The 138,983-nt window shown below is 51.6% G+C and overlaps 6 protein-coding genes and 1 long non-coding RNA gene across 28 annotated transcripts in view; 3 read left to right on the top strand and 4 right to left on the bottom strand.

Moving 5' to 3' along the window:
• Nucleotides 1-20,840: 20,840 nt before the first annotated feature.
• On the top strand, nt 20,841-43,073 carry SLX4 (SLX4 structure-specific endonuclease subunit). Of its 9 annotated transcripts, XM_058711160.1 has the most exons (17): nt 21,193-21,346; nt 21,609-21,915; nt 22,638-22,720; nt 22,838-23,541; nt 25,189-25,413; nt 27,580-27,769; nt 28,653-28,865; nt 31,070-31,278; nt 31,373-31,689; nt 32,231-32,471; nt 32,944-33,032; nt 33,928-34,074; nt 34,899-35,068; nt 36,003-38,197; nt 40,354-40,453; nt 41,001-41,321; nt 42,041-43,073. In XM_058711160.1, exons 4-17 carry the CDS (start codon nt 23,199-23,201, stop codon nt 42,507-42,509), a joined length of 5,229 nt encoding a protein of 1,742 aa, XP_058567143.1. In that variant the 5' UTR covers nt 21,193-21,346; nt 21,609-21,915; nt 22,638-22,720; nt 22,838-23,198; the 3' UTR covers nt 42,510-43,073. The 9 variants fall into 9 exon arrangements, with proteins under 9 accessions (XP_058567141.1, XP_058567143.1, XP_058567142.1 ...); XM_058711159.1 differs by lacking the exon at nt 21,609-21,915 and having other exon boundaries at nt 21,193-21,363; XM_058711163.1 differs by lacking the exon at nt 22,638-22,720.
• A 71-nt stretch (nt 43,074-43,144) lies between these two features.
• LOC131501285 (uncharacterized) lies at nt 43,145-44,599 on the bottom strand. Its single transcript, XM_058711172.1, has 2 exons — nt 43,888-44,599; nt 43,145-43,459 (listed from the first exon to the last, which is right to left on the bottom strand). Exons 1-2 carry the CDS (start codon nt 44,564-44,566, stop codon nt 43,416-43,418), a joined length of 723 nt encoding a protein of 240 aa, XP_058567155.1. The 5' UTR covers nt 44,567-44,599; the 3' UTR covers nt 43,145-43,415.
• Nucleotides 44,600-46,077: 1,478 nt separating this feature from the next.
• On the top strand, nt 46,078-73,995 carry NLRC3 (NLR family CARD domain containing 3). Of its 2 annotated transcripts, none has more exons than XM_058711361.1 (20): nt 46,078-46,373; nt 54,615-54,707; nt 55,100-55,161; nt 55,412-55,613; nt 55,710-57,447; nt 58,434-58,520; nt 61,232-61,315; nt 61,774-61,857; nt 63,242-63,325; nt 64,523-64,606; nt 65,021-65,104; nt 65,763-65,846; nt 66,390-66,477; nt 66,961-67,044; nt 67,528-67,611; nt 69,676-69,759; nt 70,174-70,257; nt 70,916-70,999; nt 71,378-71,461; nt 71,786-73,995. In XM_058711361.1, the coding sequence occupies exons 4-20, from the start codon at nt 55,436-55,438 to the stop codon at nt 71,867-71,869; spliced, it is 3,183 nt and encodes a 1,060-aa protein (XP_058567344.1). In that variant the 5' UTR covers nt 46,078-46,373; nt 54,615-54,707; nt 55,100-55,161; nt 55,412-55,435; the 3' UTR covers nt 71,870-73,995. The 2 variants fall into 2 exon arrangements, with proteins under 2 accessions (XP_058567344.1, XP_058567343.1); XM_058711360.1 differs by having other exon boundaries at nt 66,390-66,473.
• Nucleotides 55,415-61,567, bottom strand: LOC131501353 (uncharacterized). The gene is made up of 3 exons (XR_009256760.1): nt 61,045-61,567; nt 58,558-59,923; nt 55,415-55,525 (listed from the first exon to the last, which is right to left on the bottom strand). It is a non-coding gene; the product is annotated as an uncharacterized LOC131501353 (long non-coding RNA).
• A 4,144-nt stretch (nt 73,996-78,139) lies between the features above and the next one.
• Nucleotides 78,140-115,162, bottom strand: CLUAP1 (clusterin associated protein 1). Of its 4 annotated transcripts, none has more exons than XM_058711382.1 (13): nt 115,011-115,162; nt 112,277-112,388; nt 110,868-110,952; nt 109,843-110,022; nt 107,243-107,338; nt 103,951-104,034; nt 99,190-99,323; nt 94,017-94,158; nt 91,952-92,024; nt 86,065-86,172; nt 82,846-82,901; nt 82,544-82,600; nt 78,140-79,176 (listed from the first exon to the last, which is right to left on the bottom strand). In XM_058711382.1, the coding sequence occupies exons 1-13, from the start codon at nt 115,030-115,032 to the stop codon at nt 79,030-79,032; spliced, it is 1,296 nt and encodes a 431-aa protein (XP_058567365.1). In that variant the 5' UTR covers nt 115,033-115,162; the 3' UTR covers nt 78,140-79,029. The 4 variants fall into 4 exon arrangements, with proteins under 4 accessions (XP_058567365.1, XP_058567366.1, XP_058567367.1 ...); XM_058711383.1 differs by lacking the exon at nt 115,011-115,162 and adding an exon at nt 114,423-114,616; XM_058711384.1 differs by lacking the exon at nt 115,011-115,162 and adding an exon at nt 114,047-114,398.
• Nucleotides 106,551-122,085, top strand: C18H16orf90 (chromosome 18 C16orf90 homolog). 7 transcript variants are annotated; one of them, XM_058711405.1, is made up of 4 exons: nt 106,551-106,827; nt 113,294-113,549; nt 120,823-121,173; nt 121,578-122,085. In XM_058711405.1, exons 2-4 carry the CDS (start codon nt 113,525-113,527, stop codon nt 121,733-121,735), a joined length of 534 nt encoding a protein of 177 aa, XP_058567388.1. In that variant the 5' UTR covers nt 106,551-106,827; nt 113,294-113,524; the 3' UTR covers nt 121,736-122,085. The 7 variants fall into 7 exon arrangements, with proteins under 7 accessions (XP_058567388.1, XP_058567391.1, XP_058567390.1 ...); XM_058711408.1 differs by lacking the exon at nt 113,294-113,549 and having other exon boundaries at nt 106,555-106,827; XM_058711407.1 differs by lacking the exons at nt 106,551-106,827; nt 113,294-113,549 and adding an exon at nt 117,281-117,599.
• A 3,023-nt stretch (nt 122,086-125,108) lies between these two features.
• The window catches only part of NAA60 (N-alpha-acetyltransferase 60, NatF catalytic subunit), a 26,410-nt gene continuing 12,535 nt past the window's right edge, over nt 125,109-138,983 (bottom strand). The window contains exons 2-7 of one of the 4 annotated variants that reach the window (XR_009256764.1): nt 133,875-133,990; nt 131,331-131,460; nt 129,887-129,983; nt 127,204-128,856; nt 126,355-126,457; nt 125,109-126,267 (exon numbers count right to left, since the gene is read on the bottom strand). Coding sequence is in view for 1 of the 4 variants with exons in the window: in XM_058711388.1 (XP_058567371.1) it covers nt 126,257-126,457; nt 127,204-127,490; nt 129,887-129,983; nt 131,331-131,460; nt 133,875-133,984 (825 nt within the window). In the remaining 3 variants the exon portion in view is untranslated. Of the gene's footprint in view, nt 126,458-127,203; nt 128,857-129,886; nt 129,984-131,330; nt 131,461-133,874; nt 134,057-138,983 lie in introns of all 4 variants that reach the window. The other 3 variants (XR_009256762.1, XR_009256763.1, XM_058711388.1) reach the window with 3 other exon arrangements.

Raw genomic sequence — 138,983 nt, forward strand, 5'->3', positions numbered from 1 at the left:
TGAATGGATAAAGAAGATGGGGTATATATATACAATGGAGCATTACTCGGCAATCAAAAGAATGAAATCTCACAGGGCGCCTGGATGGCTCAGTCGGTTAAACGTCCGACTCTGGCTCAGGTCATGATCTCGCAGTTTTTGAGTTCGGGCCCCGTGTCGGGCTCTGTGCTGACAGCTCAGAGCCTGGAGCCTGCCTCGGATTCTGCCTCCCTCTCTCTCTGCCCCTCCCCCACTTGTGCTCTGTCTCTTTCGAAAATGAATAAATGTAAAAAAAAATTTTTTTTAAAAGAATGAAATCTTGCCATTTGCAACGACGTGGATGGAACTAGAGGGTATTATGCTAAGTGAAATTAGTCAGAGAAAGACAGATATCATATGACTTCACTCCTATGAGGACTTTAAGAGACAAAACAGAGGAACACAAGGGAAGGGAAGCAAAAATAAAATAAAAACAGGCAGGGGGACAAAACACAAGAGACTCTTAAACATGGAGAACAGAGGGTTACTGGAGGGGTTGTGGGGGGGGGATGGGCTAAATGGGTAAAGGGCATTAAGGAATCTGAAATCACTGTTGCACTATATGCTAACTAACTTGGATGTAAAACAAACAAACAAAACTTGGGAACATGACGTTCAGCTCCTGACTGGTCTCCTGTTTCAGGTCTTACACTTTGCTGTCCATTCTGTTCTGTGCTCTGAGAACAATGGCGATAAAATACTAATATAATCAAAAAAGAAAAAGAAACTATGAGCTACCACTATGCATCTGTTAGAATCTGAGTATTATTTAAAAAAAAAAAAACAGAAAACTGTAAGTATTTATGAGTATGTGGAGAAACTGGAACCCTGTGCACTGCTGACAGGAATGCAAAATGGCGCAGCCACAAGTGGAAAACAGTATGGAGGTTCCTCACAAAATTAAACCTAGAGTTAGCATATGATGCAGTCACTGCACTTCTAGGTATGGACTCAAAAGAAGTGAAAGCAGGCACTCAGACGGTTGTACACCCCTGTTCACAGAAGCATTATTCCCAAGAGCCAAAATGTGAAAGCAACCCAAATGTTCACTGACAGATGCATGGGTACGCAAAACACATACAACGGAGTGTTATTCTGCCTTAAAAGGGCAGGCAATTTTAACACCTACTACAACATGGATGAGCTTTGCAGACATGATGCTAAGCGAAAAAACTTGACACAAAAGGACAACTATTTGCATGACTCTACGTATAGAGGGTACCTAGAACAGTCAAATTCAGAGACGGCAAGTGGAATGGTGGTTGCCAGGAACTGGGGAGGGGAAAATGGGGAGTTCTTGTTTAAAGGGTATGGTTTTTCAGCTGCGAATGATGAAAAACTTCTAGAGACGGGCAGTGTGTGGATAGTGGTGATGGTTACACAACAGTATAAGTGCATTTAATACTACTGAATTATACACCTTAAAAATAGTTACAATGGTCATTTTTATATTATGTATATTTTATCACAATAAAAAATACAGTGAACAGCATACTTAACGGTAAGACTCCGGATGCTTTTTCTTTTAATGTTTATTCACTCTGAGAGAGAAAGAGAAAGAGCATGTGCATGCGTGAAAGAGAAGGGGAGGGGCAGGGAGAGAATCCCAAGCAGGCTCCATGCCACCAGCAAAGAGCCCGAAGTGGGGTTTGATCCCACAAACTGTGAGACCATGACCTGAGCCGAAATCAAGAGCCAGTGCTCAACCAACTGAGCCACCCAGGCACACCAACACTAGATGCTTTCCTACTAAAATCAGGAACAAGGCAAGGATGTCTACTCTCACAACTCCTATGCATCAATGTACTGAAGTCCTAGCTAACATGACCAAAAAAGGAAAAGGAAAAAAAAAAAAAAAGGAGATAAAAGTTATACAGATTAAGAAGGAAGAAATAAAGCAGTCTTTGTACATATATTACATAATTGTCTATATACAAAATCCCAAAGAATCAACAACAAAAAACCCCTCCTAGAATAAACAAATGGCTATAGCAAGGTTGGAGGATACAAGGTGACTATACGCATGTCAACTGTTTTCTGATACGGGAGTCCCCTTATGCATGGTTTCGTTTTCTGAGGTTTCAGTTACTTGTCACCTGGAAGTAGACGATCTTCCTTCTGACAATGTGTCACAGGTCTAACACTACGCTACACTGCCTATGTGACTCAGCTCACTTCATGTCACCTCACAGGCATTTTATCACCTCACGTTATCACAGGAAGGGTAACAGTACAATAAGATATTTTGAGAGAGATCACATTCAAGTAACTTTTATTACAGTATACTATTATACTTGTATTGTTGCTGTTATTCTCTTACTTGTCTAATTTATAAATTAAACTTTATCATAGGTATGTCTCTATAGGAAAAAACATAGCATATGTAGGGGTTCGGTACTATGTGTGGTTTCAGACACCCACCGGGGGTCTTGAAATGTATCCCCCACAGATAAAGGGGTCCAATGTATACTAGGCAATGGGATCTCTGGTTTCCAGTTCCACATTTAAGGAGCTTGGAAGTTCCCACCCCATCCTACCAAGCGGTAAAAAGCTGACTTAAAATCAATTCTTTCTGGAACCTTAAGAGAGGGGAGGACACGGGGCAAAGTGCTGCCAGCAATGTTGGAGACAGAAACAGATGAATTCAGGAAACTTAAACGTGCATGACGAAGTGAAAGAAGCTAATGGGAAATGGCTACACACTACACGATCCCAACTATGTATCTGGGTTCTACAGAAATAATAAAAAGATGGGTGGTTGCCAGTGGCTCAAGGAAGGAGGGAAGGATGAACAGGTAGAGCACAGGAGATTTTTAGGGCTCTGTGTTTTTTTAGGGCATTGTCAAGTATTCTGGAGGATACTGTAATGATGGACACCTATCATTATATATTTGTCAAGACCCAGAGAATGTGCAACAGCAGGGTGAACCCTAACATAAACCATGGACTTAGTTAATTAACAATTCACCAATACCGGCTCATCCACTCTAACTAACGTAGCAGTAGGACACTAACATGGGATGTCAAAATCAGGGGAAAGCGTGGTAGGGGAGAATGAGCGGGTATGTGGAAACTCTACTTTCAGGTCAATTTCTCTATAAACCTAAATCTGCTCTAAAAAATATAGCTAATTAATTTTTCAAAACTAAAAGTAGGCAAGATTGACTTCTGGCCTGACAACATGAAGACTTATGCTGACCTGCTCCCCAGTAAAACTGAAGAAAACCATAAAAGCAACCCTCTAAGGTGTCTGGAAATGGTCCTGAGGGCGAACAGCAGCTAAGAAACATCCATTTGTTTCAAATACCACCAGTTTGTGGTGTTGGAACCAAGACTGCTCCCTTCCTCCCCCAACCCAGCTCAGCAAGTGGAGACCTCACTCCCTGTCCAGACCACTCTCATCAAGCACCAAGCCAGAGGGCTTTCTGCCCCAGAACAAGACCTCAGAGTTTCTCATTCGGGCCCCAGCAGCCTGGTCCTGAGGCTAAGTCTCAGATGAATGCAGTTAAGAGAGGGGCTCCCTTCTGCCAAGCCCCCAACTCCTGGAAGGGAGACTCTATCTTGGGCAGGATGTTTTAAGAGTTCTGGGGCCCTGATCATCCTCATCTTGGCCTGTGATGTAGGAGATCCATGCCACGAGACCCTGATGGGACCTCCGGCTGCTGCATCCCTGCCCCCACTGCCCTACACTGAGATGGGGGATGTCACTGAAAGAACAGCTTACCAGAGGCCTACCCAGCTCCACAGTCCTGGCTTAGAGATTTTTACCTAGGGTACAAACAGGCCAAAAAGCATCAGCTCCTAAATTCCTTCTCAGGAACTGACATCATCGGCATCAGTGAGTGAAGAAGTTCAAGCCCAAAGGGGCTCTCAAGAACAGTGGAGGTTGTGATGAAAGGCAGCCGGTGGGGGTGGCGCCTGGGTGGCTCAGTCAGTTGAGCGTCCGACTCTTGATCTCAGTTCAGGTCGTGATCTTGAGGTTCGTGAGATGGAGCCCCCCATTGCACTCTGTGCTGACAGCGTGGAGCCTGCTTGGGATTCTCCGTCTCTCCCTCTCTCTGCCTTTCCCCCGTGTGTTCTCTCACACACACTCAAAACAAATAAAACTTAAAAAAATATAAAGAAAAAAGATAATGCCTAAGCCACAGGCAAGCTAGTTTATAAGAGACAACAAGGAAATAACACAAGTGGGGAGGATCCGTCCTGGGGTCAGAAGAAATGTGAAACACTGACTTCAGAAACTATCCCATCAATGGAGCCAGAATTTAATAGGATTAGTTTATGGAACAATTTACGTATCCTAACTGCGCTCATGTCACTGGTACACAGTGGCAACAACATGCCTGGTGACCTAAACAACAATGGCCCACAAGACAGAAATGGGTCTGACAGGAGATAGGTGCCCATCCAGGCATCATGGGACAAGCTGAACTCACTTTCAGTGAGGAGCAGCAATGAGAGAAAAACAATTAACTACAGTAAGCAGATGAGAGAAAGTTTTCTGCAGGAGGCAAGTAAAGGAGGAGAGTCAGCCTGGAAAGAGGAGGTTTTATTGAAATGGGTCAGGCCAGGGGCGCCTGGGTGGCTCAGTCGGTTGAGCGTCCGACTTCAGCTCAGGTCACGATCTCGCGGTCCGTGAGTTCGAGCCCCGCGTCGGGCTCTGGGCTGACGGCTCAGAGCCTGGAGCCTGCTTCCGATTCTGTGTCTCCCTCTCTCTCTGCCCCTCCCCCGTTCATGCTCTGTCTCTCTCTGTCTCAAAAATAAAAAAAAATAAAAACGTTAAAAAAAAAAAAATTTGAAACGGGTCAGGCCAACCCAGCAAATAATGTGAAATAATGCAAGGACCAGCACTGGGAAAGGGCTGGCATTCTGACCCAACAGAGCCTCTCAACTATCTTAATACAGATGGAGGCTAAGTGGCCACCGAACAATGGCTTTCCATCCTGGCTGCTGAGGCTTCACTGTGTGAGCCTCCAAACCCATGGAAGTTCTCCAGGGGCACCTGTGATTTGTATCAACGCACTGTGCCACCTTCACCCCAGAATGGGTCAGAATATGCCATACCCCGTAGCACAGCTAGCAGGTACAAGAACTACTGTACATACCGTTTGTGTGCTCCCTATAGAGGGAGGTGAGCCCTGTTACACAACACACAGTATCGACCAGTCTCACTACAAGCCTAGAAGCTGACATGGGGTAGCTGGTTTTGTTCCCGATTAACTTGGATCAAAGAATAACCGGGGCGCCTGGGTGGCTCGGTCGGTTGAGCGTCCGACTTCGGCTCAGGTCACGATCTCGCGGTCCGTGGGTTCGAGCCCCGCGTCGGGCTCTGGGCTGACGGCTCGGAGCCTGGAGCCTGTTTCGGATTCTGTGTCTCCCTCTCTCTCTGCCTCTCCCCTGTTCATGCTCTGTCTCTGTCTCTGTCTCAGAAATAAATAAACGTTGGGGCGCCTGGGTGGCGCAGTCGGTTAAGCGTCCGACTTCAGCCAGGTCACGATCTCACGGTCCGTGAGTTCGAGCCCCGCGTCGGGCTCTGGGCTGATGGCTCGGAGCCTGGAGCCTGTTTCCAATTCTGTGTCTCCCTCTCTCTCTGCCCCTCCCCCGTTCATGCTCTGTCTCTCTCTGTCCCAAAAATAAATAAAAAACGTTGGAAAAAAAAAAAAATTTTTAAAAAAAAAAGAAATAAATAAACGTTAAAAAAAAAAAAAAAAAAAGAATAACCAAGTCAGGGTCAATTATAATGGCCTGCCCATAACACGACCTGGTATATAGGCAAGGGTCAATTCTGTCGGGATGACAAAGCCAACACCTCTGTAATTTATACTGATTTTTTCTGTAATGAAACCGAACTGCACCCAAGATCACACTACAATATGGCGTAAGACTTGTGGTGCTGGGAATATTCAACTACCTCATGTAGGTAGGCCTATGGTAGTACTGATACTAAAGATCACGTTTACTGGGAGACCGAGTTAAAGCTTTCTTAGGACCTGTGGGAAATGGCTGGCCTGGGGAAGACCTGGATCTAGCTGACCTTCAGCTGATTTCTATGCTAAATAGTTCTGCGCAAGTTTATCATAAAGTAAAAACAGCAAAAATTCAACACAAAACCTGCTTTGTTTTTAGTTCCATAAGCCACAGCACTCAACCTTTTCACAAATATAAGAGTTCAACGAATACATGCTGGCCAGAACACACACACACAGAAACACACTCCTTTCCTTAAACCATTTGTTGCCAAAAATATTCTCAATCCAAGAACTTAATATCCAAATAGCGAAAGCATTTTGACTATCCATTTACCCCCTACCCTGTTCTGTGTGCCTAAGGGACACCTAGAGACTCTCTGAGCACAAACAGGAGACGTGGGTAAACCAAAGGAACAGCTTTGGCACAAGAGCCTTCTTTGATCAAAGGGCGCTGTAATTAGCCTGATGACTTCTCACCTGGCAAATTCCATTAACAGGCATGTTTAACCTTGTCATTTAAGGGAGCAAATGCTCAGAGCAGGACTTTCAGGTGAAGAGTACGACATCCAGGATGGCTTCCTGTGGCCCAGGTACCGCTGAGGAACAGCGGAAGCCATCCCTGACAATGGCACTCGATTACTCCCAAATCACACCTCTTTGGGGGGCTCCTTTGTTTCCTTTCTCATCTATTCTTTCCTTTTCTTTTCTGTTACACTTAAAAAAAAATTTTTTTTTTAACTTTTATTTATTTTTGAGAGACAGAGAGAGACTAAGCACGAGAAGGGGAGAGGCAAAGAGAAAGAGAGGGAGACACAGAATCCGAAACAGGCTCCAGGCTCTGAGCTGTCAGCAGAGCCTGATACAGGGCATGAACTCACAAACCATGACATCATGACCTGAGGTGAAGTCGGATGCCTAACCGACTGGGCAACCCAGGCACCCCTCTATGTTACACTGAATAGGGACCTTGCTTAGGCCAACAAGTGTCACAAAAATAGTTGCAACCACCTACTGTATAATCTTATAAGGGACACCTAGCCATACTCCTCAATGGCAGATGACTGGTTTTTGACCACAGTTCCAGGCATCTCAGGGGGCACAAGTGGAGAATCTTACAAAAGACATCAAATGGTGAAAATTCATTTCAGTACTTCAGGATACCAGGATACAGAGACATTTCTTCTCAGGAGGGTCCAACTGCCCTGGGTATTGGGGTGGGGAAGTTACAGAGGAGATTCCTGATCTCTACCTCTGGGTATCAGAACGTCTGGGGAGTTGAGAATACTGAAGTGTCTCCAAATTCAAACAAGCTGCATCAATAGGCCCTGAATTAGTTGAGTTAAGCTTGTCACAAATACCAAATCCTCAGCAGGACTAGGCTCACACCCTTCCACTTTTGAGTATCATCACTCCCCATCATGACTCCCCACCAGGTCCCTTTCAAGCAGCAAGGCTAGGAGCAGAAGAGCCTCCCGGTCCTCCAGCTCTGCTCTCTGAGCACGTGGGCAACAGACCACAAGTAGGTGACAATTCCACTGGCCCATGTGAACAAGGAGGCAGACAGGACCAAGTTCACTGCAGTGTTATTTGTAACAGCACAAAAGGAACACACCCACACCTAAGAGCCACCTACACAGACTGAGGGTAGAATTAGGCCTGGAACGACCTTGGGCCCGCTCCCAGCCAGCCCAGGTACACAGCCACTCAGCACACTCACAAAGGGGCAGCAGCGGGAGGCTCCGCTTGAGGACCGCCAAGCAGGAGGTCACTGGGTAACCAATTCCCTGGCAGCAGGCTGCCACCACCCCTCCCATCACTTCATATCACCACCTCAAGTATTTATGAAACAATAAACTGTGGAAGATGCCACGCTCTGTACAAAGTTCTACTCTCCCCAAAGACATGTAGTTAGAAAAATAAAACCATTAATCATTTCTGTTACGTACGATCAAAATTAAATGTACTTGGGGAAAAGGCAAAAACAGTGTTTGACAGAGGTGAACATCAAGTACCGATAAGAATCTTGTGAGCAGGGGTGCCTGGGTGGCTCAGTTGGTTGGTTAAGCATCCGACTACTCATTTTGGCTCAGGTCATGATGCCCACGGTTCAAGGGATCACGTACCACATAGGGCTCTGTGCTGACAGCACAGAGCCTTGTTGGGATTCTCTCTCTCTCTCAATCTCTCTGCCCCTCCACTGCTTGCCCTCTCTCTCTCAAAATAAATAAACCCAAATTAAAAAAAAATTCTAGGGGTGCCTGGGTGGCTCAGTCAGTTGAGCGTCCGACTTCAGCTCAGGTCATGATCTCACAGCTCGTGAGTTCAAGCCCCGCATCGGGCTCTGTGCTGACAGCTCAGAGCCTGGATCCTGATTCAGATCTGTGTCTCCCTCCCTCTCTGCCCCTAACCCACTCGCATTCTGTCTCTGTGTCTCTCAAAAGTAAGTAAACATTCAAAAATAAAAAATTGAAAAAAAAATTCTACAAGAATCCTGTGAGCAGACTGTGTAAAGAGAATCAGATTTCACTCTGGAGGATGAAGGAGCAGTGTTAGAGGATCTGAATGTAGACAGCGAATCCAATTACTGGCTGGTGGAGGTGAATGTTAGTTGCTTCAATGAGGTTCAGAAAGGCTCATCAGACAATTATCATATAGCAAAAGCAAAAAAGTTACTGAAGATCTACCCTAAAACAGAAGGTTTTAATGAGAAAGTTCTACCAAAGTGTCAAGGAACAGATTATTCTCACTTTATATGAACTGACCCATAGTGTAGAAATAATAGAAAACCATACAAATCATTACAAAGTAATTATAACCCCAAAACAAACACTACTGGTGACACAAAGTAAAAACCAAAGGCCAACCTAAGTGAACACAGACGCAAAACATTCTTTCAAAAACTGTATGTGCAACTTGAACTAGGAATGTATGGAAAGATCAATACATGTGCTCTGAAGATGGCTGTCGTGCTGGTGGCAGCATAAATTCTGTATCTTCCCAAATCCCCACGTAACAGAGAGCAACCAGATCTCAAAGACCCATCTCCTGAAATAACATTTACAGCAAAACCAGGTGACAAAATATCCGCAAGGCCCTAAAAGGCAGGCAATTTATTCTGCACACCTACAACACAGGAGGTACAGTACAGGGAGGTATACAGTGCCTACGTGAGAGAAAGTAGAGGCAAGTAACAGGGGAGACAGACCCGAAGTAATGAACAATCCGCACAACAGGTACCCATTTGAAAGCACGGTGAGCTATTTTTTGAGAATGGTGCTACAAGGGGGAAGGATTCTTCCTACTCCAATAACAAGGAGTGCAAGGGGCCGGTGGAAGACCTAAAGGGGTCCAGCCTCTGAATCCTCAAAACTGACCGACCAGGGCTTCTGTCCAAGAAGGGCCCACACTAAGAGACGGCTCGCAGGGGAGTAAACGTGTGCGGGAAAGAGACTGCAAAAATGAAGAAAAGAAAGGGAAGGATAAAGTGCTTGCGGGACAAGTACACAGAGCCAGGAAATCTCAGAAAGCAAGTCACTGTATTTAACACCTGGACAAACACAGCAGAAGAGGGGCTCCGAAAAGATGCAAGAGCAATCTGAAACAAGCCGCCCTCTACAAGTTCAGGAAAACGAAATTCACCAAAAAATAAGCAAGTCTCACGACGCGAAATACCCTACGTTACTATATGAAAAAAGAAAATGAAGAGAAGAAAAGATCTCTACAAATAATAAAAGTCCTCCAGGAAGAAATGCTCAAAAAACAGATCAAAGTGGTAACGCACTGTTTCAAAACAAGTTTAAGATCATACGAGACATGAAAGGACGTCACAACTCAGAACTTTAAAAATTCAGAAATGAGGAGACAATTTAAGCATTAGAAATCAAAGGCAGTCATTTCAGAAATAAACACTAAAGTAGAAGGAATATAAGGGTAAACACAATAAAAGCGACTCTAAGAGGAACAGTAAGCAAAAAAAGCAAGACTTTGACACAGGGAAAACGGAAGAGGAAAACAATCGGAGAGACAGTGACAAGTGTTGAAGACAGGCGAAGACACAGCATACCAGTAACTGTTTCTGGACACGAAAAACAAAGCTAAAACTAGAATAAATAATAAACACTAAAACTGAGCATGTGATTTAACAGCAAAATTACCTATACATGTATTTTAAAAATAATTTTCATCAGATTTAAAAAAAAATTTTTTTGAAATATTTATTTTTGAGACAGAGAGAAGCAGAGCATGAGCAGGGGAGGAGCAGAGAGAGAGGGAAACACAGAAACCGAAGCAAACTCCAGGCTCTGAGCTGTCAGCACAGAGCCAGACGCAGGGCTCGAACTCGTCAATCTGTGAGATCATGACTTGAGCTGAAGTCGGACGCTCAACTGACTGAGCCACCCAGGCACCCCTCATCAGACTTTTTGACAGCAACACTTTGTGCCAGAAGAAAACAGAGGCACTAAGCACTGCAGGGGGAAAAAAGTGACTCAAGATTTCCTGCCCAGCTAATCTGACCTTCAAATACATAGTGTCTGACAGTGCTGTTCACATGCAAGAACTCAGGGAATACTGTTCTCAGGAGTCCTAAATAAAGGATGTACTAGGGGTAGGTGTTTCCACCCACAGGCCCTGCCCCATCCTCATACTTTAATAAAAACAGCTTTTCGTGGGGCGCCTGAGTGGCTTAGTCAGTTAGCCTCCCAGATTTCAGCTCAGGTCATGATCTCATAGATCGTGAGATCAAGCCCCACATCTCTCTCTCTCCCTCTCTGCACCTCTCCCCCACAAATAAACTAAAAAAGAAAAAAAAAAAAAAGCTTTTTGCAAAAAAAGAATGAATAAAAAACAAAAAAAGAATGAGCTAGAGGAACTAGAAGACAGCGACCTAAGGAATCTGTAATTAAATGTAGTTCCTCATAGAAGATTAAATGAAGACTAAAAGGAAGAGACGATAGTATGAAATGGCTACATACATGATCTGACAATGTAGATATAGTACACTGTAAAAAAAAAAAAAAAGTGAGAGGAGACTGGAGATGGCTTGTGCAAAAGATTTTAATGTTTTCAATAATCATAACCAGGTGTGGCAGCATACTTACATATACACGTGCATATACACATATATATGCATATATATGTGACTGCTGTATGTGTAATATGGGATAAAACAAATTAGTACTTCTAGAAAAGTAATTCTGGAAAAATCCTTCGAAGTCAGGATTCTTAATAGGGAAGAAAGGAATCTTAATATGGAAGAAAGGAGATGCCTATGCCGCATAGAAGTTGTTAAGTAAAAACCCCACAGTTCTGAACTTAAATAGAAATAGTATGAACTCACAATATTTTATCTGAAACATAAATACTTCCTAGCTCTGATCACTGAAAAGGCCTAGAAAAAATGGCCACCCTGGTACCAAAAGCATTCCTTAGTACCAAGATTGTGATCCTGAAATAGCATTTTCCACTAAAATAAACTAAGGTTTCCTGGAGAAATTGCTGATTCCAAGTCCGGATGCAGGAAATGTAGAAGATGAGCCCAAGACATCTTGACATACCAGTGGAGGAGTTCAGAACGTGCCACCCCAAAATAAGCCACTTCGGCATACTATTTTCAGTTAAAGTCACCTGAAAACGGCAAATACAAGAAAAACACTCCAACCTTCCTTTTCTTAAAAGCAGATGAAATTCCCATATGAGAGATGTCCTCCCATTACCAGGAGAGTAACATTCTTATCATCAAGCATTCTATAAACAGACCTTGTTAAAAGCAATTCTCATCTCCCTTTAGCCTCACCACACAGTCACTTTTTCATAACAGCCTCTTTGTTCAACCTAACAGAAAAGCAAGTTAAGTTTCATCATTTATTTAGGTCTTCATTTCTGATGAAGGCTCTCGTGTCATGTAACACTTATAAAAACATGTACGATTTTCTCCTGCTGATCTGTCTTACATTAATTTAGTTCTCCAGCCCAGGGTAGAGGTAAAATTTTGCTTCTCCCACACCAGGTATCAAGGAAGCTCTCAGTGACCACCAGGATTGTGTCAAAGAGCTCAGGAGCTAAGTTAGAGGCTCTCACTGGCCAAAGATACGATAAATTGCACTTCATTTAGAAGAGTAATTTCAGGGGCGCCTGGGTGGCTCAGTTGGTTGAGTATCTGACTTCAGCTAAGGTCAGGATCTCACGGTGAGTCTGAGCCCTGCATCAGGCTTGTTGTTGTCAGCACAGAGCCTGCCTGGGATCTTCTGTCCTCCCCCCAACTACTGTCCCTCCTCCGCTATGCACGCTCGCGCGCTCTCTCTCTCTCTCTCTCTCTCTCTCTCTCTCTCTCTCAAAAATGAACATTTATACGTAAATGTTTTTTATACATAAAAAAAGAACAGTCATTTCAATGAATTGAAGACAATCAAATAACATAAATCCAGGAGTCGATAATGTTTTAGAAGAAAACTAAATGGCCATCCTCTGATGGTGAAAGAGAGCCAATTCATTACTTTGAAAACTAGATAAAGCAAGGAATCAAATGTTTATTCAGCCCTTCCTATATGAACTACACCTCGGAAAAAACAACCAGTAGGTAAGGGGAAGTCTGTCCTTATAAAATTATTCCAACTAATACATGAAAACAAAATTGTAATTAGAATATCACTAAGCATGCAATCTCCAATGAAATGATAGATGTAGCCACTGAGCACCGATGGCAGTTCTTTTTAAAAAGGCCAGGGGTGGGGCACCTGGGTGGTTCAGTCGGTTGAGCGTCGGACTTCGGCTCAGGTCGTGATCTCACAGTCTGTGAGTTTGAGCCCCGCGTCAGCCTCTGTGCCGACAGCTCAGAGCCTGGAGCCCATTTTGGATTCTGTGTCTCCCTCTCTCTCTCTGACCCTCCCCCGTTCATGCTCTGTCTCTCTCGTTCTCAAAAAAGTAAATAAAGGTCAAAAAAAAAATTTTTTTATACAAATAAAAATAAATAAAAATAAAAAATAAAAAGGCCAGGGGTGCCTAGGTGGCTCAGTTGATTAAGTGTCTGACTTCGGCTGAGGTCATGATATGACAGTTCATGAGTCTGAGACCCGTATCACGCTCTGTGCTGACAGCTCAGAGCCTGAAGCCTGCTTTGGATTCTATGTCTCCCTCTCTTTCTGCTCCTCTCCTGCTAGCTCTCTGTCTCTCTCTCAAAAATAAACATTAAAAAAAAAATCAATAAATAGAAATAAAAAAATAAAAAGGCCAAAAACGAGGGGTGCCTGGATGGCTCATTTGGTTAAGCATCCGACTCTTGACTTCAGGTAAGGTTATGATCTCACAGTTTGTGAGATGGAGCCCTGAACTGGGTTCTGTACAGAACATGGAGCCTGCTTGGGATTCTCTCTCCCTCTCAAAACAAATAAATAAGCATTAAAAACATTTTTTTAAATGGCTTTAAAAAAAAGCCTCTGGATCCAGCTATACGTTTACAGGAAGTATAAAGGACAGAGAAACATGTTGAACTGCAATGCGAATATATATATAAAAATAAGCACAATCAAAACTGGAAAACTCTACAAATCAACCTGCTGATGTCCTTCAGCAAATATATTATAAGGAAAATAAAGGCACTGAGAGGGGAAACATGTAGATTAAGAGACTTAAAAGGCACAATGATTTTTTTTTAATGGACAAGAATAAACTAAGGGGGCTAAGATGGGATACTGCTAAGAATATTCCAGGTGTAATGGCCTACAAGCTGCATAAATATGTGGATAAGAGAAGGCAATGGGGTCAATGGACTAGAAGTTCCTATTAAGGTTAGAAAAGATGTAATCAGAGCCAATTACCAAAATGTAAACTCCAGGTTCCCAGGAACTTGGGGAAGGAGGATAATTTGGTAAGGTGGTCAGTTTGCATTTTTTTTTTTTTTAAGTTTGTTTGAGAGAGAAAGGGGAGGTGGGCCTGGGTGGCTCATTCAGTTAAGCTTCCGACTTCGGCTCAGGTCATAATCTCATGGTTCGTGAGTTCGAGCCCCATGTCTGGTTATGTGCTGACAGCTCAGAGCCTGGAGCCTGCTTCGAATTCTATGTCTCCCTCTCTCTGTCTCTGCTTGTGTGCTCTCTCTCTCTCTCTCTCTCAGAAATTAATAAACATTTTTAAAACATTAAAAAAAAAAAAAAAAAAGAGACAGAGAGAGAGAGACCAAGCACACATGCAAGCCGATGAGGGGCAGAGAGGGAGAGAGAGAATCCCAAGCAGGCTCTGGGCTGTCGAGTGAATCATGGAGCCTGCTTGGGATTCTCTCTCCCTCTCAAAACAAATAAATAAGCATTAAAAACATTTTTTTAAAGGCTAAAAACCAGACACTGTATGCCTCCCAATAAGCGGATACAACACTATCTAGAGTCTTGCCAAAGGATTAAATCCTAACCTGATAAAGCTCTGCCGCCAGGCTCAATCCTACGAACTACAAGATCATCACCTGAGCCAAAACCAAGAATCAGGTGCTTAACTGACTGAGCCACCCAAGAGCCCCAATCAATTTGCATTTAGACAGATATGAGCTACGTCCTGGATCTGCTCTGTTAGTTTTGTGACCTTGGGCAAATTATTTACCATGAGCCAATTTCCTCATTTATAAATTGTTACAATAATATTTATCTCATAGGGTTTTTCAGAGGATTAAGGGAGATAATGGATGGAAAAGGCCAAAGAAGGTGCCTAGGACGTAACTCATAAATGTTCTTTTCTTCCCAGAGGTAAAGTTCAGCATTTATTTGGGGCCAAGTTCAGGTTCCAAATTAAAAACTTCTTTTACTACCCATATGGAGCTTTTCAATCTCTGAAATGCTTTTACCCCATTAAATGAATGTAACTAAATAATGTGATAAATGATGAGTAAATGAATATGACATGATAAATAGGACATGTAAATTTGCTGAAGGGAAAGCTATCCTCATGAATATCCTTATATTTAGAATCAATCTGGTGACTCAATAAAATACTAAGTGGGGCAGTAAAAGGAAGTAAGAATTTAAAAACACTAAAGATAATGCTCTATTTCTTAGGCTGGATGAGGGGTCCACTTCCGTTTATCGATAATCTGTTTATTGATACTCTTGATACTAATGTTCTCTGATATACAACGTTCCACAATAAATTGTTTAAATTGAAGAACCAGTCATCAGTCATGAGTTTTCTCCCAAGAAGGGAGAACGGATTCTGGTTGCATCAAAGAACTGGCAAACTTTAAAAAAATGAAAGATCCATTAGTATAATCATTAAATAAGCAAACACTGGGGCACCTGGGTGGCTCAGTCGACTGAACATCCGACTCTTGATTTCGGCTCAGATCATGATCCCAGGGTCGTGGGATTGACCCCTGCTTCAGGCTCTGCACTTAAGATTTTCTCTCTTCCTCTCTCTCCCCAGCTCGTGCTCTAAAATAGAAAAATAAATAAATAAGCAAACATATATTGTAACACGTATTCCACTGTGTGAATCACACAACTATATCGTGTTTTATTTACCCACTCATCCACTAATGGGCATTTGGATTGTTTCTGTCTTTTGGCTATTGTGAACATAAGTTTTGTTCCGACAATTTTTTTTCAATTCTTATGACAAATACCTAAGAACAGAATCACTAAGTCATACAGTAATTCTAGGTTTAACCCGTTGAGGAAACACCAAACTGTTTAACACAGCAGCTGCATCATTAGAGACCTCTAGCAATGTATGAGATTACCAGTTTCTCCACATCCCCACCAATACTTATTTTCTGGATTTTTTGGGGGGTTTGGGAATTTTCTTTTTCTGGCTGTCCTGGCAGGGAGGTGAGGTGGTATATCACTGTAGTTTTTGATATGCGTTTCTTTAATGACTAATGTTGAGCATCTTTTCATGTGCTTGTTGGCCATTTGTACATCTTTGGAAAAATGTCTACTCAAGTCTTTTGCCCATTTTTAAAAAATTTTTTAATATTTATTTTTGAGAGCGAGAGAGAGAGAGAGACAGAGTGCCAGGAGGGAAGGGGAAGAGAGAGAGACACACACACAGAGAATCCAAAGCAGGCTCCAGGCTCTGAGCTGTCAGCAGAGCCTAACACAGGGCTTGAACTCATGAGCAGTGAAATCACGACCTGGGCCGAAGTCGGACGCCCAACCGTCTGAGCCCCTCAGGCTCCCCAAGTCTTTTCCCATTTTCAAATTGGGTTTTGTCTTTTTGTTGCCGAGTTGTGAGAGTTCTTTGTATATGGTGGATTACACACCCTTGTCAGATACAACTTAAAAATATTTTCTCCCATTCTGTGGGCTGTCTTTCCCATCCCTTGATAGTGTCCTTTGGTGCACAAACGTACTAAATTTTTATTAGGTCCAATTCTTTTCTTTTGTTCCTTGCTCGTGCTTTTGTCGTCATAGCTAGAATCCACTGTCATATCCAGGTCATGAAGATTTATTTGTTTTCTTCTAAGAGTTTCCTAGATTTGCTCTCACATTTAGGTCTTTAATCCATTTGGAATTAATTTTTTTATATGATATAAAGGGTCCAGCTTCATTTTTTCCATATGGATAGTCTGTTGTCCCAGCACCATTCATTCAAAAGATTATTCTTTCCACCATGACTGGTCTTAGCATTCTTGTCAAAAACCAATTGCCCAAAGGGCACCTGGGTGGCTCAGTTGGTTCAGGATCCAACTCTTGATTTTGGCTCAGGTCATGATCTCACAATTCATGAGATTGAGCCCCGCATCAGGCTCTGTGCTATCAGCACAGAGCCTGCTTGGGATTCTCTGTCTCCATCTCCCCCCCTCTCTCAAAATACACAGACATAAAAAAAAAAAAATTTTCCCATGAATGCGTGGGTTTATATCTGGACTCTCAACTCTATTCCACTGCACTAAAAGTGTAGTCTTATGCCAGTAGTGCCATCTTGATTATTGTAGCTTGGTAGTAAGTTCTGAAATCACAAGTGTGCATCTTCCAACTTCGTTCTTTTTCAACACTGTTTTCACTATTTAGGGTTCCTTGCAATTAAACATGAATTTTAAGATCAGTTTTTCCATTTCTGCAAAAAAAAAAAAAAAGGGGGGGGCTATTAGGATTTTAACAAGGATTATAGTGAATCTACAGATCACGTGGGGGAGTACTGCCATCTTAATATAAGTGGAAAACGACTTAATTTTAACAGCAAAATTACAAATGCCACTAACCACTTTATTAGGGAAAATGCTGTCTTGCAGTTGAGGCCAGAACATCTACGTGAAATCTCCCCGTAAACACATCTAACAAAATTAATAGAGCTACATCACACAAAAGGTAGCAGTGGTAGACAGGGAGAAGCACAGCATAACCCAGAATGACCTGTGCACTCTGAAATGAGAAACAGTTATTCCCTTTGATTTCAGCAATTTCAGCAGTGCAGGAAACAGGATTATACAACAAATAAAAGTTTATATGACCAAAGAACTGAGAAGACAATTCTTCCCTTGTTCAATCTGCTCTCTCCCCAACTCCTGCCAAGATAAATGACGGGCAGCCGGGTAGGTTTTGGTTTTGTGATTTATAACCAAACCACAGACCTGGGACAAGGACCCTTCACTTCTTCCACAGAACTGTTTCAAACATCAACTCAGCGGAAGATGCCCAAAGTTTCCAAAAAGGAAATATTCCAGGTGAGTAAGGAAGTGATAATCAGCATATTCAACTTTTGCCTATTTCCCCTGGACCCAAAAATGATCTACTCCTAAAGGCTTTGAAAACAGAGTCTCTACTTGGAATAACACTTCTTACACCGCGTTTAAAATTTTCCACACAGCTTTGCATCCATTTTCTCTTTCCGATAAACTCTGTAGGGTTTATCATACATAAGGACAACCCTAACCTTTTAATATGTTAAATATTCCTTCAGGTCCCTGGCTTGAGTGTGTTGGTAGTGCAGTTCTGCCACAATCCTGGCAATTAACATGTAGTATTCCCAATGAAATAACATGGATGTAATAACACTGTCTCTGGACATTGTCCCTCAGCTTAGTCACTTGGGCAACTCCTGCTTAATTCCAGTAGAACAGTGTGAACCTCAGAGCTTCTGCTGGAGAGAAATCACATTAGGGTCCTGGTCAAGGGAGCTCCCATGGTTTATCTTAAGCCAAGGAAAAAGGTGGCACAGAACTTTGTCCCCTGCAACGAGAAATTCTACCTAACTCTAAATCCCAATAACCCTTCACCCATCTTTTGGCATCTCTTCTATATTTAGCCTGCAGGATTTGCTCTGTAGGTACATTAAGTAGCAATTAAATACAGTGACCATCAGTCTCTAATCTAGAGATGATCAAAACCACCTGTGACACTTTCAAAAGCTATAGGTTGGAAATCCTGCCCAACATTCATTCAGCAGATTGAAGGGTGGCATCCAACCACTTCCAGCTTAACCTATTCCACAGGTAATTCAGTTGAGAATCTAAGGTTCAAAGAACACTTCTTTCTCTAAACTACACTAAGCAATTTTGCCTAAAAGAAAATATGGCCAGATTTTGGGGAGGGCAGGGGTGGGTTTTCCTCCCCAGGGGCCTCTAAGAGATTTACGTCCTAAACTCAACTCAGGCCCTGCACCTGCAGTCTAACTAGAGAAAAATAAGCACCATGTTTACAACTGTCCTTCATACCATTCCAGCGATGTGAATTAATCACGTTTTTTTAAACTGTCTGTATTTTACGATGTTGTGACATCTTAAAAACCTTACTGGTAGGGAGACACTGCCCTTCCCAGGGCTATCTAATTTCTAAAGATGATAATCAAATTACTTGGGAGCTGCCTCTCACATGCAGACCAATCAACTCCTTTAATGCTCACAGACGTGGCCAGTACGTCCCCTGCCCTAAATCATGCCAGGGCCAGGTACCAGGCAACTAGAGGCCACCCCTATAGTCCAAAGCCCACCAGGATTATTCACACCGGCCACTCCTACACTGTTTACTCTGCCCTGCCTTTCTCAAGGAATAAAGGCTCTGATCTAAGCTCTCCTCTGTCTCCTGCTCTGCCTCCTGACCAAAACCTTCACTGTGGCACCATGTGGCATGGCATACTGTCTTCTCTCTGGAAAGGTAACACATTCTTCCAATGGCATTGGCCTCTCTGTGTTGTCACCCAGTCACCTCTACAAATTAAAATCCCTCCAGTACAAATAAGACATTCCACCCTAACCATGACTCTTTGCTGCCACTCCTCTTTGGTATTTACCGGTCTGATCCAACTGGAAACCATATTACAAAGTAACTGAGGTTTCCAAAAACCATACAGAAAAAGCTCTTGGGAATCCTTTTAGCATTTGAAACTCAACACTCAGAACGAAATGCAGTATGGCCCAACAATTATAATCTTAGGTATATACCCAAGAGAACTAAAAACACAAAACATGTACAACAGTGTTCACAGCAGCATTATTCATAATAGCTGAAAAGTGGAAACAGCCAAAAAGTTCATTAACTGATACACGGATACACAAAATGTGGACTATCCATACAAGGGAATATTATTCAGCCACTAAAAGAAATGAAGAACCAATTCATGCTATGACATGGATGGACCTTAAAAACATATGTGAAGTAAAAGCCAGACAGAAAAGGCCACATACTGCACAATACCATTCATATAAAATGAAAAGAATAGGCAGATCCACACCAACAGAGGTTTCCCGGGGTCAAGGGGCTGATTGGTGGGGCTGGGGAAAGAGAGAATGGGGACTAACCGCTAATCGGTAGAGAGATTTCTATTTGGGGTTAAAAAATGTTCTGGAATTAGCGGTGATTGACACAACCTTGTGAGTATGTGAAAAACCACTGAATTGTACAATTTAAAAGGGTGAATTTTGGGGACAACTGTATGGCTCAGTTAAGCGTCTGACTCTTGATTTTAGTTCAGGTCATAATCTCACGGCTTCTGAGATACAGCCCGGTGTGGGGCTCCCCAGACAGAGCGCAGCCTGCTTGGGATTCTCTCTCCTGTCTGCCCCTCCCCCCTCGCTCGCGCTCTCTCAAATAAACTTTCAAAAAAGTAAATAAAATGGTGATTTTTACGGTATGTACGTTATATCTCTAAACCCCAACTAAATATTCTCTTCCCTTCAAAGCTACTCCTTCCCCCGTGTTCATAACCTCGGTAAACGGAACCACATTCCACTCAGACGCTCAGGCTAGAAATCTACAAATCTTAACGAGTCAAACTTCTGAGTATTTCTCCATTCTTTCCACTCCAACTCCCAATGCGGGCGCCCTCATTTCTCATCTACATTACATTCTCCTAATTGGTCTCACTGCCTCCAGTCTTGCCTCGCCACATCCTTCCTCACGTGCATGAGGACGTCTCCCGAGGACCCAGGCCGGGTTGGAGCTCCAAGCACTACCACGAAACATACGCTCCTCCAACTTCAGCACGCGCTGAACATCTTCACATCTTCAGGCTGCACATCTTCGGGCCCCCGATCTCTGGCACCAACCAGGCCAAAGGGGTGAGCGGCGCTCCCTCACGCGGCCACCACCTCCCGGCCTCCACCCGCTCGCTACTTCGAGCAGGGGGCTCTCCCGCCCCAGCGGGCCGGCGCGCCCTGCGACCCTGAATCCGAAGACATTTCCTGTGTCAACCGTGGTAGACCCCCAACTTCAACTAAATACTGCAGCGGTGCCCTAAACCCACCCTGACTCTTCCTCAACACTTAAGAACCTTTGCGAGGTGCCACGCACGCAGGCGACCACGCGAGCCTCGAGAGCCACCCTCAGCAGCGCACCGCCTCGCGGCGTCCGGAAACTATCGCAGCTGCGCGCCCGGGCCGCGGAGGACGACGGGAAGAGAGCGTCCCGGGCCGTTCCGCGCCTGCGCAGACGCAGTCCTCCGCCGGGGGCGCCGTTTGGCGCATGCGTAGGCGCGAGATTCTCCGTTGAGAAGGTGCCTCGGCGGCGCCGGAGGTAGGAGGAGTCGGGCTCTAGGGCCGGGAGTCTGCAGTTGGGAGAGAAGGTCCAGCCACCTTGGGCCCTTGCCGTTCTCGGTGGGAGAGAAGAGTCTTTCTCGCCCGCGGTGTAGAGGCAGGAGCCGCACTTGGTTGGAGGGCCTGGGGCAGCCTGAAGGGAGGACGGGTGGGCTGATCGGATACCCCGGGGTCGCGGCCCGGGCGTCAGTCGGACGATCGGAATTCGCCGTCTGGCTTAACAGCCGCCCGAGCCCTTGACAGCCCTTCTCCAGGCCGGGTCCCCCGCCCGCTTCCCTGGTGTCACCGGGTCGGGGGCAGCGGGAGGGTCCGCCCCGCACTGTCCATTCATTCCTGCAGCGGCGAGTACAAAGCGGAGTAGACCCAAGTCCCGACCCTCTGGAAACTTGCCGCTTCCTTCAGCAAGTACTGAGTGAGCACGTATAGGAGGTGGGCCGTCTTAGGGCTAGTATCCAAGGCAATGTGGAGACTCAGCGGGGTGTGGAGGGTGGGATTTGCTCTAGCTCCCCGCGTCCGACAGGCTCAGTTCAGGGGCTTCTCCCTGCAGCCTTCTCTCCCACCACGTTCTCTTCGCTCCCATGATACCAAACTCTTTGCACTTAATTAATTCAGCAAATAATTGTCGAGCATTTTTTTTTTTTTTTTTTTTTTTTTTTTTTTTTTTTACAATTCAGGTACTTCACCAGCCCAAGCGAATACGAAATAAAATAGATGAGGCTGTGCCCTCTTGAAATTTGAGCTGAGTAGGGGACAGATACTAAGTAAATGAATGAAAATGTAGGAGTTGATGCCCTGGAACCACGCTGCTTGGAGTTGATCCCGGCCCTGCCACTTCAAAGGCTGTGTGAACTTAAGCCAGTCCCTTAGTCTTGTGCCCGACTCTTGCTGTAAAGGGATGACAATACAGTCTACCCAACAGGATTGTTGTAAGGATGACACGAGCTAGACTCGTAAAGCGATTAGACCTGTGCCTGGCATACAGTAAGCATTCGATAAATGTTACCTGTTACAAACGATGGTAACTTGTGATAAATGCGATTGTGAAAACAGTGTGTGGTGACAGAAAATGATGGCAGTGGAGAGGGTCCACTTGGATAAAGGGTGAAGGGAAGCTTCTTTAAAGAGGTGACACAGAAGATGAGAATGGGCCAGCCATGCAAAGTAGATTACAGGTGTCCGTGTCTGCTCACCTCCAGAAAAATAGGTGATTAATTGGATTACTCGGACAGTGGAGGTTGCAATATGGTATTTGAAATAAACTTTGTTACTGGGTCATTCAGTTTTGACTTCTGAATCCCACTAAACTGTGCCAGTGTAAATAATCACACCCATAAGGCTCAGCCTTTGCAGTGGTGACCGTTCGAGTTAAGTTTGGGGTGCTCTTGCTTGGGTGAGAGAGGGTGGAAAAAAAGTGGCCTTCTTTTGATTTGGAAACATTGCTCATGTCAGTGATGAATGAGCCTCCCGTACTCTTGTCTTTTGTTTCTTCCTGAGTGTTGTAGCTCGTATTTTCTTCATTTCTCTTGTCCCTCCCCTGCACATTAAGTTGTCTGTTGATAGGGCCTGAGGGATAGTTTTTCTGCATTTGACGATCATCTTGTTTCTGCGGCAGCTGCCCTTCATGGGATTCATTCATTCCCCAGATTTCAGTAAAAACAACACTCTTTCAAGATGCTCATGGTCTTTCTTTGATGGGTTTCTAGATCCCTCCCCCCGTGTTGTGCTGTGATATCCTGTAAGACCATGAGTTTGTGTTCACCAGGCTGTACTTGAGTATTTGACACGGGTACTGTTACTCTGAGGACTTTGTCCATACTCTCCATCCTCTTGTACCTTCCTGGAAGGAAGGGCATAAAATGCAATGTCTGTCTAATTACATTTAGATGCTTTTGGTTTTCCACAGATGTGACATTGAATGAACCAATGTGCTTTATCACTATGGAGATCTTGGAGAATTGCCTGAGCATGAAGTTCATATGTATCCTACCTTGGAGGCATCTGGTGGACAGCAAAAGCTCTCAGATGTGAACTTTAAATGTGCTGCTTAACGCAGACTCTGTGTGAAGAAAGGCATTTAAATTCTTATGCGGGGGAAAGCGCGACTTTTTGCTCAATTGTGCAGACTCTCCAGCTGTCCTAGTGAGAAGTAGAGAGCAGCCGTGATGGAGCTACAGGTCTGAAGGAGGCCCTGCTAGGCTTGTTCTTGGGTCCCCAGATAGACCTCAAATCTCTGAAGAATACTTGAGAGCCTTAAAGTTGGTCAGATGATGGATGAGTCAGACGATGATTTTAAGGAGCTCTGCGCCACCTTTCTCCAAAGGGTGCAAAAGAATGGCACCAAGGAAGTGTCGGGGGAAAGGAAGACACAAAAGGCCTCAAACAGCACTGAGACAAGTAAACCGAAAAGGACCAAACCAACTGCTCCCAAGAGCAAAACGCTTCAAGGCCCCAGGGAGAAGAAAACTCGGTCTGGCAGCCAGGCCCCGAGGACTAGAAGGCAAGGGGCATCCAAGTGGCAGGAGAGCAAACCAGCTCCCCCAGAGAATGGAGGGGGAGGTGTGCCTGCCTCTGCTGTGCTCCAGGAGAATGTGCAGAACACCCAGACAGGTAACTGGGCCAGAGCCACAGGCCGTACGTTTCCAGAGAGGAAACCAGAGATGACTGTACTGTTTTACACCAGGAGTCAGAAAACTTCCTGCAAAGGGCCGGATAGTAAATTACTTTGGCTCTGCAGCCATGGTCTCTGTTGCAACTTCTCAACTCCCTAGACAGTGTGTAAGCAAATGAATGGGCTGTGTTCCAACAAAACGTCATTAACGAAAACAGGCAGCCAGCCTGAGGACCATAGTTTGCTGACTCCTGTTTTAAACAGTGGTCAAATATAACCCCTTCGTGAACTTTCTACATGATTATATTTGTGGCCCTCTGCTCTTTCAGAGTTTCCTATTAATCTTTACATTATGTAGTTGACACAAGTTACATGAACATGAAAATAATGCTGCTTCTCATTTTCTTGAATTTATTCCAGAGTGGGTAAGTTGCAATGGGGCCAGCCAGTTCGTTTAGGCTGCTCAGAAGGCAGTAGGAAGCTGCCAGATGGGTTTAAACCCCCAAGAGAATCTTCAGGTCCTTCCTTTCTCCTCCAACACCTTTGTTCTTTTTTTTTTTCCTCTGTCTGTTTGAAGCAGGTTTCTTACCCTGCTGTCCTTGGTGTACTGAACCATGGAGAAGGCATGCTACACGTGCCTTCTTCAAGCAGAGCTGAGAACCAGCCTTGCATAAGATATTTGGGCTCCTGGGTGCTGTTTCTAAATATTTCTCACCTTTACTTCCTGATCTTAAGTGATATTTTTTACCTAGTGTGGTCAGCATGATCTCTCAATGGAGTGGTGGTAAACACTTAGCTGGCAGAGACCGTTGTAAGGCATCAGTGATGTTACCGAAACGTTGTTGGTCCCTCCTGCACCCTTTGGGAGTGTAGCGAAAGCCACGCGTGACTCCCCCAGAAAACCGCGCCCCCGTGCACACCTGTGAAACTGGCATAAAACTGCAGGGCTTCATGGATCCCCACCAGAGGCCATCTGTGGACGCCAGGTTACTGAACTTATGACCTAGGAAGATCAAAATGTTTGTCTTTAATATTTCTTTTTTTTTTTTAATGTTTATTTATTTTTGAGACAGAGAGAGACAGAGCATGAACAGGGGAGTGGCAGAGAGAGAGGGAGACACAGAATCCGAAACAGGCTCCAGGCTCTGAGCTGTCAGCACAGAGCCCGACGCGGGGCTCGAACTCACGGACCGCGAGATCGTGACCTGAGCCGAAGTCGGACGCTTGACCGACCGAGCCACCCAGGCACCCCTAATATTTCTTTAATAACAGCTTTAGAGAAAGAATTCACATTCTATAAAATGCACACTCTTCAAGCATACAGTCCAGTGGTTTTAGCGTACTCACAGAGCTGTGTAGTCATTACAACCCCGCAGTTTTTGAACGTTTCCATCAGTCCAGAAATAAACCCCGTGCTCATTAGCAGTCACTCCCTGTTCCCCCTCCCATCAAAGATATTTATGACAGGTCTATTTATATTCCCCCCAACGGGGAGGACACCAATAATCACTCCTGTTCACACTTGAGGGTTAAACTCGACCAGTTGGTAGAGGGCCCCTTGAGACTTGGGTCTGACCTGGATCTGGTGGAAGGCTTCGTTTCTCCAGCTAGAACACATGCCTGTGCATGTTTTCCTCCTTTGCCAGAGGACGCTCGGGACAGCGACTCCCAGCCCCCTCCTTCCCATCTGACTGCGATGGGGCCCAGTCCCTGCAAACCCCGCACGGCCGAGCTCGTCCTGCGGCGGATGCAGCAGTTCAAGAGAGCAGATCCTGAGCGCCTGCAGCACGCTTCCAAACGGTGCTCCCTGGAGTCTGCCGTCGAAGGAAACCTCCCGAAGGGCCCTCAAGAGGAGATGACGGCAGGGGACGGTATGATGGGAGTTTTACATCTTCCCCTCGGGGCTCGGGGCTAAGTTTTAACTCGGGGGGGGGGGGGGGGGGGGGGGGAGGGGGGAGGGCAGAGCGGGAAGGAGCTGGCATTCCAGGAGTTTCTGGTGGGGGCGGGCCCTCTGCCCGGGATTGTACCTTGGCCATTCATTGTTGCTAGCCGGAGAACGAAGGGTCCCTTGGGTCATTTCTCACCCACCTTCTTTGACAAGATACCTCTCCCTCTTTTTATTTATTTTTATTTGTTGTTTTTTAGAGAAAGAGAGTGTGAGTGGGGAGAGGGTCAGAGAGAGAGGGACAGAGAATCTTAAACAGGCTCTAGGCTCAGCACAGAGCTTGATGCCGGGCTCGATCCCATGACCCTGGGATCATGACCTGAGCCAAAATCAAGAGTCAGATGCTCAACTGACTAAGCCACCCAGCTGTCCCTATTTTGGCTTTTTATTACAAGATTTTTCCCACGCACAAAAGTAAATACATATTACAATGAACCTCCATACCCTCAACCTGTATTTAACAATTAACATTTTGCCATCTATTTGTATGTCTCTAAGTGTACATGTTTCTTCTATACCATTAGAAAGGAAGTTCCAGACATCATGATGTTTCACCCCTCGATCTCCTACGTGATCAAAGTGTTGCTGCCACACCTAATTCCATAATTCTGCCTGGTGTCCGCTTCATATTAAAATGTCCCCACTTGTCCCAGGGACAGTTTTATAGCTGGTTTCTTTTTTTTCTGAATAAGGATCCGTCAGAACTAGATGTCCACAAACTGCCTCTGCGACAGTTTAGTAGTGTCTTAAAGTCTAGACTCTAGAATAGCCCTCTTGTCTTCTTCACGATTTTTTCATTAGTGCAGGACAACTGTGTTTTAAAATTTCCCACTTTTCTAGATTTATTTGCTCACGGTGTCATTTAACCACTTCCTGTAAGCCCTGTGTTGCATCACACATGAGTAGACTAGAGGTCTGAGTGGCTCAGGGTTAAAATAGCTTGGCAACAACATTACAGGTGGTGTGCCCCAGGAAGCAGTCCCATTCTTTATCCCGCAAACAACAGGAGCCCTCCTCCCTGGTGAAAAGACACACGAGGGAAAAAAATAGGAAGAGACTGCATAGATGGTCCTACAGCTAATAAATATGGAGTCTCTTGGTACCAACGTGCAGATCTCCCCTTGGGAGTACTGAGGATTCTCAGGCTACCTCTGAGGTCCACACAGGCAGCGATGTGGCAGCTGCTGCGCCATCAGTCCCCGCAGCACCAACAGGGTGCACGGGAGTTGCTCAGCTAGAACACGAGCTCGGCACCCGCCCTCCGTGGGACTCGGTGTTTCCATCGATCTTCACAGCAAAGCCAGTCATGCTCAGTATTCAGGAGACAGAAACCATTTCTTTGTTTAAAAAAAAAAAAAAATAGGGCACCAAAATGAAGGGTGATGTGTTTCTGGCTTTAGTGGAAAGAGCGATAGACTGTAGGAATATTCAAGGACTGAGGATGTGTCAAGTTCTCCGAGCACCTCCCTGTGAGTGCCAACGGTCTGCTCCAACAAATTCAGATGTGACAGAGGGCCGCGGCCGTGGCCCAGCCACCGAGGGCGCCGTCTCCAGACCAGAACCAGTCCGTCCGTCCTTTGGTCTGATGCTGAGAAGGACACTCACCTTTGAAGACAGAGAGGCATTTATTTCACTTTGACCTGTTTTTTCTAGGATGGGAAACAAAAGGTCCTAGCAGTAGGAAAGGCTGCACTTTGAAGAGAAAACCTAGATTTATTGGAATAGGAGCCTTGCAAGCCTGGAACGCCGGAGGCAGACTTTTGCAGAAATGGGGAAAACGGAAGGCGCGTTCGTTCTCCAGGACGCTGCTGCTCAGACGGTGGCCCTGACCCGTCAGAAATGCAGAATCTCAGGCCTCCCCTAGACCTGTGGGATGCAGACCTGCGCTTTAACAGGCTTCCCAGGGTTCTTCTGCACGCTTGGGGGAGTTCCTGCTCCAGGGGCCCTGCTTACATCCACACTCACCGGACAGGGCGGGGCCGGGTCTGCTTTCTCCACACTCCACCCGCTGTGGGTGCTCCGTGAGGCCTGGCAGGCGGTGCAGGGGTATGCAGGTGAGCTCGTCCTCACGGGTCTTCGTGCCTCTTCACAGGGTCGGGGCCCTGGCTCCCTGCCACAGAGAGTGACGCGGCGGTGGCCTTGGCCCTGCAGCAGGAGTTTGGGCAGGAACAAGCATCGTTACCTGATGAGAACCTGGAGGAGACAGGGTTGTTCTTCTGCCAGATCTGTCAAAAGAACCTCTCAGCCATGAACGTGACACGGAGGGAGCAGCATGTGAACCGGTAGGAATGGCCTGTCGCTCTCTGTGGTCACCTCTCCCGTGGGTGTGACAGGTCCAGCAGAATCTGTGGTGGGAATCCGGAGACACCTGACCGTGACCATAGCACCTCAGTGTTGGCATCAACCTGTCCTTGCTGTTTTTTTACATAGCTTTATCGAGATGCCTTTCCCGTATTATACAGTTGATCCTTTTAAAACGAACTGTTCAGTGGCTTTTATTTATTATGTCCACAGTTGTGCAACCATTACCACAATTTTAGAGGATTTTTACTCCTCCAAAAAGAAACCCTGTACCCATTAGCACTCACTCTCCCTCCCCACCCCCACCAACGCCCACCCCAAGCCCCTGGCAGCCGCTCATGCGCTTTCTGTCTCTGTGGATTTGTCTGTTCTGGACGTAAGGGGAATCACACAAGATGGAGCCTTTTGTGTCTGGCTTCCTTCACTCAACATATTGTTTTTGTGGTTCATTCAGGTTGTAGCACGGATCAGAATTCTGTTCCTTTTTATGGTTGAAGAATGCCCCATTGTATGCATAGACCATGTCTCATCCATTCTTCCGCTGGCGGGTGAATGTGTTGTTTCTACCTTTTGAATATTGCGAATAGAGCTGCTGTGAGCGTGTGTTTCGGGTATTAGCTTGAATGTTTGCTTTCAGTTCTTTGGGGTATATACTTAGAAGCGGGATTGCCTCCGTGTAACCTGTCCTTGCCTTCTTCAGCCGGCTTTGCTAACAGATCCCTAAATGTAGGGGTTCGGAGGCTGAGCGAAGGCCGCATGGGGGAGCTGGCTGTGGCCCGCAGCATGTCCGTGCTGACGTGGACGCAGGCCTGCTACAATCCACGTTACCAGGGAGAGCGTTCTGTGTTCACCGTCTTCCTCCAGGTGCTTGGATGAGGCTGAAAAGGCACTGGCACCCACCACACCACGGATCCCCGAATGCCCGATTTGTGGGAGGCCGTTTCTCACCCCGAAGAGCAGGATCAGTCACCTGAAACAGTGCGCGGTGAACATGGACGTGGGCCCCCAGCTCCTGCTCCAGGCCGTGCGGCTGCAGACGGTTCAGCCGGAGGGGGCCTGTGGCACACTGGCATCAAGGTGAGTCACATGAAAAGGAGGAACACCACAGAAACGCTTTTTTTTCTTTTTAAAGCCTTTTGTAGTGTTAGAGAACAACGGAACCCTAGACCCCTCCCTAGATTCTGGAAATGAAACATTTGAGAAGGAAATCAGGCACAGTGCCCACTAGCATGGAGAGGAGACAGATTCTGCGTCCTCGAAGGCTTTGAGATGGTCCACACGGGTGTGTCTACGCAAAGGACTGGCTGGACTGGTTTCCTGGAGGGCCTTTCTGCTTTTTCCATTCTCGGCATCCTGTGGTCGGTGCCCTCTGGGCCATTGAGGAATTCGGTAGCCCGCTGTCCCGTGTCTGTGTCCCGTGTGCTGTGGCACAGTTTCCACCTCCACCCGGTCCGATTCTCACACCATTAACGTTAAAGGACTCAGCATCGTTCAAAGAGTTGGCAAGACAGAAGCACAGGCCTTTTTGTTAATGTGCATGAATTAAATGCATAAGTGTCACAATAAGAGGCCTGCACGTAGCTAGAAACAAGTCCTTGGTGTGCAAACCACAGGTAGGTGGGCAGCTCAGCTCCCCTGCACCTTGCCCCTGCCACGGTGGATGCCGGCATTACAGGGAACAATCTAGTGCCGGCCCTGGACTTCTGCAGGTTTGGGACTTCTTTCCTTTGACAGCTGTCAAGAGCAAAGGGAAGGCCAAGGACATGGCTCTGTTTGTCCTGGCCGATGTCTTGCACACAGGTTATGGGCATCTGAGCTGGGCCAGTGGTGGGACTGGGGTTGGCAAAAGTCAGTTCTTAGCTGGTGAGCCTGTCTATATTGTAGCACATCAACAGCAGCATCTCAGAATTGGAAGCTTTAAGGATCTAGCATAGATATTATCTAAGCCATTGTTGTCTTTCAATAGGACTGGATGACAACTACTTACTCAGATGAAATATATCTGCTTTTTAAATACTTCCAGGAAGAGACACAAGATGTGTGTGGGTCCTTCTAGAAGGTTGTTAAAGTAGAAAACGACAGCCGATGGACACCCTCACTGAGGCTTTGAGATTCACCTGCCCTAAGGCCAAGCCTGGTGTGTGTGGAACTCTGGGTAGTGGATACTGGGATGGCCCCTTTCTCTCTGGGGGGCTGTGGTTATCATGTGGGGTTCCCAGGAAGTTGAGCCATATTAGGGCTTGTGTAGATCTTCCAAAGTGATATCTGAGATTCTTGAGCCATCCCTGGCCCAGGGGAGAGCATGAGCTTCTCTGGAAAGACGAGAGGTACCTTCCAGAGCAGCCCCACAGCTGGGTTTGCGCTCCCGGTCTCTCTCTCACCGTTGCCCTCTTATTTCTCACTCGGCCTGTTGGGATTCACCAGGCAGTCTGCGTTCTCCAGCCAGAAAGTCCTTTAAGTAAATCTCCTCCAAGCTGGCTGACCATGTTGGTGGTCTAAGCTGGGAGTCCTTTCCTTCAGACCTCGGACAGAGGCTCCGCCCACGGGCCCCTGCAGGAGGGGAAGGGATCCTTTCGTGGCCAGCGTGGCCAAGGGACTGCCTGAGGGGCATCTGAAGTATGGTTGGGCAGAAGTTGGTGGAATCCAGGAAGCTGACTCAGAGCCGTCGAATGTGGGCTCCATTGGCAGGGTCTGGCCACACGGAGCATGTGCGGGTAATATTTACAGCTTTGTACGTCTGCCAAGAACTCAGCTGGGTAGCATCACATGGAAGGTCCCAGAGCCTCTGCTCTCCGGGCCGCAGCAAACGTGGCCCAGAATCACTTGAGCTTACACAAGGCAACGGGATGAGTACAGCGAATGCCCAGAGCAATTGACGCCTCTGTGTGATGAGTTCACATTTATCCCTTTTCTCTCCTGACCAGAGAGTAGAAGGGGTCCAGGCCTCTCTGGTCCAGCGGGGACCGCCTCAGAAGAGGAAGCGCTCACACTTCTGGCCTCACTAACCTGTTTGTCTGGTTTTTTTTTTTTTTTTTTTTTAATTTTTTTTTTTTTTTCAACGTTTTTTATTTATTTTTGGGACAGAGAGAGACAGAGCATGAACGGGGGAGGGGCAGAGAGAGAGGGAGACACAGAATCGGAAACAGGCTCCAGGCTCCGAGCCATCAGCCCAGAGCCTGACGCGGGGCTCGAACTCACGGACCGCGAGATCGTGACCTGGCTGAAGTCGGACGCTTAACCGACTGCGCCACCCAGGCGCCCCTGTTTGTCTGTCTTTTAAGCTTCAGCCATCACGCCGGAGGTCTGAAGCGGAGGGGAGCCACCAACCAGAAGGAGCTGCAGAGGAAGCGGAGGGTCACCAAGCCCGAGGCGCCGTCCGAGGACTTGCTGGTGGCCATGGCCTTGTCCCGGTCTGAGATGGAGCAGGAGGCTGTACCAGCGGCGCTCAGACTGGGAAATGCCTTTTCTGAGAGGATAAGACTGGGAGCAGGTAGGCGCACCCTTGCGGGGGGAGGCTCTCCACGCTGCTGGCCGGAGGTGACTGCGGCTGGGCCTCGTGACCCTTTGCTTCTGTTTACCTCCAGAAAAGAAGAGCCGCAAGAGGAAGGCGCCTATTTCCCCTCCCCCGTTGTTAGTCCAGGACCCGGAGACCACGGGGAGGCTGACGGCGGATCGGGTGGCCCAGCTCTTTGCCGAGGAGGTGGAGCTGTCCAGCACGCCGCCGCTTCCCACGAGCAGGATTCTAAAGGAAGAGCTGGGAAAGGCCGGTCGGTGTCTGCGGCCACCTGGAGGGAAGCAGAACTTTCTGTGGGAAGGCAGCGCCCTGACTGGAGCCTGGGCCCTGGAAGCCTTCTACACGGCAAGCCTGGTCCCTCCCATGGTGCCCCAGCGGCCTGCAAAGGTGCGCCCTCCCCTCTGGGCATACGGGGGGCTCTGGGGAGAGGCCAGCAGCTCCAGGAATGCAGCACTGGTCATCAACAGAAAGTCTGAAAAGGAAGGAAGGGTAGGAAGTTGAGGGGCGTTGACTGTAGCATGTTTCTGTGTGTAGGAACTGATGGCTCTCCTGGGAAGAACTGGTCAGTTTCCCACATGTATCCTGTCCCCGGAGAGTGTGACTGAAATGCAGTCCAGGACCCCACCCCCGGGGGGGGGCTGGTATAACCCACGTATGGTGGGGCCCAGGAACCAGCCTGATGCAGGTTTGCCTAGAGTCACTAAGCTTGAGGCCATTTAGATGACGTTAGGAGGACAGGGCCTTCAGGAACCTTCCGCAGACACAGATGCAGCAGGCATGGCCTTCACTGAGAGAAGTCCGTTGATAGATGGTGAGGGAGAAAAGCTTCACAGGGTTGCTCTGGGCTGTGGCTGGCACTCTCAGGGATCCTCTGCGTGGCGGCTTCTGCAGTAGCCATTTGGTCACTCGGCTTTCTGACTTCTTTCAGGCTCTTACACAGGAGCCCATGCTCCTCCCAGGGCTGCCTGACCAGCCAGAGCTGGGAGTGCAGACACCACCTGGTGTCCCCAGTGCCCACCCTGCAGGCCACGGCCCCAGGAGCCCGGGCCCCTCCGCCAGCCAGAGGGAGCACCAGGCCCTGCAGGACCTTGTGGACCTGGCGGGAGAGGGGATGAATGCCAGCCCATGGCCCTGCAGTGGGGGACCAGCCAGCCCGGGAGGGGTTGCAGGTGAGACACCGGATGGGACACCGGGGCCAGACCCACCCTCCCCACCCCCCCACCCCCCCCACCCACCCCCCTGCCCCGGCCATGGCTGCAGCGTCACTGGCTAGTCCTTGTGACATGGTGATAGCCGCTCAGACCTGGGGGTCTCTGGCTTGTCCCCATAAGGTGGGGAGAATGCGGTCTCTGTAAGTGCTTTCCTTTTTTCTCAGATGAATGTCGTGTTGGTGAGTCTGTCACAATTACCTTAAACTTTAACCCAGAACACAGCCCTTTTCCCAGAGCAAGAGACCTGCAGGCTGCTTGTGTCTCTGGGTGAGGGGGTAAAACCTATCAGTAGGTGGTTCACTTCAGTGAAGAAGCCCTCGGGTGACAAGTACCTGCAGGGTGCCTCTGGGGTCAGCCGGCTGACAGGTGATGCCTGGAGATTGACGTTGCCAGACGTGATGTTCTTTTAACCTGTGAATTCTTCTCTCAGGGATGGATTTGTCACCCACTGGCCTTCCACTGACTGGGTTTATCCCGCCACCCCAGGAAGAGCACCTGGAGAGGGGCCGCCAAACTTCGGTAAGGACCGGGCTTCTCCCTGCGGGCCGGGCAGCCTGGCCCTGCTCCCAACCCTGTGGTCCTGGCCACTGAGTCAGCTCACTGTCTCCAGACCTTTCCACAAGTGCACTGGACCCTCATTGGCCTTTGAGCTAAGCCAGGCAAGAGACCACAGGAGTCTCCTGTCCCCTCTAGGGTTCTGCCATGAGGCTTCTGTCCCTATCGTCACTGCACTCTAGGGTACCACAGTAGCCAAGCCCCGGGAGCCTGCTCTGTCCTGAGAGCCCACAGGGATCACCGCTGCTCTGTGAGAGGCTTCGTTCCCTGAACTTTCATTCATTTGTTCAGCATCTACTGTGCCCCTCTGACATCAGGTCCCAGGCTGGCCTCCGGATAATGGTTCACGTTCCCTGTTGGTGACGCTGGGTTGGAAGCTGGGTTTTCCTTAGAGAGGATGTCATCCTGTTAGTATATCGGTATCAGCCAAACCCTTCACACCACGGTCTACCTGAAGACCGTGGCACGGGGTCGGAGAAGGGACTCGGAGCTCCCGTCAGCCCGGTACCTGAATGGCGAGGGCTCAGGATCCTTGCCTGTCACATCGGGCCACACACGGTGTTTATGAAGCACTTAGCCCAACGTGCACCCTGCTCACCCTGCTCGGCCGCGGCTAATGCCTCATCTGCAGCTCTCTTGCAGCCGTCATGCCTCCACTTGCTCGTCCCCCGCATTGTGGGCCAGGGGATTCCGGGTAATGGAGAACTTGAGCAAGAAGCTAGCGTGCCGTCCCATATTGTTGAGAGCCTCAGGGTGGTAACAGGGGGAACCCGGCGTGCGAGCCTTGTGGACAGGAGCTCAAGGCACCCCTAAAGTTGGGGAACGTGCTGTTAGCCCCGTCTGCTCCCCCTCCTTCCAGCTCACCCTCAGTTTGCTGCTGGCTGACTTCAGAGCCATGGTCAATAACCCACAGCTGAGCGACATCCAGCTTCAGACAGACAGCGGGGAGGTGCTTTACGCCCACAAGTTCGTGCTTTACGCCCGCTGCCCCCTTCTCATGCAGTATGTGAGTACGTCCCCTCTCCCCCCTTCTCCCTTCCCCCCTTCCTCTCCTGCCCCTCCCCTCCTCCCTCCCCCCCTCCCCTCCTTCCTTTCTCTCCTTCTCCACTCCTCCCCCTCCCCTCTTCCCAGCCCCCCTCCGCCTCCTCCCCCCGCCCCCTCCTCCCTCCTCTCCCCCACCCCTCCCATTCTGGGTGCTCTCTTATGCTCCCTTCCACTCTGTCCAGGCTCTCCCTCTGTCTTCCCACCCCCTTCCCTCCCCTCCGCACCCCTCCTCCCTGCCCACGCTCTCACCCGTCTCTCCGTCCTCTCAGTTACACTTTACGGAGGAGACCTTTTTGAGGTTAGGAAGCAGTATGAGGAAATGAACTGAGGATTGGGAAACATCAGATTTCTTGATTCACTGAATAAAAATCCACTTTTCCCCAGAATTTTTTCCTTTTCCTCTGTGTAATTATAAAGTCATCCTCGACCTCTTGAAGGTTGAGCTGCCGACAGACGTTTCTGCACCGACCCTCACCGACACTCATTTGACTTGAACGTTGTGTCGCAGGATCCAGGAAGCTACTGTCGGCCTCTCCCAGAAGGTTCTAGTGCCTCTGATGTGTCTGTCGAGAGGGAAGCGACCGGGCGCTTAAACACCCATCATGGTCTGCTTTTATCAACGGCGAAGTCCTATGGCCTGACCGCAGAGCCTGCGGGGCAGACCGGCGCGACACTGGCTGACGCTGGCGCCAGGGAAAGGCTGTGTGGAGGAGGGGCCCCCTCTGTGTGGCCCCCGAGTCAGACTCGTGAGGTCGGTAAACCTCCTGTATTCTCCTTCGTTTTCAGGTGAACAGCGAAGGCTTCTTCGCTGTGGAGGACGGCGGCGTGAAGAGCCAGCGCGCGCTGCTGGGTGGCGTGAGCGCCGAGGCTGCCCGTGCGCTCCTGCACTATCTCTACACCGCGGACCCCGGCGTGCCTCCCCGGCTGGCGCCCGGCCTGAGCGCTCTGGCCCGCAGGTCCGATCGTTCTTCCCGTTTACCTCACGGCGTCTGACGCTCACTGCCAAGGAGTAGCAGGTTGACGGGTCACAGGAGGGCCAGGGCTGCGCCCTCTCCGTGTTAACCCCAGGTCTATGCTCAGTGGTGACCTCACCTGGGATGTACTGACCGGAAGTCTGGCCAGAGCGGGCGCTCGCGGGAGAGCCCAGCGCTGGTGGTGGACGACCTCTGTCGAGTCATGTGGCTTGGAGCTCCCTGGGTGTGATGGGGGTGGTCCTCAGCTGCCCCAAAGCCCTGCTACTCCTTGGCCATTCCACCACGAAAGCCTAGGGGTGGCCGTCCTTTCCCAGGTCCCAGAAAACAGAAGCAGCTAGGATGCGTAGTTTAACTCCCGCGGGCTCGCACCTAGTCCACGCAGCAGCCGGGAGGGGCGGCTTGCAGCTCCACAAAACGAGGGGAACCGTGTCCATCCGAGGCCGTGTCAGCCCTCGGGTGCGTCCTTGGGAGAGGACCAGCCTGCCCCTGGGGTTCTGAGTGTGCCAGTCAGACCACAGAGTGTTCAGGGACACGGCAGGTGGTGCCCCCATCGCCCCAGCTGACCTGTGACGGGTTCGCTGTCTTTGGTTTGCATCGGTCCAGAGCTCCGGGTGCCTCTCAGGACAGCTCCAGCCGGGCCGCACCACCAGCTGCTGTCCTCCAGCTCGGCCCGAGGCACCTTCCTGTTTGCGCAGCGGAGTCCAAGATCCCTTCCTTAAAGTCCCTGAGTTCCTTCTAGAGCTGAGTGGTGTGTGTGGGGTGGGGGCTGCTGGGTGTGAGCATGGGCGCCGTCTGGAATAGAGCAGGGAAGAGGCCAGGACTGAGTCAACGGCTGTCCTCCCCATGACCCTCACCTGTGCCGGGGCACCTGCTGCTGCCTCTGTGGGGTAGTGATGCGTGGCGTTTCCCGTCGCAGGTTCGGCGTTAGCGAGCTTGTTCTTCTGTGCGAACAAGAGCGCGATGTGATGGGTTCAGAGGACAGTCCACGGAAGGAGAAGGAAGACGAGGACTGTGAAAGCCGGGCGGAGAACTTCCAAGAACTCTTGAGGTCCATGTGGATAAAGGAAGAGGAAGAAGCAGAGGCTTCATTGAAATCCGAGGGCTGTGAAGAAGACAGAGAAAAAGTGGATGAGGCAGAAATGGAAGAGATTTATGAATTTGCAGCCACTCAGCGCAAGCTGCTCCGGGGGGAAAGCACTCCAGAGGTCAAGGAAGAAACGGACCGGTTCGGGGAGGATGGTCCCTTGTCTGCACAAATCTCATTAAGTGTTCAGGTTCACGAACAGCCGGAAAATGCAGAAGAGATGGAACTGTGTGACCAGAGAAGAGATGAGGCCCCAGTCAAATGGAAGAGCGTGGGACCGTCCACGCCCCTGCGACTCAAGGGCCATGGTGCAGATGTAGAGACAGCAGGGTCCCCAGAGGAAGCACTGGGGCGTCCCGGCTCCTCTTGCCCTTCTCGGGGCGGCCGGACAGGGAGAAAGGAAGATGTGTTTTGGTGCTCGGCTGCTGCTCCCGCTGAACAGCCCTTTTCATCGACTCCCAGAAGATGCCCTGAACCGTCGCAGACAACAAGTGAGCTCCAGGAAGACAAGGGCACGGCCACGAGAAAGGGGGCAGAGAGTCCTTGTACCCCTGCCCACCGGCAGGCACCCCCATTGCGCCCGTGCCTGTCGAAGCTCCTTCAAGGCAGGAGTCCTGGCCGGCCACGCCCTTGCCCTCGCCCTCATCACACCGGCCAGTCGCCCAGCGGAGCTTCTAGGGCAGCCTCCCAGGACTCACCATCCAAGCAGAGGAGGGGCAGGAGCCTCTGCAAGCTACTCAAAGATCCAGGCCTTCAGAAAGGCAAAGAATGTGGTCCCTTGTTGGAATGCAGAAATAAAGGGGCTCTGGTCTCCCCAGAAAAATCTCCATCCATTGACCTCACCCAATCAAAACCTGGTCATTTGAGCTCCCGATCTCAGAATACTCCATCCAGCAAGAACAGAGAAGATGAGATTATCCTTTTACTGGACTCAGATGAAGAGCTGGAGCTGGAACAAACCAAAACAAAGTCAGTTCTTAATGGTCCCCTGGAAGAAAGGAAAGTGCTAGAAGTTAGCACCAAGTCTTCTGAGCTGTTTTCCGTCATCGACGTTGATGCAGATCAGGATTCTTTCCAAAGCCCACCACGAAGAGAGGCGGAACTGCTGTGTGGGGAGGAGAGGCCGCCAGGGAGCCAGGGCTCAGGGGAGGGCAGAGGGACCCCTCAGCTGTTCTGTGACCCCGAGAGCGGCCCTGAGGAGGACAGCACCACAGACGCCTCATGGCTGGTGCCCGCCACCCCCCTGGCCAGCAGAAGCCGTGACTCTTCATCCCAGACCCAAATAACAGGCCTCAGGTCCAGGGCTTTAGTGGATCACATGGCCCAGTTCAAACCCTGGGCCTCCCTAGAAAACAGGGATAGACCCGAAGCTGCAAATACGTGTTCGATAGCCAGGCCCCAGATGTCGCCACCGCGCTTGGGCCCCATCATTGCAGGAAGCCCCGACAGCAGGGGCCCATGCAGTCCCCACCCCGGGCGCGTCCAGCACTTTGCTCTTCTGGCGGCCTGTCCCATCTCAGGGGGCCTCGCCGATTCCACGGGGCGGCTCCGGAAGCACTCGCCCCTCGGGCCCAGCCTGCTGAATCAGGCCACCGCGAGTGAGGTGGTGGAGGTGGAGGACAGCGAAGACGAGCGGGAGGTGGCCAACAGCAGCCCCCTGCCGGACAACGACCCTCCGATCCCTCTTGACGACTGCCACTGGCACATGGAGCCCCTCTCTCCGATTCCAATCGACCACTTGAATCTTGAGCTGACGGGGCCCCTGAGCACCAGTAGTCCCAGCGGTTACGGCCACTCCCCGGCCCTCTCGGGCACCACCCCCATCCGAGGAAGCCTTGCCGGCCAAAGAAAGGCTCCAGAGAAGTCCCCTCGGGCCGGCTCGCCTGGGAGCAGCAGGCAGAGCTTTCTGAACTCCGCTCTGTGGGACCACTGGGATGAAAAAGAACAGACGTCTCCAGAGCTCCTTCCTGCGGCCCAGACGCCGAGTGCTGATGAAGCTCACAAATCAGAAGGGTCAGAGACACCAAGTGAGTAGCGGGGCGGGCTGGGGGGTGGGGGTAGTTGTCTCTTACACTGTTTTACACTAAGGGGCTGGAGGGGACGGTGAAGACAGCGCAGGGCCGTCTGAGCCCTCCCTTCCGCCTCCCGGCTCAGGGACAGCGGGCTTGCTTCCAGAGTACCCCTTAGCCAGTTCGTATCCTTGCCTGGGTCCTGTGGCTCCCCTGGGCTCGGGTGAAAATTGCTGTCTTTGGACCCTGCTCGGGACTACTGAGCCAGCACTTCTGAAGGCCGACACGAACACCTCAGGTGCACCTCAGAATCGGCCAAGCGTGGTTCCTCCCGAGGTGAGACAGAGCTGCCGTGCCGAGCCCGCAGCTCCACTCCTGTGAGCACGCTCAGTGGAAGTGCAGTCAGGACCGAAACAGATCCTCGTACCCAAGTGTTCACGGCAGCCAAAGCGGGGAAATAACCCAGGCGTCCCTTAGCTGATGTGCAGGGGTAAAGGCAGTGCGGTCCCATCCACGCAGTGGGGTATCATCAGCCACAGAAAGGACAGAAGTACTGACCTGGTACGTCATGGATGAACCTTGAACACACGATGCTCGGTGAGAGACCGGAGTCACGGGAGACCACGTGCTGTGTAATTCCATTTCTGTGACACGTCCAGAGGAGACACCTCTGTTAGGACAGGAGCAGACGAGCAGTTGCCGGGAGCGGGGGCGCAGAGAGAATGGGCAGCGTGCTGGGTACGGAATTGCCTTTTCGGGGTGACAAAGATGCTTTGGAGCTAGATAGAGGTGGGGTGGCACCGCACTGGGAATGTCCAAAGTGCCTCTGGATCGTTCACTTTAAAATTACATGTGAATTTGCATCTCATTGAAAAAAACAAGAGGTGGGCAAGTGGGGGAGGTCCTTCCTCATCCACCAGCCCCCAGCCCCGTGGGGGGATGCCGTTTCCCAGCTCATTTCAGTCAGAGTCCCCCGTGCCAGTCCCTGAGGTGTTGCCGCCCACCCTGTCCCCTGCCGGGCGGACCCTGGGAGAGCCGGGAAGGGCAGGGTTGCACCAAGCAGTGGCTGGTAGCATGGAAGCAGCCTGCGGACAGAGCGTCTGTGTGCGACCCGGTGTTTCATTTCCTCCTAAAACCCGAGACCATCTGGGCCTTGACCAGCACTCCCAGCATTGAATGGACTTGAGAAGTGCCTGGAGAACGTCTTAACACATACACGGCCAGGCCCCACCCCACAGGTCTGGGGCTCGGCCAAGAATTTGCATCTCTAACCAGCCAGTTCCCAGGTGGTGCCGTGAGAACCACTGCAGGAGACATCAGAAGACCTGGGGGGGGGGGGGGGGGGGGACTCAGTCTGAACTTGAGGCGGGCTTCCACGAGGTGACAGGCTTTCTCAAATTATACAAAGACTTTTGTGCTTTTTTTCAGGAGACAGCCTGTTTTCATTGGAGTCTCAAAGGACTCCAAGCTCATAAAAAGGATAAGAACCAAATACATTCCTAAGTTGTCCCGTTTGTCTTTAAAATACTGACTTCTCTTCTAAAATAACAGCTTTATTGAGCTGTTATTTACACACCATAAAGTTTACCCTTTAAGATGTACAATCCAGTGGTTTTTAGGACGTTAACAATGTTCTGCAACTGTGAGGGGCTGGGTAAAACGGGAGGGAGAGTGGGAGGTGCAGGCCTTATTCCCAGGACAAATGAGTAAGTCCTGGGAATAAAACAGCACAGGGAACAGCCAGTGGTCTAACAGCGCACGGTGATAGACAGTAGCTACGAAACAAAAATGAAACCATACCCCTCGGTGGTTTTGGTACATTAACAGTGTTCTGCAAGCATCACCACGAATCCCAGAACATTTTCATCATCCCGTCAGCAGCCACTCCCGCTGCCCCTTCACCCCAGCCCCTGGCAGCCATGAATCTGCCTTCCTCCCTGTTCCCGCAGCATCGGCATCGCACAAGGGCTGTGGCCCTCATCACGTGCCGTGCGATGCTTTCCGAAAAGACACAATTCTAGACTCAAACGATGAAGGGGTGAACGTACTGCTCTCGTGCACAACGGTGGCTAGGCTTCCTTCGAAGGCAGGATTTCTCTCGGTGATCCTACTGAACTCAAAAGAGGTAAATCCAGGTCCCTTGTGCTGATACGTGTTTCTTTTGTTCTACCTAGAAGGTGCTCATTGGAAGAACTTGCCCCCGAAAGTGCCCATAACCCCAATGCCAAGGTATTCCATCATGGAGACCCCGGTACTGAAGAAAGAACTGGATAGGTTGGTGTTGTTCTTGAAAACTTGCTCCTGAGTGGTCCACTCCCTCCTGTGAGCATCCAGGCTTTAGTGAGGCCGGAGATGAAGGTCCTGCTGTGGGGCTCTGGTAGCAGGAGCCGCTGGGGGTGGGAGAGTGTGTGACGTCTGGCTCTCCGCACACTGTTCCCGGAGAAGCTAAGAGAGGAGACTCCGTCAGGTGACCCATCGGGTGACAGGTCTCCATGAGCCATGTGGATGGAAATGGGACACTTGCCTTAACAGTCTGAATAAGGAGATCTGATTTTTTAAAAGAACATCAAAACTATCACATCCCCATCAATGCTGCTCCTCACCTTGGGCACAGAAGGTGTTCTCACTACCACCATCGCTCAGAACCTGGGAATGGCCCTTCTGGAATATTCTTCAATGTAAGCTCAGTTGGCCTGCAGAGTAGACATCTCTGAATGCTCACAAAAGTCAGGCATTTAAGATTTCAGTTACACGACGCCATGAATTTAATTTGTTGATAACTGTTTGCTCTTTGCTGAAGTTCACCTGTTTCCCCATTCAGGTTTGGCGTCCGCCCTCTACCCAAACGCCAGATGGTCCTGAAACTGAAGGAGATATTCCAGTACACTCACCAGACTCTGGAGTCAGACTCCGAGAATGAGAGCCAGTCGTCACGGGTGCTCCTGGAGGCGCCTCACAGCCAGACCCAAGCCAGCAAGCCGTCCAAGGGCTCCTCCCATCAAGAGAATCCTCCTGGTGGAAGCCTCCCTCCAATGAGCAGGGAGGAGCCTCCAGGCCCTGATGGTGACGCCCAGCTCCCAGCCTCCCAGGAATCAGTGGCCTCCTCCGTGGACAGCAGTGACGGCTCCTTTAACTCACAAAGGTAACGGGACCGAAGGACAGGGCGAGTGGCTTCATAAGTCCTCCAGCCAGTGGGTCCGTGAGTTGGCGGAAGCAAGGCCTAATGCCGATGTTGAGAAAGCCCAGCTGCCTTCTGCATTTGAACTGTAGGAAACCCAGCTGGGGTTACGGGCAGTCCCCTGTGAGCCTTTTTTTTTTTTTTTTTTAATTTTTTTTTTTTTAACGTTTATTTTTGAGACAGAGAGAGACAGAGCATGAACGGGGGAGGGTCAGAGAGAGGGAGACACAGAATCTGAAACAGGCTCCAGGCTCTGAGCTGTCAGCACAGAGCCTGACGCGGGGCTCGAACTCACGGACCGTGAGATCATGACCTGAGCCGAAGTTGGCCGCTTAACCGACTGAGCCACCCAGGCGCCCCTCCCTGTGAGCCTCCTGAGCAGACCTCTGGGGCTCCCGTATCCTTGCCCTCAGGATACTCTCATGAGGGGGCGGGGCTGGCCTTCCCGGTAGCACCTGTTGCTGCCGGCAGTAGATTCTGGCAGAGGGTAGGATCCTGCCCCCGCCGCAGCAAGAATGACAGGATTGCAGCGGCCTGGAGCTTCCTGCCACCCTGGGAGGTCATCCGTGCCACGTGTTGGGCTCTGCAGGGGACACAGAAACGCTCTTTCCCTCAAAGAGACTCCTGGTCTCGGGGTGCTGGAGAGGAGGGTCACAAAATGTTTTTTGTCTGGTTCTCTGCAGTTCTTCCTGTGAGTTTGGAGTGGCCTTTGAGTCTGCAGGGGATGAAGAGGGTCAAGAGGAGATAAGTGCATCACAGACGGCCGTCCAGGCGGCAGCCACGGAGGAGGCGGTGAGGCGCTACATCCGCTCCCGGCCGGCCCTCTACCGCAAGGTCCTGCTCTATCAGCCCTTTGAGTTGGCCGAGCTGCAGGCCGAGCTGAAGCAGCATGGCATCCGCATGGCCCTGGGGAAGCTGCTGGATTTCCTGGATGCCCACTGTATCACCTTCACCACCTCTGCGGCCCGGAAGGAGAAGCTCCAGAGGAAGAGGCGGCAGCCCGTGGGCAAGAAGAAGCGGGGCAGGGCCGCGGGCCGGTCCGCCCCTCCCCACCCGCGGCCGTCCGCAGCCTGTGAGCGTCTGCAGCCCCCCTCGGCGAGCCAGGCCTCCACGGGCGTTTCGGGGCCTGGGGACCACATCAACCCCCCGTGAAAGTGACGATGGCACCGAGTTGGGTCGGCTTTCCCCAACTCCGTTTCCACGGGCCTCAGGGCCCCAGCCCCTTCCTCTTGTCAGTGCCCATGGTTTGTCTCCCTTTGTCTCCCTGTGACCCCGCCGTGGGTGGCCGCCAGCTAGCCAGGACGAGGTCTTCCGGGTACAGGGTATCCTCGTCCTGAGGTGGACATCCAGGGCCAGCTTGCCCTTGCCCTGCCTTCCTTCTTGACACTTGGCCATAATCCCAGCCTCCACCAGCAGACCAGGTGCCCACAAGCCTGTCACTGCCACATGTTAGGTGCTCTGCTGGCCCACCCATCCCGCCTAGATACCTGTCATCGTCACCAGCAGTCTCCAAACTGGGCAGTGCGGGCGGGCTCGGCTTTGCCGGGTATGTGGGGGAAGCTATCTCCAGCCTCAGGAGCCGTGTGGAGTATGGGCGAGGGCCAGAAAAGAGGAAAGGTCTGGGTCTCTACATCCGTGTGAATGCCTTGTCTGTTTTAAATACGGTGCAGTCCATTTTATATGATGTGCAATAAAAACAAAAAGGCTGTATAAAAAGTTTCCAGATACTACACTCTAGAAGGATGAGGGAAGCTGGCTGGCAGCTGCCCCTACACCCACGTCTGCAGGTCTCTGTGACGGTCCTTCATTGCGAGGGGTGACCCAGGCCTGCTGGCTCATTGCTCTTTGGTTCTTAGGTAAGAGGTGTGTGCATTCGTTCATCCATGACTGTGAGTCCGTAGACCCCCACTAAGCCCCTACCAAGCAATGAGCTCCAGCCCTCGATGCTCAAAGTGAGGCCCGGGGCCCAGCAGTGTCACCTCGGGGTGGGGGGGGGGGGGTTGTTACAGATGCAGGCTTGGGCCTATCCAGACCCACCAAGTCAGAATCTGCATTTTACTACGATGAGTTTGCAAAGCCTGCCCTGGCCTCTGCGCTGGGCCCTGTGGAGAGAGGTCAGAAACAAGCCATCAGTCACCAGACTAGGTCTAGTCATCAGCCAGACCCTGGCCTGTCCTGAGCTCGGTCATTGCTCAGGTGGCCCCCAGCGATAGCCTCCTGGAAGAGGGGCATTGTGAGCTGGGCCTCAGGTGCATGCGGCATTCAGGGAGGTCAGAGGGGCTTCCTGAACACGTACTGTGTGTCCTGGTTTGTGCCCTGGGGAAGAGGGCCGGGCAGGGGTTAGAGGGCAGAGCAGGCTGCCAGGGCTCAGATCACGGCTAACGGCAGTTGAGACTGGAGACGAGTCTGGCCTGGTTTCGAAGGTACCATGTGTTTCTTACACCAAAGGCTTGCTCTCCTGCCCTAGTAGGGACTGTGTGAGGGAAGGGAGGTGGAGTTTGGGAAGCGGGAGGCGACTCAGAGCCCTTACCCGGCTTCACCGGCTCCTGCTGGAGACCCTGGACTGGGATGAGCAGCTTCGGATGCGCTGCCCCGGGACAGGCCTGGGAGCCCTCAGTCCTCAGAACGCAGCCCAGGACGTCACCAGCTGCAGGAGGGGTTGAAACGGAAAAAGGCTTGGGCCAGGAGAGGGATGGGGGGAAGGGAGCGCCGGTGGTAGGAGGCCTTGGCCAGGTCAGGTCTTCACCGCGGGCCCCGGGGGGCCCCAGGGGTCGGCAGTGGGCCCAGCAAGGGCTTGAGCCCCGAGCCTGAGCCCGTGCACTCTCGTGGCAGTGAGGGACCAGCCACAAGCAGAGGACTGGCAGCCTCCGGGAGGAGAGCCCTGAGCTTTCCGGACAGGTCACACCTGGCTGGGGAACGGGACAATCAGGCCCAGCTAACTGGTTGAGAAGGAAAACGGTGTGGAGGAGCTGCCTTATCCCAGCACCCGTGGCGGGGCTGGCAGAGCAGGGCCGGCAGTGGGCCTCCTGCTGCACAGCAGGCAGATGTTCCAGAAGCTCTGCCCTGCCTCGTGATGGACAGTTAGCACAGATGAGAGCGTGCCGAGCCCCGGAGCAGTGGAAAACCAGGCGACACCCCCACTTTGTTTGTGCTGTGTCGAGACCTCCCAGGCCTTGTCCCGTGTCCTGTGGCGGGCCTGGCCTGGGCATGGTCACTGCAGGCAATCAAAGGGGAGCCACGAGGCCCCCAGGGGCCTGTACAACACCCCACCCCCGCCAGAGGCCCCTGCTCCCGCAGGCAGGAAGCCTCGGGCTGTCTGAGTTGGGAAGGACTGAGGCCGCTGCCCGTCTGGCTTTCCCAGTTCCGGGTGGACAGCAAGCGCCAGAGTGAGACCCCGCCGCAAACATACAAACGCCCAGGAGAGTCGAGAGGAAGGCCTCCTGCGTGTCATGGGCGGTCCGTTGGAGGTGGGGGAGAGTCCCGGGGGGACAGTGCCCCGAGACCCCCAGGGTGGAGGCTATTTCCTCCTGTGCTCGGGAACCACCTTCCCTGAGCTGTGGAGGGGGGAGCAGAGCAGGCCTCTTGGTGTCTTTCACATGACGGATACCCACCAAGCCCCTGTGGCTTCCAGCATCCTGTGGGCGGCCTGGTTTCAGACGCCTCCACTGCACCTTGTGGCCGGCCTACAGCCTCCGGTCTGCGTTCTGCGGGCCCGGAGCCTCAGCAGGCTTCTCGAGGGAAAACCTGTGCGTCTCCCCCAGCGCCTGGCAAGTTGCCGGGGGCCCCGAAGGCACTGGCGCAGGGGAGGGCGGGAGGGGCACAGAAAGATGTCACCGCACGGAGCACTTCTGTCCTGCCACCTCAGTCCCCTCTCTTCCCCTCCCCACCCCCACACAGCTCTCGAGAACAGGCTGCTGTGAGCACACATCCCCTCCCACCTCCCCTCACCCTCAAGTCGCGCCATCTAAACCCGCCACCCTCCTGCTCTACAACCACTCACGGCTCCTGGTTGGTGTGCTTAGGAAACCTTGAGGCGCAGGTCACTCGGCTCCCACCTGGCCACCTGCTTCTCTCCACGGGCCCACAGTGACCTGCTCCCTGACACTGGAGGCTGTCCTGCACTTGTCCCCTGCTGTAGCGTTTCTCCTGTTGTTCACTCTGGGCACGTCCTGCCCCCTCGTCCCTTCTTGGCCACTGCAGCCCACCTGCAGGCGCCCCGGGGAACTGCCCCACTCTGCTGTCTCAGGGCGCGGCTCACCTCCTTTGGGACCACATCGCGGGGTACAGCTGGGTTGCAGGGGCCTGCTGGGCGTTAGAAGGAAGCAAGGGGGGCCAAACAGGCCAACGAGGGCCACAGCCGGATCAGAGTGCGCCAGCCCGAGCGAGAGGACTCCGTTCCAGACGGAGAAGCCAGCTCCCTGCTGTGTGGCCTTGGGCAGGTCACCGAATGTCCCCGCAGCTAGCCTGGTTTCCCTCCCACCCCGCAAAAAGCAGAGGCCCGCTCGTGGTGAGTCCCTTCCCTGTGGCCTTGGCTGGACATCTCTCCTGAACATCAGACAGACCTGCAGGTCCCGGCGGGACCCCTGCCTCTCTGAATTACAGGGTGGTGACAAAGCCGAGCCGGGGCAGCCGCGGCTCATTGATTTGTCTGAGAAGCTGTTGGCTTTTGAAATGAGACAGGAAGGACGGTTGAGGCGGAGCCCTGCACAGGAAGAGGTGAGGAGCCCAGCTGCCGTGACAGCCGGTGGGCTTGGGGGACTGCAGGAGCCGACGGGCCGGAGCCCCCCTGCCCTGTGCAGCCAGTGCCTCCCCATCCCTTCCGACAGGGCTTTGCTCCCGCCCCGCACAGATCCCGAGGGCTCGGGGCCCAGCTGACCGGCCACAGAGAATCTCAGGACATCCTCGCCACCACGCAGCTGCCTCTGTCCCCTGGAGCAGGGCTGAGCCCGGGAGCACCAGGATGGAGAACCCTCGGCCCCTCAGTCTCGGCATCCCTAGGGAAATGAGGTCTGGGAGGTAAGTCGAGTCCAGGCTGCCTCAGTGCAGGATGGGGGAGGAGGAAGAGACCGCCGGCAGGAAGGACCGTGACTTTTAAGGCCTGAGTTGCTCTAGGGAGCGGTGGCTGGGTGGCACCGGGAAGGTGTCCCCGTGGGGGCCGGGAGCTGCCGAGCAGGACTAGTTCACCGTACGGAATAAAGAAACATGCGCCCAAGGGCAGCCCACGATGGGCCAAGGGGACAAAGCCCAGCTCCCCAGGTACCAGTGATGGGCTGGGAGGAGCAGGAAGTAACCAGAAACCGCTGCAGGCAGGCAGAGTGAGGCTGAGCAGCCTAGGGGTTAAACTTGGCATCGGCAGACCCGGGCTCCATCCCTGGCCTCACCTTCCACCTGTAAGATAGCAGTGACAATACCAGACCTGCCCCCGGGGTCCTGAGGGCCCAGGGAGACGGCGCAGGCAGGCTGGGCTCTGGCATTCAGTGCCTGCCCCACAGACACCACCCTCTTGTTGGGTGAGCAGCCCCCAGGGGTCTCTTCTAGCCACACCTTTGGGTGGACGCGAGGCTCATCATTCTGAGAGGGCCGGTAACCAGAGAGGCCTTCTCAGAAGAGGTGTCACCGAGCTGTGCCTGCGGTGGCTGCTGGCCATGGGGTCCTCCCCACGGTCGGGCTCCTGGGTTCCTGGGGCGCCTCTGGGTCTCTTCCACGGGGACACACGCTTTCCCCAGGCCGGGGCCTCACTGTGGCCATCACAGGCCACCCTGTGGCTGGCTCCCGAGTAGGGGTGTAGGCCGGCAGCACCTCCTCTGTCCCACGGGCAGTGCAGTATGAGAAGGGCTGTGTCCTGCGGCAAAGCCACCACTTTCTCCCACCTCTAGGAAAGGCTGCTTGGTCTCGAGAGGTCCACGGCCACGGTGCTGAGCCACCTCAAGGGGCTGAGAACTGAACTCTTGGGCCCTGAGAGGCGGGGCGGGGGCAAGGGAGTCTCTGGAGACAGGAGCATCCGAGAGGCTGTGGCCTGAGGTGAGGGCGGCCCAGGCAGGTCGGCGCTGCAGGGTCCGAACGTACAGTCCCCAAGTGCGGGCGGACAGAGAGAGGCTGGCTGTCTTGCAGGCCCCTGGGAGGGCAGCACGGGACAAGACGGGACTTGCCGGCAGAGCAAATGAGTAGATCGGGACCTGTGTCTTCTCTGGGATGAGACGTGAGCTCCGCTGTCCGTCCTGAGGGACGGGGACTGAGCGACACCAACGCCAGTGAGCACAGGTCCTCGGCTGCGTCGCACCCCACGGGTGAGGCTCTGGAGGATGTGGGGGTGTGGGGAAGCCCACTCCAGGGGGTGGCCGTGGTCTGCAGCTGTCTGGCTGGCTGGCCCTGCCCACCACAGCTCAGAACGACTCTGGCCTTCAGATGGCCCAGGGCAGCCCAGACCACCCGCCCATCTTCCCCTCTTTAAGCTGGTCGCAGGGCCTCCTTCCGCTCTCACTGAAGGCTGTCCGCACTGGACACGGCCTGACCGTCCCTGGCGGCGTGTGTGGCACTCGGGCCGTGGCAAGCTCCACCCTGCAGGGGCGGATTCTGGGCTGCACACAGGGCCTGTGCGCACACGCGGCCGGGTAGCTGTCCCGTGGGGGGAGCACCCTCACTGGCCTCTGAGGTTGGCCCTGTGTTTTAAAGTAGAAGCACATCCCACGTAATACATGGGATATACTTACACTGAAAGAACTGCTGTTTATGCGAAATTCAGATTCTAGTGGGTGTCCTGTATCTTAATTTGCTAACCCCGGGAACCCTAGCCCTACGGTCAGCAGGGCAAGAAAGAGGAGTGTCTGACCCGGAGGAAGTGTTGGCTCCCAACGCCGAGAGGCACATGGGACTGGAGGTGGGGGCAGGGGGAAGCTCCCCCCCGCCACCTTCCCAGACACTACTCTGCCCTGCCTCTTCTCCCCTGCTGTTGTACCCTCCGCTGCCACTTGCCCGGCCTTTCTGGCCTAGCGGTTCCCAATGCTGGCTGCTCCTTACAATCACCAGGGGAGCTCCAAAACACACACGCGTTGACTGGGCGCACGGGTGGCTCAGTCGGTTAAGCGTCTGACTCTTGGTTTCGGCTCAGGTCATGATCTCGAGGTTTCTAAGTTTGAGCCCCACATCAAGCTTCGCGCTGACAGTGAAGCCTGCTTGGGATCCTCTCTCTCTGCCCCTACCCCATTCACATTCGCTCTCACCCTAAATAAATAAACTCAAAAATTTTTATTAAAAAAATACATACGTGTTGAGGCCATACCTCACACCAAATAAACCTCTAGGCGGTTGAGCTAAGCAGTGGCTTTTTAAAAATAGTTCTTCCTAGAACGACCATAAGATTCAGCAATTCCACTGCTGAGTATATAAACCCAAAGGAATCGAAAGCAGGGACTTGAACAGGTACTTGTACACCTGGTATTTGAACAGGTATTTGTTCGCAGCAGCATTTATTCACAAGAGGAAAAAGGCAGAGACAACCCAAGTGTCCATCGATGGACGAATGAATAAACAAAATGTGATCTAACTATAAAGACGGAACATGACTTAGAGTGAAATTTTTAGACGTGTTACAACAAGGATGAACCTGGAAAGCAGACACAAAAGGACAAATACTGCATGAGGTCCCTAGAGGAGTCAGATTCGTAGTGACAGAAAGGAGAAGGCTGGGTTCCAGGGGCTGGGAGGAGGGACAAGGGGAGTTAGTGCTTAATAGGGGCAGGCTTCCCATCGCGGGGATGAAACATTCCGGAGGTAGACGGTGGTGACGGTTTCACAGCATTGTCAATGTACTTAATGCCACTGAGTCGTACGCTTTAAAAACGGTTACAACGGTAAATTTCATGCTGTGTATATTTTACCACACCCACACACACACACACACATAGTGCTCTAGACACTGTCCTGCCAGAGCCGAGGAGCCCTGGGCCCGGCCCTTCTTCCACATGGTCCCCTCATTCCCCTAGCCACCACCTCACCCCCAGTAGCAGCAGGGGCAGGGTGTCACCTGTGGGTGTACCTGGACAACCAATGACGGGAAGCCGCCGGGCCACGCCCTGACATCACCCAAGCCAACAGCAGGACACAGGCCCTGCTGTCCTGGCCTCACGTGCTAAGAGGCTGCACTGACACTGCTCGGCCTTGGTTTACGCACATGGGGAGATCTGGATGGCTGCGGAGGTACAGCTTACAGAGAGCAAAGTGAGCCCAGCGGGTTTTTACATCTGTAGGCACCTGTGTATCTGCACCCATCGGTGATCATATCGATCGCCCAGATCAACTTATACAAGGAGGTAACTACTGCTATTTTGACTTCTATCATGTCAGATAGGTTGGGCCTGACATTAAACTCCCCATAAGCGGATTCACAGAGTATGTTCTCTCCGGGGTGACATTTTGTTCACTGTGTGTCTGCAAGAGTCAGCCACTTGAGTTTGTCAGCAGTTCCTTCACTGTCATTACTACCCGGGACCTGATTGTTTCGACTTTACAAAAAATACATACACACACACACACACACACACACATATCCCGTTCTATTGTTGATGGATATTGGCAGTTTCTCCTTTTTTTTTTTTGGACACTATGAATAAAGCTGCTAGAACATTCCAATACTGTGTCTTGATGGATATAAACACTTGTTTCTGTCAGATATACATAGCCAGGCAGAGAACTGCTGCGTCACAAAAACATGCCTATTTGGCCTTATCACTACCAAACACTTCTCTGAAGTGATTTCACTTTGCATTTCTTAGAATTTTTTTTTAAATTTTTTTAACGTTTATTTATTTTTGAGACAGAGAGAGACACAGCATGAATGGGGGAGGGGCAGAGAGAGGGAGACACAGAATCGGAGGCAAGCTCCAGGCTCTGAGCCATCAGCCCAGAGCCCGACGCGGGGCTCGAACTCACGGACCGCGAGATCGTGACCTGAGCTGAAGTCGGACGCTTAACCGACTGAGCCACCCAGGCGCCCCTCACTTTGCATTTCTTTGATGACTAAGGATATTATCTTTTGTGACAGATCTTCAATTTTTTGGCTCACTTTTAACTGAGCTGTTTCTTACTGATTTTTAATGTTTTTTTTTTTTTATTTATGAGAGAGAAACAGAGCGTGAGCAGGGGCGAGACAGAGAGAGAGAGGAGGACACAGAGTACGAAGCAGGCTCCAGGCTCTGAGCTGTCGGCGCAGAGTCTGACGTGGGGCTCGAACTCACGAAAGGTGAGATCATGATCTGAGCCAAAGTCGGACGCTCAACTGACTGAGCCACCCTGGCGCCCCTGTTTCTTACCGGATTTTTAAATGTACTGGAGACATCTCCTAGTCAGTAGTTTGCTGTCTCACCCTTTTAAAACTGTCTTCTGTTGAACAGATATCCCTAATTTTAATGAATCCAAATATGGCACTCATTTCTTTCACGGTTAGTGATTTTTTTGTGCTCCACTTAAGTCTTTACCTAGCTCAAGTTCCTGAAAGTATTCTGTAACTGTTCCTAAACACTTGGTGGGGCTAGCATTCACATTTAGATCTATGATCCAGCTTGAATTAATCTTTGTGTGTGGTGGGAGGACGGGGGTCAAGGTCCATTTTCCGAAAGGAATATCCCATTGGAGCAATACAATGTAATACAAAGACCATCTTTTCTCCCCTGACTTGCAGTGGAGCCCCTGTTGTAAATGTGGTGACCACACATGACGTGTGGGTCTGTTTCGGGACCCTCTGTCATATTGCACTGGGCTATCTGCCGGCCCTGTGCCAAAACCTACAGCTCTATACTAAGCCTTGATGTTGGGTAGTAGAAGTCGTCTAGCTTTGTTCTTCTTTCTCAAAATAATTTTGGCTAGTCTAGGGTCTTTTGCTTTACATATATGTTTTAGAATCAGCTTGCCAATTTCTACCCTCCCTTCCTCACCAAAAAAGCTTGCTGGAATTTTGATTAGGATGTCGTTCAATTTATCGATCAATTTGGGAAGAAATGATATTTTAATAATAGTAAGTCTTCCAATCCATGAACATGGTAAATCCCTCTTTTAGGTCTTCTTTCATTTCTCTTAGTGTTGTTTTTAGTTTTCTGCGTAGAGGTCTTGCAAATTTTTTGCTGAATTTATTCCTATTTTTTTTTTTAATGCTTATTTATTTCTGAGATAGAGACAGAGCATGAGCAGGGGAGGGGCAGAGAGAGAGGGAGACACAGAATCCGAAGCAGCTCCAGGCTCTGAACTCTCAGCACAGAGCCCAACACAGGGCTCGAACTGATGGACCATGAGATCATGACCTGAGCTGAAGTCAGACGTCCAACTGAATGAGCTACCCAGGCGCCCCTAGATATTTGCTTTTTAAATATTTCAAACTTTTACTTTCAATTTCATTGTTGCTGATAAGCAGAAATAGATATGACTTTTTTAAACCGACCTTGTGTTCAGAAACCTTGCTAAGTTCATGTATTAGTTCTAATCAATTGTAGACTGTTTTGGATTTTCAATGTATATAATCATGTCAACTGTGAAGAGTAGTTTTTTTTTTTTTTCCTTTTCCAATCCTGAAATCTTTTATTCTTTCATTTTCCCTATTGCACTAGCACCTAATTGAAAAACCACCAAGGGGGGCCCTGGGGTGGCTGAGTCGGTTGAGCGTCCGACTTCAGCCCAGGTCATGATCTCGTGGTTTGTGAGTTCGAGCCCCGCGTCGGGCTCTGTGCTGACAGCTCGGAGCCTGGAGCCTGCTTCGGATTCTGTGTCTCCCTCTCTCTCTCTGCCCTACCCCTGCTCATACTCTGTCTCTCTCTCTCTCTCTCTCTCTCTCTCAAAAATGAATAAACTTCAAAACAAATTTAAAGAAAAACAACCAGGGCACCTAGGTAGCTCAGTTAGTTGAGCCTCCGACTCTTAATTTTGGCTCAGGTCGTGACCCCAGGGTTGTGAGATCCAGCCTCCTGCTGGGCTCCATGCTGAGCATGGAGCCTGCTTAAGATTCTGTCTTGACTTCCCTCTGCCCCTCTTTCTCCGTCCCTCTCCCCCACTGATCTCTAAATAAAAATTTTTTTTAATTTAATGTTATTTTTTTCACATTACCAAATTCCTTCATATGCAAGTAATATAAATATTTGTTCCTAAGCTCTATATTATGTTCTGATGACTTCTGTATCTATTCTTGTGCTAGCCCACCCTGTTTTACACAGCTTAATACACGTGGAAGATAGTATTCAAGAACCTGAGGTTGGTTCAATGTTAGAAAATCTGTAGTGTAGCTCACAGATTAAAGGAGAGACTGGATATGAACCCAGCATGTCACTCTCTAGTGACTTCCCACCACACTTAGTACAAACCCAAACGCATTATGGCCATTATGATGGTGAGTGGGTCTCAAACGTCCTCTTATCCTGTGAGCCCCACCCCTACCCCCATTCACTGTGCTCCAGCAACTGGCTTTTTCTGCCCCAGTAATGCACAGGCATGTGTACTTGCTGTCCCCCTAGCTCTGTGTGTAATTAACGCTTTCTCACTCTTCAGATCTCTGCTCCTAAGTGGCCTTCTCACAGAGGCCTTCCCCGGCCACCGTGACAGCCGACCCACTCCTCCATGCACACTGTGTGTTTCATTCACAGCGTTAATCATGTCAGATGGCCTCACTCATTCACTGGGTTTCTTTACTGTCATGTGCCCCACCCGGATCACACTCACAGGGTCAGGACCTTGTCTAACTTGTTCCCTTCAGACCCCCAGTGCCCACAGGCCACAAAAGGCACTCAATAAATACCTCCTGATTCAATGACTGAAGGGAAATAAATCATGTGGTTGTGTCAATACTGCTAAAAAGGTATTTGCTAATTTAACAGACATGCCTAATTTTTTAAATGTGGGGACGTACAAGGGGAACCTCAGTGGCTCAGTTGGTTGAGCATCCGACTTCGGCTCAGGTCATGATTTCACGGCTCGTGAATTCGAGCCCCAAGTCGGGCTCTGTGCTGACAACTCAGATCCCGGAGCGTGCTTTGGATTCTGTGTCTCCCTCTCTCTCTCTGCCCCTCTCCTGCTCATGCTCTGTCTCTTTCTCTTAAAAATAAACATTAAAAAAAATTTTTTAATGAAGAAAAACATGGGGACATACTATAAGAGGCAGGAGACTGTCCAGCACAAAGGCTGCTGTCAGCGAAGCCTTGGTTTCTCTCTCAACTCAGCTGCTCCCCAGCTGTGTCGCCTCGAGCCAGTCACTTAACCTCTCTGAGCCTCAATGTCCTCATCCATAAAACGGGAGCGGTGACAATTTAATAAGGGTTGTTACAAGAAGCTAAATGATGTAAGTACAATGTTTAACAGATCGTCGTCTGGAGCACAGGAAGCCTTCAGGAGCAATCATGTGGTGTTATCTGAATGGTGCTAGGACACAAGGAAGCGAAGGAATCTTTTACCAAGAGGAGAGAACAACTTAGACACGATCACAAACATGAGGCCTGACGGCTTGGGCTCGAACCACGCCTGGGAGTCAGACGAGGATGCCCAGTGTGATTCCCGTCACTCACCACTGCGTGGGGGAGGTGGAGGGTCTGACCCACGTGGGAAAACTTGTTCAGGATAAGTGTTGCGATTTTAGGAAAGAGATGAAGTTATTCATACTGCAGTAAGAATTCACTGAGAAATGATGGGAAATAACATGAATACTTAATATTTGATGGGAAAGGAGATACAACGCACCAAGACTGTCTTCCTCAGTGACACCACACCGATCTATCCACATTAGTGAGACTTCAGTCAGAACCCCATCTGGTTTCTTTTCCCCTTGGATTTGACGCCAAGAAGAACAAAAGAGGGGGAACAGCCAAGGGGTCCGAAGAAGAAGAAGGAGCGAGGCCTCCCCCTGGCCTCTTACAAACGCTGCCAGACTCCCTCAGCTGGGCTGGACACGGCCTGCCCTGAATTCATTGCACTTTAACACTTCAACAGTGCTCCGGACGGAACGGCTGGAAAACGCTATTCTACTTGTTGTCAAGCCCCTTTTAGCATCTTCTAGGTAAAAAGGTTCATCCTGGGTTAGAGTGCCAGGAAAGCCCAGTGCAAGCACAAGGTCAGGGAACATGTCGGATCCTTGGGGCTGGAGTCAGGTGACCCCTCCTAAGTGACGATCGTTGAGACCCAGAGAACCGCCAAGCTAGAAGACACGGGCCAGACCCATTTCACTGAGCGGCTGGTATCCGGAGTGGCAGGTGTGGCCTCCGCTCAGCCCTGTCCTGTCTTCTCTCCTAGACCCCTGGGCGAGGGATGGCTGACCCCCACCCCCTGAGTTCGTGGGGCCCTGCCGGAGGAGCTGCCGTGGGCCGGACACCCCGCCCGCTGCAGGTGAGGAGGGGGCAGGGGCGCGCCGGGGGTCCTGGAGCGCCCACCGTAGCTGAGGGAGGGACACACGGGATCCTCTTGGAGCCTCAGGGAAAGCGACGGGAGCAGGTGGGGCCCCGCACGGCTCCGCCTCTCGCCTCTCGGTGGCCCCACACTGCAGCGCCCAGCAGAGAAGGGCGCTGCTGGGGTCAGGAGTCCCCAGGGGCTCCCTCCTGACTCACTCACCCCTCCCCTCCTGGCAACCACGGATGATCTTTTCCCTCTCTCCACAGTTTTGCCTTTTCCAGGGGGGTCACAGAGCTGGGCTCACAGAGCACGCGGCCTTTCCAGATTGACCTCCTTCATTCTCCCCTTCTCGGGAGCAGACCTGCTCTTAACCCCGTCTCCACTTCCAGGTCACAAATGAGGACAGCACAGCACGAGGAGCTCAGGCGGCCTGCCCGGTGCCACACAGCCAGTAAGTGGCGGAGCTCAGGTTCCAGCCTGGGCCCGGTTCTTATCCACCATGCTCCTGGCGTCAGGGACGACGCTCGCCACCCAGAAACGAACGGCCCTTCCCGGCCCTTCCTGGAGGCCGGACGGAGGGGGCCACCGGCAGCCTGGGGAAGGACAGGGAGTGGGTCCCTCCCCATCGCTGGAAGCTCACTCACCTGTCCCAGGCCAGGGTGGTGACGCGGCACACGGCACCTCAGGCCCTCTCTTCGCAGCTGCTGGCGGCCATCGCGGACCCCATGAGGAAGCAGGAGGTGCGGACCGGCGGGGAGGCAGGCCAGGGCCGAGGCCCCGGCTCCCCGGCTGGGCAAGTGAAAGCCCTCGTGGACCTGCTGGCCGGGAAGAGCAGTCAGGGCTCCCAGGCCCCAGAGCCCCTGGACAGGGTGCCGCAGGCCCCCCTAGGGCCTCACGGTGACGGTAGGCGGAAGGAGGGTGTCCCTGGGCCCTCCCGCTCCCCGCTGCCCTCCCCTCCCCCACCCTCCCCAGCCCTCCCCTTCGGCCTCTGTCCCGCAGACTCGAGGATACAGAAGTGCCGGGAGGCTCTGCTGAACAGGGCGAGAGGCGGCCCCCCGCCCAGGCTGACCAGCCTCCTGCTGCTGGAGGGGCTGACAGACCTACAGCTGAGGGAACATGACTTCACACAGGTGGAGACCACGCGTGGGGCCTGGCGCCCGGCCAGGAGCCTCACCCTGGACAGACTCTTCCTGCCTCTGTCTCGGGTGTCTATCCCCCCCCGCATCTCCATCACCATCGGGGTAGCCGGCGTGGGCAAGACCACCCTGGTGAGGAACTTTGTCCAGCTCTGGGCCCGGGGCCAGGTCGCCAAGGACTTCTCCCTGGTGCTCCCCCTGACCTTCCGAGATCTCAACACCCACGAGAAGCTGTCTGCGGACAGACTCGTCCGCTCCGTCTTCTCGCACATCGGGGAGTCCGGCCCGGCGGCGGCGGCGGCCCCACCCAAAACCCTCCTGATCCTGGATGGCCTGGACGAGTGTAAGACGCCTCTGGACTTCTCCAACACCGTGGCCTGCACGGACCCCAAGAAGGAGATCCAGGTGGACCATCTGATCACCAACATCATCCGGGGCAACCTATTCCCAGAAGTCTCTGTCTGGGTCACTTCCCGCCCCAGCGTGGCCGGCCAGATCCCGGGGGGCCTGGTAGACCGGATGACAGAGATCCGGGGCTTTGACGAGGAGGAGATCAAGGCGTGTTTGGAGGAGATGTTCCCCGAGGACCACACCCTCTCCGACTGGGTCCTGAGGCAGGTGCGGGCGGACAGGGCCCTGTACCTGATGTGCACGGTCCCAGCCTTCTGCCGGATTGCGGGGTCGGCCCTGGGTCACCTGCGCCACAGCGGGCCGGGGCCCCAGGACGCCAGGCAGCAGACTCCGAGGACCCTGTGCGAGCTCTACTCTTGGTACTTCAGGATGGCCCTCGGCGGGGACGGGCAGGAGAAGGGCAAGGTGAGCCCTCGCATCGAGCAGGTGGCCCACAGCTGCCGCAAGATGGTGGGCACTCTGGGGCGGCTGGCCTTCCACGGGCTGGTCAGGAAGAAGTACGTGTTCTACGAGCAGGACCTGAAGGCGTTTGGCGTGGATCTCGCTCTGCTGCAGAGCGGCCTGTGCAGCCGCTTCCTGCAGCGGGAAGAGACGCTGGCCGCGTCGACGGCCTACTGCTTCACGCACCTGTCCCTGCAGGAGTTTGTGGCGGCCGCGTATTACTACGCCGCCTCCAGGCGGGCCATCTTCGACCTCTTCGCCGAGGGTGGCATGTCCTGGCCCCGCCTCGGCTTCCTCGCACACTTCAGGAGCGCGGCCCAGCGGGCCATGCAGGCCGAGGACGGGCGGCTGGATGTGTTCCTGCGCTTCCTCTCAGGACTCCTCTCCCCCGGGGTCAACGCCCTGCTGGCAGGCTCCCTGCTGGTGCAGGGGGAGCACCAGGGCTACGGGGCCCAGGCGGCCGAGCTCCTGCAGGGCTGCCTGCGCCCCGACGTGGCGGTGTGCGCCCGGGCCGTCAACGTCCTGCACTGCCTGCACGAACTGCGGCACACGGAGCTGGCCCGCGGCGTGGAGGAGGCCATGCAGAGCGGCAGCCTGGCGGGGCTGACCGGCCCCCGGCACCACGCGGCCCTGGCCTACCTCCTGCAGGTGTCAGACGCCTGCGTCCAGGAGGCCAACCTGTCCCTGTGCCTCAGCAAGGGCGTCCTCCAGAGCCTGCTGCCCCAGCTGCTCTACTGCCGGAGCCTGAGGTGGGTGCTGGGGTGGGGGTGTGCGCGGTGCGGGTCGGAGGAGACAGCGGGGGCCTGGAAGGCCGTTCCCCTCCACCACGCCCCCCGCCCCGGGGCAGCATCCTGGGGGCCGCCTGCAGGGCCACAGCACGGATGGCTTAAGGCAGCAGAAACTTGTTCTGTCACAGCTCTGGGGGGCACGGTCCAAATTCAAGGGGTCGGCAGGCCTGAGCTCCCTCTGAAGCCTTCCTGCCTCGCTAGCTCGTGCTGTTCACTGGCAGTCCTCAGCTTGTAGACGCATCACTCCGATCCGGGTGGTCACACGGGCGCCTCCTCCGTGTCACTGTCTCCACGTGGTGTTCTGACAAGGACGCCAGTCGTACTGGCTTACGGGCCCGCCCCCCTCAGAATGACCTCGTCTGGACTCATGACATCCGCGATCACCCTGGTTCCGGATGAGGTCATGAGCTTGAGGCGCTGGGGTGGCGGCGGGAGCTCAGAACACCAACATATCTTTCTGGGGAACACGATTCAACCTACGGCACTCTGTGAGCCACCCCTCTGCCGACAGAGGCCGCGCCCACTTACTCCACCACCACCCCTCCCGCCCATCACCCATCCTGCTCTGGACTTCAGTGTCTCTAAGACCAGGGCCGTCAGGACCTGAGGGCAGCTGCCACACCCTTAGAAGCAGAGCTAGCAGCCCGTGTCCCGCGGACACATGATGTACGGGGCTGCCGGGGAGACGCCCTCTGCGCAGGAATCCTGGGGCTCACCACACTGAGGCTCCCGGCGTACCCTCCCGGGAAAACCTCGAGCCTGGCGGGCGTGCCACCACGGGTCCCCGGGCCACCTCGTGGTGGGGGCTGCGTGGCGATGGAAACGTGGGCCAGGGAAGGGATGCCAGCCTGGAGGTGTCTGCTGCCCTGAGGGCGGCCCTTTGCCGGGGCCTCGTTCCACCCGCCCGCGGGCGGTGGTACCACTCATTATCGCTCTGCTGCCTGCAGGCTGGACAACAACCAGTTCCAGGACCCCGTGATGGAGCTGCTGGGCAGCGTGCTGAGCGGGAAGGACTGTCGCATTCAGAGGATCAGGTAACGCTGACCCGGGAGACCCCACCCGGGTGCCTACCTGTCGCACGGGGTCCAGGGCTATTTTCCCGTCCTCCTCTCTGCTCAACCGGCCAGAGGCGCCTGCAAGGAGAGGTGCCTTGGAAACACGTGGCTGCTTGTTGCTGCCCCTTCCGGAAAGTTCCAGAGGCTCAGGTCCCTCACCTGTAAGAAGAGGGAAGGGATATGGTGAGGGTCAGGTGCTCTGGTGGACATGGGAGCATTTCCGCAGATACTCAACGTTCAGAAGTGCTGCGAGGCACAATGTTCTCTAAGCTCCTCTCAAGTTTGCCCTCAAAACAGTATTACAGGCACAGGATTGGCTCTGGAAATTAAATTAGAAATGTTTTAATTTAAAATTTGGATTTAAATTTGAACTTTTATTTAAACGAGTACAAAAAAATAAAATTTAAACACTGAACCTTTAATGGTGTGATGAGACACAAGTCTGTGTGCTGACGGCAAAAGAGAGTTTCGTGCTTGTGAAATCTCCTGTGATCACATTTCCAAGTCTCAGTAACACTGAGGAGTGGGCTTGTGACCTGGGGGTGGTTAGAACTAGGGAGAGGAGTCTGGAGAACAGGATCCCGAGAGGAATTCTTCATCCTCACTTAAGCCTTCCTCTGGGTTCAGGAATAATCTCTGAGAAAACAAAAACGGAGTGAGTCAGGAGCCAAAAGAAGTCACGGAAGACAGTGGTGAGCGGTGGGCTCTGTGTGACCCTGTACAGTCAACTCTGTGCCAAAGGAGTGTAAAAATGGGGTTAAAACGGTATCTGTGAGTCTGGGGTCTCCGGGACCCCCCAAAGGTTTAATGATTCACTAGAAGGACTCACAGAACCCAGAAGAGCTGTTGTACCTGCACTTGTGGTTCAGGACATCAAAAGGATACGGATTTAAATGTGCAGAGGGAAGGGTGCATGAGGCGGGCCCCCGAGAGACAGGGGCAAGCTTTCAGTTGTCCTTCCGCTGTGGTGGTGCAGACGGGGCCCGCCTCTCCAGCCACCACGCGCAACAGCACACATGAAGCGTTCTAACCAGGGAGGCGCACCCGGGCTTGGGTCCAGACATTTTACTGGAGGTGGGTCATGGGAAGCCCCTCCGGAGGTAGGGACGTCAGGCTGCTACTGCACGGCCCAAGGGCCCCAGGTAAACACAGACAGACTTATCAGGCAGGACATTACAAGCGTTCAGAGGTCACCTCTCCGGAACTGGGGGCAAGGTTAACCCTTTCCTGCACATTCCCCCTTCCGGTTGTTGAAGCAGCTTCAGTGGGTTAACTCAAGGCAAGTGGTGAGGACGGGCCAGGCACAGAGGAAGCACTGGATGAGGGCCGGCTATTAGCAGGATCCCCTTGGGCTAGCAGCCAGAGATAGAAATGCAATCCCTCTGAAAGAAACACAATAACATTAATTAATTTCATTAATATTCTTCCTTCACGGGAGCCTTCAGCAAAATAGTCAACTTCCAGAGTTTTGCATAAAGGAGTCTGGATAACGCTCAGAAAATATTCTGCACAAAAGCCAAAATTTCTTCTAAGGCCACGTGCTCTTCTCCCCCTCTCTGTAGTTGGTCCTCAGGGGCCACATCCCGTTTGAAAAGGCACCCCTTCAGAAAACACACGTGGCTCATGAGATATTAAAAACTGTTACAAAAGTCCTGGGCGGAGAGGGGACAGAGGTTCTAGGACTCGAGGACGGTTATGTAGAGGGCGGTCTGGATGAATGATCTTCAAACTCTACGCAACAGAATCCCCTTTAAAAGTGGCCTATCAGCCAGAATGCCCACAAAAGACGGGCACCCGGGAGCTTCTGGACAGAAAGAGGAGACGTGGAGGCCCAGAACCCAGGCACGTGGTGCCCCTCAGCCTCTGGGACTCCTAAAGCTGTTCTGAGGAACACGGGTTTTTGCTCTTTTTGTTTGTTTGTTTTTAATGTTTATTTTTCTGAGAGACAGACAGATTGCAAGTGGGGGAGGAGCAGAGAGAGAGAGGGAGACCCAGAATCCGAAGCAGGTGCCAGGCTCTGAGCTGTCAGCACAGAGCCTGATGCGGGGCTCAAACTCATGAACCGTGAGATCATGACTTGAGCCAAAGTCAGACACTTAACCGACTGAGCCACCCAGGCGCCCTGTTTCTGTTTTACTTTGAAGTTAATTCTAGTTAGTACCATTTTCCTTCCCTGTGCTAGAAAAGGACAGGGGCCAGTGGTGAGCTGGCCACAGTTCATGAGAGCAGGTTTTTAAAGTTTTAGGAATTTTTGCAAGCTGGGACTGCTTGAAATTGGCCATGGTGAGAGTATTTACACCATGGAAATCGGCCAATGCTACAAATCAGTATTGTTGTACTTTTCCGGCACACTGCTGCTGGGGATCTTTGTGGGAAACTTCTGTAACTGCCCATGCTCTTTGCTGCCCTGTTTGCATAGAAGCCGTCGTACTGGATTCTGGCCAGACTCTGCCTTGGGAATCTTTGCCAGTGTGAGGGTCTGTCCCCTGCACTCTGGCCTTACCTTACTCGGCTCAGAGGCTTTCCTGGCCTGGGCGATTCTGCTCCAGGGCTCACGTCATCTCCACCTGCGTCCAGGCCCTCATGATGCTGGTGAAGCCGGGAGGTTTGGGTCACAAGCCTGGTGTTGAGGAAGAGGCCATGACAGTTGTAGACCAGCAATAACCACTCTTCTCCTTCTCCTTGGGCAGCTTGGCTGAGAACCAGATCAGTAACAAAGGGGCCAAAGCTCTGGCCAGATCCCTCCTGGTCAACAGAAGTCTGACAGCTCTGGAGTAAGTAGGACACCAGAGGCCAACGTTCTACCACTGGGACAGGGAAAGCTTGTCAGCCATCTTGTGAAGTCCCCCAGACCACACTGTCCCCTCGGTCAGTTGGAAGGACAGCAGAGTGAGCAAATTCCTGGCTCCTCGTCAGTTGTGGGGATCAACCCAGGGAGGCACCAGAATTTTGGCCCTGAAGCTGGTATGATTCTCCTCTCCATACTTGGCCCAAGCCACGTCCATCAGATCCTGCTCCCCTCCCCCCACCCCCCCTGCCGACCCCCCATCACATGGGGCCATACTGGGAAATTCCTTACTTGTTCACCTGAATAAGGATCTCCACAAAACATGAAATCTTAAACCCCGTTATTTTCAGAGAGTGTAGATTTAAAGGTCAGTGTAACTTCTTTCTTTCCTCCCTGGGAAGTGGATAAAAGAAAACAGTTCTTTCTCTCTCTTCTTCCCGCCAGCCTCCGCAGTAACTCCATCGGACCTCAAGGGGCCAAGGCTCTGGCAGATGCTCTGAAGATTAACCGCACTCTGGCCTTTCTGAGGTACGCGCCATCTGCTCCACGTTCGGATATAACCAGCAGAGGGCGCACAAAACCCTCTCCCAGGTGCCAACCATGGAGTGGGAGATGATTCAAAATGGCAGGCATGCTATACTGGCTCCTGTCTAGGTGGATGCCACATGATCTCGTATCTATACAAGTTTCAGGTTTCAGTTCTTCCGTGCTCATTGTCCTTGTGTGTACAGCCTAATCCAGGGATAGAGGAAAAGGAGGATGCGGTTGTATACAGGTGGAAAAGCAAAATAATCTATGAGGAAAACCTCTTGTCTTCCATCGAATGGGAAATCCCCAAGGCCATGGTGTCAGGATGTTCCCCTGAGGTGTTTTCCAGGACGCTGAAAGTGCCATTCTCTAGAATGTTCCTATGGTTTGCTGTGCTCCTTTTAGGAGTTGGCATATGTGGTTGTACCCATCCTTAGTTGAGTGTGTACTGTCATTTGTTTTTTCATTTATGTATTTTTATTGGGGTGAAATTCACCACTTTAAAGTATACATTTCAGTGTCAGTACGTTCACAGTTGTTCCTTCATCACCTCTATGTAGTTCCACAATATTTTCATCACCCGAAAAGAAGACTGTATTCTTTATCAATCGCCTCCCATTCTCCCCTCCCCCCAGTCCCTGGAAACCACCAATCTGCTTTCTGTCTCTATGTTTGCCATGGAATCATACAATAAGACCTCTTGTGTCTGGCTTCTTTCACTTAGCATAATGCTTTGAAGGCTCATCCACATTGTAGCCCGTGTCAGTACTTCATTCCTTTTTCTGGTTAAATAACATTCCGCTTTATGAACAGACCCCAACGTACCCATTTGTCAGCTCACGGATATTTGGGTTGTTTCCACCTTTTGGCTCTTGTGGATAATGCTGCTGTACACATTCATGTGCAAGCATTTGAGTACCTGTTCTCCATTCTTTTGGGTAAATACCTACCAGTGAAACTGCTCAGTAACTCTATGTTGGACCTTTTGAGGAAGCACCGGACTGTTTTCCACAAGGTCCGCACCATTTTACATCCCCACCAGCAATGGGTGAGGGTTCCGATATTTCCACATCCTTGTTAACATTTGGAGGCTGTGGCTTTTAGCTGTAATTAAGACTACGGACAACCTAGCTATCGTCATCCAGATAATATGCGCACCCCGTTCCCAGTCAGCAGACAAATGCTTAGAGACTCAGAGGGAATCCTTATGATTCCCTGGGAGGAACCAACTGTTCCCAAATCCTGTGTGGTGGGCAGCAAGGGCACGCACTGGTCAGCTGCTCCCCCCACCCCCTGGGCCTTGGTAACACTGTGGTAGGGGTCAAGGCCACCATTGGACCCTCTCTTGTGCCATTGGTGATGTACCTCTTCCTTGCCTCCACAGCCTCCAGAACAATGCCATCAGGGATAACGGTGCCAGGTTTGTGGCTGAGGCCTTGGCCGCCAACCGGACCCTCTCTGTGCTACAGTAAGTGGACGTGCTGGCCAGCAGAGATACCACCCCTTCTCCCCTCCTCCAAGGGCCCGTTTCCTGCAAGGAAGGATGATTGGGGAGACGGCCTGAGATTTCCGGGCCCATCTAGATGACCCCTGGAAATCTTGATGTCCACTCTTCCACAGAACAGGTATTGGGGAAATAATTAAAAATAAAGCCTCCTGCCAATGCAGAAAATCCTCTCCGCAAAGGTAGAAAAGAAGGAAACAGTTGCATTATTTGAAGAATCAACCAGATTGCAACTGCACATCATTGGCAACCCAGAGCTGGCCAGGACAGAAAGAAATCTCACCCCTTTCTACAGCCAAGCAGATACAACCCACGGCACGCGTGTTCTCAAGATAACTTGTCCTCAAGTAAGAGGACTGGACAGCACCGTCTGTCACCCACAGTGTTTCCTCAGTTTGCCTGGTGGTTAAGGTCGTCAGCCGTTCAATGATTGCCTTTATTTACCCAAAGGAAAAGCCAGGCTCCTCGTGCCGTTATGACAAGCAGACAATTACAACTTGGAGTGGTGCTACCTTCCTCGATGCGCTCCTTTCAGAGACGTGGTTCTGAGGTCCCTTGGGGGCCATCACTCCGGCAAAAGGCTTATTTAGCTTTTAAAAGGATTCATACGCTTCTCAAAGGGACAGATTTACAATCCCAAGTTTTCTCAAAGAAATGCTCTGAGGGAAAGGATCCCTTTTGGAACCAGTGAAAATTCCCTTTGGTTGAGATTGTATCTGGCCTTACACAGGACAGGTCCTGCCCTGCCTGCCCTTCTGGGATGCGCACAGGGGTTCTCTTGTAAGCATCTCCCTCCTCCAGATTTAGTATGAAGGGAAGTAGCTTTCAGAGAAGAGCGGAAACGGAGGGTCTGCCCTAGGCAGGACTGCAGGGGTGGGAGGCAGGCTGCGGGCTGGTCGAGAGGGAGGACGACTGTTGAGTGTTGGGAGGGTTGCCTGGGCAAGGAGCCCAGCCGTCCTTGCCTCTGACCCCCCACATACCAGTGTCAATCTGCTGGCATCGTTTCGGCAATGATGCACAGACTGTTGCTAGAGCCCCCTCTGCCCACGCGGTGGGGAGAGCACCTGAGTCGTCTCTGAGCTCTCGCCCTTCCCCAGACTGTCCCGAGAGGGGGAATGGCTGCGGCCAGCTTTGCTGAGGGACCCCTCCCCTCTCCCACAGCCTGCAGAAGAATACCATTGGGCCTCTGGGAGCCCAGCAGACGGCAGATGCCCTGAAGCAGAACAGGAGTCTGAAGGAGCTCATGTGAGAAATGCGGAAGGGCTACATTTGTATCCTCAGTGACCGGCACAGAGCCCAGCCCATCACAAATTATTTGCGAGCATGGGGATGGATGGATGGATGGATGATGGATGGATGAACGGATGGACGGATAGACGTGTGGGTACTTCACATGAAGTATCACAAAACCTCTCACCAAAGAGTTGGCCCTGCCCCTGCTAGGGAGTCCAGACGTACTTTGCTAGGTCGATCTCTCATAGGCAGTTGGGAGTCACCTGCAGAGGCCACCAACCAGACTCAAGAACAGACTGTGCCCTGGGCACCCTTAAGACAACAGAGAGAGCACTGCCCTGGAGGGCTTCCCTGGACCCTGACCCCCGGGCCCCACCCGCCAGGCTGCTCCAGAAAACCAGCACACCCTTGTCTTCTCTCTTGCAGATTCTCCAGTAACAGCATTGGCGATAAAGGTGCCGAGGCCCTGGCTAAGGCCCTGAAGGTGAACCAGGGCCTGGAGAGCCTGGAGTGAGTCTGCCTGACCACACTCAGGAGTGGCCGTGGGCAGTGGGTGACATCCCTGGGTGGGTGACAGATGGGTCTAGACGTCCCATCTAGAAGGTGGGCGGGTCCCGGAAGAGGGCTGTCAGTCAGGGCCACCACCCTGCCGGGATCCAGCCAGCCGCCAACCCTGGGCACACTGGGATCTCGGTCTCTCTCCGCGCCTACCTCGCTGTTCCGTCCCACCACCAGCTCCATTTCCCTGGACAGCAGAGGTTGGTGTTGGTTCTGGAGTTTCCAGAGTCACAAGCACCAAGTCCCCCTAGGCTGGCACTGGCGACTAAAGAGGGTTGCAGCTGCAGCATGCTTGGTGGGGGCTGGGGGAGCTCAGCGCTGCCCTCACCCTGGCTGCAGGCACAACGCAAACCCCTTCTCTGGGCCATTTAGAGCCACTCAAATCAAGGCAGAGTCTAAACTTTGGGGGCTGGTCACGCTAGAGCCACCTGCCCTGACCTAGCAGGGTCTGGAACAGGTAGGGGATGGGGACGGGAAGGAGGGATGATGAGAAGAACACCCAGGGTCCCCCCACTCTGTTGAGCCCTACACCTTCAGTCCCCACGCTGGAACAGTGGCTCCCGGGGGGTCCGGGACAAGCGTCCCAAGCGCTGCCCCGTCCTGTTTGCAGCCTGCAGAGCAATTCCATCAGTGACGCAGGTGTGGCTGCGCTGATGGGGGCCCTCTGCACCAACCAGACCCTCATCAGCCTCAAGTAAGTCCCGCCTTCCCTCTCCGGCCGGGGTGTCCCTTTGGTCAAGGGGTCTGAAGGGCCTTTGGGACTTGGGAGGAAAGGCTGGGGCCGGGAAGGCCACACCTCCCTCTGTGGGTCCATTAGGAAGACATCTGTGGTTGGGCAGCTGGGTCCTGGAGCATCCTGGGTCCCGGAGCCTGTGGCATCCCACCCGCTCTGGAGGGCAGGGGACAGCCGGGGTCCTCAGCTGGCTGGTTCTGCTGCTCCCTCTGCTACACGAGCTTGTGAGGCAGCCAAGCATGCTCGCCTGCCCCCGACCCCTCACCTCTGAGGGCCCGTCAACCGATCCGCTCCCTCCTGGGTGGCCCCACTGTTGGCAGTCCCACAGGGAGATGCTTGGCCGGCCGGGGAGCCCTGCCTGTCGGAGGCCCTTCACACCCGATCGCTCAGGACGCCCAGGTCACCCCTGAGGTTCCTTGGGTTTGAGAAGCCTGAGTGCCAGGGCTCGTGTCCCCCAAGTCCCCACGTATCTGGTCAGCAGTTCAGGGTCTTCTCTCTCCCCAGCCTGCGAGAAAACTCCATCAGCTCAGAGGGAGCCCGGGACCTGGCTCAAGCTCTCTGCAGCAACAGCACCCTGAAAAATCTGGAGTACGTGAGTCGGGGGCGGGGTGTGCTTCCTGCGGCCCCTTCAGACCCAGGGTGACAGGGGGCTGCAGACCCTCGTCACCTTGTCATTTTACAGGCTGGAGGGGGACCCGGTTGGGGAGGGGGAACCAGGAGACCTGGCCTCTGGGGGCAGCCCCTCCACTCTCATGTGATAAGTAACCTACAGATGAGGTTCGTGGGGACGCTGCCTGCCCCCGTGCCCCAGTCCCCGTGGTGATGTGAGGGGGGCCAGATCTTCAGGGCAGCGCAGCACAGGGATCAGGAGTGAGTCCTCCAGGGGGGATGATCTGTCCCGGGACCCTGTCCCTGTGGCTGTCAGGAAGGCACGTGCTTGGCACACACCAGCGCTCAATCAACACGAGCTAGGTGGGTCCTCGGGGAGGAGGGGGCCTGGATTCCCAGGTGAGCAAGGACGGGGGCTCCACGCCGGCAGGCTCCTGCTTACTCGCCCCTGATCCCTTCCTCCCAGCCTGACAGCCAACCTCCTCCACGACCAGGGCGCCCAGGCCATCGCGCTGGCAGTAAGAGAAAACCGGGCCCTCACATCCCTCCAGTGAGTCTACGGTGCCCCCCACCCCTCCCTGTCCCCTCTGCAACGCTGCGGGGCCATCATACCCGCTGGCATCGGGCTCCCCCCCAACACGCCTCAGGGGCTTCCAGTAGGCTGCGCCCTGTCCCCCTCCAGCCCCCGCCCCCGCCCGCTTCCTGGGGCTGATCCACTGAGAGGCCAAAGGTGGGAGGTGGGCACCCACCTCACGCCTCCAAGTGCCACAAGCCTCATGCAGGGGCCATTTGGAGTCTTCATTTGGGCCCGTCCCTGTGCCCACCCCTAACCAGAGAGTGCTGACTGACCCCTTGGGACTAGACCCGAGGCGGGGTGCAGGAGTTGTGTCCACCAGTGGCCAGGACCCCGTCCTACAAGTACTCCTTCCCTGCCATCAGGCTCTCCTGGGAGGAGTCCCCTCTTTCTGCACCTTCCAGAGCCTCCCGGGCTCTGCTCTGGCCCACGTGGTCACACGTGTCTGTGTCTGCCCAGCCTGCAGTGGAACTTCATCCAGGCCGGTGCGGCCAAGGCCCTGGGACAAGCACTACAACTCAACCGGAGCCTGACCAGCCTCGAGTGAGTGGGGCCTCGGCAGGAGCGGCGGGAAGGGCAGGGCGGCGAGGAAATCTGAAACCCCGGGGTCCACCAGGCACACGGCTCGGCTCGTGCCAAAGGCCCTCAGCACACAGCCTCCTCTGCCCTAAGGCCAGCGGGCATATTTCTGTTCCTATCTGTTTTGTTGTTTTTTAAACAGTTTTGTTCATACGTAATCCCCCTACCACAAAAATCTACCCAGATAAAGCATACAATTCGCTGGCTTCTAGTATACTCACAGAGTTGTGCGACCATCCCCACAATTGTAGACCATTTCCCTTAAACCTTAAACAAACCCCCACACTCATCAGCGGTCACTCCCCATTGCCCCCGTGCCCCAGCCCCTGGAAACCACATGTCTGCTTTCTGTCTCTACGGAGTTACCTGTACTGGACACTTCACGTACGTGGGACTGAACAGCGAGTGACCTCTTGCCACCAAGGTCTTTCATTCGGTATCAGGTTTCCAAGGTTCACCCAGGTTGCAGCATGAATCAGGGCTTCATTCCTTTCTGTGGCTGAATCCTATTCCGCTGTGCAGATTGACATACCATTTATCCCCTCATCTGTCGCGGCACATCTGGGTAGTTTGTTTGGACTGTTTGGCTCTCATAACGCTGCTGTGAACGTTCGTGTACAAGCTTCTGCCTGGACATACGCTTTCATTTCTCTTGGGCACACGAGCGAGTGGAGCCACGGAGGTGAATGGGAACCCTGTCTCTAACCCTCTGAGTCTCACCTGCTTTGGACCGCGCCCATGGCTTCTCCCTTGGCATCCAGGATAGCCTATTTCTGCCTGGTTCTTTTGTCTCACTGACATCCTGGGGCTCCTCAGGGATGTGTTCTAGGCCATCTTGTCTCGAACGAGCTCTCTATTCCAGAAGCTGCCCTCTCGCACACTCCCGGACTTCAAAGTCCCGGTGCCCCCGCGTCTAGACCCCTCTCTCCTGAGCCCCAGACCCACGTAATCACTGCCCACGCCACCTCCCCACGAGTCTGTTTCTCAGCTCCACCTCACGGACGGGCCCGGCCAACCCGGCCTGCGAGCTAGAAACATCGTCTCTGTTCTCGCTTCCCACTTGCGACTCTCCTCCCAAGGCCCCACCGTCTCCCTCTACCCTCGCGGCCACCGTCAGGCCACCAGCTCCACTCACCCTGCGTCCCCGTAGCAGCCTCCACATCCAGTCCATCCGCTCACACTGCTGGCCAAACATCTTTCCAAAATGTGTATCTGTCCCCGTCCTGAGATGCTTCAATGGCTGCCCAGTGCCTGCAGAGTGAAACCCACCCCTCGGTGTGGCTTCTAACAAAGGCCCCAAAGGCCTGCTTCCGTCATTTCGCACGCCAGCCACTTGGTGCCATTTCTTCGGGTTCCGTGGATGTGCCAGGCCCCCTCCCCCAACTCTCATCCTGCAGGTTTCAGTTCAGACCTATTTCTCCCGGTGGCCTCCGTGACCACACGGGGGCAGGAGACCCCATGGGCTCCTCCATCCCCCCAGCACGTGGCCCACGATGCCGGCTCGTTCGGTCACAACCGCCCACCCGAGACAGGATCAGGCCAGGGCACCACACGCACTAACACGTCTGCTAAAATCGCGAATCCAAACTGCTCCCTTCAACACCCCAATGCCACCCGAGGTAAACTCTCCATCATTTACTGCGCTAGGAACTGACTTTACTCCAATGTGGAAGGGAAGGAAAAAAAAAAAATAGATGTAAAACCCTGACGAGCAAGAATGGCCAGGGACTAAGGGCTTCGACTGAATTCTCTGGCTGGCACGCCCATTTTTTTGTCCTCACCCTTAAGAGTATTTCCACGTGTCCCTTTTCGTGTTTGCTTCTGATGATCCAGGTTCATAGAGACCCCAGAGCCCTCTGCATGTTAATTAGGAGGCCGCGGGGGCGGTTATCCCCTCGGCAACCCTGGGAGTCTAGTCTGCGGTGTGCGCGGTCTGAATGAAAACTAGAAGGTCCAAGCTCAGGACGTCATGCTGGAGTGCCGCTGGCCCCGTGCCCTGTGAGCCCGGGGGTCACGCTCTGTGTTCAGTTTGCAGGAGAACGCCATCGGGGACGAGGGCGCCTCCGCACTGGCCAGCGCACTAAAGGCCAACACGGCCCTCACCGCTCTCTAGTAAGTGTTGACGTGCACGGCCGCCCAGGCAGCCGGCCCTGAGCCCTGCTTTCATACCAAACATCAGTGTTGCTTCCCAGCCGAGAAGGTGTGTTAAAGTTTCCTAATGTTAGCAATTGGGACAAAGTAAGAAGTAGGGGTTCAGGGAGTGTTTTTCCTCAAACCCTCCAGGGAACCACCTCTCCTTCCCGTATCTGTAGCATCCCGATCTCTGTCCTCGGCATCAGGGGAGGCCGGAGGCGCGGCGTTCTCTGGACGGATCACAGGCCAACAGTTTTCAGCGCTATGTTGTCACTTGCAGCCCTCAGTCCAGGGGTGGAGAAGGAAGGACAAGGATGCATGGAAGCTGGGCCAGGCGAGGTGCAGGCCGGAGCGCCTCAGCCTGTCCGCACTGACCCCATCTCTTCTGCATAGTCTGCAGGTGGCCTCCATTGGTGCCCGGGGGGCCCAGGCGCTAGGGGATGCCCTGGCTGTGAACAGGACCTTGGAGATTCTCGAGTGAGTATTCCAGTCTCTGGTTGCTGTCTCTTACCCAAACGAACCAAGCTGTTGATTCAAAATGTCAATTTACATGGAAAGTCACAAACCACTTAAATATCGTCACTGAGATGAAGCTTTCCCCAGCTTCCCCGCTGCCACCTCACACCTCTTCCCTGGGAGTCACCGCTGTGGCTCCTGCTCTCCCGGGTCTTGCCCAGGCTGCGCACATCCCGAGGTCCTCTGTAGGGGTCCTTGGCCACTGACCTTGGTCTAGGAGTAGATCCAAACCCCGGGCGGGGGCGGGGGCGACTTAAGCTCAGTGGGGGTCTCAGGCATGTCCCAGTCACTCCTGCTCTTGTGGTCCTGTGATGCTGAGCATGTGGGGACCGCTGGAGGAAGTGTCTCCTCTCTCACCTCAGCCCCACTCTCCTTCCTTTGGGATGGAGGGCGAGGGCTCCAACAAATCACCCAGGTTGGGCCAGCTTCACCCCTCCTGGTGCGTCCTGCTCCCCAGAGCCGATCTCTGTTCTGGGCCGGGGAGTCAGGAAGGAGGAACCGCCCCCCGTGGTTGCTACGTCCCTGCTGCCTCTGCCCAGCGGCCCGTGCTCGTCTGAGGAGGTACTGTTTACACTCCACAGCTATCGCTGTGCTTTAGGCTTCATATCTTTCCTGACAGCTTAAGAGGAAACGCCATCGGGGTGGCCGGAGCCAAAGCCCTGGCAAATGCTCTGAAGGTCAACTCAAGTCTCCGAAGACTCAAGTGAGTGGTTGTAGAGACCTACCTCCGCCCTGGCACAGCAGACTTCTCTGCTGCAACCTCCCACATAATGAGACATTCTTGACTTCCTCTGTAAGCCGCTTCCCTCTGACTAGAAATAGCACTAGAGTCCACGTTGCAGATGAGTTTGTTCATTCTATCTAGCTTATGTCAGAGGTAAGCCATTTAATGCCTGTGGTTTTGGTCTTCCATCCTCCATGGCGCTCGGACGGGACCACCTGGCTACCGGTAGACACTGGTCTCAGGGGTAAAAGCCACCTTGCTCTTGCTGGGACACCTGTGATCAAAGCAGCGCTGCTTCCCGGCGCGTGTTCTGTCCCGAATGGCTCACGATGGTGTCTGCATCTTTTCTCTGCCTAGTCTTCAAGAGAATTCCTTGGGGATGGACGGGGTGATATGCGTTGCCACGGCACTCTCTGGGAACCACGGCCTCCAGCACATCAAGTGAGTGGGGCTCGGCCCTTCCCTGCCATTCTGGTCCAACCCCCCCGCCCCCAACCCCGCAGGCTCACGGCTCCCAGGTCAGGCCCTGCCTTCCGCCCAATTCCTGGAGCTGGCAGACTCCCAGGTCTCTCAGCGGCTCTGCAGGGCAGCCTGGTATAAGAGGGAGCCGTTCTGGGCCTTCCCCACAGGAGGGATCCTGGAAGCTTGGTCTTGCCTGGAGTTCTGCATTTCGTGTAGTGACTGTCCGCTCTTTACTAAAGGGACTTGCAGGCCTCTGGCCCTTGAGCCCCTCTCTCAAGCCGGGTCCGAATCCTTCTCTTCCAGCCTCCAGGGAAATCACATTGGGGAGTCTGGCGCCAGGATGATCTCGGAGGCTATCAAGACCAACGCTCCTTCGTGCACTGTTGAAATGTGAGCGCAAAAGTGCCCGGTGGATCAGGCGAGAGAACACAGAAGCAACTGGAAGCTTGTGAACAAAAACTCCCCGCCCAGGGCCCGTCCCTGTGGTCTGGGAACGACGCTGACCTGCACAAAAGCTGGTCTCCTGCAAGAGGCAGGAGGGATGCTGCCAAAGGGGTTGGGAGCACCTCTCCCGCCCCGGGTTCCGACCGGGCAGGGGTGACGCAGATTCCCTGCTGTGGCACAGAGGAGGGAAGGTGTCTGCCATGGGACTCAGGGACACAGGCCTTAAAGCCCAGCCGGTGAGAAGCGGGCGTGAGCTTCTTCATACCCCGAGGTCTTCACGCGCCCCTTTTGTTTTCATTGTCCTTTTCCACTGGTTAAAATCATCCCCTCACTCTAAAGTGAGCTGTCACCTTCAAGCCTATGCAGAGTATCCGTTTGGCACGGGTGACAGAAGGGACCTTCCTTTTCTCAAGAAGAACAGAAGGTTTTAGGAGTATGATCCTCAGAGATACACGGAAAAACTGTGAGAATTGGTTTGAAGAGAAATTAAGGCTTTGAGTTATAAAATTCCGGACACAGAGACTAAGCTCTCCAAGGTTTTTGCTGTCTTTGATCGGTTACCAAATCTCTCAAAGGCAAGGACTACGTCCGACACACGTCATGTGGGGTCTGGCACACTGGTCGTCAATAGCGTGTTACATGTTGACGCCTCAATGTTATTCTACAGCCGGCTTCCCAGACCGCTGCTGCGCCTGTCGTGTCCCCATGCAGGCGAGCAAGCTGAGCTCCATGTGGCACAAATTCCCTCAGGGGTTGGTCTGTGATGAAAGGAAACAGGTCCCAAGTGGACACCACAGTTCTCACCAACTAAAAAACCAAGGAAAATGCTTATCAAGATTTTACAGTTTGAACACGAATCGATGTTGTTCCCAATGTTCCCTTAAAAATGAGTATTCGGGGGGCGCCTGGGTGGCTCAGTCGGTTAAGTGTCCGACTTCAGCTCAGGTCACGATCTCATGGTCTGTGAGTTCGAGCCCCGCGTCGGGCTCTGGGCTGACGGCTCAGAGCCTGGAGCCTGTTTCCGATTCTGTGTCTCCCTCTCTCTGCCCCTCCCCCGTTCATGCTCTGTCTCTCTCTGTCTCAAAAATAAATAAATGTTAAAAAAAAAATGAGTATTCGGGCAAGAATCATCAATGTACGTTAAAACCATGGGTGACAGCCTATCGAGGAAGAAGCTATCCACCCCAAAGGGATACTTACAAAGGGGAATTATCAAAATATCACCCCACATGGGGCATTTACAAAGGGGAACAAGATATCTTTAAAGATGGAAAATTGGGCAAATGCTTTCTTAACAACGTGGTCAAACTTACCATCAGCACGAATGGGAGAAATTGCCATCACGTGCTCCTGATGGGAGGCGCTGACGACACGTCGCCGATGCAGTATTCTCACCAAAACTATTGATTTGACTCTAATCGGGAAGGAGCAGTCAGACAAAATCCAAATCGAGAGGCATTCTGCAAAAAACAATAGCCTGACCTCTTCAAAAAGATCAATGTCATGAAAAATACAAAAGGCCGGGGACTGTCTTAAATTGTAGGTTAAACAGACATGACAATTTAACGCAGGATCTCTGACTGGATCCTCGACTGCAGAGAAACAATCAGCTATAAAGAAAAGTATTTGGAAATGGGAGACTTTTGAATATGGGTCTTGGGTAGTATTTATTTGGATTACTGGGTTTTGAAAGTTATTTTTGCTACATATAGAACTTCAGAATGGTTTTTGGCTCTTAGTACTCTCAAGGTGTGGCCATGCTGTCTTCCGGTTTGCGCAGTTTCTGGCTGAGTGGAGAACTCGACAGAAAAAAAGATGTGGTAGCCAACTGCCGGACAAAGCCATGCCCTGCAGGAACCTAGCCACCAAAGAAACCTCAGGGGCCAAAGCAGTGGAGAAAAATCGTGCTCTCCAGGGACTTCGGGAGCAAGCCGCCTCCCTAGCAGCCTACTGACAAGGCTCTCTATGTCACCAGCCAGCAAAGGCGAGAGATTTACAAGGAATAGCTCTGTTATCATAGAGCAGACCAAGCGGTGAACTGGAGCGAGGCAATAAACCCATAAACAGCACGGTGGGACTTGTCTTTTTCTTTTTCATTTTGAACAGTTTCTACTGCTGTGTCTTCAGGGTCAGTATGTTCTCTTCTGTGGTGCCTCATCTGCTCTCAATCCCAGTTTTTGTTTTTGTTTCTTTAATCTCCCCAAGTTTTGAGATTTTCTTTAGGCCTTATCTCTTCTTAATATGCTCCTGCCTCCCTCTGCCATCTCAATATAGGGAGGACAGTTAAATGTCTAAATGTCCTTTCCTACTAATTCTGTCATCTGTCATTTGAGTATGGGGGGGGGTGCTCATTCCTTGGTCTGTTTCTTGATTCTTCTCATTACGCCTGGTAAGTTTTGATTGGACACCAGACACGGGGAATTTTACCTTGTTTCGTACAGACTATTTTTATACGCCTTCAAATTCTTGAGCTTAATTCTGGAACACATTACTTAGAAACAGCTGCATCCCGGGGCGCCTGGGTGACTCAGTCAGTTAAGTGTCCAACTCTTGATTTCGGCTCAGGTCGTGATCTCACGGTTGGTGGGATGGAGCCCTAGGTCAGGCTCTGTGCTGATGGCAGGGAGCCTGCTTGGGATTCTCTCTCTCTCTCTCTCTCTCTCTCTCTCTCTCTCTCCCTCCCTGCTCCTCCCCTCCTCAGTATTCTGGGTGCTCTGCCTGATGCCCAAGTCACAAAACTGTTTTGGAGCCTTATCTACAACAGATGCGATAGACATCCAGGTGTAAAAGATCGTGAAATCAATCTTAGCCTTCGCACTCCTAACGGTAGCATCAGCCCAAGTGGTCATGTGGTGTGCGCCTGATGTTTCCAACACACAACATGGATTTAAGCAGGACTCCTAACGAAGACTTTGCTTCATCAGTTATGAACACTCCCTCTTATAGAGTCAACCCTTCCCATTCCACAAACCAGTTCCCTCCAGCTAAAAAAAAAACAAAACAAAAAACCCTCGTTTTCCTCTCAAAACACAAAACAAAGCTTCCTCTGCCCCTCCAAAATGTTCTTGGCCACGCTCTTCTCCCCTGGCTGGGCCCTCTCTTTTCACTTGGGACCAGCCCCCTTGCGGAACACTCATCAACATTCACCGTGTTGGCTTGGCATTCTGACCTCTCTTCGACCCATCGCGTGCCGACTGCTCCCGGCTGAGGTCGCCACAGATTTCCTAAGTGCCAATGTGGCCCGTTGTGACTCCGGCCCGTTGAGGAGGAGGATTTAGCTTGCTCACCCCTCCCTTCTGTGGAAATTCTCCCTGCCTTGGCTTCCCTCACACAACCTTCCAGCCCTCCTACCCTCTCGTCACTCTTCTTCAACGGTCTTTGGAAAATAGAACATATTTTCCCCAAATTATTAAAGCAAAATACAGTCACTTTAGAACATTTAGCAAATACTTTCCCAGTCTCTCTTCCTGGCTCCTTGTGGCTTTTGCCTCCGAGACACAGCATTTCTCAGGCTTCCAACCTTGGCTCTCTTCCCACCCCACGTGTTCTCCCCCGAGCAATCTGAGGAAAATGATCTTCAGACCTCAGTCTCCAGCCCTTACCCTTTCCCTGTCTGTAGATTTACCTTTTCCGAAATTCATTTCATCAAAACAACACAATACACGTAGTTTAAAAAGCCAAAAGTGACCAGGCTTATAACGGAAAACAGCAGCCTTCTGTCTTGTTCCTCCCCTTCCTGTACATTCCCACTCCCAAAACTACATACCCTACATACACTGTTTCTTGCTTTATCATCTTCGAGGTTATCTAGTGACCTCTACATGGCAAATGGCACTTGGATGTACGTCAGCTTATATTCCCACTCTGTTTCTCCTTCTTTCTGACGGAGTTAGAGCATGGTTTTTGTTGACATCGTCAGTGTCCGTCTTTTAACTTTATTACCATTGATCACTCCCGCGCCATTTTCTCGTAAGGACTTTATCGTTCTTAGAATGAACAGTGCACCTTTTTTAAAAACTCCATTTTCTGTGTCACTATGGCTTAATTCTTTCCGAATCGCCCAAGAGAAGTGTACAATCAGAATACCGTTTCACAGACACACTGGTTTTTCCATCAGTTACGTTTTCCCCTCACGACATCCCTGCTTGAGCTCTCGTTCCTCCTCTTCCACTCACATCCTCATTGCAAGGACTTTTGCTCCGGGCAGTTTGAGTTCTCTTGCAATTCAACCAGTCCCGGATTCCAGCACCTCGGAGTCTCCCGGGCCAGTCTAACCACTGTGATATTTATGTGGCGTGTTCCTAACTTGAGCCAAACCCACTTCCTTTCAGACATTCGGCACGACACGATGTTACAGTTTAAAACGCGAACGAAAGAGTGCTCGCAGGTATTCTGCCCGGCCCAGCCGAAACAGCAAGTTCTTCAGACCTCTCAGTGCGAGAAGTCCTTGGACTTGGTTCTTGATGGCTACCACCAAAAAAAAATTAATGACTTAAAAACTTCCTTGACATTTTCAGTCAATACACATCTGGAAAGCATTTTAAGAGGTCCTTTAGTTACACGGCTAAAAACAAAGAACTATTGGCAATGATCTAAATGAGGGTTTTTCATTGACCTAATCAGACAATCTTCTTTGGGGCCCGAGTCTGTTCTGACGCTTGGCCCAAAACAAAAGACACGAGGTCATCAAGCTCTTGTACATATCTGACTCCTGGATCTGTTACAGTGACAGACACACACTGGTAACTACGATCAGGTACTTGAAGCTCCTTTGCTGACAGAAGCTGCCCGAGGAAGGAAGTGCCACTCCATGGGGAGACTGTGCAGTAGTTAACCAAGGGATGAGGGACCACGAAGGAAGAGGTGAAATCATAAACCGCACATGGCACTGGAGCCTCTATTGGAGGAGGGGTTACCTGCAGCTTGGGTCAGGCTCCCCTGTTAATGCCCACGAGAAGAAAGAATCACATAAGGAAGGGGCGCCTGGGGGCTCAGTCGGTTAAGCGTCTGTCTCTTGATTTTGGCTCAGGTCATGATCTCACGCTTCATGAGTTCTAGCCCTGTGCTGGGCTCTGAGGTGACAGCGCAGAGACTGCTTGGGATTCTCTCCCTCCCCTTCTCTCTCTGCCCCTCCCCGGCTTGTTCTTTCTCTCTCAAAAATAAATACATAAACATTTTTTTAAAAAAAGAAGAAAGCATCACAAAAGGAAAAAAATACATTTTTTTTTTTTCCCAAAAGATAAGTCAGGTCAGAGTCAGGGAAACCAAAATGATAACATCCAGGACGATGCCGTGGAAGGCAGGGCTCTGTGGGGGTTAGCACGGTGCCCACACACCCCATTCCCTGTGAGTGCGTCATTGCAAAGAGGGCACATCTCCATCACTGTCAAATTAACCGAATGCCGTTTTAAAACAGGAGTAATCTCTTGGGAATGCAAGCTGGTGCAGCCACTGTGGAAAACAGTATGGAGGTTCCTCAAAAAACTACAAATAGAACTACCCTACGACCCAGCAGTGGCACTACTAGGCATTTACGCAAGGGATACAGATATGCTGTTTCGAAGGGGCATACGCACCCCAATGTTTACAGCAGCACTATCGACAACAGCCAAATGATGGAAAGAGCCCAATGTCCATCGATGGATGAATGGATAAAAAAGATATGGTATATTTATACGATGGAGTATTACTGGGCAATCAAAAAGAATGAAATCTTGCCATTTCCAACTATGTGGATGGAACTGGAGGGTATTATGCTAAGTGAAATTAGTCAGAGAAAGACAGGTATCAGAGGACTTCACGCATATGAGGACTTTAAGACACCAAACAGATGAACCTAAGGGAAGGGAAACAAAAATAATATCAAAACAGGGATGGGGACAAAACAGAAGAGACTCATAAATATGGAGAACAAACGGAGGGTTGCTGGAGGGGCTGTGGGAGGGGGGATGGGCTAAATGGGGAAGGGGCATCAAGGAATCTACTCCTGAAATCATTGTTGCACTAGATGCTAATGTGGATGTAAATTTAAAAAACAAAAATAAAAAAAAAAAAAAAGGAGTAATCTCTGGCACAGGAGTTGGGAAAAGATAAAGGAAACAGCAAAGATGATAGAAATAATCATCACATTATCTCCTAAAGGTTGACATGTACACAGTAACCTGTGAACTTTTCTTAAATATTTTACGTTATAGGTGAATATAAACAACGTAATTATAGTTTCAAGTAAAACTTATTTAATAATATAAAAATACGGTATTAAATACATTTGTTGAGAGTTAAGTAACTTCAGAAGACTTCTGCGTTCATTACTGAAAAATCTGTGAGAGCTGCTCTGCGTTTCCGTATCAGAAATACGACACAACTCCACCTGTCACTTCTCACTTCACATCAGCGACATTATCCTAGTGCTACTCAACCTAATGCAATCCTGGTTAAGTTCTTTAGTCAGAAACAGCTTTCCTTTAACTAGCTTTCCTAGGAAGGGATGTCAACCTTCTGAGAGAAAATGAAGTGCTTTTATTCTGGAGCGTCTCTCTGTTGCCTGGATTTGAAAGAAAGTGGGTTTTCATCTAACTTAGCTAACTTTCATTCAGGAAATTTTAGTAAAATACATTTAAAGCTTGGTATTGCAAACGTGCAGAAGAAAATAGGACCATACAACGAAATAAAAGCTAGAATTAAAAGCCGAAGTACAGTAAATGTTCTAAATTGTACAGGTCAAGAGGAGTCAGGTGCCTCCCCCCCTCCCCCCCCCCCCCCAGCCAATTCCTAAACTGAGTCCTGTGCCCAGCCCGGGTCTATCCCCCCCACCCCCGACTCTTGGCGGAAACGCTTGACAACAACTGCCAAGATGAACAGCGTTGGCCCTTATTTCTCCTCGGGTTTTCGTCCTGTGGAGGTGCATCTCTCAGAACACAGGCGTTTCCCAAGTTCGCTGAAGCTCCGTGGAGTAACCTGGAGGAGGCTACAGACCGAGGTGTTGCTTCATTAACAAGTCCAGCTGGTTTAGTGCGTGAAATCGGTTTCCCTCCTAACCTTCTAACTTCCCGTTTACCTACAGATCTGAGGGATTTAATCTGTCCGGTCTCTTGGCACAAAGGTCAGAAGTCATTGTCGCTCTCATCCAGGGGCTCAGGTTTCCGGATCCTTCGACTGGGCTTCGCTGGCGTGACAGCAACGCTCTCGTCTTCCAAATCGTCGTCTTCTTCATCGCCCTCCATGTCAATCTCACTGTCCTCCGAGTCCTCCTACAGGAAGACGGCAAACACAGCTGACGGCCCGTCTCTTTCTGACAGCTTGTCAGCAGAGGCCCCTTTCCACCAGTAGCTCAGTTAACTAGCCACACCCACACGTGAAGGAAGAGCTCGGCAGAGAAGCAGTGGGGTGTGGGGCATGAGAAGGGGACCTCTGTTGGCTCAAAGACAAAAATAAACGGATCATCTAAGCAGTGATCCTCAGATACGAGCGTGCAGTCTACACCCGGTGCTGCAGGGGCCGGCTTTCCCACTGAGGGCTCAGAAACACCACCGGATGCCGCTCTGCTCCGGGGGCCCAGAGACCCACCAGTGGATAACAAGGACCGAGGGGCTTGGAGATTAGGAAGGGGGTTTATTTTGGCTTTTACCAGACTGGGGGTGGAAAGCCACCCGGGAATTGGGCAAAATAAAAGGACCGCTGTGTCCCTCGCCTAGATCTGGGGTGACCAGCTCAGCCGGGCTTTAGAGCTGCAAGTGCTGGGGCACCTGGGGGGCTCGTTCAGTTAAGCTTCTGCCTCTGGACTTCAGTTCAGGTCACGATCCCACGGTTCGAATGTTTGAGCCCGCCATCGGGCTCTGCGCTCACAGCACAGAACCTGCTTGAGATTCTCCCTTTCTCTTTCTCTCTGCCCTTCCCTCACTAGCGCTCTCATCACATGCGCTTTCTCTCTCTCTCTCAAAATAAATAAGTAAACTTAAAACCCAAAACTCTAAGTCATGCGTCCCAGGTAAACCAAGATGGCTCGAGCCAGACCACTCCCAGCAGCATACATACATCCTGCAATTTCCTTCTTAAAAACACAAAAACAACAACCCTCAACTTAATCCCATCTTCCTTGCCAGCTACTCTGCCCTGTTCCTCTGCACCCCCCTCCCCTGGCAACAGTGAAACTCCTTGAAGGAGTTCTGAACCCACCACTCCATCGGCTCTCCGCTCGCTGCGTCCTCAACATACTCAGCAGGCTTCGCCTGCCAATCCCACGACTGCTCTTCAAACAGAGGAATTCAAATCCAATGGGCACAGCTCCGGCATCTGGTGTGACCTCCAGCCTGCGCCTTCCTGCTTGAAAGCCACCCTGTGCTGCAGGGCGCCCTTCTCTCAGGTGCTCGCCCCACGGCGCTCCTGCATCTTCCGATCTCACGCGCCCCTACACCCTCCGTCTCTCTGACTCTACGACGCGGCTCAGCTCAGAGCCCTGAGGCTCCCTCCTCTCCTCCTTCTACTCCCTCCCCTCACACAATCACGTGTATCCTCGCAGCTCGAACGCGGCCTGATATGATGGCTTCGCAAACTCAGCTCCAGCCCAGGCCTGACCCTTGAACTCCAGACTTGAATTCCAACCGGCCGTTCGACCCCAGCACGTGGATGGCTGGCAGGCACTGCATGCGTAGCATGTCCCAACCCCAACTCCTGCGCTGCTCCCCAAGCCCCACCCACCTCGGGACATGCCAAGGCTACCTGTGCCGTCAGCCAGTACGCCACAAGCTGGGGTGTCCTTCGTTTCTCGTCCTCTCACGCCCCATGTCTAGTTAACACAACTTCATGGTTCAGACCATGGAAACATCCAGAATCCGACGACTTCTTAACACCTTCACTGCTACCACCCTAGGCTGAGCCGCCAGCCCCTCCGGCTCCCGCAAGTGCCTCCTGACTAGGCTCTCTTCAATGCCAGTCGGCTCTGGCACGGCCGGGCTCGCGGTCCTCGGCCCCTTCCCACAGCACTCAGAGAAAACCCCGGGTCCTCATCAGGTCCTGCAAAGCTCTGGCGGCCCCCGCTCCCCGTCCTGCCGCTCCTGTCTGCCATCCACTCCATCCCAGTCGCACCACCGTCTCTACACCTCCAAAGCAGGAGCCATATTCCCTGTGTTCTGGATGCCCTTCCCTGCACCACGTCCCTCCTTCCGTTCAGGCCTCTGCCAAATGTCACCCGATCACAGAGACATCCCCTGACCGATCAAAAGACACCAACCTCCTCCCTCGACCCTGTCATTCCGTTCCCTGAACTGCTTTCTTTTCTTCTGGCCACTATGACCCGACGTATTCCCTTGGTTACTGCCGGAACGTGAGCTTCCTAGAGGCGGGGACGCATTCCCCATCATCTGTAACACCTGCACGTAACAGGCACTCAGCAAGTGTCTGCCGTGCGGACGAGTGCGCACACAAAGGACGAGCCCGTACGCCTGGGCCAGGTGCGGAGGCGGCCTCCCTAAAACCAACAAGCGACAACAGGCGCAGAGGACGTGTGAGCTGTCACTCGGGCATTTGTTCTGAGACGAGAGAGCTACGCGCCTGAGCAAGCAGATCGTAAGACAAGGGAGCCGACGGTGCCTTCCGGGCATCCCCAGCCCCCACGCCAGACTTCCTATTCGTGCCTCGAATGGGTAAGACGGGTGGGCAGAAGCTATTTGAGCATCCAGCCCGACTCTGTTAAACATGTTTGAGGTGGTTTCTCTGCTTGTCGAAGACTACCTTCTGCGATTCCAAGGCCCCACCTTCTCTGCGCATCTTGCCCAGCAAACCCTCTCCCTCTGTGGATTTCGGTAACAATACACAATGTTGGCACTAAATGGAGGGATCTTTTGTACAAGAATGTCAACTCCTGCTCTGTCCCTGTGCAGCCACTAGAGCCACACTCCAGACACAGGTGGCACACGACCTGATAAGGAGGTCTGTGCTCTGTCAGCCCAGTCACCCCTTGTTTCTGGGGCCTCACAGGCTTGCCAGGGACTGCCACCAAGAAGGCAGGCCCGGGGCAATGGACGGTGCAGCCCCACCTGTGGGGCCCTGGCAAGGACCGGGTTCCCCATCCCGGTTCGTTTCCCCGTCAGTATTAAGTCAGTGACACTCAAGGCACCGGCAGCCTGATGTCCCAGCCTCTTGCCCAGCCTCTCTGAGGCCCTGGTCTCAGGACAGCCTCCTTTTCCGTTCCCTCCCCAGAATGGAACTGAAGAGAGGGCTGGTCTTGACCCCAGGACCTCAGCAGGTTCCATTCTTTTCTAGGTTACAGTTCAAGGGCCTAACGACCTTTCTTGTCTCGTGGCTCACACTCACCCCTCCTCCTCAGCATAGGGAAGTTCTCCGATCTCTGTGGGACCCAGCTGGCGTGGCTCTCACCCAGGAGACAGAGCCATCACTGGGAGGGAAGGCTCTGCTGGCCCTGAACAGGCCAACACACACACACACACACACACACACACACACACACACACACACACACAGATGAGGTGTAGGCCCTGAGCAGGCCAACACATCCACACACACACACACACGAGATGCTCCCCTGAGGAGGCTAACACATAACACACACACACACACACACACACACACACACACACATGAGGTGAAAAGAAAACCAACCTGCTTCTTGGAGCTGGAAGTCCTGCACTGACCTAAGAGAGCTGGTGCTGCTTCCGTCTTTGGAAAGCGAGAATGGAAAGAACAGGGAGAAGGAAAAAAAGCGGGGGTGGGAGGGAAAGCACATTCATTGGAAAAGAAAAGAGCCATCAACACATCAACAAGCAGAGGAGAGTCCAGCTCCTGGGGGGCCCAGCTCTGCCGTACGCCCAGCAGCGGGCTAGGCTGAGGTGCACGGCTCATCTACAAAGCCAGCCCCGGAGCAGGAAGAACGGAACAGCTAAGGGGAGCTCGTCGGGACTCACGTCGTCATCGGAGTCTCCACCCTGCATTGTGCCCACGATGAGTTTGCTAGGTCTTCCTGAGGAGAACCAAAGCATGAAGAAATTAGGAAAACCTCATTAAAAAAAAAAAAAAAAAAAAAAAGGCGGGGCGCCTGGGTGGCTCAGTCGGTTGGGCATCCGACTTCGGCTCAGGTCATGATCTCGCGGTCCGTGAGTTCGAGCCCCGCATCGGGCTCTGGGCTGACAGCTCAGAGCCTGGAGCCTGTTTCGAATTCTGTGTCTCCCTCTCTCTTTGACCCTCCCCTGCTCATGCTCTGTCTCTCTCTGTCTCAAAAATAAATAAATATTTTTTTAAAAAAGGCAAGGAATGGTATTCAAGATTTGCTTTCCTTTAGAAAATTGGGGAAAACAAGAATCACGCTAAAAAATTTACTTAGGTAGCATCCAAATAATCAAAACTATAATAAACCACAATAGATTTTCTAGATTTCCACTTTGAAAAAAAGGAAAAGGGCAATAAAATATAATCATTAACTCGGAAGTCAGAAAAATATATATGCATCCTGTAAATGTTGTAAGAAAAATCAGTGAATCCCACTATGAGTAACAGATAGCTGTGCTATCCGTTGGAAAAACAAAGTCTTCCTCCAGGGACCAATGTATTTGAATCTATGAGCTTCAAAGAGAAAAAACTAAGTATCACACTTAGTTCATCTTTCAAACCTGCGCCGCCCCCCCCTCCCCCCCCACCAACTCCATTATCTCAGGGATTCTCCTCTCTCCTCTGGAAGTCAGGGTTGCTGACAGGGGACTTCTGCCAACGCTCAGGAGCCGTCCTGCACGGGGCAGAAGCGGACAGCTGCATCACACCCAGAGGCTGACAAAGGAATAGCCGTGACCCCAGGTCAAGGCCTCGGGGCAAGGGCATCGAGGGCAGCCCAGAGAGGAGCTCACTCGGGACAGGCCTGGGGTGACCACCAAGAGCTATTTAAGGAAACTTTCCCTCACTCAGATCAAATGCAAGTCTTGTGTTGTCCAAAGCCCTTATTTATAATTTTTAGAAATGGACTTTGTGACTTGACTCCTGCAGGCTGAATGGTCAGCAGAATTCAGGAGCCCCAGTGCCTCTATGAGATTCTCCTGAGCCAAACATCTACCTTTCCAAAGCCTCAGCTCCCATCTACAGAATGGGAGTCATAACCTCTAACCTCTATTTGTATCATGAAGCTGTTAAAAATAAAAGGAAAAGACATCAGAGCATCTAAGTAACTTATGTAAAAAGGAAAATGTAATAAAGAACAGCCGAACCTAGAATAAGGGCAGTTAGCAGGAAGAGTTAGTATCAAATGAAGATAATTCACCTCTTAAATATGTTGTGTATATAAAAATGCAAACCGGGGCGCCTGGGTGGCTCGGTCGGTTGGGCTTCCGACTTCGGCTCAGGTCATGATCTTACAGTCCATGAGTTCGAGCCCCACGTCAGGCTCTGTGCTGACAGCTCGGAGCCTGGAGCCTGTTTCAGATTCTGTGTCTCCCTCTCTCTCTGCCCCTCCCCTGCTCATGCTCTGTCTCTCTCTGTCTCAAAAATAAATAAAAACATTAAAAAAAAATTTAAAAAAAAATGCAAACTGCTCCCAAAATTAACAAATGGTAGATAAATGTTTTTAAAGGCAAGTATGGGGCACCTGGGCGGCTCAGTCGGTTGAGCGTCCGACTTCGGCTCAGGTCATGATCTCGCTGTCTGTGAGTTCGAGCCCCGCATCGGGCTCTGTGCTGACAGCTCAGAGCCTGGAGCCTGCTTCGGATTCTGTGTCTCCCTCTCTCTCTGACCCTCCCCCATTCATGCTCTGTCTCTCTCTGTCTCAAAAATAAATAAACATTAAAAAAGGGGCACCTGGGTGGCGCAGTCGGTTAAGCGTCCGACTTCAGCCAGGTCACGATCTCGCGGTCCGTGAGTTCAAGCCCCGCGTCAGGCTCTGGGCCGATGGCTCGGAGCCTGGAGCCTGTTTCCGATTCTGTGTCTCCCTCTCTCTCTGCCCCTCCCCCGTTCATGCTCTGTCTCTCTCTGTCCCAAAAAATAAATTAAAAACGTTGAAAAATAAAAAAAAAAAATTAAAAAAAAAAAACATTAAAAAAAAAATTTTAAAGGCAAGTATAGGGCAATGTAGTAATATCTATCAAAATAAAAATTTACATAACCTTTGACCTAAGAATTCCCCCTTGAATGGTACAAACACTGAAGATAAACAGAAGGATGTATCTACGAGGAAAAGAAAAATAAAATAAACATCTTTCAATATGGAAATGCCTGAATAAACCCCAGGTATGATCACTCTGTGGAATACTATGCAGCTGTCAAAAAGAACAAGCAGAATTGTATTTTCCTGACACGGGAGGAGTTCTAATATATTTCATCATAATGTTTTTAAAAAGCAAGTTGCAGGAGGTGCCTGAGTGGCTCAGTCAGTTGGGCGTCCAACTTTGGCTCAGGTCAGGATTTCACCATTCACGAGTCCGGGACGCGCGGTCGGCTCTGTGCTGACAGCTTGGAGCCTGGAGCCTATTTCAGACTCTCGGTCTCCCTAGCTCTCTGCCCCTCCCCCCCCCCCCAAATAAACATTAAAAAACAAAAAGCAAGCGGCAAAACTATGCACAGAGTCTGGTCCCATTTAGGTTAAAAAATGTCTCAGGTGATCTTTGTGTCTAAGTTTCACTGTATGTGTGTGCTTGCCTCTGTGTGAAAAGGCAATGTGGAAGGACCACCCCCGCCCCCAAGCCACTGACCGGGACCCCTCTAGGATGGAAAGTGGGACCTCAAGAAGATCCCAGGGGAGCACCCACACTTGTCCAGATATTTTATTGCTCTTTACCAGTGAGAAAGCAGAAACGACTAGGTTTTTTACAGGCAGAGATGGTCGTGTGAGTCCCTTCTCTGTGCATAATTCTCTGATTACACGGGATGCAAGTGCACTGAGAACAGTTTGGACCCAAAAAAGGACAGAACACAGCTCAGTGGCAGAAGCAGTGTGTTCCCATGGCCTCTGTGACCAGGACACAAAGAACAATCAGCTATTCTTGAGACCACAGGTAAGAGTATTAGCAGCAAAGGTGACCACACAGAGGACTTTAAGAGCTGAATCCTGATAAACAACAGAGCAGGATAAACCCTGGAGCAGGGGCCACCCGGAGTGTACTATGGCAGGGCACGGGAGGGAGGACAAGAGAAAGAAGTCTTGCTACCTTGCATGAGCACCTCCATGGCTGTCCGCGGCTTGGACAGCCGTCTCTCCTCCAATTCACTGTCAGATTCGTCTTCCTCCTGGATGTCAATGTCCGAGTCGTCATTACCTGGGAGCAACACAAGTAGGCAAAACAAAAGGGCGGCTCCATCATTACCTCTGAAACAGCTTGTATCCAAAAGGCTCTTGTGCAAAACCATTTGCACTTCTCAGCCTTCCTTCTGCTGCATTAGATTTTATGAGACTCTTAGGACTGGCCTGTAGATACTTAGAAGGGTTAATGCAAACAAGGATATACTGGGTTAGTTTTTTAAACAATTTTCCAAAGCAAGACAAAAGTGGGTCAGAATACTATTCTGGTAGGTGAACTACAATTTGAATCACCAGCTGTCAAGGTATAGCTGGAAGTTCTTGGTTAATTGGGGGCAAAGTCCATTCTCTGTTCAGGATTAGGTGGCGTTACCACGACTCGAGCTCTTTGTGGGTAACAGAGATGAGGAGACAGAGCCCACTGAAAAGGTGAGGGATTGCACCAAAACAGGCCTGCAAGCGACGAGGAGAGCTGGCCAGGAAAGGCTGGCCTGAGAAAGACGGTGACCTAGTGAGTGGCTGTAAGAACTCGTGCTCACGATCTCCTTTCCTGGAGAAAATTCCCTTATAGAGATACACAAAGACAGGGCGTTCTCACATTGTGAGATGTGCGACAGCCTTACACATTAATTTCTTACACGTTAATTTCTTAAGTACTCTTCCAGAGTCTTGTGTGGGTTAGACATTTCCTAATGGGAACTTACAGGAGGAGAGTTTCCACAGTGGAGAGAAAAAGCTTTCACTGCCCAGCTGACTCCCTGTGACCGGGGAGAGACACTGGTTTTGGAAGGACAGAGCAGGAGGAGTTTGCAGTCGCTGTGCTGACCAGTGAGTCAGAGGTCAGTTTGGAAGTACAGTAATTGTTCGTCTACGAAAAGGCTTTGCTCAGCCCCTGCTCTAAGTGGGTGAGTGGGTGGCTGCATCTGCCTGGGCACCAAGGGAAAGTTCTCTGCTTTCTTCGCCGGGGAGAGAAGAGCTGTGCTCTCCAGCAGGGAGGGGTAAGCTGGGAACCAGGGATGTGTTAGTTAATAGATAGCATCCTGCAAGGACTTCAACACAATCTGTCTGAAAACCGCCACCGTACAAAAAGCCTATACAGAGAATATAATTAAATACTAACACAAATGAATCACTACAAAACGCAATTACTATTCATCTAAGTTCACTTTTTATGGACATTTTATTATGACATTGTATCATTACCCCTTGCGATATAAATCAAATGATATCATGAATTTTAAAATAATAATACATGTTTCTCAGGCTCAATAGGATTTCTTCTGACAAGCTCAAGCCAATACACTAAATTAACGCATGCGGACACGGAAATCACCGAGTTATCAGTGACACGTTCAAGTTAAGGATAGCAGACAAGAGTGCCCATAAAATTCAAAGAGGAAAGAACAGTCTTTCCAACAAATGGTGCTGGGACAACCAGAGAGCCACACGCACAACAATGAGTTGGACTCCTACCTCACACCATATGCAAAGACTAATTCAAAATGGATAACAGTTAAAACTGTAAAAGTCTTCCAAGAAAATATAGGGATGAATCCTGGTGACCTTAAAATAGGCAGTGGTTTCTGAGATATGACACAAAAATGCAAACAACAGAAGAAAAATTAACAGTGTGGACTTCATTAAAAGTTTGTGCAGCAAAAGCCAGCACTAATGAAGTGAAAAGACGGCCCAGAGAATGAGAGAAAAATATCTGCAAATCACAATTTGCATAAGGATCTGGTATCCAGAATATACAAATAACTCTTACGATCCAATAATAAAAAAAACAACCCAATTTAAAAACGTCCAAAGGACTTGAACAGACATCTCTCCAAAGATCTGTACGAATGGCCAACGAGCCAGGAAAAGATGCTGCACTCCATTAGCCATCACAGGAACTCACATCAAAGCACAGCGAGACACTACTTCATACCCACGTAAGCTACAGGCAGTTTCGTTTCAGGTTTCTCTTTTTATTTATTATTATCTTTTAGATGTTTGTTTATTTTTGAGAGAGAGAGAGAGAAAGGGGGCGCACGCAAGTGCGGGAGGGGGAGAGAGAGGGAGCCAGGAGGTGAAGCAGGCTCCATGCGGACAGCAGCAAGCCCGACGTGGGGCTTGAACTCATGAACTGCAAGATCACGACCCGAGCAGAAGATGGATGTTCAACCAGCCGAGCCCCCCAAGCGCCCCCAAGTTTCTCCTTCTACATCAGCACAGTCCAACAGAAACACAATGCCAGCTGACAGATCTAATTTAAAATGGTCTAGTGACGGGGCGCCTGGGTGGCGCAGTCGGTTAAGCGTCCGACTTCAGCCAGGTCACGATCTCGCGGTCCGTGAGTTCGAGCCCCGCGTCAGGCTCTGGGCTGATGGCTCAGAGCCTGGAGCCTGTTTCCGATTCTGTGTCTCCTTCTCTCTCTGCCCCTCCCCCGTTCATGCTCTGTCTCTCTCTGTCCCAAAAATAAATAAAAAACGTTGAAAAAAAAAAAATTAAAAAAAAAAAAAAAAATGGTCTAGTGACTACATTAAAGTAGAAACAAGTCAATTAATTCCAGTAATGTCTTACTTAACCCAATGTATCCAAAATACCATTTCAACAGGTAAACAACGTAAAGTATTAGTAATGAGTAATTTAACTTTTCATTCATACTAAGTCTTCAAAATATTTTCTACCAACGGCACTCCTCAATTTGGATGAGCCACACTCGAAGTGCTCAAGAGTCACACATGGCTTGTGGCTACGAACTGGATGTCACCATTCTGGCCTCGGCTCCCTGAGCGCCTTATCTGTCACCGTGCCCCCAGTGCTGGCACAAGGCCTGATACACAGTAGGCATGCAGCAAGTAAGTGTTGAACGCAAGAACGTTTGCTCTCCACCATATCATAAAAACTAAATCCCAGCAAGGTTACTAAAGTGCTTTCTAGAAATGTGTGGGTCATTTTATGAAATCAGAGGACTCTACATTCCTTACACTCCAGTGCTGAATCCTGTAGAGGGCACAGTTATAAATTTACCACGAACAGTGAGGTTTAAAAGGACGGTGGGAAGATGAGGGCTGTCCTTACTGTGACCACAGGGCATATGAACAAAGTACTTGGCCTTTTTCGTCTCTGAGGTCCCCAGGGCAAGGACCTGTCTCTAATCACTCAGACTTGCTCTCTCTTACTCCAGGCCCTTACTCCAAACCCACAAAGCCAATTTGGTGACATCACCTCCTGCTTAACAGAGAAGACAGGAACCATCAGATGGGAGCCCTTCAGCACACGACCCATCTTCCAGCCTGAGCTTGAGTCCTGCACGCCCACACGTTTCCTCACTGGGCAAAACTCATCCCCTCACTAAGCTCTGGTTCTCACCCTTTCTTACAGACTCCCAGGACTTTCCTCATCCGGTACCTCCTTCCTCTCCAAGTTACACTTCTCAGCCTTTGCGTAAATAGCATCTCCCAAGGAGGCCTACGTTGACCCCCAATTTAAAACACAATTCCAGGGCATCTGAAGGGCTCAGTCAGTTGAGAGTGCAACTCTTGATTTCGGCTCAGGTCATGATCTCACAGTTTGTGAGTTTGAGCCCTGCATTGGGCTCTGTGCTAATAGTGGATAGTCTACTTGGGATTCTCTCTCTCCCTCTCTCTCTCTGCCCCCACCCCACTCATGCTCTCTCTCTCAAAAAAAAAAAAAAAAAAAAAAAAAAAAAAGAACTTAAAAAGAGTAAACGCAGGCTGCCCGGGTAGCTTGGTCAAAGTGTCCGACTTTGGCGCAGGTCACTTTGGCTCACGGCTCATGAGTTCAAGCCCCACATCGGGCTCTGTGCTGACAGCTCAGAGCCTAGAGCCTGCTTCAGATTCTGTGTCTCCCTCTCTCTGCCCATCCCCCACTCGCACACTGCCCCCTTCTCTCTCAAATATAAATAAATATTTAAAAATTAAAAAAAAAAGGTAAACACAATTCCACACACCCTCACCATCTCCCTCTCTGCTCTACTTTACTCCGAAAGGCATTTTTCACTTTCCATGCACAGTTTGCTCACTGTTTGTCTCCTCTCACTGGCAAGCAGCTTGATTAAAGCAATGATTGCTTTTTTTTGTTTTTCTAAATTTTTTTTAATGTTTTTATTTATTTTTGAGAACGAGAGAGAGTGTGCACAAGCGGGAGAGGGGCAGAGAGACAGGGAGACATAGAATCAGAAGCAGGCTCCGAGCTGTCAGCCCAGAGCCTGACACAGGGCTTCAACTCCTGAACTGGGACATCATGCCCTGAGCCAAAGTCGGACGCTTAACCGACTAAGCCACCGAGGTCCCCAGAATCCCTGTCTCTTGTCCACTAAGGAACCCTTCTTCGCACCCAGAATAGATACTCAACAATGGTTTACTGCACCGAATCAGCTGTCTACACGATGGTGTAAACAAGATGAGCTCTTTCAGCTCCTGGATTTTGCTCATTCTTACCCCTAATTTGCGTCCGTGTCCTATTTGCCTTTTCTGTTCAGAGAAGTCTTTCAGAAAGTGTCCTTTTATCTAACTCCCCGCTGATCCCAACTCTCTGGCCAATGTTCCCGCATACACAGAAAAGCAAAGAAAGAACATCTTAACAACTTTAGGATGGTTCTTCTAATTTTCCTCACTTCTTTGCCCTCAAGCTAATTAAGTGCTTTCCTTCATTAATTTGGTTTAAACGGGACATTATTTTTCCAAAAAAAGCAAAGTCACAGATGCTCCTAAGAATATTTGTCCTTCAAGAGATCCCACACCTGTGGATCACAAAATTAAAGCGTGAGTTCAGAAGAATAAAGACCAATGACAAAGGTCTTACGGTTGGCCCAGGCACACGGCAGGGTGCAGCCAACCAGGGCTCTTACTTGTGCTGGGCCTCCTGGGAGGGGATAAACTCCATGCAGGCTTATCACTTAGGGCTGCCTCGGGCTCTCTGGCCTGACCTGGAACCACAAAGGTGAGGGGGGCTGCTCTGGCTAGAGAGGCCCCTGGAATTTCCTAAACTTGCCTCTAAAGGATTTCCCAGCACTCCCTATTCTCCTTCCAGAGTTTCCTGAAATTGAGGAGAGAGAGGCAGAAAACAAGTACAAAAGGAGAGAGGCCCAGAGACAGAGAGGGAGGGAACGTGTCCCAAGTCCCACACATGGCATCCTCAAGCATGAGAGAATAAAATACTTCATCATAAAAAAGAGAGCAATAAGCAAGAGGAGGAGGAACCGAGACAAAGCCATTGATTCGGCATTAAGACCATGTGCTGAGGCCGCCCAGACACCTCGGTGAAGTTCGTGGAGGAAACGTGCTAACCAGTCACGGAGAACACTCCTCCCCAGCACACAGCTCTCACATACGGGTAGCCCCCACTTGCCCCCAGGTGACGGCCTCACTGCACAATCCTGGATTACTGGGGACACAGGACGGGTGTGTGTGGGAGGGGACTAACTCTAATCAAGTGCCCCACTAACATGCACTGCATTAACGACACCTGCTTTCTATCGGTCCTAAAATAAGGAACCTAAAGACCTCCGAGACCACATTTTCTTTTATAGTTACATATTACACGTAACTCAAACTGTATCATTTAAACAGGGAAAAACAGTATTTTAGTTGATAAGAAAATCAAACGTGCTTTGAATGCTGTGTAATTTGAACCAGTCTCTTGAGCTCGAGTGAATTAAAATGGTACTTGATATAGAAGTTTTGAGAAAATCGCCTTTTGAAAATAAATTAAATACACGCATACATTTGTCAAGGCTAAAAACGCTGGTCCAGAAGAAACAGCCCGGTCTACCCATGTGGTCTTACCTTCAGTCTTGAGCAGACGCTTTTCTTCTTCCTTCAGCTTGTTCTGCATCAGACGCAGAGTGTTCTCAGCTTCCTATGGAACAGCAAGAACAAGATTCAGAAGAGATCACCCTTTGGTGGACTGTTCTATCATTCTCTACCACGTGGATAAGCAGGGCCGAGTCTGTGACGCAAAAGCAGCAAAGATGTAAAGCACATGGAGACAGCGAACGCTGCCTGAGAACCAGGGCCGTGGTCCCAAGGCCCCCTCTCTCCAAGATCAGCCAGCAGCCCAGCCAGGGGAGGCCGCCTGAAGTGGCACCGCAGGCCCTGGAAGCCCTGAAAAAAACCGAACCAGACAGGGAAATGTCCATGTGTCTGTGTGGGACGTCGACATGGGGCAGACGCATTGAGAATGGGATAGTACGGGCCTCCTGCTCTCAGAAAATAAAGCATGAATTTTATTGTTTTTCTACTCTGTGCTATTCCAGCCCCAGAAGATGCTAAATGGTGAAACTGATCTGGGTGAAAAGAGAAAAGAAATAAAAACTAGTCTAATTCCTAGGGGGACAAAAGCTAATACCTCAGCTAGGTGACAAAATGTGGCCCTGATTATGGTCAAAAGAGAGAACGGGAGAGGACAGTGGCTTTTAAAATTTTGGTGTCATTCTACACATCAAGAAACAAGCACTGTTTGAGGCACGAGCTACCTTCAGGGAGCAGGTGTTATGAGCACACGGAGCAGGTGTGAGCAGAGGAAGGAATGCTCGTCCCCGGGCCACGTCTTCGGCACAACCTCCACACCCGGGGGCGGCCCCGCGGGACACCAAAGAATGCTCACTTTACTTTCACGGCCCTTTTCTGCTCTTCCCCAGACACTGTCCTCACCACGGGCCTGTCCTGCACCCTTGCAGCTCCGTGGCCTGCCCCTGCCATACAGCAGTGGTGGCAACCGGCTCCGTGTCAAGATAAAGGTGTCCCCAGGAAAGCATCAGCCACCCTCCGCCGGCCATCCTGTACAACCAAACAGCCCCACCTCATTCAAACACCCAGCTTTTAAGAAGGAAGCATAACCTTTACGCCGAAAGCTGCCAAGGACGGCGTGAGAGAGGGAGGTTACAGACCAGTTTCAGCATGAACATGGATTCCAAGGGACCATTCTTGGGTTAAGCAGAAATATCCCCAAGGGATAGTAGCAATTCAAAAAACGAGAGTAACCTGGCCCATTTTCCTTTGTTCTGAAATCCGTATTTACCAGCTCATGCTGGGACCTGAAACACTCTTTCCTAAATGGCCTGGAACAATGGGATGAGAGGAACCCGGACGACCGCTTGCTCTGGGTCACACACACTTCCCACAATAATCAGTAAGCTGCGTTTCCTCTTTATAAAGCAGTATCTGATAAACTACTTTCAATTAAGCAGGGCCTGAAAATCTTTCAGTGACCTGACCAAGCAAATTTTCAGAAATCTACCCAAGGCCAGTCACCTACTCCGTGGAACTCAGTGCAAATTAAAATGCACTTAAGAATTATTAAGAATTCAGGGGCGCCTGGGTGGCTCAGTGGGTTGGGCGTCCGACTTCGGCTCAGGTCACGATCTCGCGGTTTGTGAGTTCGAGCCCCACGTTGGGCTCTGTGCTGACAGCTCAGAGCCTGGAGCCTCATTTGAATTCTGTGTCTCCTCCTCTCTCTGACCCTCCCATGCTCATGCTCTGTCTCTCTCAATAATAAACATTAAAAATAAATAAATAAAAAATTATTAAGAATTCCAAACCAGTGACAGCACAGCATTAAAGCAAGCACAGGCCCTCCTAAGCTAAGTCTTGTGCGATTGCGCAGGTCATATGGCAGCCCTGTCTGCCGCCCTAACGGACCAAACACATCAGAGATACGACCAGCCTGGAGTCCAGGCCACACCACCAGCAAAAGAGAAGAGCTGCGTGAGCGATCCGCAGACTTGATCAGGGAGAAGCAACATCCAGGGAATGTTCCCCCACGACAACATTTACAAACTGACATGTCACCAAGTACAGAATCCCACGCCAGAAGGAACGGTCTGTAGAGAGGAGCGGGCTAAGCGCTCACCTCAAACCTCTCTTGCTCCATCCTATGATGGTCTTCAAGCTGCTGTTCCAGATAAGCCAGATTTCGAAACTTCTCCAGATAAATGTCATACTGCTTCTGCAACTCCTCCTCGATCTTCTCATATTCATCCATAAAGGCCGGCCTACAACAACCAAGTGAAATAAAAAGTGAAAGATTCATCAACAGACAGTTGAGATTAGTATGCTGAGCCCCAGGCCCCACCATGGTCTGCTGTGGAAAGCCTTCATGGAGAAGTGTCTTCATCTGGAAGCTGCTTAAAGCTCATTTCCCTTTCCTCCTCCCTCCCCTCAAAAGCAACACGCTTAGTTTGTTGATCAAAAGCTCTTTGTAAAAACTTGAAAATAATCTTTAAAGTATGAAGAATAAGGTAAAGATTACTCATAATCCTATCACTAGGTACAAGCACTGAATATTTGATAAACATCCTTCCAGACTTTTCTGTGCATAGATATATATACAGAGAGAGAAATGTATTTTTTCTTTGTTTTGTGAGAGAAAGAGAGAAAGGTGGGAGAGGGGCAGCCAGCAGGCTCCATGCTCAGCGCAGAGCCTGAGACGGGGCTCATTCCCACAACCCTGGGATCATGACCTGAGCAGAAATCAAGAGTCGGACACTTAACCAACTAAGCCACTCAGGCGTCGCAGAAATGCATTTTTATTTTTTATGTATTAAAAAAAAATTTTTTTTTCATCGTTTTTTTATTTTTGGGACAGAGAGAGACAGAGCATGAACGGGGGAGGGGCAGAGAGAGAGGGAGACACAGAATCGGAAACAGGCTCCAGGCTCCGAGCCATCAGCCCAGAGCCTGACGCGGGGCTCGAACTCACGGACCGCGAGATCGTGACCTGGCTGAAGTCGGACGCTTAACCGACTGCGCCACCCAGGCGCCCCTAAAAAAAAATTTTTTTTAATGTTTATTTATTTATTTATTTATTTATTTTTTAATTTTTTTTCAACGTTTTTTATTTATTTTTGGGACAGAGAGAGACAGAGCATGAACGGGGGAGGGGCAGAGAGAGAGGGAGACACAGAATCGGAAACAGGCTCCAGGCTTCGAGCCATCAGCCCAGAGCCTGACGCGGGGCTCGAACTCATGGACCGCGAGATCGTGACCTGGCTGAAGTCGGACGCTTAACCGACTGCGCCACCCAGGCGCCCCTAATGTTTATTTATTTTTGAGAGAGAGAGACAGAGACAGAGCATGAGCAGGGGAGGGGCAGAGAGAAAGGGAGAGAGAATCTGAAACAGCCTCCAGGCTCTGAGCTGTCAGCACAGAGCCCGATGCGGGGCTCAAACTCACGAGCCGTGAGATCATGACCTGAGCAGAAGTCGGACGCTCAACCAACTGAGCCACCCAGGTGCCCCAGGAACGCATTTTTAAACACCTTTAAGTACATTACCTTAAATGAAGCTTTGCAATCTTTTTTCTTACTCACTCTGCCATAGATTTTAATACAGACTTAAAAAGTAATCACGTGTCATACACTTCTCACAAAATTAGTAACCTAAATATATACATTATCTTAGTTGAGCAAAGTATTTCGCTGTCTGGATGCTCCAAAAAGTACTCCATCCCCTAAAAAAGGGAAACATAGGTTGCTACAATTTAAAGCTAAGTATTTAAACAATATAAAATCTAAAAGCAAAGCAATAACACAAAAGCTTGTTTTGACTGATTTGATGAGTTTATGTTTTTTTCTCTTATTTTCGATCTTAAAGGGAAACTCTCTTGTTTTAAAAATATACAGATAGGGGTGCCTGGGTAGCCCAGTCAGTTAAGCTTTCGACTTCAGCTCAGGTCATGATCTCGTGGCTCATGAGTTCAAGCCCCGCATCAGGATCCTTGCTGGCAGTGCGGAGCCTGCTTTGGATTCTGGTTCTCTCCTCTCTCTCTGCCCCTGACCTGCTCACACTCTCTCTCAAAAAACAAAACAAAACAAAAACATAAATTAAAAAGAGATTATCTTTGGGACTAGAGCAAAAACAAACTTTTCTATTAAAAGGATATGAGAAATCTAACCAAAGAGGTGAAAAATCTATACATTGAAAACTATCCAAAGCTTATGAAAGAAATTGAAGAAGGCACACACAAAAAAAGGAAAAAGATTCCATGCTCCTGGACAGGAAGAACAAATATTGTTAAAATGTCAACAGTATCCAAAAGCAATCTACATATTCAATGCAATCCCTATCAAAATACCACCAGCATTCTTCACAGAGCTAGAACAAAAAATCCTAAAATATGTATGGAACCAGAAAAGACCCCAAATAGCCAAAGCAATCTTGAAAAAGAAAACCAAAGCAGGACACAATCCCGGACTTCAAACTGTATAACAAAGCTGTCATCATCAAGACAGTATGGTACTGGCACAAGAACAGACACTCAGATCAATGGAACAGAACAGAGAACCCAGAAATGGACCCACAAACATATGGCCAACTAATCTTTGACAAAGAAGGAAAGAATATCCAATGGAACAGACAGTCTCTTCAGCAAGTGGTTCTGGGAAAACTGGACAGCGACATGCAGAAGAATGAACCTGGACCACTTTCTTACACGAGACACAAAAATAACCTCAAAATGGATGAAAGACCTAAATGTAAGACAGGAAGCCACCAAAATCCTCGAGGAGAAAGCAGGTAAAAACCTCTTTGACCTTGGCTGTAGCAACTTCTCACTCAACGTGTGTCCAGAGGCAAGGGAAACAAAAGCAAAAATAAACTACTGGGACCTCATCAAAATAAAAAGCTTCTGCACAGTGAAGGAAACAATCAGCAAAACTAAAAGGCAACCAACAGAATGGGAGAATATATTTGCAAACGCTGTATCAGATGAAGGGTTATATGCAAAATCTATAAAGAACTTATCAAACTCAACACCCAAAAAACAAATAATCCAGTGAAGAAATGGGCAAAAGACATGAACAGACACTTCTCCAAAGCAGACATCCAGATGGCTGACACATGAAAAAATGCTCAACATCACTTATCATCAGGGAAATATAAATCAAAACCACAGTGAGATACCACCTCACACCTGTCAGAATTAACATTAACAACTCAGGCAACAACAGATGTTGGCGAGCATGCTGAGAAAGAGGATCTCTTCTGCATTGTTGGTGGGAATGCAAGTTGGTGTAGCCACTCGGGAAAGCAGTATGGAGGTTCTTCAAAAAATTAAAAATAGAACCACCCTATGACCCAGCAATTGCACTACTAGGTATTTATCCAAGGGATACAGGTGTGCTGTTTCGAAAGGGCACATGCACCCCAATGTTTATGGCAGCAGTGTTGACAACAGCCAAAGTATGGAAAGAGCCCAAATGTCCATTGATGGATGAATGGATAAAGAAGATGTGGTGTGTATGTATACACACACACACACACACACACGCACAATGGAGTATTACTCAGCAATCAAAAAGAATGAAATCTTGGGGTGCCTGGGTGGCTCAGTCGGCTGAGCGTCTGACTTTGGCTTAGGTCGTGATCTTGTGGTCTGTGAATTCGAGTCCCACATCGGGCTCTGTGCTGACAGCTCACAGCCTGGAGGCTGCTTCAGATTCTGTGTCCCCCTCTCTCTGCCCCTCCCCCATTTGTGCTCTGTCTCTCTCAAAAATATATAAATAAATGTAAAAAAAATTTTTAAAAATAAAATCTTGCCATTTGCAACTACATGGATGGAACTAGAGGGTATTATGCTAAGTGAAATTAGTCAGAGAAAGAAAAATATCATATGACTTCACTCATATGAGGATATTAAGATACAAAACAGATGAACATAAGGGAAGGAAAGAAAAAATAATATAAAAACAGGGAGGGGGACAAAATATAAGAGACTTAAATATGGAGAACAAACAGAGGGTTACTGGAGGGGGTGTGGGAGGGGGGATGGGCTAAATGGGTAAGGGGCACTAAGGAATCTACTCCTGAAATCACTGTTGCGCTATATGCTAAGTAATTTGGATGTAAATTAAACAAAATTAAGAAAATTAAAAATCTATGTAGGAAAAAAAGGGTACGAGACTTAACAAAAATGAATTTATGCTTGAAAGGCAGAATTTTTTTTTTTTTTTTTTTCAATGCTTTTTATTTATTTTTTTGGGACAGAGAGAGACAGAGCATGAACGGGGGAGGGGCAGAGAGAGAGGGAGACACAGAATCGGAAACAGGCTCCAGGCTCCGAGCCATCAGCCCAGGGCCTGACGCGGGGCTCGAACTCATGGGCCGTGAGATCGTGACCTGGCTGAAGTCGGACGCTTAACCGACTGCGCCACCCAGGCGCCCCGAAAGGCAGAATTTTTTAACGAGACAAACATATCAGGTGGGCCACATTCCAAAGGTGGAAGGACGTGGTCTTGTCCGTGGCTGGGAGGAAGCCTGCGGTGCTCCCTGGGTTACCCCAGGCACTGCCTTCCCTCAGGTCTCAGGACAGCAGCCGGACTGTGGCCCGGTCACCAGTATCTCAAAACAGCAAGACATTCAAACAGGTGCAGGAGCTACACGGAGGAAGAAGCGAAGGGAGAAAAATGAAGGGACGACGGAAAGGGAGAAAAAGTAGTGGCACGGGAGAGAAAATGACAAACAGACACAGCAAGAAAAGGAGGGCACAAAATGAGAGAGAGAGAGAGAGAGAGACAAAGAGTGTCCGCAGGCTCCAAGAAAACGCAAGAGACACACTTGGAAGGCTCCGACGACCTAGAAGGCATTTGGCGCCCCCATCATCATCCATATTCCCTGGAAAAGAGGTTTTCAGTGATGGAAAGCCAAGAGAAAGACGAATTACCGGTGAAGAATGATAAAGGTCTAAAATCTACTCACACTGAGAAAGGGGAGTGTGCTTCTGTTTCCCCCTCATTTACGGCAAGGCCCAGATCTCAGGAGACGAGCCTCGCACAACATTCCCCATGTGGACTCACTCACTCGGCCCTGCATTCCGAGAAGCTGTGGAAGCCTGAGGGGAGGCTCCAGGTACAGTGAAAGCAGGGGGAGCACGAGCTGCACAGAGCGCTCGTGACCGTGAGCGTCGCCCGTACACCGGGAGGCCGAGACAGTCCCACAGGAGGCCGTCCCCGCTGCCCGTGTGCCGCTCGCTCACTCTGCTGGAACTTTCAAAGACAGTCTACTCATCCTTCAGGTGTTCGTATCTACCTGACACTCTGCAGAGTCTGGAGTCGCTTCCGATTTCTTTCCAGTTCTAATTTCCTCTTCTCAATTTTGGCTTCTAAATTAGCTTCGTCAGAGGCCACGTTATTGAGCAGGTCTTTAGTCTTCTGGACCTGTGCCTACAGTGAACAGGAAGTGAATGAGGCGGGGGCCAACAAGGAACACCAACCCGACTCTCGGCAGAGAGGGACTTCGTGACTCGGCAGGCACCGCGACACAGGCTACGGGAAAGCAGAGTCAGCGAACAGGGCAAAGCCTCCCCTGGCCATCACTCAGTTAACCAACTCGTTGCAGAGGGAACGTCACACAGACCCAGAAAAAAATGACCGTCCTTTTTCCACGAGAAGAGGTGGTTTCTTGCCAGGGAAACAAATGAAGACGGAAAAAACAGTGTCCTGGGCAGAGGGGAGAGGCTCCCAAGGCCTCCTACGCAGCTCACTTGTTTAGACTGGTCACCCAGCTACTGCTCTGAGTTGCTAGTCTGCCTCTGTTTACACCGGTCAGGTTACTCCCCTGCTCACAAACATCTGACTCACAAAATGTGTGCACACGCAAGCATGGCTTTATTTAGAAGGCGACAGAAAGAAACCTTAGGGGGTCCCAGCCCTAATCCTGCCTGCTGGGACCGAGACAGAAGGCACCTCTTCTCTCCCCAGCAAGTAAACCTCGACTACAGACTAAAACAGAGAAACTACCGCGTGAAGGCAGTGTGAAAGTGGCCCCCTCGGCGGACCTGGCCTTCGGGCCGGAGCGTGGGTAGCAGGGCCTGGGAAAGAAGGCGAAGGGAAAGAGAGAGATCACGGACAAACCGCAGGCCTCCCTGTTGTCTCACGCCGGTCTGGGAAGCCGGCCGGGCCAGGCCTGGGCTCCGAGCTGCCATCGGCCGCAGCAGGAATGGTGTCCGGGAGCGTGGGGCTGCCTCCCAAGTTCTGACGTCCCAACCCTGCCTCACGTCCCCGACGCCCGAGGCAGGCTTCTGCCCACCAGGACCCCACACACGTGTCCTCACCCACGAAGGCCTCGTGTCTGCTCACCTGCAAGTCTATGACACGCTCTGGGGTCCACAAAGAAACCCTCTAAGGAGCGTGGACACTCCGTGACTGTCAAAGACTATATATCTGGGGCGCCTGGGTGGCGCAGTCGGTTAAGTGGCCGACTTCAGCCAGGTCACGATCTCGCGTCTGTGAGTTCGAGCCCCGCGTCGGGCTCTGTGCTGACAGCTCGGAGCCTGGAGCCTGTTTCCAATTCTGTGTCTCCCTCTCTCTCTGCCCCTCCCCCGTTCATGCTCTGTGTCTCTCTGTCCCAAAAATAAATAAAAAAAAAAAAAAAAAAAAAAAAGACTATATATCTTTGGAAGCAACTACCTCTATTGTTTATTTATGGTTTCATTTTTTTCTACTACCTATACTCATCATTTCCAAGGTGCTTTCATGAAAATAATCGTATCACTATCCGTTTGCTGCAAGTGCTTTAAAAATCCCAAAGGAGATCTAAGCTCACTCACAAGAAGACAAGGGGAGTTTCTAAACAAAAAACTCAAGTTGATGGCAACTATTTCTCTGACTCAAAGTCAGACTAAACCTAGTGCATTTATCCGACTTCAAGAATAAAAACAACTTGGGGCCCCTGGGTGGCTCAGCGGTTGAGCATCCAACTTCAGCTGAGGTCACGATCTCGCAGTTCATGAGTTCCAGCCCCACATCGGGCTCTCTGCTGACAGCTCAGAGCCTGGAGCCCGCTTCAGAGTCTGTGTCTCCCTCTCTCTCTGCCCCTCCCCCACTTGCATTCTGTGTGTGTATCTCTCAAAAATAAATAAACTTTAAAAAAGAATAAAAACAATTTTTTAGGGGCGCAGGGGTGGCTCAGTCGGTTGCGCATCCGGCTTCGGCTCAGGTCATGATCTCACGGTTTGTGAGTTCGAGCCCCGCGTCAGGCTCCGTGCTGACAGCTCAGAGCCTGGAGCCTGCTTCCGATTCTGTGTCTCCCTCTCTCTCTGCTCCTCCCCTACTCGTGCTGTCTCTCTCTCTCTCTCTCTCTCAAAAATAAATAAACATTAAAAAAAAATAAAACAAAACAATTTTTTAAAGGTATGCACTCCTCAAATAAGAAACACCAGTGTGATAAATACAATTTCCCCTAGCCTGAAATAAATGGCGTATAAATAAGTAATAACCCCTTTTAAGTATCCACGCTGTTGTTTTGATTTTGCTTTTAGAATTATCAAATATCATGGATACTTTGCAACACTTAACAGACACCTGAAAAGGTGTTCACCAACTATGTCGCCTACCTGAAGCTAATGTAGCACTGTGTGCCAACCACACTTCAATTAAAGAAAGGAAATAATAAATAACACATACAGGCATGCAAGCATGCACAGAGGGTTCTCCGGGAAATGAACTGGGCCCTCATTTGGCTACTGTACTCCTAATACATACTTAGTGCTAAAGGCACATTCATGCCATGTTAACTCCATCCAGCCAGAACACGGACAAGCAGTTAACTTTTCAACTGAGAAACCATCACAACTTACCAACAGCTGGGGTAGAACACGAAGCATTTTCTCCTGGCCTAGGTCAGACAGGGTTGCCGACTTGAGGCCCCATCACCGCTAAATACTTGACTCTGTATTTTGCATGAATGGGGTTCTCTCCTCCTCAATCACTGGCTCATGAAATGGACACGGATGCACTACCACCATCTAGTCCTCAGACCCTCTCAGGTTTCCCCACTTGTCCCCATGAAGTCCTTAACACCAGGCGAAAGTCACCCTTGGCATTCCGTCAGCACATCTCCTCGGGCTTTCCTGGACTTTCGCATACTTTCCGCTGGTGAAGAGTACGAGCCAGGTAACCTGCAGAATGCCCTTCAATGTGCCTTTGTCTGATTAGCTTCCGAACATGCAACTTCAGCAGGAAAGCACAGATACGACCGTATCCGGTGCATATTTCCGGGTGCAGAATTCTGATTTGTTCCATTACCTGTGATGTTCACTTTGACCACTGGATTAAGGGGGTGTCTGCCAGGATTCTCATGGGAAGTTATTCTTTTGTCCTCTGTAATTAGTAAGTACTTTTGTGGGGAGCCTTTTTTTTTTCTTTTTTAAGTAATCTCTACACCCAGTGTGGAGCTCGAACTCACAATCCCAAGATGAAGAATCACTCCCTCTTCTGACTGAACCAGCCAGGAGCCCCTGTGGGGAGCTACTTTGAAACTATGTGAGATACTTTCTCTTCATCAGCTTTCAATATTTTTTATACCAGTGAGAACTCATGGTCTCCCATTTCATTCAATGCTCTATAAGCCATTACTATAATTTATTCTGAAGCTTAAACTGTCCCTAGTTTAACCAGGGGAAGCCCACTCAAGCTGCTCCTGTGTCCCCCCGACAGACCCCTTTCATTCTTTGGGCACTTCCTTCCTTGCTGGCCCAAAAGGATCTTGTACCTTCCTGTCCCAGCTCTGGACTCGGACATTTCTCCTCAAGAGCCTGGTTCCTTTTAGTGGAGAATGGCATTTAGAAGCCTAGATGTGGGTGCCAAGTGTGCTCAGAGGTAAGAAAGATAGGAATGTGGACGTGGGTGTGCATGTGTACGTATATAAATATGACATAAACTTACGTGCACAGACATACACGCAGGGAGCTGGCTACCTGCCTAACTAGCCAGTGAAAACCATGCATTTAACCAATAGCTCCAACTTCAGGGTTCATTCTCATTTTCTTCTCTTTCTCCTCCACTAACTCTCTTTTCCAAGAGTGAGAACCTAGGCATTCATCATCTTTAATATAGTTACCTACTTCTCCATCTGTCTATATGCCCTCAACCTCCCATCTCGGCTGCCCTGGCCTTCTTACCTGCTGAGGCTGCACCCTGGTGCTGGGTTCAGGGAGTATTACTGTTTTAGGACAAGGATATTATAAAAACCTATCAATCTTAGAATTTACAGCAAATCTCAGCAAATTCTTGTTTTCTGCTCCTCCTGCTTTACATAAGCCTCCCCTGCCTGTGTGTACTGAATAAAATGCATCACTGATAACACAGGAATGCCTACTATGGGCCAGACTGTGTCTGACACACTGTTACAACGAATACACAGAAGGACCCCATGTGGCAGACACTGCTTTTCTCCCTGTTTTACAGACGAGGAGAGTGAAACACAAGGAGGTTAAGCAACTTGCCTAAGATCACAAAGTGGGATTCAAACCCAAAGCCATCGGAGTCGAGAGTCTCCCTCACTACTACCCTCCAAATGAATGCTTGAGATGAGATGAGCACATAATTGACGGCGGGTGAGCAGTTAACGGTGGCGGCCATTCTATTCGTTACGGCGCCATTTAAAAATCTCCGTGCCTAGGTTTCCACACCAAAAAAAAAAAAAAAAAGGAAAATCTAAAAGTCATTTAAATGCCCATCTGTGATGAATTAAATGATTAAATAAAGTGTGAAGAGTCCATAAAAGAGAGCATCACTTATGAAAAGTATTGAAGAATGTAAGTGAATTATGAAATTATTAAAACTGACAAATTTTGAAGGAGAAATTTTTCATATTTATAACAAGGGGGAAAATAATAAAAGTAAGCAACCTACGTATCCTAGAATGTCCTCTGCATTTTTCATTTCCCCACTTTCATATCCCTTCTCTGTCAACAGGCCTAGGGTTGCTCTGTCTTAAGGAAGCAGGGACTAAATCAATTATTTTCAAGTCCCAGGCACAAAAACTTTACATAAAAGCAAACAAGCTTACCAGAATGTCTTTTATTGCAATTCTCATCACTTTTTCAGTCTCATTTATTTCTAGAGGTCTGGCAATTGCTTCTGTTCTCAGTTCCTGTGAGAAAGAATGAAATGAAGTTCCTTTTTAGAAGAGGAATTCTCAAGACCAATTCCTAGATGTAGATACAGCTTATGGACTAGTGCTCTAAAGTCCCATTACATTGTGGACCTCTGAGGCAAAACCCCTTCTTCTAGCAATTCCTCCAAACGTTCTTCTAACCCTAATGCCAACCTGGCCTCCCTCCAGCTCCCTGGGCCTTGCTCAGTTACAGGCCCCACGTCCCCACAACGCCACAGACAAAACTGAGCCCACCTCTATCACCTTTACTCCCAAGTTTGCTTCTTTACCTATATTCATTCATGGGAACCCCAAACAAGAGCAGCTCAACCTGCCGTCTGAACCCCCTGCCAGCCTCTAGGATCTTTCCTATGATTAATTCCCTCTAAGTTGCCTGTCACCGACATCTGCAGCCAACGAGAGAAGTCACCTTGGTCCTGCCCCCTAGCATTAAGCACTAAACAATCACGGGAGGCATCTGTGCCTATCACACCAGCACCGGGAACTTCTCTGAGCCGGGGGATTTGAACGTGGATGCAGTTCTGAGGTTTCTGCAGCACGTTCCCAAACTGTCTTGGGCTTCCTTCATTCCACAGCGCCTCTCGTCTCCCCCACTGTGGAAAACTACACACGGCAGGGACCATGACCTATTCAAGGACACAGCATGGTGCCTTGCCCGTGACTGATACTAGTCCTCGGTGAGTACATGAAAAACAAATACTGGACAGGGGATCTTCCTCAGACCACGACTGTACACAGAATTTGAGAAGTTCCATATTCATGGCTCCCATGGCAACAGTCCGGCCACTGATTATTTTAATTCATTAGAGGACGGTGCTGAAAGAGTCCCCAGTGGAATCCCGGTTCAAGTCTCACAATGAAGCCACAGCTCTGTGGCAATTAGCAAGTGACCAGCTCTCGTCTCTAGGTCTCTTAGAATCATGTGTAGACACACGTGCCCTCCTGCACGATAAAGAGAAAACACAGGCACCTGAGGGGCTCGGTCGGTTAAGCATCTATCTGACTTCGGCTCGGGTCACGATCTCACGGTCCGTGAGTTCGAGCCCCGCATCGGGCTCTGTGCTGATGGCTCGGAGCCTGGAGCCCGCTTCGGATCCTGTGTCTCCGGCTCTCTGTGCCCCTCCCCCACTCACGCTGTCTCTGTCTCTCTCATTCTCTCAAGGGTAGATGTTAAAAATTAAAAAGTAGGGGCGCCTGGGTGGCGCAGTCGGTTAAGCGTCCGACTTCAGCCAGGTCATGATCTCGCGGTCCGTGAGTTCGAGCCCCGCGTCAGGCTCTGGGCTGATGGCTCGGAGCCTGGAGCCTGTTTCCGATTCTGTGTCTCCCTCTCTCTCTGCCCCTCTCCCGTTCATGCTCTGCCTCTCTCTGTCCCAAAAATAAAAAAATAAATAAATAAATAAATAAAAATAAAAAAAAAAAAGTAAATAAATAAAATAAAAGAAATCAAAAATAGAAAACAAAGAACCCAGAAAGCCTAGAGCTGCCTTGTTAACTGAATGAGCTATTAGACGGGAGCGGCCGTTGTGTTCTGCCAACCGCCCTTCACCGGGCGGCCACCACCAGGTTACCGTATCAAGAGCAGGGACGGTGAGCTGGTACCCAAGTCCCCTGCTTCCAGACCACTCCTGGAGCAGAAATGAAAAGCAAGAGAAAAAACACTATCATACTTCATCAGTGATGCCAGAACATAGACCAGGAAGTGAGAGGCCACGGCTGACATACCTGACCAGAACGAGATGAATTAACCGCATTGAACTTAAAAACGTGAGATGTGAGCACGTGCGCTTCCAATGACATACATCTTTACACGTAAGAGTTAAACAGCATCCATTTCTTCTTCAACCAGCGGCTCCCAAACTCTGCCGCACATTGGAATCACCCGGAGATCTTTATTTATTTATTTATTTTTTTAAATTTTTTTTTCCAACGTTTTTTATTTATTTTTGGGACAGAGAGAGACAGAGCATGAACGGGGGAGGGGCAGAGAGAGAGGGAGACACAGAATCGGAAACAGGCTCCAGGCTCTGAGCCATCGGCCCAGAGCCCGACGCGGGGCTCGAACTCACGGACCGCAAGATCGTGACCTGGCTGAAGTCGGACGCTTAACCGACTGCGCCACCCAGGCGCCCCAACCCGGAGATCTTTAAAGGCTGGATGCCTGGCTCTTAGCCCCAGACATTCTGACTCACTGGTTTGGGGGACAACGTGGACATCAGGTGATTTCAAAGGACTATCGGAGCTCTGGAAGGGTTTTAGGAAGCACGCTCTTAAACAGCTCCTTACATGTAGTGGAGGAAGCATTCTCCTTGATGGGCACTGGCCGAAACAAGCATTGCAAATGAATTTTAACTATAGCATCCACTTCAGCTGAGTGGTTGGGACTGCCTAGGTCACGGGCTCCCCAAACCTGCTGCACGTCAGAATCATCCGGAGACCTCTAACTTCCAATGCCTACGTCACACTCCAAACCAATGACATCAGAACAGAAGCTGGTATCCACGCACACGTGATTCTACTGGAAAGCAAGGTTTGGGAACCATGGGCTCAGAAGAGCACTATGTAGACAAGAATGCTGAGTTCCCCAGGAAAAAGCACCATGATCAGCAAAGTCTGCTATGGGCACAAGGAGGAAAGTTCCAGCAACATGCTACATAACTGCTATTTGTGGACTAGAAGCCACAGCTATTAAAAACAGACCAGGGGCCCTAGAAGCAAGAATGGCAGCTAACGCTGTGTATTACTTCCCAGCACGGGATCTCATTTAATCGGGTACATTTACATGTATGTATATGTGTGTGTGTGTGTGTGTGTGTGTGTGTGTGTGTGTGTGTGTGTGTGTGTGTGTATAGATATATATGTATATATACACACTTAACATTTACTCATTTTTGAGAGACAGAGAGAGAGCGCAAGCAAGGGTGGGGCAGAGAGAGAGGGAGACACAGAATCCGAAGCAGGCTCCAGGCTCTGAGCTGTCAGCACACAGCCTGACGCGGGGCTCAAACTCATGAACCACGAGATCATGACCCGAGCCAAAGTCGGACACTCAACCGACTGAGCCACCCAGGAGCCCCAGTCAGGTATGGTTTAATGAAATCAGAAGGACCGGGAAAAGCAGAACTGGAAAGGAAACGCTGAAAAATGCTTCGTTGAGGAAGTATTCAAGCATCCGAATACCGCTTACCCTCAGCTCCACCTCCTTGCCCAGCAGGTCATACAGAGAGGCCCCTCTGGATGTGATCTCAGAAGCAAGCTGCCTGGCTGCTTTCAAGTCTGCAATCTGGAAGGAAAAATATCAAAAACGGAAACCTCGGTGATAGGTTAACAGACATTCAGAATAACCAGTTTGTTAACATCGATTCCTGTCTCCCGTCAGGATACCTGACTACTGAACATGTTTTGCACGGGACACATGTTACATCCTGCGGAGGCGCACTCCCGGGACACGTGGGGCTCTCCGAAAATCCAAATGCCAAGTCAAATGTATTCCTCAACCAGGAAGTGTAGGAGGGTAAAAGGGACATGCTTCCTATTCCGACTCGGTACCAACAGGGGACCCCGAAGGTAGCAGGGTGACCACAGGAGGGACAACCAGAGAGGCACACGTCCTACCTCAGAACCCTGGTGCCCCGCGTTCATCGCTCCCGCCCCCCGAGCCCCCGCCTCCGGACGGGCCGCACAGGGCCGCTAAGGCCCACGTGACGTAACGCGCCCACAGCCCTGCAGCAGCGCCCGGCTCCCTCAAGGGTGGCAGCTGCTGCCGTGAAGATGACGGCCCGTGGTCTGAGCACAAGCTTCTTTCTTAGGGTTCACAGGTCACCCCCTCTTCCTTGCATCTGCTACGTTTTCCAAAGAGCCCCAATGTTTCCTTGCTCTGCTCCCTCTTGCTCTCTTGCAATTACATGTCACCCCCTTATTCCCAGACCACCAGCAACAAGGCTCCCTCTTCATTCACAGCTGAGGACTCTCTTCCCACTTTTGCTTCCTCCAGCCCCAGCTGCACCCGCCTCACGGCTGCAAAGATCTGGTTTTCTCCGTGGGAGTCTCACCTCCCCCGCTTCCGGGCCTGGAGTACATCAGAGTCTGGTCCCCCGAAGTCTTTCTAGTCACACTCCCTCCTGAGTTCTAGCCCTAACGCCGTCTAGGACCTGAGGCCCGACACCTCACACTGAACGTGTTCCAGACCAAACGCCCCACCTTTCCCACCAAGCCCGCTCCTTCCATGCTCCCCTCCGTTTGGGAAACCGGCAACTTGGTCGGTTCCGGTGCTCAGACCAAAGACTTTAGAGCTAGGATGTCTGATACCGCACGGACTTGCCACATGTGGCCATTTTCAATGTTAAATTGTTTAAAATTAAATAAAATTTAGAAAAGAAAAAGATGAATAAAGAAGTAAATAAAGAAATTTAGAACCCACCCGGCTGTGCTAGCTACGCGTGGCTAGTGGCTGCCGTACCGTGCAGTGCGGATAAAGAACCCATCCATCATCACAGAAAGTTCTACCGGACAGCGTGGCTGTAGGATCTTCCTTGCACTGTCTGTTTTCTCTCAACTCACATCCAAGCCCCCAAGATCTACGTTCAAAGAAGGTTCTAACTTCCGGTCACTTCTTTCCATGGAGGCGTCTCACTCCTGGTTAAAAACCTAGGTGCGGTTTCTCTGGCCTGACCACGGGCGACCGCCAAGGTTTTCCCTGGCGGGCCCCACGGGGAGAGCTGCGCCCACCACGCACCAGAAGAGACTCCTCACTGCAGGCTCTGAAGGGAGTGGCAGTCAAGGACTCCGGCCCCCCGACCCACCGGTTCCTACAAAATATCCGCCTTCCTAGCCCCAGGGCCTCCCCTCCCAGGTCTCCCATCCTCGGCCTCGGGCTGAGGTCCTCTCTGGTGCCTCCCAGGCTTCCCTGTTGGGGAGCTGAGGAGAAAACCCGAGGACAGTCTCCCCAAAGACCCAGCACCCACCACTCTGCCACTCCTGGTCCTCCCCCACCTCAGGGTGAAAACTGCTGGGGCCTTTTGTTCAGAGCTCCCTCAGGACACAACCCTTGACTGGTGCGCCCTCTCCTGGGAGAAAAAGGAATGGCGTCGGGGTGGGGGCCGGGGGGACACTTCCTCTGCTTTTAGCCCCTTGCCCAAACCATGACAGTAAGTGACTCAGGACTTAACTCCCACTTCTGACTTGCTGCTTGAACCAGGACTCCGATGCCTGGCAACTCAGCTCCCTCCTACCTCAGCTGAGCTCCTGACGTCACCCACTTGGCTCAAAGTCACTGTCATCTCTTGCTTTGTAACAGGTCCACCTCCACCCTCACCTCCCCCCTCGGTCTGATCTCACCCCAGCAGCCAGAGTGACGCTCTTAACACAGAATTTCAAACCCCTTCCCGTCTCCCTACTGAAGACACCTGCCCTGGCCCTGCCCGCCCCTGCCCTGCTTTACAGTTCCCCACACGTCGGCCACCTGTGACCTGACATTCCTTCTGCTGTGTGGTTTAGTCTGACGCCCCTAACTGAGCCACAGGAAGAGCGGGTTTCCGTCCTCGGTGTTCATGCCCACATCCCCTGCGCCTGAACTGTGCCTGGCATATAGCGGGCTTTCGATAAGGAGCTGGATTAATTTACCGTGGCTTCTGTTTGTATCCAAGTGCTGACGAGCGCAAAACTGAAAAACTGCTCTCAGTTAAGGCGTCAGGAAAGAAGTGGCGCCGGGAGTATCTGACAGGGTCCATTTCAGACCTTAAGAAATAAATATTCCGTCCCTCACCAGGAGCCTTTCATGGGCCTCACCTTTGAGCCAAGATCAAACTTGAATTTGCTGACGTCCTCTTCTCCTATCTTCGAGCCCTCCAGCCCTTTGGTCTTCATGGCGTTATAAAGGACAGAGGTGATCTTGAGAAGTTCTTTCACTGCATACCCATCTGCCTGATAAAGCTTCTTGGTATTGAGTTTTATATGTGCCTTGGTGGCCTATTTGCAGACAAAAGAAGAGTAACAGTTTAAGGCCCTTTCCACGAAAAATCTAAATCAAATCCTATGTAGGTAATTGGAAAATCTGTCTTCAGTAACCTGACTGTATTAACGGTCAAACTTTCGAGTGGCTCAGGCACCGCAAGCGGGTGTGTAAACGGACGCCATCTGGATGGAGAGCAGTTTGGTAAGGGACAAGAAAATTACAAATGCACATTATCTTCGCCCCAACAATTCCAATCCTAAGGACTCATGCTAGAGACGCAGTCATGAAGAAAAGGATATGTACAGGTTATTCACGACAGCGCTGTTGCAGAGACACAAAGTTACAAACGTCTAAATGCCTATCTGTATATAAACTACATAAATCATGGTATACCCAAACAAGCACTACTACTCAGCTATAAGAATGAGGAAGCTGTATTTGTATTTGGAAAGTTCTCCAAAATGTACCATTAAGAAAGCAAGATCCCAAACACCATGTGTGTAAAGGAAGGGCAAAGAATGTATATTGTATTTGCTTACCTATGCATAAAGAAAACTCTGGAAGACGCGACTGGGGACGGGACTGGGTCAACGGGCAGGCAGGATAAAAAGCCATTCATTCTACTGTTTCACATTTTTAAAAAATGTTGAACCGCGACATCTATTACCCATTCAAAACTAACGAAATAGAATTCTTAACAAACAATGAATTAAAAACAGAACCCCAAAACTCTGTGCTGGTGAAACGGCTACCAGAAACCTGCTAACGGGAGGCGGTCAGAAACCCGCAAGCGGCCCTGACGAGGACTCCTCTCCAGTGGGGTTCGTGTTATCACTCTATCACAAAGCTGGGAACTAACCATGAACTGGGCAATTGCCTTAATGAAGAAAACTCGGTCTTGTTCAGTCTCCACATCTGAAGGGATGTCAGTGTGAGGTTCATACCTTTCACAGAAAGAAAAGACACAAGTTAATTAAGTGGAAAGTTAACACAAGAGAAAGCAGGCAGCTGAGGGGATCTGTGACAATTAGCTCTTGGAGTCCCCAGCTAAGGGGGCAAGGTTAAGAAAGACCTCAAAAGTAACATAAAATGCTAAACACTCAAGGGAGTGGTGAGTCCTCACCTAAGAACAGATTTATGGGAATCCAGAAATCAAGTCTGGGGCTCAGCATACAAACTTAAATCTGTCTCAGACCTGAAAGTGTAATTAACATAATCAGAACTATTACTCTAGCCGACAGCCCTTGACACAGGGCTAACGCGTGAGGTTGGGAAGCGCGGAGTTACAGGTGCCACTGAGGACCCGCCAGGGGTCAGAAGTCAGCAGTCTCTTCCTAGGCAGCCTGCATGCTAAGAAGGGTTTTTACACTTTTCAAGGATTACCTATCACAAACAAAACACGTGTAAGAATTTGCAACAAAGATCTTATGTAGCCTGTGACAGCTAAAATAGTCACAATCCCCTTAGAACAGTCTGCCAACCCTGAACCGTGGTAGATTTCTCACCCAAAATGAAATTTAAAACTTGGTAATTTCTACTCCAGTGCTCATCAGAGTGTGTGGGGAGACCATCACTCCCTGTGGAAGTGAGAGCATGAAGGAGGCGCTTGGACCTGAGCACAGTGCATGCTTCCGACTAAGAAATCTCCTTTCACCACTGCCTGGTATATTCCCTTCTCCCACGGCGTTCTTGGTACTCCACTGATTTTTTTTTTTTTTTAAACATTTATTTATTTTTGAGAGACAGACAACGAGCAGGGGAGGGGTAGAGAGAGGTAGACACAGAATTGGAAGCAGGTTCCAGGCTCTGAGGTCTCAGCACAGAGCCCTATGTGGGGCCTGAACCCACGAACCATGAGATCATGACCTGAGCTGAAGTCAGACGCTTAAACGACGGAGCCACCCAGGCGCCCCTATACTCCACTGATTTTAAACAGGTTACAAAGGAGTCTGTCAAACTCACAATTTATTGAATTCTTGGGGTGCCCGGGTGGCTCAGTTGGTTAAGTGTCCAACCTCGGCTCAGGTCATGATCTCACAGTTCGTGGGTTCGAGCCCCGCGTCGGGCTCCACGCAGACAGCTCGCAGCCTGGAGCCTGCTTTGTATTCTGCCTGTCTCTCTCCCTCTCTTTCTCTCTCGAAAATAAATAAACGTTAAAAAAATTTTTTTTTAATTTATTGAATTCTTCCTTTTGCTTCACAACGGTATCCTATTCTTGGTAGGTATGGAATATGGTATTCATTCTTAGACCTCAATAAAAGTTCTAACCGTTTCACCAGCCAAAGAAGCACTTCAGACACAAGTCCAAAATTTGGTGTGCGGAAATTTTCCATAGAGATATGTCGAGGGTATCCCAAGGCTCTCATCATCTCTGTGAAATCTGTCCAAAGGTAAAACAATTCAGTCAGTTCCCCATCAAAGACCAACCACTTATTAACTTCGACATTTCCCTTGCTTTCCCTGGTTATTCCCAACATATTGACAGTTTGGGGGACTATTTATCAACTCTCTAAGAGGGAAAGTCAAAAGGAGATGAAAGGTGAAATACCTCCTCTGCTTCCTGAAAAACATTTAAGTTCAACGGGAGGGCAAAGTAAAAGCTTTACGTTATAACAGTGTTTAGGGACTGGCTGTGAATCTGTCTTTGATAGGTCATTTCTCTTGGATATCTTTCTCTGTACTATTCAAAATGAGAATTACTTGTGGGGCAGGGTTCCCTCCCTAAGGAGGGAAAAAAAAAAACCCAAAACCTCAAGGCAACCTGGCTATACGCGTACCACACGTACGTGACAACATCCGTCACGACCTTGTAACAGGAGATCACTAGTTCAGACTACGTGTTTGTGTCTTACCATATATGGGAGACAAAGAAGTAAAAAATAGATTTTAAAAAACTACACCACGAGGCACTGGGGGCTCAGTTCTTCGGGTACGAACCCAACTGAGCGGTGCCGGCAAGAATAAAGTTGCTTCCCGGAAACAAAAGCCTCAGTGTCACGACTCTGCCCGAGGATCCCGCTACACCTGGCTTTATACAAGGTCATAAGGAAAAAATACATTACATGTGAACAGTGGTTACGTTTAGAGGTGATGGTGGTCAGGGAGAAGTTCACCTGAGTTATTTTGGAGTTGTCTTTTTTATCTTTGTTTAGTGAGCATATAGGACTAAGGTCCTATATAACCCGAATTTTAAAGGTTAATTGCATATTTAAAGAAATCTTAAAGAGACTGGTGGAACTATACAGCAATACTTAGATTTTTTTTTTTTTTTTTTTTATACACCAGAACAAGAAACAACACTACTGATACTTGTCGAAACCGGAGGTGGTGGTCACTAAGCTTTGAGCAGAATGAGCAAATGAACACAACAAACGTTTTTTGCGTTTCCACAACGTGCCAAGGTCTATATTCGGTGCGCTTCTGGCTACAAAATGCCTGTCCTCGCCCTTCCTGAAGGTTCAAAATATCTCAGCGACATTCACAAATAAACTTCCTGGGCACCGGAGGTTAGGTTGGATGTCAGCAGGCAACAGAAGAGTAGGTACGAGCAAAGGAAAGAGCAAAGGCACAGAGGGCCTCTGTCACTGTTTTCTGGGAAATGTGAACAGAGTGGTGGTAAATAATGTGGCAGTCTTCCCACCACACAGCCAGGACCTGCCTAAATCCGTCCTCCTATTGAGTAGTCAGGTTCGGTTAATTCCGCAAAATGGGGACAATTTGACTGAGACTCTTACCATAAATTGCACACACGTTTGGCATTCATTAAGGGCAAAATGTTCAGAAATTCCCTTCTTATACCTTCCCCCCCAACACAATTCCATTGAGCATCCCCTAACAGAACGCTGGCCTCGGCCTCTAACAGTGGGGGCGGGGGGGGGGGGGTGGGCAGAAACTTGTCTCTACAACGCACAGTCCCCCAGACCCCGCAAATCCCAGAGGTCGTAATTCACACCGTGGTCCTATCAGGGGTGTCAATAAAACGCGAGGCCTCCAATCACAACTGAAAGGAGTAATCGTTAATGGTGACATTTCCAGCACCCCAAACCACCACATTGGCAATCACCGGCTCCACCCACGCAGGTGGAGCCAGTCTGCTCAACCGCCTCAGATTCAGAAAATGACGGTGCCTAAAAGGCAAGAGAATTCGATTCACACAGGGCCAAGTCCGGATCCTTGGTTCCACCCAGTTCTAGCTGCGTGCCCTAAAGCAAGCAACTTTACCTCTCCGTGGCTCGAAGTATTTCATCCCGATTACACTACCTACCTCACTGCCAAAGCGAGGACTAAAATACCGTACTGAATGTAAAACGCCTGGTGTGTAACAGGTGCTCCAAAGAATTAGTAACGAATTCTCTTATCCGGATTCCGCTTCCCCACCCTTCCAGCAAAGGTGTCTGGGCTCCCTTCTCCTCACCAGCTCTGTTAGGAAGCACGCAGGCTTTGGAAGTTAGACAACCTGAATTCAAACTCCAGCGCCGGCTCTCACCGCCTGTGTCCTCTGACCGAGTTACCTGACCTGGCTGCCCGTTTCCTCCTCTCTAAATACAGGAGCACAGAGTAGCTCCGGGGAGTAAATGAAACGATGCACACGCACAGAACAGGAACTACCTGGCAGATCGTAAAAATTCGGTATCAGCTGCAAGTATTATCAATCACCAGTCCCCTCCTCGGTTTTCCGAGCTCTTAAGCTAACCCCACTCAAAAACGTCTCATCGTCTTCCAATACGGCAGCGAGCAGCCCCGTGTGGCAATACAAGTCCTATGACATTAGATACGATGAACCCCGGCTCCTCAGCCGCACTAGCCACACGCGGCCGCGGGCACACACACAACCCCCCGCCATCGCAGAGACAAGGCTGGGGCGCCCAGCCTGGAAGGGGTGGGGGGGGGGGGGCGGCAGCGGGCAGGGACACCCCTGAGCCGCACAGGCTCGAGAGGGGGTTCTGGCCGTGCACGCCTCGGACCGAGGACCCGCAGGTGACAGCGGGCAGGTATGCCTTACTGCGGAGGTCGCGGAAAGACATGGCGCCCTGGTCCCCAGCAGCCTGGAGTCTGGGTCGCTCGCCCTCAGCGCTCACGGGTTTCTATGGCAACACACCCAGCCCTCAACGGCGCGCGGCCGGGGCCAAACAAGACTGGGCCGGAAGGGGCCCGGTCGCGCGCGTGCGCATGCGCAAGCGAGAGGGCGCTGGGCCCGGTGTGCCTGGCGACGCTGAGGGATTCCGGTCGCGGCTAGGGGCTGCGAGTGCGCAGCATTTGCGTACCCTTCACACACGTTGCAAACACACATGTGGCCCTGGCGGACACATTCTGATCACCTACTACGTGCCTGACACTGTGCTAGGCGCTCTACGTACTGCTTCACATTTCTTCCTCAACTCCCCTAGACAGAATGTACGGTAATGTTAGGAAGCCGGGTCTCCCTCCTGGGTCCCGTGCCCAGCACATTTCTCTCTGCCATGGGTAAACTTGCTGGCTTCACCGGCGACCGAAGGCCCAGAGAAACGGCAACAGCATGAAGGGGCGAGGCCCGGGATGTAGCTGAGCGAAAACCCAGGCTGACCACCAGGCGGCGACAGGCGGCTCTGGCGCGACCGCGCCTGCGCAGCTGGCTCGGGCTTCACAACAGGCCGGAAATCGGCCCCGGTCCTTGCAGGCCGGGGATTGTCCTGGCAACCGTGGCTTTGGGGTCGTGGGTGTGGGCGTGAGCCCGTGGAGGGAATGTGGGGCTGCTAGGTGAGGGATGCGCGTGACACGTGGCCTGGCCGCCGGGAGATCCCGTGGGAGTCCTCCCTGCCTGGCTGCCAAGGTGGGAGGCAGGCGACCGAGAGGGGCTGGGGGCGTGAATGAAGTGTGCCGAGTCCGGAAGGGCGGGCCAAGAGGAGGTAGTGCCACCCTCTGGCCACCCTCCTCCCTGTTGGTGTGGGCGAAGGAACCGACGCACAAAGGCTCGGCCCTTAAAGAGAGTCCCGAAATAGAGCCCACACACCTGGTCGCGCTTCCGTGAAGAGTTTTGTTTTTCCCTAAACGTAAAGCTTAAAATCTATAGTTTTCTAGAAGAAAACTTAGGGGAAACGTGTTGTGACTGTGTTGAGTAAGATCTCTTAGATACACCAGAAGTATGAGCCCTTTAAAAAAAAAAAAAAGGGGGCGCCTGGGTGGCGCAGTCGGTTAAGCGTCCGACTTCAGCCAGGTCACGATCTCACGGTCCGTGAGTTCGAGCCCCGCGTCAGGCTCTGGGCCGATGGCTCAGAGCCTGGAGCCTGTTTCCGATTCTGTGTCTCCCTCTCTCTCTGTCCCTCCCCCGTTCATGCTCTGTCTCTCTCTGTCCCAAAAATAAATTAAAAAAACGTGGGACAAAAAAAAAAAAAAAAAAAAAGTTGGGGCGCCTGGGTGGCGCAGTCGGTTAAGCCTCCGACTTCAGCCAGGTCACGATCTCGCGGTCCGTGAGTTCGAGCCCCGCGTCAGGCTCTGGGCTGATGGCTGGGAGCCTGGAGCCTGTTTCCGATTCTGTGTCTCCCTCTCTCTCTGCCCCTCCCCCGTTCATGCTCTGTCTCTCTCTGTCCCAAAAATAAATAAAAAACGTTGGAAAAAAAAAATTAAAAAAAAGTTAAAAAAAAATACATTGGACTGCAGCAAAATTTAAAACTGCTCTTCAAGACACTTTTAAGAAAATGAAAAGATAGCCCACAGTCTAGAAAAAAATATGCACGAAACACACGTGATAGGAAGATTTGTATCCAGAATACATAATGAACTCTCCAAATCAGTAAGAAAGCAAATCAGTTAGAAAGCAGACAAAAAGGGGGCGCCTGGGTGGCTCAGTCTGTTGAGCCTCCGATTTAGGCTCAGGTCATGACACGTGGTTGAGGAGTTCAAAAACCCTGACAGTGCGACGCTTTCAAAGAATGTGGAGCAACTTGAACTTTTGTATATTACTGGTGAGAATCTGAAGCAGTGCAGCCACTTTACAAAACCGGTAATTTTTTATAAAATTAAATATATATTTAACATATGGCTGGGGCGCCTGGGTGGCTCAGTCCGCTAGGCCGCCGACTTTGGCTCAGGTCGTGATCTCAGAGTCTGTGAGTTTGAGCCCCGCCATGGACTCTGTGCTGACAGCGCAGAGCCTGGAGCCGGCTTCCAGTTCTGTGTCTCCCTCTCTCTGCCCCTCCCCTACTCATGCTCTGTCTCTGTCTCAAAGATAAATATTAAAAAAAAATAATAATAATATATATATATATATATATGGCTGAGCAATCCTACTCCTAAGTATTTGCCCAAGAGAAACAAACAAACAAAAACTTAGGTTCACACAAAAACCTGTACACAAACATTGATCCCAAAACTTGAAAGCATTCAAACGGACATCCCTCAATTTATGAATAGATAAACTGTGATACATCCATATAATGGATTACCACTCAGCTGTAAAAAAAGAAACGAACTGCTATATATAAAGGAGGACAGTGCTGAAACTCCAATGCCTTATGCTAACTGGAAGAAGCCGGACTCAAAAGGCTACATAGTGTATGATTCCATTTACATGACAGTCTGGATAAGAAGACAAATCAATAGTTGCCAGGAGAAGGTAGATGCAAAAGAATATTTGGAGGGTGATGGAACTGTTCTGTATCTTTTTTTTTATTTTTTTTAACGTTTATTTATTTTTGAGACAGAGAGAGACAGAGCATGAATGGGGGAGGGTCAGAGAGAGGGAGACACAGAATCTGAAACAGGCTCCAGGCTCTGAGCTGTCAGCACAGAGCCTGACGCGGGACTCGAACTCACGGACCACGAGATCATGACCTGAGCCAAAGTCAGCCGCTTAACCGACTGAGCCACCCAGGCGCCTCATGAACTGTTCTATATCTTGATCGTGGTGCTAACTATATGACAGTAGGTGTTTATAAAAACTTACAGAACTATGCACAAAAAAAGGTCAGTTTTACCATATCTAAAATTGTGTCTCAGTAAGCATGACTAAAATCAAAAAAGCTTTAAAAAAGCAAAACTAGAGGTGCCTGAGTGGCCCAGTTAGTTAAGTGTCCGACTCGATTTCAGCTCAGGTCATGATCTCATGATTTGTAAGAACCTGCTTGGGATTCTCTCTCCCCTTCTCTCTCTGCCCCTCCCCCACTCTCGAAGTAAAGAAATAACCTATTGTCAATTCTTTGGGGTATATACCTAGGAGCGGAATTACTGGGTTGTATGGCAATTCTATGTTTAACTTGTAGAGGAACTGCTAAACTGTTTTCCCACAGTGGTTGCACCATTTTACATCCCCACCAGCAGTGTAAGAAGGTTCTAACTTCTCCCACATATTCTTTTTTTTTTTTAATTTTTTTAACGTTTATTTATTTTTGAGACAGAGAGAGACAGAACATGAACAGGGGAGGGGCAGAGAGAGAGGGAGACACAGAATCCGAAACGGGCTCCAGGCTCTGAGCTGTCAGCACAGAGCCCGACACGGGGATCGAACTCACGGACCGTGAGATCATGACCTGAGCTGGAGTTGGACGCTTAACCCACTGAGCCACCCAGGCGCCCCACCTTCTCCCACATTTTCATTAATATTGTCATTTTTTTTTCTTATAGCCATCCTCATGGGTATAAAGTGGTATCTCACGATCATTTAAATTTGTAATTCCCTAATGACTAATGATGTTCAACATCTTTTCATGTGCTTACTAACCATTGTGTATCTTCTTCAGGAAAAATGTCCATTCAAGTTCTTCATCCATTTTCAGATTAGGTTTTTGTTGAGTTTTTAAGAGTTCTTTATATATTCTGGATACTGTGCTTATCAGAGATATAATTCATAAGGTTATCCCATTCTGTAGTCTTTTCACTTCTTGATAGTGTCTTTTGTAGCACACAAATTTTCAATTTTGACGAGGTCCAATTTATCTATTTTTTCTTTTGTTGCTTGTGCTTTTATTATATCTAAGAAATCACTGCCAAATCCAGGGTCGTGAAGTTTACCCCTGTGTTTTCTTTAAATAGTTTTACAGTTTTAGCTCCTACAGGTTGTATTTTGAGGTAATGTTTGTAAATGATGTGAGGTAGGGGTCCAAGTCCATTCTTTGGCATCTGGCTGTCCAGTTGTCCCAGCACCATTGTTGAAGAGACTATTTTTCTCCTATTGAATAATCTTGGCACCCTTGTTGAAAATCAATTGACCAGAGATGCATAGGTTTATTTCTGGGCTCTCTTTTCTATTCTATTGGTTGGGACGTCTATCCTTATGCCAGTTCCACACTCTGGATTACTGTAGGATTATAGTAAGTGTTGCAAACAGCGGTAAGGAATCTTCAAACTTTTTCTTTTTTGGAGAGTGTTGCTGTCTCAACCAGGTTAAACCTTCAGTCCATGAACAAGGATATATATATACATATATATATATACACACATATATCCATACACACACACACACACACGTGTGTGTATGTTTCCCTTTTTTTCTAGCACTTTTGTAGTTTTCAGTATGTCTTCCACCTCCTTGGTTAAATTTATTCCTGTTTTATTCTTTTTCTTTGCTACTATGTAAAAATACAATTAATTTTTGTGTGTTGATCTTGAGTCCTGTAACTAATGAGCTTAACTTTTTATCTCTAATGGTTTTATCCAAATAGGTTTTGTTTTTACATGTGACTTCATGTTTTCCCTATATGAGAACAGGTATCTGTGTATGAGTTTAACTTTTGAAGAAACTGTCTCCCAAAACAGTCATATCACTTTACATGCCCCCCAGCAATGCACAGAGCCCCAGTTCCTCCACATCCGTCCTTACACTTGGTACGGCCCACATGATACCCCATCATCAACTTACAGGGCAATGGACGGTTAGAAAAATTAAGTGACTTTCACAGCCACCCCAAACCACCTTCTCAGCAGGCTCAAAGCACTGGCTCAGATCTCACCAAGTCTGTGCCCTTAGAGCCTCATTTCCCACCCACGGATGAGCAAACTGACACCCCAAGAGGTCACTGAGGGAGTGACTCTCCGGCCTTCAAGACCTGAGTCTGTTTTGTGTGGCCCGTCCCAAACCAGAAGATCAGGGACCTCCTCTAGGACTCCACCCCCTTCCCTTGCCCTCCACCCACCCTTCCCCTACCCCGGGGCATCATGCTCTCCCAAACTTGGGGGTCCAGGAAGGCTGGGAGTGTTCCGTTTGACATCACAGAGCCGGTTGCCACGGGAGACGTGCAGACCCAGGCAGGGGAGAGCAGAGCCCTGCTGCACAGGAGGCCCAGCAGCTCCTCCCCCACCACGCTGGCCCTCCATGGAAGCCTTGGTCTGTGCGTTCTCTGAGCTGCGCATAAGAGAAGGTGCCAGGCTGCAGGGAGGAGTGGCAGGAGGAGAGATGCCCTCCTGTCCCTACCTGGGCCCAAAGCCACCGGAGTGGCCTCAGGGACATGCATGCTTGGGAGAGGGGAATGGCCAAGGGTCTAGGCTGTGTGATCCTGGACCCACTGTGCAATTTCTATACTGACACCGGAATGCTCTTTTTAGGCTAGGGGGGCAAAAATGGGTGGTATAAAGGGCTTGAAAATCCTGAAAAAAATCTTTGTGCCACGGTCTCGGGTTTCTCAGACCTCCCTGTCGGATGGGAAAGGGAAGAGGAGTAACATATTGGGTGAGGGTTGGCAGGAGGCAGGGGACTGAGCCTGTTTGGCGGACAGGCAGGTCGAAGCTCGGCAAGCCACGGGTGGTGTCCATTACTCGAGCTGGCCTTAAAGCACGTGACTATGTTCTCCCCTCGTGGCTGCCGTGGCCTGCCAGCCACCACCCTCTTGCTCTTCCCTCTGCAGATGCAGTGAGCTGGGCCCGAGGACATCCCAGCCACCCCGACACGCCACCCAACATCTACGAGGGGGGCCTGGGGGCCCAGCAGCAGTGCCCTGGTGCCCAGGGAAGCAAGCCCAAGAACTTCCGGCTGCGCCACCTCCGGGGCCTGGGTCTCTACCTGCCGAGCCACATGCAGCCCGCCGGCCAGGGTGAGAGCCACTGGCTGGGCCAGCTCATGGCCAGGGGCTGCCTCCCACCGCCCAAGGGTATGGCTTGGCCCCTAGACCTGCCACACGGGACTCTGGGCCCAGGGGACAGCCACCGCTCAGTTCTTCTGGAAACTCAAGTGCCCGGGGACAGCCTGGAAAATCCAGGTGAGGCAGGGCTGGGACAGGAGGGTAAGACCCAGAGAAGGGTTTGTTGGGGACTCAGATGGACCCAGATGGGCCCTTCTTCACTCCCGAGGTTCCTGGGTTCCTATCCCAGCTCTGCCTTCAATGAGGGACCTTGGACAACTTCGTCCCCACCACCCCACCCCCAACTTCAGTTTGCCTGTTTGTAAAATGAGGGGGCTGAGTTAGACGAGGGTCCTTCTGGCTTGAACCATCCATTTCCTTCTTTCTCCTCCCTTCCTTAGGGCTCTCTTTATGGAGAACTGCTCCTCCTTTCCTATTCTGAAGAATGCCAGGTTCGGGGTGGGGGGTGCGGTGGTCATAGGATGGGCTAGCAGCCTCCCTTCAGTCCCTCCGAGTGATTCCTCTCTGTCCACTTTCTTCAGCTTCCAGTTCCAGCGTGGACCCGGCCAAGGGTGCCCCCTCCCAGCCTGGTCCGCCAGAAGGCTCGGGGCTCAGGCCGAAGAGGTCCTGGGGGGCCTCAGAGGAGTCCACATGTCCCTTGTGCAAGAGAACCCGCTCTGGGGCTCTGGAGAGACCATAGGGATCTGATGGCAGGACTGGCTGTCCCAGCTCGGGACGGGAAAGGAAAGGATGGCTCAGGAGAGGGAGGCAGGTCCAGAGAGGAAGGGCTCAGCCCCCACCAGGAGTCACCCCACAGAGACACCCCAGCAGCTGCCCAGCACCAGAGCCTGGGCCTCAGGAAAACTCAAGGGGGGGGGGGGGGAGGGAGGAGGAGGTCCCGAGGGAGGAACAGAAAAAAAATAGAAGCCCTTGCAGCCTGCTCCAACTCAGGTCAGCCACCTGTACCTGGGAGGCCAGGCTGATCGGAGACTTGGGCTCCCAAGAGGCTGAGAAGCCCACAGGTCTAATTTTAATAAAAGCCAAGGCCTGCACCTTCTTGTCCCTGGGTCGGTCTGTGGGGAGGTCAATGCACAAAGTCTCTCAGAGAAGTTGCCAGCTGCACTGAGAGCAAAGTTCTGGGTTGATGCCAGGGAGGATCCAAGGTGCTCCCACCCTTGGTTGAGGAGTGAACACCTTCTTCTGGGTGAGACTCCCAGAAGGCTTCCTGGACGGGCAAGGTCTCGACAGACCTAAACGCGAGGCGTGGGATTCTGGCCGAGGCAGCAGAGTACAAACGAAAGCAGGCCATGTGTAGGGAGCGTGCCAGGAAGAGAGCAAGTTCCCAACCTGGGCAGAGATGCTGGTCTGAACCCCACGCCGCCGCTCACCCAGGGCTTGGTTGAGTTCACTGCTCCGTGGGGAACCCCGGCCGTCCTGTCCCTCCAGGCAGGATGGGCACAGCCCTTCTCCCTGCTGGGCTGGACTCCAGGCACCTCGGCTTGGACCTCTGTACCAACGTGTGTCAGCATCAGCCCCGTTGACACTGGGGCCGGATCTTTGTCGCAGCAGCCATCCCTGCATCGTAGGATGTCTAGCAGCCTCCACCCACTGGATTCCCATAGGACTCTCCTCCCAATGTGTCAACCAAGTGTCTCCAGTGTCCAATGTCCCCTGGGGGAGACAGAATCACTCTGGTTGAGACCCTCTGCTCTACATCACTAGAACTCAGCCCAGTAGGGACAGGATGGGAGGACCTGGGTTCGTCTCAATGCCCCCCGTGTGGCTGACTTCCAGTCCTGGCAACCCTGCTCGGGCTAGGGCTGAGCTCGTCCCACCATGGGCTCCTGGGTGATGACCCAGGACCAGACCACATGTGATGATGTCAAGGACACTATGGATACCTGGGTTCCTTCCAGATGCAGGGAAATAATCCCTCAGAGCCCCTCCCTGCCCCTGTACCCCGGTCCCACCCTTGGACATTTTGTAGGCCCCTGGTCAGCAGATTCTGGAGACTCAGGTCCCTGGGTGGATGTGCACTTGGGCAGTGGGAGCCTGAGGTGGCAGCAGCCAGACAGCAGCCCCAGGAGGACTGAAGAGAGTAGGTGTTTGAATCCTCCAGCCGGACTGCGACAGGGACACGGCCGCCTGGCGGACCTACCAGATGAGCCACTGGGCAGTGGCAAAAAGGGCGGCTCCCTGCTGTCCCAGAAGGCCAAGGCCAGGTGGACTGCTGAAGACAGATGTTAGGGAGACTGTCCTGAGCACTGGGCAGAAGTGAGACCTTGCCAGAATCCACGGTATATGGTCCTTGGAGGCAGGGCCCCAATCCCTGCACTTTTGGATGAAGCTGTTGGGCTCAGGGAGGAGCACAGGCTGCCCCGGGGTCCAACTCTTGGGATGTGGTCAGTGGCCACCGTGGCCTCTGACGCACGTGTCCTGGTATTCTCGCTCGTGTAGTCCCCACCTGGAATTGGGACTGGCTCTGGGTCTTGCTTCACCAGCAGAATGTGGCAGAAGGGACGTGGTGTCACTTGTGGCCTGAAGGAGGCCTGGCAGCTTCTGGTGTGTGCCCCGGAGGAGCCCCCCATGTGATGGGTAATGAAGTTGGCCCGGGGGAGGCCACGTGGAGGGAACCGCGGCCACAGGCACGGCCAAGCTCTGGGCCTCCTGGAGCGGGTCCCTTGGCCCCAGTCAAGCCGCCCCACTTGAGGTCACGGAGACCAGACAACCTGCAGTCCCAGCTCTTCCCTGGGAGAGACATTTGCTGCAATGACAAGCTGGCTCCAAAGAAAAGTCGCTTAGCTCACCTCTAAACGGCTCTTGCCTAAACCTCCCGAGGTTTTCTTGAAAAACACACGGAATAGGCCAAAAACAGCGAAGCCACAGTCCTAGCGTCCTGGGGACTCGGAGTTGATGTGAAGGCACATCCCAAACAAGTCGACACTCGTGGAAACGTGCAGAGTGCCCTGGGGTGCCCCCACCCCATTCCATGAACAGCTAGGAGGCACCCAACTTGGCCACCAGGAGTCCCTTCCGGCCCTTTGGACACGCGGTGTCCTCGACACCTGATGTGGGAAGGCCAGCCTGGGAAGGCACAGCTGTTCTTAGGGAAAGGCTCGACCAGAACCCCCACCCCACAAGGAACAGTGATACTTAGCCACACAACTGGGCAGGGACCCCAGGGAGTCGCCTCCTTACTGCTGAAGCTGACCCATCAGAGGAAAGCAGCCGGACCCACTGGCACAAATGACCCGGATGTGACCTACCAGCAGCAGGTGCTGCTCAGAGCTCCCCGTGGGAGCATCGACCCCCGTCCCCATCCCAGAGGCTCCCACCCACCCAGCTCTGCAGGCGCCGCAGGCCCTGGCCCCCAGGGACGGCCGTCTGGATGATGCCCACCCCTTGGGGAGCAGTGCACATGTGCTCTGGAGAGTCCACACCTGGGCTGGGCTCCAGGGCCACCGTTCACTTGCTGTGCAGCCCCGGGGTACTTCCCGGGCCCTGAACCACTCTTCCTCATCTGTCTAGTGGAGTGACAAACATGACCCCCTACCCCGGGGTGGCCAGAAGCCCCAAGGAGAGGCTGGTGGAAGCACCTGGTCCTGGGCTTGGCCCATTAGGGACGGGGACACGCTGGCACCCTGCCGCAGGCTGCCACGGTGGGGTGTCCCGGCCCAAGGCTCCCACGAGGCTCCTGTGGCGGGGGCACCGGCCCAGAGTCCCCACCTGACAACCGTGTTGAGTCACCTGCGGAACTCTAAGCCAGGACAGTGCCTCCCGAGAGGACCGGGCCCAGCTCAAGGCCAAGAGCCGCTCAGAGACCCCAGAACAACAGGCAGCTGCCGAGGACCTTCTGATTGTGCTGAAGCCGGCTGTGCCGCTCAGCTTTAGAACCTCTGCCTCGGGACCGCATTCTCTGGCAGATTACACAAAACAAGTGGCCCTTTGAGCTGGGAGCCATCCTTGGGACAGGGCATTGCACACGCAGTCTCTGAGCTGTGCTCAGCCACGGGAGCTGAGACCACAGAGGTAGGGCCAAAAGTGCAGCAGGCTGGCACTGGAGAAACAGGATGTGACCAATTAAAGTCTGTTTATTTGTTTGTAATGAGACAAAACACTACAATCTGTTCAACACTGGGCTGGACACTGCAGTGATTGGGGGCAGGGAGGGAGGGGGCAGGGCAAGGCCTCTGAGCTCAATTATGAAAGTCCAAGGCAAAACCTTCCAGAAGACTCTGCCCTTACCCCTCGGGGCAGAAATAAAAATCATACAATCACCGTTGGTTCAGATTAGAGAGGACACTAAACTGGGCCTCAGCATGAAGCCAAGGTCAGTGCACAGGCGGGGATCTCACCCCGAGAGGCACCACCAGTCACGAGGTGGGGAGGGGGGAGAGCGTGTCTCCTGCCCACGGCTTCTCCTCGTCTCGAGGATCCCTCTCTCCTACCCTCATGAGTGGAGGTGGCCCCAGACTGTGCAGTTCTGAGGGAAGGAAGCGTGACTGCCCCGGAGGCCCCCCCGGTCTGGCTGTTCCTCCTTCTCCTCTCAGGCCGGCGCGCTGTGGCCACGCCGGGCCTGGCCCTGCTACCCCCTCTCCTCTGGAGAGGAGCTTTGGGGAGCAAGAAGCTTTGGGGAATGGGGGTGAGAGTGACGCCAGAAGCAAGTGATGTTTGCGCGCACCTCCTGGCGCTGATAGCCTCTCCTGTCGCTGCCCCCAGGGGCTGAGGGACCACAAGGCACACGACAACCCCCAGCCCCGAAGGCCAGGTCCCTTTCGACAGACATCCTTTCGGAGCTGCAGCTGGTGGACTTGGGGGACTGGGGAGAAGACCCCCAGGAACCTCCCTGGCACCTGTCCTCAGCCCAGCTCCCTGGGGCAGCCCTGTGCCCTCCGCAACAGTATGAAGCCCCCCGCAGGATGCTGCCAGAGGGCCCGACCTCCCAGCTGAGCAGTGGGGAATTGTTGCATTATCTGACCTCTCCTGTCAGGGTCTGAGCCCCAGAGCTCTGTGCCTGGGGGAAAAGCCTCCCTGGTCCCGCCCACCGTGAACCAGCCCTCCATGGACAGGCAGGGGCTGCTCCCCGTACCCCGGGCTTCTGGGAGCCGGTGTTGGACAAGGGTCTGGCACTCCCTTTATCTCACGCCCTCGTTGTTCTGAGGCTCCTCTGTCTTCAGGGTCAAGTCTGTCCACAACACTTGGGTTCCTGCCGTCCATTAGTTCATTCCGGCTCTGGAGGAAGGAACTGGAAGGAATGGGCATCGGAGGGGAAGGGAGCAGCGGAAGGAACAGACCACAGTGGATGCTGCCGCACCTCACCTGGCCAGCGGGGCCGGTGCACGCTCATGGGGGCAGGACCAGGACAGAGGCAGAGGTGGCGGTTTCCACAGGTTACCAGAAAAGAAAGGAGGACTGGAAAAGCCTGTGGAAAAGAAGAGGGGAGCTGGGGTGAAGGCCTCCAGGGAGAGGGCCTGCTCAAGCCTGCACTGCCCCGGCCTGGGGCTCCCAGGTGCCCTTGGTCCCTGCACAGATCAGGGCACCGATGAGGATTCAGCCTAGGTGGCCACGGCCCATGTGAATTGGCCCAAACCACCCAACTGCCCTGGGCTGTGTCTGTGGAAAGGGGTGGGTCTTGGGAGTCCCCATGACTCCTGGCTCTGTGGTCGGAGAGGCCAGCTCTCCTTAGCACATATGGCACTCAGGAGTGGCCGTGTATGAGCAAAGCCCTGGTCACGAGGCCCCGCCACCAGGTCCTGTTAGCACGGGCCTGGAAGCACGGCCATGACACTGAAACACTGGATGCTCCTCAGAAGGGGAGCTGAGTGGTTGGGGGAGGGGTAGGAGGGGCCTGATCTGGTACCTTTTTAATTATTGGAACCACATGAACACATTCTCTTTTTGTAATCGGAGCTCAGAAGTGAAAAGACAGAAGTCCTGGCCAAGGGCTCAAGGACCCTGCTTTCCTTCCTGAAGTTTCTGAAAGTCAGTCAGACTACTTCAGCTCTTGCCACTACTCCCCAACATCCCTGTGCAGCAGGCGCCCACTCAGGCCCTTCTGTTTTTGTTGTGGAAAGAGCCACGGGCTTAATGTCCTGGCACCGCCATCCCCCCATCCCACCGGGTTCGGCTCCCCTGTCCCCTCCCCCCCCGCCACGTGCTCCAGCATACCTGTCCAAGACCAGGCATGCCCCACGACGCTCTGCTCCGAGCCCGCGTAGCACCGGGCCTGCAGCTGGGGCAGGCCGACGGGCCCGGCGAGCGGCCACCAGCTCTGTTGCAGAGGACGGAAGTCGGACGGCCAGGAAGGCGGGTTCTGCGGGGTGCCGAAGGGTGGGGCCTGGCGGAGGCCGCCCAGCCGGCGTCACATGGTCCGGCTATACTCGAGGCCACCCTTGGTGGAGATGCTGGACCACGGCAGGAAGCTGCAGAGCAGGCTGTGGGCCTGGCGGTAGAGCCTGTGCGGGATGGAGCAGGGGCTGAGGTTCGCTAGAGCGGAGCCCAGGTGCTGAATGTAGTCCGTGCGGCTCTGTTAAGGAATATCGGCTCGCCCTGTGTGCCCACGCACCCCTGGCGGCACGGTCAGCAGGCCCACGCGGTAAGCCGCAGGCCTGCACGCAGACGCCGCCATTCAGGAAGGAGGCCAAAAGCCCGCTAAGCCTCTGTAGGGTGCTGGAAAGCCTCGTGAGCCGGAGGGGCTCCACCGTGCAAAGAAATAAAGGGTGGCACTGGGTCGGAGAGCACCTCCTGGGTGAGCAGAGCTCAGGCACGTGGGAAGGGACGGGGCGCCAGGGGGAGAGGTCCGGCAGGAGAGTGAGTGTCCCAACTTGACCCCGTACTCAGGCATCGGAACGGCAGGGCCCTGGGACAAGGAAGGGGTCACGGTGCCGACCTCCCGGACAGCTGCAAGAGGCCCACGTGCACATGCACGGGGAGCCTGCAGGCCAGGCTTCTCCCTCCTGTTTATGTCCCCATAAAACGGATAAACCCTAGCCTCGCTCGCCTCATCAGCTTCTTGCTGGCTCACCCTCACACAGAGCATTCTGGAGCCACATCCTGAACTATTAGGAAGCCTCCTGGCCTCCCAACTGCCCATTCTGCCCAGAGTAGGGCGAAAGAGGAGGGAGCGGCGTGTGGGGGGTGAGAGGGGACACAGCTCTGGGTGACACGCCTCAGGAAAGGGAGGTCTGAACCCCAGGGCTGCAAACAGCCAGCAATTCTTTTCACCTTGCTTGTTTCCTCCCCTGACTGACGGCACACGGGCCGGGCCCCCTGACGGCAGGGGACCCACTGTTGTGTTGACAGCTGTGTGCATCTCCTGTGCACCTGGAAAAGGAGGCTCCTAATCGGTATCTGTTGGAAGCATGGATCGTTGGCCAAGGGGGTTAAAACCCACACCTCGTGACGGGTGAAGTCTGAGAAACACTTGAGTACAACCAGATCTAGCCACAGCACGTCCTGTGAGCTTGGCCTCCTGAGTCATGCATGGGAAGGCAACAGCGGCTCCATCTGGTGCACGGGCCCTGGCCCTGCGAGCCACCCTTGTGGCTAGGAAGCCATATCCCTCACCCCTGAGAAGTAAAGGATATAGGATTGTCCAGGGAGGGTGGCCACCATTGATGTAGAGGACGTAGGTGAAGCCATCTTTGAGGACCCCTCGGATGGAGTAGTAATAGGGGAGATAGTGATGCTGCTTAAAGTCTCTGTTTTCGTAGAAGTTTATTGCTGTGTTGTTGGTGGTGAGGACGTGCAGGTAGATGGCTTTGCAGTGGTCCTGGGCGGTGGTTGATATGTGATCCTTTAAGCTCTCGAGTAAGAGGGAACCTGCAGAAGGGACGACAGTCACGCACAGCAGGGCAGGCAGGGAGCAGGAGGCAGATGAGGAAGCGAGACTGCCAGAGATCTCTACAGATCTACAGAGATCTCTGCCATCGTATCACAGATGGAACTCCCGCAACCGCTCCGTCAAAGCCCCTAGAATGCCACGGCCAGATGGGGTTCGTTAGCGGCAGACCATCAGGCATCCGGAACTGCAGATGGGGGTCAGGCAGTTCCCTCAGTGGGGCTGGGCCCATGGCGGAGACTCACTAACCTTCCAGACATCACCAAGTGCGAACCTGAGTGAAGGGAAAAGGTAGAACGGACAGGCCTGAGTCACAAAGGGAGACTGCTGCCTGCGGGCTTGGGGCAGAGCAGGGGCTTGGAGCGGCACCTGGGGCACAGCCCCCTGCACATGACGGGCATCTGGCACGTGGCAGCTAGGACTGGCTGTCAATCGTTTTCTACTCTTAATCAGCAACACCTCATGACCTGACATAAACTGTGTGTGTGGTGACCCATTCCCCGACGAGGACATCTGGGAGTGTTGTGAATCTGATCATTTGGGGGGCGCCTGATGGCTCAGTCGGTTGAGCTTCTGACTTGGGCTCAGGTCATGATCTCGCGGTTCCTGAGTTTGAGCCCCGCATCAGGCTCTGCGCTGACATCGCACAGCTTGCTTGGGATTCTCTCTCCCTCTCTCTGCTGCCACCCCCCACCCCCGCAGGCTCTGTCCCTCTCTCAAAATAAATAAACTTTTAAAAAAAGGTCATATTTGGGAATGAAGGCATCACCCAGACGGCCTTTGCTGTTTGCACCTGGCAACTGGGTGCTAGAAGCAGGGGTCGAAGGCCAATGGGGTGGAGGGAGGTGGGGCCGGGGACCTGCTGGGAGGGGTGGGAGGCTGGAAGTCCACGCAGGACAGGGGGAAGAGCGGGACGAGGGACATTTACAGGCACGTCACCAGCGCATGGGACGTGACTGGACACGGTGGCTGGAGCACACGCCAAACACCGTGAGCACGGCTGTGCCTTACCGATGCCGTGCTTCCTGAACTCCTTGACCACTCCCAGACTCAGAATGTATGCGACCTGTGTGTCAACAGAGAAGTTGGAGGCTAGAATATCTCCATCCTGAAGAAAAAGTCAGAAAGAAAATCAGGTTAACGGCTGAGGGGCCTGGTCCTGGTGCTGGCACATCCCACGGGCCGACTCTCCCGCCACAACCCCTGTGGGGGTGCTGGGGTAGGAGGGGACAGAGCAAAGATGATGGACAGGCTCCCCCCCCCACACACACACACACAGAGACAAGAGGGTGCGAGGCTTTGCGGCGCAAATGGCTAAACTGAGGACACACACAAAAAGCCGCTCCTCTCGGGGACGTGTGGGGGTGGCAGGACCATAGGGTGTGAGGTTACAGCGGTAACAAGGGAACAACTGCGCAGTGTGGGCACGTACTGGGCACTTGGGACAAGACAGCTGGATGAGGTCTGAAAAGGTTTGTCTCAAGGACCTTACACTGCCACCAGGTGGTCTCTGAGTAAAGGCGGTGGGGGCTCGAGTGCCCCCCCCCAGCACCCCGTGCGGCCCACACCGGGCAGAGTGACATGGCAGGCCAACCCATGCGTGCTCCTTGGTTCCGGGGATGGCATTTGGAGCCAGGAGAGTCATGAATCCGGCCGCCGTGCAAGACGAACCGGAAGCAAAAAGCCCAGGAGGAAGCTGGGATAGAAAGTCACTCCTAACAGAAACTACCTTTGCCACAATCTAGTCACAAGCAAGATGGGGTCCGCTCGAGTGGGTCGGGTCTGTAAAAGGGAGCTGTCCCTCTTCTACTTTTAAAGAAGTAACCGAAGCTGAACAGGCAGAACCAATGCAGGTTGTGAGCGGGTTCCTTCCTGTCCTTGGAGTAAATACCCATGTGGGAAACACAGCTCAGTCGCTAAGATGACCAAAATCATTAGGCACAATCTTGATCCAACGTGACGACGTGCAACAACGTATTTGTGGCTGTGGCCTCGCACTGTGCGTTCAGAGCAGAGCTTGTGGACACGGGGCCCACAGACCCTCCAGTTCTCAGATCGGGGAGGGGTCTGTGAATCCGGATGAAAGGAAATTCTCCATGTTCCCTAACCTCTTACTGGAACTGACCGTGTCCTTCAACCAACCACAGCAGAGGTGGCAGTTCCATGCCACTGCTGCCAGTACAAGTCACAGATCTTTCCAGAGCCCCTGACAACTCCGGGGATTCTCAGGGCATCACTTACACCCGCCCCCACTTTGAAATGACAGTTGTTAGGAGGCCTGCGGTAGGTCCTTCATTTAACGCGTGGGTAACGGTGCCACGTACACCCCCGAGGCTCATACTCGGTCTGGGCTCCCGGGAGAAAGGGCCACAGAGCAGGGCGCGTGCTTCGGTCACCACCCCCAGCAGGCCCGGCCGGCGACGGGGACCACCAGCTCCTCACCACACATACTCACCTCCTTGTGTATCTTGGTCCTACTTTTTATTTCAGCTACTATCATTCCCACGATGGCGCCCCGGTAGGTGGCGGCGAGGGAAAAGAACTTCTTATTGGAGGTGATATCACGATACCATGAGTCTGGGTACCTGAGGGGGGAGGACAAGGTCAGGTGAACACGCTGATGCTGGGCTTCTGGCTGCAGAACCACGGGGCACCGGGGGCCGCTCTGCCCACTGCTCCATGACTGAGAAGGAGTCTGTCTGTCCACCACTCCGTCTACACCAAATGGTCTTCTTAAAGCAGGAATCTGTCTAGACGGCACTGGGGATTTCTGATGGGAAAAATGATTTTTCTATCCTCACGTAAGAGAGGAGAGGAAAAAAACTCCCAATGACGTTCTCTCCACGAGAGCATGACGTGCAGGGGCAGCTGGAAGAGATGACCCTCAGACACTTGGGTCATTTCCGAGAATTCTACGAGACCCCTTCAAGACTGGGGGTGTGGGCCAAGTTCACAGCCAAGTGCATCTGGGTTCACGGCACCTCCCAGGTAGCGATGGGGACGAGCCCTCAAGGGCAGAGTGTGGCCAGGGTTGCCGGGGGCTGTTCACAAGACTCCCCGCCCGGGGGAGCAGGAAAGAGAACATTTTGTGCAAAGGCCCTGGGAGCAGTAATGAAAAAGCAGACTCAGCCACAGCCAGGAGACACAGTCGGGAGGGCTGATGGGGGTGTACATTCGTTTTTTAACTCGGGACAGACAACAGGTAACACTGAGACGCCTTTCTTGAGACCCAGAGCTGGAAAAGGGTGCCCTACCCTCGCGGCGACATAGCAGAGAGGCCACTGACCACCCACTGGCACATTCGATGGGACCTGAGCATCGCCCACACCCCTCCCCTGGTCCTCCCCGCACCGTCATCTTCTGACCCCAGAGCGCTCGGCTGGTGTGGCAGCCGGGACACGGAGCTGCCACCACCACGCAGCCCATGGGACTGCAGCTCGCTTCACCGTCATTGGAACCTGGGGCCTCAGGCACAGGAAGCTGTGAGGAGAGTCAGAGGCTCCAGCCCAGCACGGCTCCACCTGGTGCAGGGTCTGACCCACGCAGGGGACCGCGGGGTGAAAGGACGGCACCCCCGGTGACCCCTGAAGCCGCTGCGCCCACACCCCGAGAAGGCTGACGCTTGCCCTTCCCCTCCCTCTGCGCGCGCGCGCGGCCGGGGACACAACCCATCAGAGGGCAGGACTCATGGAAATGCAAGATCTAATTCGTTTTTAATTTTTAAAAGTTTTTTTTTTTTTTTTAAATGATAAATCCTTGCGATGAGAACTGAGGATTTGCTGTCGGCACAGCTCCCCGCACAGTGCTCGCTGCGAGTTCACCCCTGGCACTTACCCAGCTCCCAGCCGGGAGGCTGTAACATACGAAGTTGCACCTATCTCCCCCACCGCAACCGCCGCACGAGCAGTTAGAGGAGGACAGACAGACGGACAGACGAAGCTGCAGCTGCAACCGCCGCCCCACAAACCACCGACAACACCCCGTGACGCGCTGTATGACCTCGCAGGCTTTTATCGTGCACAGGTCTTTAAAGAGCAGCAGAGGGGCGCCTGGGTGGCGCAGTCGGTCAAGCGTCCGACTTCAGCCAGGTCACGATCTCGCGGTCCGTGAGTTCGAGCCCCGCGTCAGGCTCTGGGCCGATGGCTCGGAGCCTGGAGCCTGTTTCCGATTCTGTGTCTCCCTCTCTCTCTGCCCCTCCCCCGTTCACGCTCTGTCTCTCTCTGTCCCAAAAATAAATAAAAAACGTTGAAAAAAAAATTAAAAAAAAATAAATAAAAACAACAACTAAATGGGGTGCCTGGGTGGCGCAGTCGGTTAAGCGTCCGACTTCAGCCAGGTCACGATCTCGCGGTCCGTGAGTTCGAGCCCCGCGTCGGGCTCTGGGCTGATGGCTCGGAGCCTGGAGCCTGTTTCCGATTCTGTGTCTCCCTCTCTCTCTGCCCCTCCCCCGTTCATGCTCTGTCTCTCTCTGTCCCAAAAATAAATAAAAAGCGTTGAAAAAAAAAAAAATTTAAAGAGCAGCAGGATGGGCACAGGGCTGTCTCCTACTCTACTTTTCTCATCTGCCGGCTCATTTGAAAAACAAACACAGAAAAACCCCTCATCGACCAACATACCTCTTCTCTTCCACAGGGTTTTCCCTGGCTGAATACTACAGTACTTGCAGGCCCAGAGCCCGACGTGTGCAACCGAGGCCTCACGTTACACTTAAGCTGCTTCTCCGTCTTCTGAATCGTCACCGGCACTGCGCTCGGCAGCTTTTCGGCTAAAGATTCTCCGTAAAGCCCAGGGCGGAACTCTCCGCACGAGGGACACGGTGAGGTGGAGGGAGCCCGATGGCGGGCAGGGACCGAGGCCTAGCGACAGGCAACGTGACCCCGGGCCGCCACGGCGCTGCCGGGCCGTCCTGGCTTTCGCAGCAAGTCTTCGTGCGCGTCCCCCTGCCCGCTCCCCACCCCGACCCTCTGCGGCGGGGGGCGGCCGGCGCCGCTCGACTTACTCGATGGGGAACCAGTCGCCGCACAGGTGCTTCACGGTGTCTATGTCATCGTGGCAGAGGAGGCGCAGGCTGACCTCGCTGAGGGCGCTGGACGGCACCACCTCTGTCATTCACACCTGCAGGGCGGGAGGCAGCGTCAGGAGGGCGGCCGCACCCCTTCACCGGCCGGCCCCACCTGTCACCTGTGAGGCAGCAAGACGGGAAAACTAGTCTCATCCCCCGTGGGCGGACGTCTCCTCGTCACCGCACCGAGCGTTTCTGTCCCTCACGACGGTCCCAGCACAGGTGCCACTTGCCCCCAGACTGCAGACCAGGACCCGGAGCGCCCACACCTGCCTGCTTCTCCCTGGTTCCTCTTGCCTGTCGCCACCCACCCCCCCACCCCCCCACCCGCAACCCCAGCCAGCCGTTGCTGAGTCTCTACCACGGAGAGCTCAGGGGCTCACACCCGACTTCTCCTGCCCCTGGCCCCCTCTGGGGCTGCATGGCTAGGTTTCCAGGGGAAGTGGCGCTTGCTGGCTGAGCTGTTCCCCTCCCCCCCGCCGACAAAGACTGGGCAGGAAGAGAGCCCGTGAGACAGGCTGAAGTTCAGATCAGGGGTCATGAGTTGCTAACAACTCTTTTTATTTTTGTAAGTGTTTTATTTAAGAAAGTTTTAAGTTTATTTTGAGGGACAGCTCATGTTCCCGAGCAGGGGAGGGACAGAGAGAAAGGGAGAAAGAGAATCCCGAGTAGGCTCCACACTATCAGCACAGAGCCTGACGCAGGGATCCATCTCAGGACCTGTGAGATCATGACCTGAGCCGAAATCAAGAGTCAGACACTTAACCGACTGAGCCATCGAGGTCACCCAGGTGCCCCTATTTATTTTACAAAGGATCTTCCCTTCCTATTAAAAAAAAAATTGTTTTATAAGTAACCTCCACACCCAATGTGACGCCTGAACTCACCACCCTGTGATTAAGACCTGAGCTGAGATCAAGAGTCAGATGCTTAACTGACTGAGCTACCCAGGCGCCTTTAAAAAAAATTTTTTTTTTAAGTAATCTCCACACCCAACATGGCCCTTGAACTCACAACCCCGAGATGAAGAGTCACATGTGCTCCACTGACTGAGCCAGCCTGGCGCCTTGCGAACAACCCTTTTAAAAGACCAGGAAAGGGGCACCTGGGTGGCTCAGTCAGTTGAGTGTCTGACTTCGGCTCAGGTCATGATCTTACAGTCCCTGAGTTGGAGCCCCGCGTCGGGCTCTGTGCTGACAGCTCGGAGGCTGGAGCCTGCTTCGGATTGTGTGTCTCCCTCTCTCTGCCCCTCCTCCGCTCATACTCTGTCTCACTCTGTCTCTCTCTCTCAAAAATAAATAAAACAGTAAAAAAAATTTTCTTAAGTCAGGAAAGTACGTTCAGTCCAGGCTGCTGATGGAGCGGCCTCTTTGTGTCAATTAACGGAAGGGAGGCAGGAAGGCTGGATTCTGACAAAGCGCCTGCATCTCCAGGATTTGCTGACCCCCGGAAAAAGCCTAACCTGCCAACCCAGGTCCAGCAGCCCCACGTGCCCCCAGTGACAGAGCCTGCCCTGTAACCACGAGGTAGAATACACTGACCACTCAGGGTTCTGCCCAAAACGCTGGGCCTGAACTCAGCACACAGGCTTCAGTTTAACGGCACCACGACAGCCAACAAACACGGAATGTGGGGCATCTTACAAGACAACTGGCCTGGTCTCTTCCAGAGATCAGTGTTGTGGAGAGAGAGAGAGAGGGAGAGGGAGGGAGGGATAGGGAGGGAGGGAGGAAGGGAAAGAGAAAGAAAGAAAGAAAGAAAGAAAGAAAGAAAGGAAGGAAGGAAGGAAGGAAGGAAGGAAGGAAGGAAGGAAGGAAGAAGGAACGAACGAAAGTAGACTAAAAAAGACAAGGAGACCCACTACCAAATGCAACGTGTAAACCCCCACTGGGAAAAAAGAACAAACCAAAAGTAACCTGGGAAAATATAAACAGGGGCTGGAGAGCAGACAGTATTGCGAAGCTGCTACTGGCTGTCCCGGACATGAAAGGGCGTAACTACGTAGGAAGTCTTGGGAGATGCGCACTGAAATACGCTGGACAGAGGCATCGTGGGGTGTGAAATGAACTTTAAGTGGTTCGAGAGACTTCATTACTCAGGAGGCAAACATGGACACGGTGCTAGGAACCACGGGACACGGGTGGCAGATAAGAGACAGTGTGGGAACTTACGGCCCACACATTCCGTTTCTCGACGTGTTCCAACTTTTTCATAATAAATGTTGGGGGACGGGACCCCGGAGAGGACTGTCATTCCCTACTGGCCCCAACTGACTCTAGCAACCGTTCTGTGAGTGTGCACCCAGACAGTCCTGGTGAGGCTCAAAGGTCTCGGGGACCCGGAAGTTCAGCCCTCGCCACTCAGCCAGCCCAAGTGAGGGCCTGTGACAATGCTTCAAGGTCACCTGCTCCTGTTGCCCTGACATTGTTAGGGCCCGGTTCCCATGAGACTTCAGGCATTCCTGTGTGGGTCTCCGGGAAGGACATGTCCTAGTGTGCCAGCTGCCAGGGCTGATTTCCACTGCCAGGCTTGACCACTGGGATGGTGGGGGCGCCGCTCACCCTCTAAGCCCCGGACACATAACCCCAGCACGCTCTGCTCAGCAACACGTGCCCCTCTGAAGGCCGGTCATGGGACCAGGTGCTGCTAAATAGGCCAAGCGCCAGCCAAGGGCTGGTTGAGGGCAGGAGCCCCTCCGGCTGGGAACGGCAGGGGCTGTGGGGTGGTCTGCAGGGCTGCAGGAGGCAGGGGTACTGTGGCCACACTGGGTTCCAACTTTCCAGCACACGCCAAACTCCCAGGGGTGGGGACCACGCCACCCGACGTGTCCCTCTAGGAGCACTGGCTCGAGTTGAAATGAGAGGGGACTTGCTCTCTCCTCCTCCCTCCGTGTCTTCAACCAGTGCCTGCACACTGCCCGTGTGGGGTCTGCAGGGTGGGGACCCCTCCTGTGGCCCTCCCGGCAGCACCAGGTGCCCTGACGCAGGGATCTGAGGGGGACGGAATGGGACACCCCCTGGGACAAGGAACGGGTTTGTCCCTGCTTGAGGCCTGGTGGACCCCGATAGGTCGTGGGTCAGGCAACAGTCACGGTAGCACCTGCACCTTAGAAACTGGCGTCTACGGCAGGAGCCCTGCTGGAGACCTGTCACTCAGAAGGGGACAGAGCTGGTCCCTGGATACAAGAGCTTGACAAAGCCCCCAAGAGCTAAGCTGACCCAGAAAAAACCCTCCTTCCGGGCAGGGCACAGACAGCCATTTGTGCTGACATAACAAGGGACACGAACCGTCACCACAGTTAACTTGGGAGGCCTGCTGGGACGAGGCAGCCCCATCTGTGGGTCGGCATGTATCTGAGTTCTCAGAACCAAACACAAAACGAAACCCAAGCACGGGGCGCCCGGACGCCTGGCTGGTTCAGCCGGTAAAGCACACTACCCTTGATCTCAGGGTTGTGAGTTCAAGCCCCACACTGGGCATGGAGCCTACTTAAAACAAAACAAACAAAAAAAAACACAAACCAATAGAGCAACCAAGCAACAAAAAATATCACCAGACTAAGCAAATCTGACCTTCCCACACTGCTTGCTTTTTTTCTTTCTTGGAATGCGCCTTCAGAAACAAAACTCTGTCCAGCCTGATCTCTGGGTCAACAACAGATCCACTGTTTGTTTGGTTCCTAAACAGTGGGGCTGTTCCAGTGCTCCGCTCGTCCGTGGCCGTCCGCTCCAACCCGTCCTCAATGGTATCCAGGATGCGGCCTGTGGCCCAGAACGTTCCAGTGTGACACTAGGAACCTCATGCCTCTCAACTGGCCAGCTACCTCTTGGGAAATGGACCGGTTAACCGAAAGTGTCAAATCCTGAGTTTTATGAGTCATCCCCGTCCAAAATATAGACTAGCGGTCACTGGATAGGCTGTGGTTCCCCAGTCATCCCAAGCAAAGGGCCATTTTGTCCCAAAGAAACTGAGTGTACGGGCTTGAGGGGTCCGCCCACCAACGGCAGGATGGACCCCCGCAGTCACAGTCGGGTACAAACTGCCACTCCCCTGCAGGTTTCTGTACAACCCGCAAAGCAAGGGTAACTCTCCCTTGTCCCACAAAAGGATGGATTCGGACATTGAGCCTGGACTTGTCTCTGGCTTGGCCTTAGCCAGCCAGTCTGAGTTGCCTCTAAAATAGAAAGGGTGAGGCCCCAGAGGGCAGTGCTGCCGCTGGAACGAGCTGCTGACGCCAACGGGCTGGGAGCTGAAGAGGAAGAGCCCATTAATGTGGGCTGCTGGTGACCACCAGCCGCTAACTAGCACCGTCTGGCCGGTCCAGAGACATTCCCTTGAACTTTATTGAACATCGATCCTGGTTCAGGGCTGGAGGCACCACACCAGTTCAGGCTCACCTGAACTGGAAAGAGGCTTTCACCTGCTGACCCCCCCATTCCCCTTAGCTGGATTCTGAATCCACGCAGTATACCTGTGACACTTAATTTTTTTTTAATGTTTTATGTTTGTTTATTTTTGAGAGAGAGAAGGGGGGAGGGGCAGAGAGAGAGAGAGAGAGAGACGCAGAAACTTAAGCAGGCTCCAGGTTCCGAGCTGTCAGCACAGAGCCTGACACAGGGCTCTAAACCACAAACCGTGAGATCACGACCTGAGCCGAAGTTGGACACTTAACCAACTGAGCCACCCAGGTGCCCCTACCTCTGACACTTTAAAAAAAAAAAATTCTTGGGGCGCCTGGGTGGCGCAGTCGGTTAAGCATCCGACTTCAGCCAGGTCACGATCTCGCGGTCCATGAGTTTGAGCCCCGCGTCAGGCTCTGGGCTGATGGCTCGGAGCCTGGAGCCTGCTTCCGATTCTGTGTCTCCCTCTCTCTCTGCCCCTCCCCCGTTCATGCTCTGTCTCTCTCTGTCCCAAAAATAAATAAAAAACGTTGAAAAAAAAAAAATTAAAAAAAAAAAAAACTCTCCGGCACAACACACAACACACACACACACACACACACACACACAAAGTCTCTAAAACAACAACTGAAGGTGCCATTAACCT

Source organism: Neofelis nebulosa, chromosome 18 (genome assembly GCF_028018385.1).
Source record: "Neofelis nebulosa isolate mNeoNeb1 chromosome 18, mNeoNeb1.pri, whole genome shotgun sequence".
In the NCBI taxonomy this organism is placed as follows: domain Eukaryota; kingdom Metazoa; phylum Chordata; class Mammalia; order Carnivora; family Felidae; genus Neofelis; species Neofelis nebulosa.

Coding starts and splice junctions, on each gene's coding strand:
- SLX4 (XM_058711158.1), top strand. CDS start 23,199: ATGATGGATGAGTCAGACGATGATTTTAAGGAGCTCTGCGCCACCTTT. Junction 27,770..28,652: donor AGGGAGCAGCATGTGAACCG/GTAGGAATGGCC, acceptor GTCTTCCTCCAG/GTGCTTGGATGAGGCTGAAA. Junction 31,690..32,230: donor TGCCCCAGCGGCCTGCAAAG/GTGCGCCCTCCC, acceptor GACTTCTTTCAG/GCTCTTACACAGGAGCCCAT.
- NLRC3 (XM_058711360.1), top strand. CDS start 55,436: ATGAGGAAGCAGGAGGTGCGGACCGGCGGGGAGGCAGGCCAGGGCCGA. Junction 67,045..67,527: donor CGGGCCCTCACATCCCTCCA/GTGAGTCTACGG, acceptor GTGTCTGCCCAG/CCTGCAGTGGAACTTCATCC. Junction 67,612..69,675: donor CGGAGCCTGACCAGCCTCGA/GTGAGTGGGGCC, acceptor CTCTGTGTTCAG/TTTGCAGGAGAACGCCATCG.
- C18H16orf90 (XM_058711402.1), top strand. CDS start 120,137: ATGCTCTCCCAAACTTGGGGGTCCAGGAAGGCTGGGAGTGTTCCGTTT. Junction 120,306..120,822: donor GGCCCTCCATGGAAGCCTTG/GTCTGTGCGTTC, acceptor TTCCCTCTGCAG/ATGCAGTGAGCTGGGCCCGA. Junction 121,174..121,577: donor GGACAGCCTGGAAAATCCAG/GTGAGGCAGGGC, acceptor CACTTTCTTCAG/CTTCCAGTTCCAGCGTGGAC.
- CLUAP1 (XM_058711382.1), bottom strand. CDS start 115,032: ATGTCTTTCCGCGACCTCCGCA. Junction 107,339..109,842: donor AGTTTGATCTTGGCTCAAAG/GTGAGGCCCATG, acceptor TTTTCCTTCCAG/ATTGCAGACTTGAAAGCAGC. Junction 99,324..103,950: donor TTGCAATAAAAGACATTCTG/GTAAGCTTGTTT, acceptor TGTTCACTGTAG/GCACAGGTCCAGAAGACTAA.
- LOC131501285 (XM_058711172.1), bottom strand. CDS start 44,566: ATGCCCAGGCCAGGCCCGCCACAGGACACGGGACAAGGCCTGGGAGGT. Junction 43,460..43,887: donor GCAGGAGCCGGTGAAGCCGG/GTAAGGGCTCTG, acceptor CTCTCTCCACAG/GGCCCAGCGCAGAGGCCAGG.